The 112,651-nt window shown below is 37.9% G+C and overlaps 3 protein-coding genes and 1 long non-coding RNA gene across 6 annotated transcripts in view; 3 read left to right on the top strand and 1 right to left on the bottom strand.

Moving 5' to 3' along the window:
- The first annotated feature begins 6,786 nt into the window (after positions 1-6,786).
- Positions 6,787-50,803, top strand: BBS7 (Bardet-Biedl syndrome 7). 3 transcript variants are annotated; one of them, XM_060105593.1, is made up of 20 exons: positions 6,787-6,952; positions 8,588-8,653; positions 11,401-11,463; positions 12,849-13,024; positions 20,338-20,524; positions 22,958-23,030; positions 23,463-23,579; positions 25,402-25,532; positions 29,500-29,584; positions 30,327-30,429; positions 32,080-32,272; positions 33,494-33,568; positions 36,340-36,405; positions 41,085-41,224; positions 43,239-43,403; positions 46,606-46,715; positions 46,835-46,938; positions 47,090-47,213; positions 49,018-49,163; positions 49,651-50,803. In XM_060105593.1, exons 1-19 carry the CDS (start codon positions 6,917-6,919, stop codon positions 49,149-49,151), a joined length of 2,148 nt encoding a protein of 715 aa, XP_059961576.1. In that variant the 5' UTR covers positions 6,787-6,916; the 3' UTR covers positions 49,152-49,163; positions 49,651-50,803. The 3 variants fall into 3 exon arrangements, with proteins under 3 accessions (XP_059961576.1, XP_059961566.1, XP_059961586.1); XM_060105583.1 differs by lacking the exon at positions 49,651-50,803 and having other exon boundaries at positions 49,018-49,313; XM_060105603.1 differs by lacking the exons at positions 23,463-23,579; positions 49,651-50,803 and having other exon boundaries at positions 49,018-49,314.
- A 619-nt stretch (positions 50,804-51,422) lies between these two features.
- CCNA2 (cyclin A2) lies at positions 51,423-58,289 on the top strand. Its single transcript, XM_060105630.1, has 8 exons — positions 51,423-51,930; positions 52,721-52,964; positions 54,205-54,317; positions 54,515-54,738; positions 55,567-55,774; positions 56,191-56,304; positions 56,738-56,871; positions 57,225-58,289. Exons 1-8 carry the CDS (start codon positions 51,718-51,720, stop codon positions 57,271-57,273), a joined length of 1,299 nt encoding a protein of 432 aa, XP_059961613.1. The 5' UTR covers positions 51,423-51,717; the 3' UTR covers positions 57,274-58,289.
- Positions 57,570-68,921, bottom strand: EXOSC9 (exosome component 9). The gene is made up of 12 exons (XM_060105616.1): positions 68,768-68,921; positions 68,339-68,433; positions 67,482-67,601; positions 67,263-67,365; positions 66,201-66,338; positions 64,264-64,346; positions 62,878-63,010; positions 61,860-61,948; positions 61,058-61,204; positions 59,924-60,105; positions 58,286-58,364; positions 57,570-58,068 (listed from the first exon to the last, which is right to left on the bottom strand). The coding sequence occupies exons 1-12, from the start codon at positions 68,831-68,833 to the stop codon at positions 57,984-57,986; spliced, it is 1,320 nt and encodes a 439-aa protein (XP_059961599.1). The 5' UTR covers positions 68,834-68,921; the 3' UTR covers positions 57,570-57,983.
- A 43,631-nt stretch (positions 68,922-112,552) lies between these two features.
- The window catches only part of LOC132494448 (uncharacterized), a 5,078-nt gene continuing 4,979 nt past the window's right edge, over positions 112,553-112,651 (top strand). The window contains exon 1 of the long non-coding RNA XR_009533066.1: positions 112,553-112,641. This is a non-coding gene — a long non-coding RNA (uncharacterized LOC132494448). The remainder of the gene's footprint in view (positions 112,642-112,651) is intronic.

The following is a 112,651-nucleotide window of genomic DNA, read 5'->3' as shown; positions in this document are numbered from 1 at the left end:
TTAAGGGTGAGGTGAAGATTAGAGGATTACCGTGAGAATTAATACTTCTTTGAGGTTAATGATAGCCCTGGGCCACCAAGTCCTTGACCCACTTACTATTGTAACAGGCACATTGGGCTTAAAAGTAAAGCTCAAAGAAGTTGGTGGGGCAACTTGGAGAAGGGAACACTTTAACAGGACCAAAAGCAACTTGTCTAGCAAAAGACATTTAGGTGCTTATGATTGATTACAGGACTATCAAAGTCCAATATCTCCTACTTTTTGACCTCTTTGCTATGCTTAGTTTTTTCCTCTGTTACAGATAAGATCAAGGAAAAGAGGCAACACTCAACTGGCTTCTTAGGCTTATTGTTTAAAAAGTTTGGCACTTTGTAAGTGCTTGCTGTATTAAACTTACTGAGGACCCTTGACTTGATGGAATTCACAATATGTTGAGAACCTTGGATTCATAGACTTGAAATAAAAGAAGGGACTATGCGAAATAGTATCCAGTGTCTTCAAAAAGTTCTGTGCACTACTGAAACTTAGAAATGACATAAATATGTTGTGATTATTAAAAGCAAAGTTAGGGAATTCCCTGGTGGTCCAGTGGTTAGGACTCCACGCTTGCTTTCACTGCTGCGGGCTGGGTTCGATCCCTGGTCAGGGAAATAAGATTCCACAAGCCAGACCGCTCCAGCCCAAAAAAAAAAAAAAAAAAAAAAAAAAAAAAAAAAAGCAAAGTTAGTATAATTTAGGATAATTCTCTTTCCCCATCATGTCCAACATATTTCAATTCAAAAGTGTAAACCAAATGAGAGCAGCTTTTTTAAATGGGGTGGTAAACTGTCATATGGCCAATGTCTAAAGGAAACTGAAGCCGCATTAATTGTTAATTGTGTGGCCTGAAACAAATCACTTAACTTCTCTGGTCTCATACATTGTCCAGTCAAACAAGGTTATGCTACCCCAGGGGTTCCTGCTCTCTGGGCATTTTAGAGGTGTTTCAGAAGGTTAATATCATCTTCCAAGGTGGTAATGATCTCTGTTTCCATATCTTGCTTTTATTTAAAGTCAGTCTAAAAAGGCTATTTATTCTTTTTCTTTTTTCTTTTTCAGTTGTCTGGTTTTTTTTCTTTTAAAACAAGAGTTTGAGAGTTTCCAAATTGGTACCACATATTAGTGGAGACCAATATGTATACTCATGACTCATTCACTCAGCCAACCACCTCTAGCTGTGTTGATGGTTTTAACACAATTAATGAATAACGAATTTAATGCTCCTATTCTTAGTAATGAGTTCTTTAATTTATGCTTACAATGATTGCTTTAAGACCACAACATAAGGTTATAAGTTACTGAAGTGCATGGTAATTCAGTAAATTTGTCTCATGGGAATTTTTATCACATCTGAGATGCAATCATCTGGGGTTTTGTTGTGTTGTGTTGTGTTTTGGGGTTTTGTGTTTTTTTGTTTTGTTTTGGCTTTTATTTTGTTTAATGTAGCCCACCAAGATGTTGCTACTACCTTAAGACATGTTTAAAAAGAGAAAATATAGTAGCAATTTTGTCTAACTTTGTATTTCATTTATTGTGAATAAAAACTCCCCACCCTGCTAATTATTTGAGAAGTGCTTAAAATTAGTAGTTTGAAACCTTTGCTCATCATTTTGAAACAGAACACAGTACTTAAAAATAAAAAATACATCCCTTGCCTTTTCTAGATGCAGAATGAAAGAATTCCAAGTAACATATCATACAAGCTCTTTTTATTTATTTTTGATAATATGTCATAGCCTCATTTCTATGTTTTAAAAGTTGATCTTCAGGACTTCCCTGGTGGCGAAGTGGTTAGGAATCTGCCTGCCAGTCCAGGGGACACGGGTTCGAGCCCTGATCTGGGAGGATCCCACATGCCGCGGAGCAACTAAGCCCGTGCACCACAACTACTGAGCCTGTGCTCTGGATCCCGTGAGCCACAACTACTGAGCCTGCGTGCCTAGAGCCCGTGCTCCGCAATAAGAGAAGCCACGACAATGAGAAGCCCGCACACCGCAACGAAGACCCAATGCAACCAAAAATAAATATCAAATAATAAATACATTTTTTTAAAAAAGTTGATCTTCAAATGAAAACCTCTCATCTTTTACACAATTAACTGAAAGTGAAATAAACAGTGGGCATCACTTCTTAAATGGAAAATAAGCATTGCCAGCCTATGTTTTTATTACAAATATTATAAATATTGTATAAAATGAATTCTATAATGCCACCTTAATTAAATAAAAATCTAAATACCTTTTCTTTAAAGTTACATTTCTATGCAAAAATTACACAAAGTTAATTGCAAAATCACACAATGAAAAAAATTAAGTTGTTATTAAAATTCCTAAGGGCTTTGAAGGATTATATACTACTATGAAAATAGTTTGTGAATCCAAAAGGGAAAACATTGAATTAATGTTTTCTAAGATTTCATCCAGTCCTGGAATACTATTAATACTTCCCAAGCATCATTTTTAAAAAGATAATGTCTGCCCACTTCACCAGGTTTTTGACATTTTGATGGTTTGTTTGTTATAATACAAAAATATAGCAATATTGATATTGGTACCATTTTCCTTAAATTGTTAACATGCACTTCCAGGACCTAAAAAGGGAAACAAGAAGATAGACGGTGGGAAGATTCGGTATTCACTGTCTTAGAATACCCTTCATCAGAAACGTGCAATCACTGGGACAGTGGATTACGTACTTTGGAAACTATGCCCAGTTAAACAGCTGACTCTTAAACACCTTGTGGAAAACAAAAAAAAAACAGGAGGAGAAGCTCATATTTCTTCAATTTATAACCGACTAAAGTTTTTTTGGTATATTTCTTAACAGTCTTTTCCTATAATTGAAGTCATAGTATACACACAATTTGATATTCTTTTAAAATTATCCTGAGCACTTTCCACATTGCTATACAGTCTTCATTATTTTCACTTTCAATGGCTGCATAATAGCCAGGAAAGTGGAGGGATGCAATACTCCCCTATTATTGGACAGTTAGGTTCCTACTTTAAATAATGCCTCGATCATGGCTTCTAACCTATTTTGTGTTGTTTTCATAGACTAAATATCCAGAATTGGGGTTATAGGTTAAAAATATTGCCACATAATTTATAGATTTGGATATACATTACTAAGTTGCTTTTGAAAAGGGTTTTATTACTAGTTTAAAGCATCATGGATGATGAGCACACGCTCTCTCTACAGCATATAGTGGTATCATTTAAATTTATTTTCTAATTTGAAAGGCAAAAAAAAGGTATCTTGCTTTAATATTATTGATTACAAGTGAAGGTAACAAATTTCTATGTGTTTGTTCAGCAGCCACCTTCTTTGTGTATTGTCTGTTCATGTTTTTCTTATTGGACTAATTATATTTCTTTTTTTAATATTTGTATGAACTGTTTATTAAGATACTAACTGCACATATTTATCCTAAATTTTTTTTCTAATAAATGTATTTATTTATTTATTTATTTTGGGGCTGCATTGGGTCTTCGTTGCTGTGCGTGAGCTTTCTCTAGTTGCATTGAGCAGGGGGCTACTCTTTGTTGCAGTGTGCTGGCTTCTCATTGCGGTGGCTTCTCTTGTTGTGGAGCACAGGCTCTAGGCGTGCAGGCTTCAGTAGTTGTGGCACGTGGGCTCAATAGTTGTGGCACATGGGCTCAGTAGTTGTGGCACACGGGCTTAGTCGCTCTGTGGCATGTGGGATCTTCCTGGACCAGGGCTTGAACCCATGTCCCCTGCATTGGCAGGCGGATTCTTAACCACTGCACCACCAGGGAAGTCCTAGATTTTTTTGTTTTAAAATTTTTGTGACATATTGAAATGTCTAATCTTTGTTTTTCATATCTGTTTTTTCTTTGTTGTTTCTTCTATTCTTTTTAAGATGAAACAAATTCCTTTCTGTTATGGGCTGAATTGTGCCTCCCCCCACCCCCAGGCTCCCACCAAATTCATATGTTGAAATCCTAACCCCCAGTACCTCAGAATGTGACTGTATTTGGAGAAAGGACTTGTTAGGTCACTAGCGTGGGCCTTTATCCTGCATGACTGATGGCCTTATTAGAGGAGATTAGGACACAGATGAACACAGAGGGAAGACCATATGAGGAAACAGGGAGAAGATGGTCATCTACACGCCCAGGAGAAATGCCTCAGAGGATTGGTTTGGTTCCCTGCTGACAACTTGATTTTGTAATCCTAGCCTGTGAGATCATATAAGAAAATAAATTTCTGTTGTCTAAGCCACTCAGCTTGTACTACTTTATTATGGTGGCTCTATCTAACTAATACAGCTTCCAACCCCCTAAATTCCATAAAATTCTATAACAATTCTATTTTATCTCCTCTATGGCTTTATTTTTTCAATTTACTTCTAAAATTTATCTGTATTTTTGTTGAGTCTAAATTGATATTTTCTCCAAATTTCTACACAGCTAAACCGTCTTCAGGCATTGTTGTCTATTTCAATACTGAGTTATTTTGGCCTCAGCAAAAGAATTGTCTGGGGCTTCCCTGTTGGCGCAGTGGTTAAGAATCCACCTGCCAATGCAGGGGACAAGGGTTCAAGTCCTGGTCCGGGAAGATCCCACATGCTGCGGAACAACTAAGCCTGTGCACCACAACTACTGAGCCTGCGCTCTAGAGCCCGCGAGCCACAACTACTGAGCCCCCGTGCCACAACTACTGAAGCCCGCGTGCCTAGAGCCCATGCTCCACAACAAGAGAAGCCACTGCAATGAGAAGCCTGCTGCACCGCAACGAAGAGTAGTCCCCACTCTCCACAACTAGAGAAAGCCCACGTGCAGCAACAAAGACCCAACACAGCCAAAAATAAAAATAAAACTTAAATAAAAAATTAAAAAAAAAAAGAATTGTCTGGAATATCCTGGGACCTAGGCAAAACCTTCTCAGATCTCTGTGTAGGAAATTATTTCTTTTCTTAAGAACCTCTTCTCAAGGGCTTAATTCTTGTTTCACAAACATTTGTGAACTCTCCCCTCGTAGACCACAGAAATCATTTGTGAACTCTCCCCAGTAGACCACAGAAACCACTTATTCATCTGTAGTATTTCTGTAGGCAGAGTGTGGTATGCACAAAGGAAGGACTGATGAAAGTGAGTCAAGGAAGGTCAGATCTCAATCAGATCATGGGTCACTATAGGCCAGCAATAGTCAGAGGGTCCCTGAGGCCTTTTCAGGGGGTCTGTGATTTTGAAGTTATTTTCATAACAATAAGATGCTACTTTCCTTTTTCACTATGTGGACATTTGTACTAATGGTCTAAAAGCGAGGTTGGTTAATACTTCTGGTACTTAAGTGTAGATCAAGGCCACACATTGACAGGAAACAAAGTTTCATGTAAAAATGTTCTTTATGAAGCAGTGAAAATTGTTAATTTTAAGCCTCTACTCGTAGTACATATCTTTTTTTTAAATTTGGCCACGCCACGTGGCATGTGGGATCTTAGTTCCTCCACCAGGGATCGAACCTGGGCTCCCTGCAGTGGAAGGGTGGAGTCTTAACCACTGGACCACCAAGGAAGTCTGAGTACATATCCTTTTTAATACTCTGTGGGGTGACATGGGAAGTATGCATGAAGCATTTCTACTGAATACGGAAGTACATTAGTTGTTTCAAGGAAAAGCACTTGTATGATTATTTGAATTGTTAGCTGAACTCACTGCTTTTTTCATGGAACTTTTTTTGAAAGCACGACTGACAGACAAATTATGACTATTTAGACTTGGATACTTGGCATACACTTTCTTGTGAATTCAAGAAGGAAAACTATCATTTCAAGGAAAATAATTGACATTTGTTGCCAATGCTTCAAATTCAAGCTTTTAATCACAAATTAGAATTTTTCAAAAATTTGTATCTGCCATCTGAGGTTGACAACTTTCCAACACTTCAAAACTTTTCTGATGGAATCTGTAATGATATTAACAAATGGACTTTTGGGGATATTGTATAATGAAGCCACATTCCACATTGCAACTAACTTTTCAAAAACTACCACTTGTTGAGTTTGGACCACATTTTCTTCATATACTTAACAAAGAAACAAAAACCAACATATACCAATAGATTGTATGCAGAAGTAGATCTGGGACTCCCCTGTTCACTGTTCAGGTGGACAGTGAATAGATTTGCAAACAAAGCCAGTCTTTTTACTTTTCTTTATTTTAGAAAATAGTTATTTTTCATTAAAATGTTTATATAATGAGTTCATTATTTTTTTCAATATATTTTTTAGAAACAGTTCTAATTTCTAATATGGTAAATATCAATAGATAATTCATATAACCTCAATAGTTTATAAGAGTTTTGCAAAGGGGTCCTAGGGCCAAAAGTTTGAGAACTCCTATGCTGCTGTAAGCTAACTCCTATGGCGGTGAAACCTAATTCTTTGAGGGATCCTTTCTAGTGGTGGTGAAACAGGTCAGAATCTACCAGGGCTTCAAGTCAAGGCTCTACACAGAAAAGACTTAAGACTTGGGGCTCAGGGCTGTGGCGGAGGCATAGCCAAGACTGCGTCTCCGGTCTCCCTAGAAACCACCCTTCTTAGGTCTCCTGGAGCTCGCCCTCCGTTCCTCTCCGCCTCTCATTGGAGCGGGTTAAGTCAGTGGGCGGTCTGTCGGGAGGGGGTGGGGTGGGGCTTCATTTCCTTCCGGGGCCCTCTCGCAGGAACGTACGGACGTCACGCAGGACGCCGCTGACGCTGACGCTCCTCCTTTGTATACCCCACTGAGCCCTTAGCAGCTGGCGTTGGCCGTTAGTGGGTAAGCGAGCTTTTTCCCTTCGGGGGCCTGGGGTCCCGCAGACTCTAACCTACCTGGCCTGGCCTGGCGCTGCCCAGCGCGTCCGTGCCTCCGTAATGGATCTGAATTTAAACCGAGCGGATTATTTACAGGTAAACCTGAGGGGTTGGGGCGGTCGCTGCGCGGGGTGAGCTGCGCTCCCTGAGAGGATTCGATCCTTCCACTGGCGTCTGTTGGGGTGTCTCGGCGGCGACGCGGCGGCACAGGAGCGGATCTGGGTGCCACACTCCAGACACCTTGCTCACGGGCAACTCCGTCTTGTTGGTCCACGGGGACTTGGAAAGAGGGAGCACGCGCCCCCGCGGTGCTGGCGTCTGCCAGGTCCTGAAGATGCTCCGAATGTCCTGATGCGCTCCCGGATTCCTCCCCGGGGCCCTTCTCCTCATTCCCGGCTGCAGCTTCTAACTCCCTGATCTCCATCTGTACCCAGTCCCTTCTGCCGAGCGCCAGACACGTTTCTTACTGTGAGCTGGACCCCACGAGCCAGATCATAATAAAAGCAATGACAGCCGTTTTCGAGTGTCTAGTTTATTCTCAGATCTTAACACACGTACATATATTTAATCCTCACAAAAATTCCTGTAGTAGATACATGAGGATCAAGGGGCTCAGAGAAGGTGATTTACATGATAGCGGAAAGGATGGAGTTCCTATTTGTTTCAAATAGGAACTGGTGTTCCGGAGATGGTGTTCTTTCTGTTACACCACCCTGCCTCTCAATATTTCAGCCCTAGACTTTCTCTCCTTCTCCATCTCCTTTTTCAGTAATCCTATTTTGGCTAATGGTACAAATGTTTGTCCTGTCACTTTACTTGAGAGTCATGCTAGGTACTTCCCACCTTAATATCTTCCATATCCATCTGGTCACCACATTTTGCTGCTTTTATCTCCTAAATATCTCATGAATCTGTCCCATTTGCTCCCTCCATCTCTGTTACCCCTAGTTCAGTCCTCATCTTCTCTTGCTTGGATAATTGAAATAGCTCCTAGCCTCCAGCTTACCTCCCTCCAAGACATCCTTCACATCATTGCTAGACTGATGTTTCAAAAATACGAATCTAAACAGATTAAACTTTAATACTACTCCCTAGAATATAGAATTAAAGGATAGACCTATACTATATGTAAATTCTTTCATGGTCTGATGTTTCCACCAGTTTCTGTCTCTTTGGTCCCATTCTCCTCCCTAACCATGCACCACTAGTGACAGTGCCCTGCTGAGCAGACCATGCTGTTTCCATCTCCTGTAACTTTTGTAAAATAATCTTCATCATCAGTTAGATTGGATGTCATTGTCATCAGCATGGTGGTATTTTAGATAAAATCTTTTATGTTGCATTTTCAATAATAACTAATCTATTACCAAAGATTTTAAATTACAAACACACTTTAACAACTGTATGAAGTTGTAAAAGAAGGTTTATAGAAATATTTTTTTTGGTGTGAAGTATCTTGCCAGTAATGCCACGTTATTATTTGTGACTTGACAACTTTATAGCATAAATTTTACTATTTTTGATTGTTTCCTGTATTCTGACTTTTGTAGTATATTTCATTAGAAAATAAGTTCATTGCTGATAATAATTATTTCATATCACTCATTAATTGTAATTAAAAAACTGAGGCTTACTATGATTAGAATCTGCTGGTCCTTTTAATCTCTGATTTATTAACTTCAAATTAGTGTATCAGAAATCACTCACCAGGCAGCTGATGTGTTTCCTTAGGTGGGAGTGACCTCTCAGAAGACTATGAAGCTACTTCCTGCTTCAAGATATAGAGCCACACAAAAGGTAACGTAGAGATACTGATTGCTCCATATCTCTTCAGCTCTGACAGAGGAGAGGTTTACATTTCCTTCATTATTGATAAGTTTTTTTAAAATTCCAAGGCTAAAATGGAAATGAATTTCTTTTCATTTGAACAGAGATTGGAATACCAAGGGACATTTATAGACAGTAAGTTTCTTGGACATTATAATTATTATGTACAATTAGTAAATAGTATAAGCAAACTAGTTGAAAACATATTCCATTTTTCTGGTAATAATTTACCCTGTGTGTACCAGACTGTGTATATGAAAAAAGAAATTAAAAAATGAAAAACACAATAGACTGTAGAGAAAATGCTTTTTAAAAACTTTATCATATTTTTAAGTGTAATTAAATATATTGATGTTAATCTTTACATTTAACTAACAATATTGATTATTTTTATAGAAATATTAATCCTGTGATTTCCATAAGACAATTATAATTTCTTGGTAGACTAGTAGGATATTTTAATAGCTGCAAAATAAATATAGTATTCCTATATATTAACATTTTATCAGGATAAATCAACAGATTTTTGATTGTCATTTATTGTATTCACTCAACTAGAGCAACACTTCTCAAACGTTTTGGTCTCAGGACTCTTTTACACTTTTTTTTTTAAAGATCATTTTATTTATGTTTTATTGAAATATAGTTGGTGTACAATATTATATAAGTTACAGGTGTACAATATAGTGATTCATAATTTTCAAGGTTATATTCCATTTATAGTTATTATAAAATATTGGCTGTATTCCCTGTGTTATACCATATATCCTTGTAGCTTATTTTATACATAGTAGTTTGTATCTCTTAATCCCCTACTCCTGTGTTGCCCCTCCTCCTTCCCTCTCCCCACTGGTAACCACTGGCAGTTTGTTTTCTATATCTGTGAGTCTGCTACTTCTTTTTTTAATATTCACTAGTTTGTTGTATTTTTTAGATTCTGCATACAAATGTTATCATATAGTTTGTCATTCTCTGTCTGACTTATTTCACTTAGCATAATGCCCTCCAAGTCCATCCATGTTGTTGCAAAAGGCAAAATTTCATTCTTTTTTATGGCTGAGTAGTATTCTTTTTTTTTTTTTTTTGTTTTGTTTTGTTTTTTTTTGTTTGCGGTACGCGGGCCTCTCACTGTCGCGGCCTCTCCCATTGTGGAGCACAGGCTCCGGACGCACAGGCTCAGCGGCCATGGCTCCCGGGCCCAGCCGCTCCACGGCATGTGGGATCTTCCTGGACCGGGGCACGAACCCGTGTCCCCTGCATCTGCAGGCGGACTCTCAACCACTGCGCCACCAGGGAAGCCCCATGAGTAGTATTCTTTATCCATCATCTGTTGACGGACGCTTAGGTTCCTTCCATATCTTGGCAACTGTAAATAATGCCGCTGTGAACATTAGGGTGCATGTACCTTTTCGAATTCATGTTTTTGGGGTTTTTTGGATATATACCCAGGAGTGGCATTGCTGGGTCATATGGTAGTTCTATTTTTAGTTGTTTGAGGAACCTCCGTACTGTTCTCCACTGTGGCTGCGCCAATTTACATTCCCACCAACAATGTACGAGGGTTTCCCTTTTCTGCACATCCTCGCCAACATTTGTTATTTGTGTTCTTTTTGATGATAGCCATTCTGACTTGTGTGAGGTGATATCTCATTGTGGTTTTGATTTTCATTTCCCTGATGAGTAGCGGTGTTGAGCATCTTTTCATGTGACTGTTGGCCATCTGCATTTCCTTTTTGGAAAAATGTCTGTTCAGGTCTTCTGCCCATTTTTTAATCAGGTTGTTTGTTTTTTTTAATGTTAAGTTGTATGAGCTGCTTACACATTTTAGATATTAACCCCTTATTGGTCTTATTATTTGCAAATGTTTTCTCCCATTCGATAGGTTGTCTTTTCGTTTTTTTGATGGTTTCCTTTGCTTTGCAAAAGCTTTTAAGTTTAATTAGGTAAATCAACTATACGTCAATAAAAATAAAAGGAAAAAGTTTTAAAAATATCAAATAGGTCTGTCACAACCTCATTTTGATAATTTTTTTTATATATAAATTTATTTATTTATTTTTGGCTACGTTGGGTCTTTGTTGCTGCGTGTGGTCTTTCTCTAGTTGCAGTGAGCAGAGGCTACTCTTCATTGCGGTGCAGCGGGCTTCTCATTGTGGTGGCTTCTCTTGTTGCGGAGCATGGGCTCTAGGCACACAAGCTTCAGTAGTTGTGGCACTCGGGCTCAGTAGTTGTGGCTTGCGGGCTCTAGAGCTCATGCTCAGTAGTTGTGGTGCACGGGCTTAGCTGCTCTGTGGCATGTGGGATCTTCCCGGACCAGGGCTCAAACCCGTGTCCCCTGCATTCGCAGGCTGACTCTTAACCACTGCTCCACCAGGGAAGTGCCTTATAATGTTTTAAAAGTTAATCTTAAAATGTTCTTATGCTCCAGTTAAAGGAAAAAAAATTGCCTCCTTGCCATTTCTGTCTCTATTTTCTTGTTCTGTTTACCTTGTAGGAACAGAACAGAAAGCCAGCTACTTCCATAACAACTCTTCATAGCCTTCTCTTTGGCCCTTTCTTACCATTCTTTGGTGGATATTTTTTGTGGGGATGTCTTTACTAGATTTTCTCATCTCTACTTTAAAAATCATAATTTATATATTGAGAATCTTGTTTTCCCCATATAAGTTAGTAGGGCATAATAACAGTAATTTTAGATTCTCTTCAATCTGTTACAGGTGGTTGTTGGAGATCATGATGGAGTAGTTATGTGCTTTGGCATGAAGAAGGGAGAAGCAGTGGTATGTGTACCTTTTGAATACTCCTACATTAAAATTTTTTCTAAAGCATAATGAAAAATAGGTTGAGGGAAGTAGTCATATGAAGTATGAGATTACAGGCAGCATGAGAATCATTTGCTAGCCATTTGTAAAACATCTTTGACAGCATAGGGTGATATGTTAGTTTTTTATGCTGTGTAACAAGTTACCTCAAATTTAGGGGCTTAAAACGAAACACATTTATTATCTCACGGGGCAGGAGTCCAAGCTCGAGGCCTCACATGGCTGCAACACAGGTACAGCCAGGCTCTATTTCTTTCTGGAGCTCAGAGTCCTGTTCCAAGCCCATGTAGTTGTTGGAAGAATTCGGTTCTTTACTGTTGTTAGACTGAGGTCCCCACTTTATTGCTGTCCGTAAGCCAGGGCCTGCTTTCAGCGTCCTGAGGCCCACCACAATTCCCTGCCATGCGCTCTTCTCCCAGGCCCTTGCACAACATGGTGAACTGCTGCTTCAGGCCAACAGGGAAATCTGTCCAGTCTGCTAAGGTGGAGTCTTATATAACAGTGTAACATGAACGTGACCATCGCATCACCTTTGCCACTTAATATAACCTAACCAAGGAAGTGAGTTTTATGTCATCATATTCCCAGATCATAGTTTACAAGTGATGGGTCTGAGATGTGAACTCTTATATTCATTCTACATTATATGAAATTTGCAAAAAGATGAAGAGGGTAAAAACTATCAGAAACTCAGTGTTTCCATTGTTCATATATCCTTCCAGATATTTTATTCTCTGTGTATAAGTCATTGGCGGTGAAGGGAAGAAACTGATGCCAATAATAAAATATAAAATAACGAGGAATAAACTAAGGATGCAAATGTTTCCAATTAAATAGAGAGATATGAAGTTATATGCTCAGGTTTTTAGTAAATTCTACAGTCCTTTATTTATACTACTAAAATTTATAAAATTTTAAGAGAACCAGGAGAGATTAGTTTTAAAAAGATGATTAAGGTATAAAAACATGTCCACTGGAACCAGCTGAGGAATCTTGGTAAAATGCAGACTCTCCTTCAGTAGATCTGGGGTTGGGCCTGAGAGTCTGCATTTCTAATAAGGTAAGTGATGCTAATGCTGCTGCTTAGCAAACCCTACTTTGAGTTACAAGAGTTTAGATTTTAATGATGTCATTGAAATGCAATGTGTGTGGGAATAAACGTTGCAAAGTTTGAAGATATTTAGCAAAAAACCCAGAAGACCACTGGATACATTTGTATCTAAAGGTGTTCCTATTTAGAACTATAATATTTTGTAAGTTTAAAATCACAACATTTTTTATGGTAAAAGAAAATACTTGGAATAAATTTGTGTACTTAATTGTTTCCTCAATGATTTTTGCAGACAGTCTTCAAGACTTTACCTGGGCAGAAGATTGCCAGATTGGAACTAGGAGGGGTTCTTAACACGCCCCAGGAGAAAATTTTTATTGCTGCAGGATCTGAAATTAGAGGCTTCACAAAGAGAGGAAAACAGTTTCTCTCTTTTGAAACAAACCTCACTGAAAGCATTAAAGCTATGTATGTTTATTCTCTTTTTTATTTTTACATATCCATTTACCATATTTTAGATAGGTGACAAACATCAGATTAAGTATCACGTCTTAGTAGGTTATCTGGGAAATAATTAAAGATACTTTATTAGTCGGAAATTAAATTTGACCTGGAGTCAATACAAAATCAATTGGGTGTTGAAATCTTATCTTTTTAAGACATTTATATTATTTATAGCTTCATTTTTGACTAGTTAGTTCAGTTATGATTCATGATCAAAGTATAAAAGAAGTGAAAGAAAATCTCCAGATATTTAAGTTCCTGTTGCTTTGCTGTCTCTGGTAGTTCTGATTTTGAGGTAGCATCATTTTGTTAAAAGGCTGGCCATCGAAGTTAATGACTACCAAAAAGGTATAATTTCAGGTGAGTCAGGTAAGACTCTAAGTGAAAAATAGCTTCCTTAATGGCTTCCTGCTATGTGAAATTTTGCAATTAAAATTTTAGTTTTTGAATCATGGAGAACTGGAAGAAGCTTTAAAGTTTATCTATCCACGGTTCTTCAAAGCTGCTACTTAGGAGAAGCCCTTGGAAGCTTTAAACAATAGATTCCTTGTCCTACCTCATATCTGCAGAATCAGAATTATTAGCAGCGGGTTAAAAGAACAGTTTTTCATTTGAATCCTATGCAGCCATGTTATATAAGCAGGCAGACCTTGGTTTGGAAACTACTGATCCAGAGTTCTATTAATGTATAGCTGCCCTGTGTAATTCTGTATAATGCACAGCATGTGTCCTGATGTCTGGGCTGTAAAACTTAGGTTTGGTGAGATTAGATAAGAATTAAACAGTGGCAAGTGGAAGTAATTTCAGTGGCTTAATAAGAATATCATTCATTTCTAGAAATGCTTTTCTAGATAGACATGGCCAGTGATAATTGTGAAATACTAAAACCAAAGTAGGTAATTATTAGCATACCTCCACATTCAGAAAGGTGTATGGGTTGAGGTATGAGGAAGCTAAGGAGTTTCCCAGCCAATAGTCTCTTTAGCTAGTTTCTTAAATGTTTTTACTGGAGTGGCAGAGGTAGGATGGAAAGGTTCTTTACTCAGTTTTTGAAAATTTATTATCTGAATCACCACATTGATAAGGTTGCATGGGAAAACAAGATTATAACTTGACAATATTCAGTAAGAAAACTGACCACTTATACAATTGATTACCACTCATTAATCCTTCCCTGCTTATAATGCAGATGGATTTGAAAATGAAATTTCAAATCTTGTAAGAGATTTAGAATTTCATTAAATTGATAAAAATTATATTAAGAGAACTTTTTATTTATTTTAAACAGCATGTTCTTATTAGTTATCTATTTTATACATATTAGTGTATATATGTCAATCCCAATCTCCCAATTCATCCCACCACTACCAGCCCCCTGCCACTTTTCCCCCTTGGTGCCCATACGTTTGTTCTCTACATCTGTGTCTCTATTTCTGCCCTGCAAACCGGTTCATCTGTACCATTTTTTTAGGTTCCACATATATGCATTAATATACGATACTTGTTTTTCTCTTTCTGACTTACTACACTCTAGACAGTCTCTAGATCCATCTACGTCTCTACAAATGACCCAATTTTGTTCCTTTTTATGGCTGAGTAATATTCCATTGTATATATGTACCACACCTTCTTTATCCATTCATCTGCTGATGGGCATTTAGGTTGCTTCCATGACCTGGCTATTGTAAATAGTGCTGCAATGAACATTGGGGTGCATGCGTCTCTTTGAATTATGGTTTTCTCTGGGTATATGCCCAGTAGTGCGATTGCTGGGTCATATGGTAATTCTATTTTTAGTTTTTTAAGGAACCTTCATACTGAGCTTCATAGTGGCTGTATCAATTTACATTCCCACCAACAGTGCAAGAGGGCTCCCTTTTCTCCACACCCTCTCCAGCATTTGTTGTTTGTAGATTTTCTGATGATGCCCATTCTAACTGGTGTGAGGTGATACCTCATTGTAGTTTTGATTTGCATTTCTCTAATAATTAGTGATGTTGAGCATCCTTTCATGTGTTTTTTGGCCATCTGTATGTCTTCTTTAGAGAAATGTCTATTTAAGCCTTCTGCCCATTTTTGGATTGGGTTGTTTGTTTTTTTAATATTGAGCTGCATGAGCTGTTTATATATTTTAGAGATTAATCCTTTGTCTGTTGATTCATTTGCAAATATTTTATCCCATTCTGAGGGTTGTCTTTTTGTCTTGTTTGTAGTTTCCTTTGCTTTGTAAAAGCTTTTAAGTTTCATTAGGTCCCATTTGTTTGTCTTCATTTTTATTTCCATTACTCTAGGAGATGGATCAAAGAAGATCTTGCTGGGATTTATGTCAAAGAGTGTTCTTCTTATGTTTTCCTCTAAGAGTTTTATAGCATCCAGTCTTACATTTAGGTCTCTAATCCATTTTGAGTTTATTTTTGTGTATGGTGTTAGGGAGTGTTCTAATTTCATTCTTTTACATGTAGCTGTCCACTTTCCCCAGCACCACTTATTGAAGAGACTGTCTTTTCTCCATTGTATATCCTTGCCTCCTTTGTCATAGATTAGTTGACCATAGGTGTTTGGGTTTATCTCTGGGCTTTCTATCCTGTTCCATTGATCTATATTTCTGTTTCTGTGCCAGTACCACATTGTCTTGATTACTGTAGCTTTGTAGTATAGTCTGAAGTCAGGGAGTCTGATTCCTCCAGCTCCGTTTTTTTCCCTCAAAACTGCTTTGGCCATTCAGGGTCTTTTGTGTCTCCATACAAATTTTAAGATTTTTTTGTTCTATTTCTGTAAAAAATGCCACTGGTAATTTGTTAGGGATTGCATTGAATCTGTAGGTTACCCTGGGCAGTATAGTCATTTTCACAATATTGATTCTTCCAATCCATGAACATGGTATATCTCTCCATCTGTTTGTAGCATCTTTAACTTCTTTCATCAGTGTCTTATACTTTTCTGCATACAGGTCTTTTACCTCCTTAGGTAGCTTTATTCCTAGGTATTTATTTCTTTTGTTGCAGTGGTGAATGGTATTGTTTTCTTAATTTCTCTTTCTGCTCTTTCGTTGTTAGTGTATAGGAATGCAAGAGATTTGTGTGCATCAATTTTGTATCCTGCAACTTTACCAAATTTATTGATTAGCTCTAGTAATTTTCTGATGGCATCTTTAGGATTCTCTATGTATAGTATCATGTCATCTGCAAACAGTGACAGTTTTACTTCTTTTCCAATTTGTATTCCTTTTATTTCTTTTTCTTCTCTGACTGCCGTGACTAGGACTGCCAAAACTGTGTTAAATAATAGTGGCAAGAGTGGACATCCTTGTCTTGTTCCTGATCTTAGAGGAAATGCTTTCAGTTTTTCACTGTTGAGAATGATGTTTGCTGTGGGTTTGTCATATACGGCCTTTATTATGTTGAAGTAGCTTCCTTCTATGTCCACTTTCTGGAGAGTTTTTATCATAAATCAGTGTTGAATGTTTTCAAAAGCTTTTTATGCATCTATTGAGATGATCATATGGTTTTTCTTCTTCAATTTGTTAATGTGTATCACATTGATTGATTTGCGTATATTGAAGAATCCTTGCATCCCTGGGATAAATTCCACTTGATCATGGTGTATGATCCTTTTAATGTGTTGCTGGATTCTGTTTGCTAGTATTTTGTTGAGGATTTTTGCACTGTATTCATCAGTGACATTGGTCTGTAATTTTCTTTTTTTGTAGTATCTTTGTCTGGTTTTGGTATCAGGGTGATGGTGGCCTCATAGAATGAATTTGGGAGTGTTCCTTCCTCTGCGATTTTTTGAAAGAGTTTGAGAAGGATGAGTGTTAGCTCTTCTCTAAATGTTTGATAGAATTCACCTCTGAAGACATCTGGTCCTGGACTCTTGTTTGTTGGAAGATTTTTAATGACAGTTTCAATTTCATTACTTGTGATTGTTCTGGTTCATATTTTCTATTTCTTTCTGGTTCAGTCTTGGAAGTTTATACGTCTCTAAGGATTTGTCCATTTCTTCCAGGTTGTCCATTTTATTGGCATAGAGTTGCTTGTAGTAGTCTCTTGTGATGCTTTGTATTTCTGTGGTGTCCATTGTAACTTATCCTTTTTCATTTCTAATTTTATTGATTTGAGTCCTCTCCCTCTTTTTCTTCATGAGTCTGGCTAAAGGTTTATCAATTTTGTGTATCTTCTCAAAGAACCGGCTTTTAATTTTATTGATCTTTGCTATTGTTTTCTTTGTTTCTATTTCATTTATTTCTGCTCTGATCTTTATGATTTCTTTCCTTCCACCAACGTTGGGTTTGGTTGTTCTTCTTTCTCTAGTTCCTCTAGGTATAAGGTTAGATAGTTTATTTGAGATTTTTCTTGTTTCTTGAGGTAGGCTTTTATAGCTATAAACTTCCCTCTTAGAACTGCTTTTGTTGCATCCCATAGGTTTTGAATCATCGTGTTTCATTTGTCTCTAGGTATTTTTTGATTTCTTCAGTGATCTCTTGGTTATTAAGTAGTGTATTGTTTAGCCTCCATGTGTTTGTGTTTTTTACATTTTTTCCCTGTAATTGACTTCTAGTCTCATAGTGCTGTGTTTAGAAAAGATGCTTGATATGATTTCAGTTTTCTTAAATTTACCGAGGCTTGATTTGTGACCCAAGATGTGATCTATCCTGGAGAATGTTCTGAGAAGAACGTGTAATCTGCTGTTTTGGGATAGAATGTCCTATAAAAATCAATTAAATCTATCTGGTCTGTTGTGTCAGTTAAAGCTTGTGTTTCCTTATTAATTTTCTGTCTGGATGATCTGTACATTGGTGTAAGTGAGGTGTTAAAGTCCCCCACTATAATTGTGTTACTGTCAATTTTCTCTCTTATAGCTGTTAGCAGTTGCCTTATCTATTGAGGTGCTCCTATGTTGGGTGCATATATATTTATAATTGTTATATCTTCCTGGATTGATCTCTTGATCATTATGTAGTGTCCTTCCTTGTCTCTTGTAACATTCTTTATTTTAAAGTCTATTTTATCTGATATGAAAATTGCTACTCCAGCTTTCTTTTGATTTCCATTTGCATGCAGTATCTTTTTCCATCCACTCACATTGTCTGTATGTGTTCCTAGGTCTGAAGTGGGTCTCTTGTAGACAGCCTATATGGGTCTTGTTTTTGTATCCATTCAGCGAGCCTGTGTCTTTTGGTTGGAGCATTTAGTCCACTCACGTTTAAGGTAATTATCGATATGTATGTTCCTAATACCATTTTCTTAATTGTCATGGGTTTGTTTTTGTAGGTCCTTTTCTTCTCATGTGTTTCCCACTTAGAGAAGTTCTTTTAGCATTTGTTGTAGAGCTGGTTTGGTGGTGCTGAATTCTCTTAGCTTTTGCTTGTCTGTAAAGCTTTTGATTTCTCCGTCAAATCTGAATGAGATCCTTGCCGAGTAGAGTAATCTGGGTTGTAGGTTCTTCACTTTCATCACTTTAAATATATTGTGTCACTCCATTCTGGCCTGTAGAGTTTCTGCTGAGAAATCAGCTGTTAACCTTATGGGAGTTCCCTTGTATGTTATTTGTCATTTTTCCCTTGTTGCTTTCAGTAATTTTTCTTTGTCTTTAGTTTTTGTCAATTTGATTACTATGTGTCTCAGCACGTTTCTCCTTGGGTTTATCCTGCCTGGGACTCTCTGCACTTCCTGGACTTGGGTGGCTATTTCCTTTCCCATGTTAGGGAAGTTTTCGACTATAATCTCTTCAAATATTTTCTCTGCTCCTTCCTCTCTCTCTTCTCCTCTGGAACTCCTATAATGTGAATGTTGTTACGTTTAATGTTGTGCCAGAGGTCTCTTAGGCTGTCTTCATTTCTCTTTATTCTTTCTTCTTTATTCTGTTCCACAGCAGTGAATTCCACCATTCTGTCTTCCAGGTTACTTATCTGTTCTTCTGCCTCAGTTATTCTGCTGTTGATTCCTTCTAGTGTATTTTTCATTTCAGTTATTGTATTGCTCATCTCTCTTTGTTTGTTCTTTAATCCTTCTAGGTTTTTAAAAAACATTTCTTGGATCTTCTTGATTTTTGCCTCCATTCTTTTTCCGAGGTCCTGGATCATCTTCACTATCAGTATTCTGAATTCTTTTTCTGCATTCTTTTTCTGCAAGGTTGCCTATCTCCACACCATTTAGTTGTTTTTCTGGGGTTTTTCTTGTTCCTTCATCTGGTACAAAGTCCTCTGCCTTTTCATTTTGTCTATCTTTCTATGTATGAGGTTTTCCTTCCACAGGGTGTAGAATTGTAGTTCTTCTTGCTTCTGCTGTCTGCCCTCTCTTAAGAGAACTTCTGAAATCGTATGCAGAGCCACAGAGTGAAGCCATTTGAACAATAATTGAAGAAGAGAACATCAATGAGGATCATTATAGTTTTTTTAGTGTCAAAAAATTTTTAATATAGACCTTAGAGGAGAAGTGGAAAAGTAGGTGAAACCGTCAAATAAATACCCTCTTTATGATCACGTGGTGATAGCTATCTAGAAGTGAAGATAATATACTAGTATATAATTTTTGTCAAAAATTTTAGCTCCCCAGTGGAAACTTGATTCATTATAAGAATTATAACATAGTTGTGATTATTTATCTAAATTTTGTTAAATATAATTTGAAATGAAGTTATTATTTCTTTTTTCAAGTTAAAATTCTAGTGAAGTCATTTTTTTCCACTGTTTGTTATTTAGTTTCAAGTAGATCCAGTTCAAATAGCCTTATTATATTCAGTGTGGTAGTAAGAAAGCTAACTGTAGAGTTAAAAACTGAGTTGCAATCCAGTCTACTGTCTACTAGTTCTGTGCCTTTATGCAAGTTACTTAACATTTTATTATTCTCCTTAAAAAGGGATAATAATGGTCCCTAGTTTATAAAGTTATGAGGATTGAGCTAATACATGTAAGTAACTTAGGACAGTGCTTGGCACATAGTACACATTCAAAAAAGTTACTTTTTGATATAGTAATTGTCTTCAGATACAGACAGTGAATATTACCATTATCTTGTCTTTGTTTTCAGTTTTTCTGAGCTCAATTTTTGAGAAGCCTGAAGCCTGTAGAACCTCATTTTCAGCTTTCAAAATCAATGCTTTACCAAAAGGCTAGAAATTAAGTGGGGGAAACGAAAACAAACAAAAAGTGTCCTCTGAGTCTGTGATAAAATGATAGTAAACTGTACATAAATAAAATTTTATTTTCATCTCTGAAAATAATTCAGGAGCTTCCTGAATCTTAAATTGATATCTTAAATTACTTTTAATATTCTCAGGCACATATCTGGCTCAGACCTTTTTCTCAGTGCAAGTTATATCTATAACCATTATTGTGACTGCAAAGACCAACATTATTACCTTTCTGGAGACAAAATCAATGACGTCATCTGCCTTCCAGTGGAAAGAGTACTTCATGATGTACCGGTGTTGGCCTGCCAGGACAGAGTACTCAGAGTTTTACAGGTTGCTGTTATTTGCATTTTTATAGTTTTTCATAATTTAGGTAAAAAAATATTGTTGAACAGTATATACTTGAGATAAATTACTTTAGTGACTACTGCCACTTTAAATATCTTAAAATTATATCTTGAAAAATTTTTAAATATTTTAATTAACAAACTAAGTTTTATTTTTTTTTTACTTGAGGCGAATGTGTAGAAATCTTTGACAAGTTTTTAGAGAGGCATATATGGAAGAAAGGACACTTCCCCCCCCCCACATAATATATGAGTTAGTACAATAAGAATCTAATGCCTTTGCTATAGGGAACCCTTCCTAGCTTTTCCTTTTTTTTTTTTTTTGCGGTACGCGGGCCTCTCACTGTTGTGGCCTCTCCCATCATGGGGCACAGGCTCTGGACGAACAGACTCAGCGGCCATGGCTCATGGGCTTAGCCGCTCCATGGCATGTGAGATCTTCCCGGACCGGGGCATGAACCCGTGTCCCCTGCCTTGGCAGGCGGACTCTCAACCACTGAGCCACCAGGGAAGCCCCCCCTTTTTTTTATTTCCTCCATCACCCTCCCCTCTCCCAAAAAATCAAATTTAAGGAGGAATTTGGGTTGAGGAGAGGGTGTTAATCTTTAACAGGAGAGAGTTGAGATCAGGGTTGTATCATTTGAATTTACTCAGCATTTATTACAGTATGTTGAACAGAATAAGCACTCAGTAAATATTTGAAAAAGCATCTACTATCTTTATATTTCTATTAAAAACCATGATTGGCTAAGACAACTACTTAAGGCCACTGTTATTAGTAGTACTAATTACAACTGTCTTCTTGAAAGTGACTTTTTTTTTTTGGCCGCACCACACAGCTTGCGGGATCTTAATTCCCAGACCAGGAATTGAACCCAGACCCTCGGCGGTGAAAGTGCTGAGTCCTAACCACTGGACCAGCAGGGAATTCCAAAAGTGACTTTCAATAAAATAGACATACCCTCTCTCTCTCTCTCTCTCTCTCTCTCTCTCTCTCTCTCTCTCTCTGTCTGTCTCTCTCTCTGTCTCTCTCTGTCTCTCTCTCTCACACACACACACACACACACACACACGCACACACATACACACACACCCCAAGACCCATAAAACAAAGTTTAGATGTAAATAACATATAACAAGTGGATTAATTGGATCAAAATTTAGGGTGATAGTGCAATTGAACAAAAAGTCTTGCTGTTTATTCTGTACCACCAAAGGATATCTCACTCTTTGGAATTTCATAGTTAGATGGCCTGTCTCGGCACCAGCCCTTTTGTAGAAGAAATCCAGTGATTCTGTGAAGTTCTTTTTTTTTTTTCTCTATGGGGAATTAAAATAATGTTCAAGGTTCACTCTAGGGGCATGAACGATTAATTTCTCCCCTAGCCTGTTCCCAAATATGAGTTGTTTGAATAAGGCTTTTAACGAGTTGGCTCACACCCATTTAGAAATTGATATGGCAGAATTCTAGGATTCTGCTTTGTTTAATAAGAGATCCATATGCTAATTGTAAAAAAAAATTCACTAAGTATTTGTGGAATGTAAAAAGTTGAAGTCTTTCCTCTGCCCTGCACACTTTTCCCCTACTCCCCCTCTGCCTTTGTAGGCAATCCGTTACCCCAAAGGTAGCCTTTTTAAAACAGTTTTGTGTGTATTCTTTTGTGTTTATATAGTTACATGTAGATACCTGTGAATTTTTCATGTTTTTCTAAATAAAATATAAAGCATATGGCTCTTATATATTCTATATATATTTAAAAATTTTAAACTATAATGGTATACCAGATTTACTGTAATTTTGCCAATGTTTTTTCATTGAGTGATTTATCATATTTTTTCTATGTGAATTTAATACTTCTACCTCATTCTTTAACAGCTTCACAAATACTATGCAAATACTACGCATTATAAGTGACAGAATTGAAAAAAAGACAAATAAAAGAATTTAACTGTTTTCTTATGTAAATTGCAGGTCATTCTGCCTCTTACTAGAGTGGCTTTCGGAAATACCCAAAGGCAAGGCCAGAGTTTTCTGAGTCTGTTTGAATGTGCTCTAAGTTAAATCCCTTGAGTTAGAGAGGACAGAAGAAACAACTTGTTCCTGGAAAGTTTTGATAGGGAAATTTACCAGTGTCAAGTTTTCAGGCAAACAAATACCTAAAGTGAAAAGTATTCAAAGTGGAGAATATTTGAAATATTTATTTCCTCACTCTTTATATTTTATATATGTATATTTTTATTATAAAATGAGTTGACATGTGCAGAATTGCTAACAAATAGAAGTTAATATTCACAATCTAGTTTTTTTCAGTAGTTTTATTCCAGGGTTCTTTATATGAATATTGATATTATCTATGAATACCTATATTATTTTAAATTTGTCTTCTGTTTTAGTTTAAAAATTTTTGTTCTCCTTCAGGGATCTGATGTGATGTATGAAATTGAAGTTCCTGGCCCACCTACTGTTTTAGCCCTACACAATGGAAATGGCGGTAATCAGGGCTTTATTTTTGACAATCAAATAAGGGAGTGAGTTACATTATTTAAGTTTAGATATTTCAGGTTTTTTAATCATTTAATTATATATTAAGTGAAAATGGGAAATTATAGGAAGAACATGAACTGGAATACAGACAATTGTCTTCTAACTTGCCAGTTGCTAACAGTAATGTGTTATTGAACTTTAATTTTTTAGTTTCCTCATCTTAAAATTAGTTGATGAGGAAAGGTCTTATATCTTATGGTTATAAATTCTGTGAATGTATAACCATCCTTCTAAATTAAGTAAATTAATTCAAATCCGTCTTTTTATAATATTTTAAATGATATTTTTACATGAAAGACAATACATCTGAAAATATTTCAATTTTAAAGATATAGTGTGAGTTGTGGGATAAATATATGTTGACTTTAAATATAACTAGGTGACTCTGGAGAAGACCTTTTGTTTGGAACGTCAGATGGAAAACTTGGGCTTATTCAGATCACTACATCCAAACCAATACACAAGTGGGAAATTCGAAATGAGAAAAAGAGGGGAGGTATATTTTTTAAATTAATTAATTAATTAATTAATTATTTTATTTTCGGCTGCGTTGGGTCTTCATTGCTGTGCGTGGGCTTTCTCTAGTTGTGGCGAGCGGAGGCTATTCTTTGTTGCAGTTCGTGGGCTTCTCATTGTGGTGGCTTCTCTTGTTGCGGAGCACAGTCTCTAGGTGCGCGGGCTTCAGTAGTTGTGGCACGTGGGCTCAGTAATAGTGGCTCATGGGCTCTAGAGCGCAGGCTCAGTAGTTGTGGCACATTGGCTTAGTTGCTCCGCGGCATGTGGCATCTTCCTGGACCAGGGCTCAAACACGTATCCCCTGCATTGGCAGGCAGATTCTTAACCACTGCACCACCAGGGAAGTCGGGAGGTATGTTTTTGATGTAATTCAGATTCTGAATTTCAGTGATTATTAAATAAAATATACTGGGAATTTCCTGCTGATTCAATGGTTAGGACTCCATGCTTTCACTTCCAAGGGCGTGGGTTCGATAGATAGATAGATAAATAGGTCAACCTACATTATATAGTTCATTCTGTTTTATTTATTCATAATGTATAGCAGACTTAGCAATTTACAGAGCTGCCTCAGGTTTATTTACTGTTTGTTTATTTAGCAGGTCTATCATACTTTTGCCATAATTTTTAAAGTAATATATGCTAATAGTAAATTGGGATGGATAGACTTTTATGGACTAATGTCTATCTATAACATTAATCTATGCTCAAAACCATTTTTTGTTTTTTGCTGTAGGGAATTAATTGGAATTTAGGAGTACTTGGTATGAGGCAAAGAAGTGCAGTCGGGTCAGGGAATATTCCTTTTTTCTAAGGAATTTACACCTTTCTAAGGGGAATTTATATCTGACTTGGTAGGTTTGGATGGCTATTTATAAGTACAGCATGAGATCTGATTGACAAGAAAACGTGTTAACAATGTATAAGATTTAGGGGAAAAGAATGTCCAGGAAGAGGAAAAAATAAAGGCAGAGGACTTGAGGCAGAGGTAGACTCGATTCATTTGAGGAGAAGAAGGAAGACCAGTGTGGCTAAATACATTCGTATGGCATGAGATGGAGTCACAGAGGTACGGTAAGGCCAAATCACGAAGGTCCTCATGAGCCTTGGTAAAGGGGTTTGAATTTTAATCTAACTGTAGTGGGGAGTCATTGGAGAATTGTAAGTGGGGGTATGATGTGATCTAATTTACCAAACTAAAACAAAAACACTCCGTGGAGAGTGGGTTTGTAGGGAAGCAGATCAAAATTAGAGGCATGGAGTTCAATTGGGAAGTTATTGTTATAGTTGTTTTGGGTTTTTTTAATTTTAATTTTTATTTATTTATTTATTTGGTTTTTTTTATATTTGCCTGTGTTGGATCTGTGTTGCTGCATGCAGGCTTTCTCTAGTTGTGGTGAGCGGAGGCTACTCTTTGTTGCGGTGCGCGGGCTTCTCATTGTTGTGGCTTCTCTTGTTGTGGAGCACGGGCTCTAGGTGCGTAGGCTTCAGTAGTTGTAGCACGTGGGCTCAGTAGTTGTGGCTTGCGGGCTTTAGAGTGCAGGCTCAGTAGTTGTGGCGCCTGGGCTTAGTTGCTCCGTGGAACGTGGGATCTTCCTGGCCCAGGGCTCAAACCCATGTCCCCTGCATCAGCAGGTGGATTCTTAACCACCGCGCCACCAGGGAAGCCTTATAGTTGTTTTAACTTACCCTGTTTTTTTTTTCCTACTCTGATTTGATATATATATTTTTTCATTCATACTTGGTATATTTTTACTATAATATCAATTTTATTGATAACTTATCACTTACCTTTTTTAAAGGTATTTTGTGTATTGACAGCTTTGACATTGTGGGTGATGGGGTTAAAGATTTACTTGTTGGAAGAGATGATGGAATGGTGGAAGTGTATAGTTTTGATAATGCAAATGAGCCTGTTCTACGATTTGATCAGGTAAGTTCACTTTTAAAAAGACTATATATGCTTATTATTCATCAAACAATTATAGAGATGACTGACTTTGTGTTTTATTAAATGAAATATATTAAAATCTTGTGTTTGGCTTAAAATATCTCTGCTTTGACATTATCAAAATCTTCTCTAGGCTACTCTTATGTTTGAATAAATGGCTATTGCCCTCAAGCTGAACAATAAATTACTTTTTTATTTGATTTCTAAATACTGTGTATCCAAATTATTAAATGTATTACCTTAGTTTCTATAATGCGTAATAGATTACAGGAGTAACATTTATATGTTTAGGTAGCATAAATGAGATTGTGTTTTAGGAATAAACTTCGTATCGTTAAGACAATATCAAAAATATCCTTAAGCAGAGAGGGAAAAGTAGCAATTTTACTTCTTGCCACCCAAGATCCACAGTATGAGAAGAAATACTAGATAAGAGTAATTTTTAGTTCACAAATTTTAAGTGTAATTAAGCTTGTTTATCCCAAGGTGCAGAGTCACATGGAGAAGCATTCTGGCATAAACTGAATCTTTCATTTTCATAAAGTGGTGTTCTCCTGTCCAGGGTTTCCCCATCCTGCCTCATGCATGATATATTGAGGCTGTTTAACGACAGCAACAAAAAACCACAACTCAGTATGGACTTTTCTTTCTTTGTCTAATTTCTCTAATAGTGGTAAAGTTCTCCCAGTACCTACTTTAATTGCATATCAGTAAATAACAGATGTTTTGGTACATAGATAAAGTATATTATTATATAGATAATATGGGGATAAAAACATTATACAACTTATTTTCTGGATTTATTTTGTACTTGTTCATCTTTCTTTGGTGCAAAAAGTTACCTTGCTAATGATGCAAATAATAGTTTAGGCTTAAAAGTACATAATAATCCTGTGTTGGTGATCTCCCATTTTCTTCTCATCACCCCCTGAGAAACTTTCCTATTTAGACCCCAAGTTTCCTCTTTGACTTCTATTCCAAACCCCAGTAATGACATAGCATGTCTCCCCTCTGCCAGGTGTGGCACTAAGAATTCCTCTCTTCCCAATCTTTCTTCTGTTTGTCTGATGATAGAGGTACTGCTTCCATGTTGTGTTAAGGCTGCGAATATGCTGCCTCATCTTGATTCATGATGTCACTCTCTTTATTGTTTTCCTAATCAGGAGAAGTCCTCTTATCTGACATAGTCTGGACTGATGGTTGGTTAATCAAAAAAGTTAAGGAGCAGATCATAAAAAGACAATATGTACATACCTTAAACATCACATTTTAATTTAAACTTATAAATATATATTTATTCACCAATATTTTGAGCAGTGACCAAGGTATTTTCTTGTGAGTTCCCCTAATTGGCATTCCATGTTGTTACTTATATAAAGCATGTCTATACTATGTTGTCTATGATCTCCTGTGTTATGGTTCTATGACTGTTTTTTTAAGGTGTAAGTTGAATTAATTAAATCTACAACTCCAAGACTTTTATAAAAAGGTACTTGAAGTAATAAGATAAATGAATTTCATTAAAATGTATTGACAAAAAACACGTAGAAATTAACAGTTTTTTAATTTTTGTAACTTTTTCTGAGTACATCAGGTTAAATAAGGTACTTCTAAGTGAGTGAAAGAGTAAGTTATAATTAATAGTCACTCAGTAAACCACTCAGAAAGTGAGAATGTGTGTGACTCTTTTGACTTGGTAAAACATTCTTCTGTAGTCAGCTGGTTTCCAGTGTTTTGCTTTCAATAAATAGAAGGAGGACCTAATCAAGGTGTCAGATGATACATCATTAAACATTTTCAGTGGTAGATCAGATAATTTTAGGTATGTAACTTGGAAGATATTTAAACAATAGAGTGAACTTTCTACAACAAAATTTCTTTTATTGTCATCAATATCTTTATGGGACTAAGCTCGATTAGTGCTTCTATCTATGAAGATGAAAAAAAGGAATGGGACTGATGTTGAACTCAGTCTCATTCTACCAATATATAATTAATACTAATTGTGGTATATGAATAATTTAGAAGGAAAAAATGCCCCATTGTCTCATGAGATACATTTCCTATAGAATTTTGTTTTAGTGGTTAGTTATTATTTAAAAATATAAAACATATATTTGTCAATCAACTGTGAAATGTTAATAATTAGGACAATAGAAATTTCTAATTCTTAGAGCTTTTTAATCACAGAAGATAAAAAAATTCTATTTCTTTTTTCTTGGTTGCAGAGAAGTGTAAAAGAATTTCAAGCATATGAGTACATTACATTAAGATAAATATATGTGGGGGAAATGGAGTGAAAATAGAAGTTTAGGGAACAATGTAAAATTTCCAGCTGTGAAAGAAGGATTTGTTTTTTCATTTTTAATCCAATTGTGTATATAAATTTGTCTTGATATTTAGATTCATTGGGTATGATTGGGATGTGATTATGTGACAGTTTTATTTTAAAATTATAATCTCTAAAACTTCCAGATATTACATTCTGTGTAACTATTTAAAGTGGTGATGAAAATCTGAAAGTCAGTTTAAAAATGTACACAGGGATGGATGCAGTTTTATTTGTTTGTTTTTTCAGAATTAACTTTAGCGAGAACATGAACAAAAAAGTTTGAAGAATTCTAGTGTATATGAAATCCACTGGGACACTTGTTAAAAATGCACCTGTTGGGGAATTCCCTGGTGGTCCAGTGGTTAGGACTCTGCACTTCCCTTGCAGGGGGCACGGGTTCCATCCCTGGTCGGGGAGCTAAGATTCCTGCAAGATGTGCAGTGCGGCCAAAAAAAAAAAAAAAAAAAGAAAAAAAAATACACCTATGAACCTAACTTCATGCAAATGTATAATCAAACCTTTGTTACTTGAATCTCTCAGGTAATTAGCTCAGGAACAGCTAAGATAGCCTGATTTGCAGAATAGCTCAGAGGTTTGCCTCTTACAGGGAGGATGAAGAGAACTAGCATTTTTAATGCTGGTGTCCATTCCCTCTACCTTCTCCTTTAGGACAATGGTTCTGGGCCTTGCCTGATAATAATTACCTGGCAGAGCTACTAGTCAAACTCATTAATGGGTTGCCAACACATTTTTTTTAAATGAAAGAGAATAGATTAGAATATATCAGAGTACAACACAAACCTTTTAAGTTATATCTGTTGTTGTGTATGTTCATGTGTGAATTATACCAGATTGCAATATGAAACTTATTGCTTGCTTTCCAAATAGCTTGAAAGCCAATGACCTAGAGTGCTTGTTAAAAATACAGATTCCTAGTTGACTCACCCAAATGATTATTGTCAGACAAGTTAGGGAAGTATTGCTTAAAAGAGACATAAACCCTGAATCATCTGAAAAACTTGGTTTCTCTCGATAGTAGCAAATTGTCTAAAGGTTCTATGTAAGCTAGCATCTTCTTCATTCTTCTAAAAAACTATTTGGAGAAAACACATGAGAGGTGGTCTGTGGAATTCAGGTAATAAACTAAATTTATTGAGAGTTTTGCTTATGTAATTTTTTTTTTTTTTTTTTTTTTGGGCCACATGGCTTGTAGGATCCTAGTTTCCTGACAAGGGATGGAACCCAGGCCCCCTGCAGTGGAAGCATAGAGTCCTAACCACTGGACTGCCAGGGAATCCCTGCTTATGTCATTTTTTTAAAAAAAACTTATTTCTTTATATAAATAAATGATTTTGCTCATTCGATGACTACTGTAGCTGAGTGGTACACACAAATATATGAATCATTTTCAATCTTCTTTCCCCAAATTAAAAAGCACTGGAATTTTCAGCCATTTGTGCAGGATTTTCACCTTTCCAATCTCAGTGTCTACACATAATAAGTATTCAATAAATATATGTTGAATGTTGGGAGAAAGGAAAATAATTTTTGTGGCTTATTATTTCACATATCTGTGAAATTTTATTAATGACGTGCTTGATCTTAAATTTATTTTAGACGTTGTCTGAGAGTGTCACATCTATCCAGGGTGGTTGTGTAGGGAAAGATGGCTATGATGAAATCGTGGTATCCACATATTCAGGTAAGGTAAATGGTAATAGCTAGTTGAAGAAAGAATCAATAATAAAAAATATAAATTTAATAAATTGCTTTTGATGATTACTTTTTAAAATGTTTATTAGTAAGTCACTCTTACCTACAGCATTAAAAGCTCTAATAGTTAAAAAATAAGAAAAGGAGTAGGTGTATTGATTTATAAAACAGTTAATATTTGAATAATACTTTTTAAAAGTACTTAGTATATCTCTAGCATCTTTGAAAATTAAATGATATCCTTTGGTTTAAAAAGAATATTTACTGAAATTTAGTTTGTTTTGTTACTGTGTACATTTCTTATAAAACTTGCTTGCTTTTGAGTAGGTCATTTTTGTATTCTCACAATAATTATATGAGAGTTTAACTTTCCATGAAAATAATTTTTGAAAGACAACTTTTATTCATCAACTATTTATTGCACTTGCCTAGAATGTGTTGACTTATTCCATACTTGAAAACTAAAACTTTAAATTAAGAAGTGAAAGATTTCCTTAATCATAGTATTACAGTATTTCAGGCAAAACAAAAATGGTATCCAAAGTAATTTCTTTATGGTTTGAATATCTTCTAGCTTGATTTCTTTTGTGTTTTGTTTTGTCTTGTTTTTTGAAAAGGAATAAGTCCAAGACTAAGTGAGGTTGATGTTGGTGGACACAGGGGCATGTATCTTGGGTTTCTTTTAACACTAGCAGCACTTAATGGTGCACGACTGTAATTCATCTCTGCAGGCTGGGTTACAGGTCTGACAACAGAGCCTATTCATAAGGAAAGTGGACCAGGAGAAGAACTAAAAATTAATCAGGAGATGCAGAATAAAATTGCTTCTTTACGGTAATTTTGGATTTTTGTTTGTGTCTTTATTTTTTTTCATTTCATAAAGTGTGTGATTGTTGTTTTTTTCTTATTTATAAATGCAGTATATTTTATTGGAAGGAATTATACATTTAATTAGTTTATCACCTTTTTAAATAAAAGCTTATCAGTTTGAGAAAATTAGCAGTAAGTGCTGATTAATATTTTGGAGTTAGAAATACACTTTTTATATGTTTTATTCTATGTTGATTTTTTTCTTAGCTCAAGAATTGTATTTTTTCATTCGTTTATTATAAACAGTTACAGTGGTGTTTTTGTTTGTTTGTTTTCATAGACATTAGAAAGAAACCAACACAGATGGCTCTATTCCTCATTAATTCTAATGTTTACTGCTCTTGTGGACCCTTCTGAGTCTGTAACTTTGGCTTATAAGTTTTCTTACTGGAACTGAGTAATGTTGACTCTCTTAGACACAGGGATTGCTTTCATGGCCTGTTCAGTTTGACAAGTCCTGTGAAAATGGCCTCAAGGAAAATTGCTGCATACAATGAAGAAGTGGGAGTCGCTGAAACTTTTAATGACTATTCTCCTTACCCTAGCCCTTCAGCCCTCAGCCCTCAGGAGTGAGGGCTGATCCTTTTTTGGTGGTAGTTGATGGCTACAGAAGTTTTTGAGGCAAGCAAATGCCACAAGTACTAGTTCACTAAAGCCACACCACCAGTTCACCACAAACCAGTTCACCAAAGTCACCAAGAGAGAAAGCTCTAATGTTCATGCAGCAAGGACACCAAGGAGAGTTAATGAACTACTATCTCATGTCCTCAGTACAATACCTCATATTTATAACCAAGTCAGCCCCCTCCTGATTCCACTGGAATGTATGTTCACGAGAAGCTTATGTCTATTTTGTTCATTCAGCACCCGGACCCTAAGTACATAGAGTCACTCAGTAAATATTTCTTGAGCCAATGAATCTTTTCCTTTGTTTAGTGCACAAATCCCTTCCAAGCGCCTTCCCAGAATTTTCCCCCTAAATTGGGGCTAGTAGCTAAACCTCATGTTGTTCTACCCTAGTTACTATTTACTTCATTTCCTTTCCCTTTAACTCGAGCAGCTCTAAGCAATGCCTGCACAGTTCAATCTCCAACACTTGGTAGAACTTCAGCTGTACCTCTGGCTCATGATTATCCTTGTGGTCTCCAAAATATTCATACTCAGCAGCCTTCTTATTTTGTCTGTTGCCCATAATATCTTACTGAAAGGTACATGTTTACTGATTTCACACGTTCTGTTTCTTCTTATTAAATCTAATATGTTCCTCTACCCCAGAACAATCAGTTTCTTTTCTGATTAGTGCTATATGTGACTGTAACCAGATTCATATATTAGGATTGATTATTTGCAGCCTGCCTTGATTCTTACAATGCCTTATTAATATTGCTGGTGTGGGGCTGAGTAGATGTTTTACTTTTTAGATCAGAGATAAATAATGTAGAACCATTAGGTCAGTCATAGAAGTAAAAATTTTGTTCCTATTAGTGTTATAGTTCTAACTCAACCAATAAAAATGCATTTTGCAGCAGTAAATGTCTCAGACTTTTGTAAATATTCTAAGGATCTCAAATGTTTATACTTATAGGTGACAAATTTGTATATATTTTCCTCTAGGAGTGAGTTGGAACATCTGCAATATAAGGTACTACAGGAAAGAGAGAAATATCAATTGTCTTCTCAGTCAAGCAAAGCAAAATCAGCAGTACCTTCATTTAGTGTAAATGACAAGTTTACATTAAATAAAGATGATGCCAGCTACAGCCTTATCTTAGAGGTTCAGATGGCAATAGATAATGTCTTAATACAGGTAAGCAAAATGTCTAATTTCTTTGTTTTATGGCTGGATCTATTTTGCAAACTAGTCATATGCACTAATTATTATTGAACACTTTTAAACAGTGATTTTAAATATTTATCTTAATCTTCCATTAGCTAATCAGTTGGCTCATAGATTATTTAAATTATGTCTTTATTTTTTATTTATCCCGTACATATTAAACAAAAGACCAATGGACTTAAGTTTCAGGAAGACCTAGAAAGGACATTAAAGATTTGTTCTCTGGTTAGCCTTTAGGAGAATCTTAACAGAGATGTGACTTAGAGAACTCCAGTATTTTATATCCTTATTAGAACCTTTTTTAAGCTCCAACTACTAAAATAATACAGCCTGCTCGTTAAACATCAGTTTCTAGGTAGATAATCTCAAAAGGTGAAACTTAGGGATAATAGTGTATAACTCCATTTATCAATGTATTTAATTCTTTTTTCTTTTTTGTTATTAGTTTTTTTTAATTTTTATTTTACATTGGAGTATGGTTGCTTAACAATTATTTTTTCTTTAAATTGGAAGATATTCAGGGAGTGGAAAAGGATGATAGTAGGATGAATGGAAAATAAGCAAGATGGAAAACCCATCAGAAAATGAGAAAAGAATAAAGAGGAAGAAGATGACAAAGTTTAAAAAGATGTGGGGGAGAGATCAGATTATTAATTAAAACTTAGAGGCAGAAATGTCTCTCAGGTAATGCTAGCTCAAGGGCTACTGCATTGAACAACTCCAGAAGCACCATTCACACAGAACACAGTACAACAGCATTGTCCTAGAAGCTACCTCTCTGGAGGAGACCAAAAATTATCCCCTTTCTGTGTTACAGGTGAAGTAAAAAATGATAAAAATGAACTGATATAGTAAGAATGGTCATATGATTATTTGCAGCCCATGGTAACATTTTTAGCACTGACAAAAAAAGGTAGGAAGAGTATACTTTAAAGAGAGCAATGAGAGATGAAATTCTGTGATCTGATTAATCCAGATTAGAAAAAAATATGTCATTGTAATATAACTCTTATTCTTTATTATATTTATTTTCTAGAAGTGCATATTATCAAATACAAGTTAAGAGAGTTCATACTGTCAAATTTAGAGACAAACGTAAACTAGAACTAAGGAGAACCCTTAGAGAAAATATGTGTTGTGAGAATTTTTAGTTTTTCATCTCAACCTTTTTTTTTTTAATATTGACTGTAGAGTGATGTTCCAATAGATTTACTAGATGTGGATAAAAATTCTGCTGTTGTCAGCTTTAGCAGCTGTGATTCTGAGGTGAGTAAAAATATAAAAAATTCTTCAAATGCTTTCATTTCCATTATGCCATTTTGTATAAAGCCTGTAAATGCTACTAGTGTTTGATGTTTCCTCTGTATTTCCTTTCATAACCCTTCCCTCAAAATCTGCTTCTACTCTCTTTCCCTATCCTCAGAAAATCCAGAAACTGGAATGTTGTCCTAAATTCCTTCCTCTCTCTGACCTGTTAAATCGAGTTACAATAGTCCCTCCTTTATCTGCTGGAGATACATTCCAAGACCCCCAGTGGATGCCTGAAATCACGAATAGTAGGGAACCCCTGTATGATATGATGTTTCTTTCAGCATCACTGTTTTTGCACTTTGGAGCTGTTATTAAGTAAAACATGGGTTATTTGAACACAAGCACTGCAATACCATGAAGGTTGGTCTATGTGATAACTGAGATGGTTCCTAAGTGACTAACGGGCGGGTAGCATATACAGCATGAATATGCTGGACAAAGGGGTGATTCATGTCCCAGACAGGATGGAGTGGGATGTCACAAGTTCTCATCACACTACTCAGAATGGTGTGCAATTTAAAACTTATGAATTGCTTATTTCTGGAATTTTCTATGTAATATTTTCAGACCACAGTTGACTGTGGGTAACTGAAACGCTGAAAAGCGAAACCACAGATAAGGGGGTTGCTGCTGTAGTCACTAATTTCTGTCATTTCTACCTCCTTGCTCTTCTACGTCTACTCTGCTTCATTTGCACTTGTTAACCTTCCAGGCCCTCATAATGCTTTTGCTTGAACTCCTCGTCTGCCAGTTTCTGTGCCTCCAGTATTGCCTGTCACCTCCAGGCTATGCTGTGCACTGCCACCAGAGAGGCCTTCCTAAAAGACAAACATCCCCGTGTCATTCCTTTTCTCAAAACCTTTTAAAGATTCCTTATTTCCTGAGCTGCATGTAAGTCAAGATTCCTCACTGTAGCATAAAAAACTTTCTGTAATTCAGCTCTTGATTACATCTCCAACTTAATCTCTCACCAGCTGCTACCTTCCCTCCCATGCACATGATTTCTGCCAAACTGAAGTTCTTAAAATTTCTTGAAAATGCTATACAGCTTCACACATTCCTACATTTAAACATGATCTGTTCCATCTGCCTGTCTTTCCTCACTTTTTCTTGTTGACTCTTGCTTAACCTTCATTCAACGGACATTTATTGAACACTTACTGTGTGCAAAGTACCTGGGATGAGACCATATCAGAGCTTTTGGACACGCTTACTGTATCACTTCTTTCTGCATGGTACTGCTTGACTAGCAGTCTCAGAGCTTAGGTATGGCTCCTGAAGAGAAGTTAGGGTTCAGAGAAGGTCTGGAGCAGCTGCGTTGGAGAAGGCAAGCCAGAGCAGGAAATGGTGACTGGAGTTGGCATTAAAAAGGGAAGGATAACAAGAGTAGATAAAGAACAAAGTTGATAGTTATATTAGGGAATAATTTTCAAACTAATTTCAGAGTAAAGCTTTTTTTTTGATAAGAGATTTTATAGCAGTTGTATTATTTATCATATGTGCTTTGTCATCCCTGTTTGAGAATAAAACATAAAAGATTAAGACCTACATTTTTATGATCATTTAAAAAATCAAGTTAGTATGAACTTCAAATCTTTAATTCCTAAGTTACAGTGAAAGATTAACCTGTTTATATCACTGCAGGATTCTTTGAAATGAGTATTTCATACCAATTTAAAACCTATTTTCTAGAATGATGGCTTAAAAAACAAATCTTATGGAGATTTCAAGTATATACAGGAGAAAGAATACTATAATAACCTCCATGTACTCATCACTAACTTTAACATATGGCCAGTCTTGTTTTATGCTCTTTACCCTCTCCCTCCCCATCCCAAACCAAATTCCAGACATTCTGTCCCCTTTAATTAATATATATAATTTTATCCATAAATACTTAAATATATAACATTTGTTTTGAATTACACAAAAGTATATTTATTTTTAAGTTGACTGATCCTCTGTGTTTGCTGAGTTTAAATGATTTGAGAATAAAACATTTGAATTTTCTTTTTAACATTAGCATTCTTTTTATTTCTTCAGTATTTATTAAAAATAGGGAAATAGCAGTGACTGAAAATTGCATATCAAATAGTTCATGTTGCTTTGTCTGATTTTGCAATTCATGCACACAGATATACTCTTCTGTTTTTAGTAGTTTATTATTCAATTTTAAGAAGTTATCATACTTGAACTAACCTCTCCAATTTTGTTCAACAAACGTGTTGAATGCCTACAGTCTACTTGACATTATGCTATTTGCTGGGAATGCATAGATGAGATATTTCTCAGTTGTCTATAAGTATGTGTGAAAATCAAATGCATTCAACACTGAACATCGATGTTTTTGCCTTTATAATACAAACATTAGGAGTTTGCACTGCCAGTTAAATTTTTGGGAGAACAATTAATATTTTAAAGTGTTATTGGAGAGATTTAATATGGAAAGAGCATTGAGCTTTAGAGTCTTAAAGATAAGAGTTTGAATACCAGTGTTATTACTTACTGGCATTTAGGAAATTTACCTAACCCTTCAGGCCTCAATTTCTTCATCTGTTAAAACTTACCACATAGGGTTGTTTGTAGGAATAAGCATAAAGCTCATAGCATAGTGCCACCCAAATGATAGGTGCTCAGTAAAAATAAATATTATTATTACTGTTGGTGCAGTTGTTATTGTTGAAAACATAGATTCATCCTTTCCCTCAACTTTGAATTCTTCCTAGTCAAATGACAACTTTCTTCTCGCCACTTATCGGTGCCAGGCAAATACCACAAGGCTGGAACTCAAGGTAAAACTGTTTGAGATTACCTATACTTGAAAGTTTGAACTTTTTTTTTTCCTTGGTAAATCTTGCAACATATGTATCATTTCTTTGCACTAAATTTCTCCCTGAAATGAGCATTTTGGAATAATGTCTATTGAATGACCTATTAGGTTTTAAATCAGACCAAACCACTCTCTTTTCTGTTAGCACTCAACCAGTCACGTTCTCTAAAATTATCAATCCTAAATTTCCTCTAACTGGAAATATTTTTTCTAATTTTCTATTATGGATAGTTTCAAGCATACATAAAAGTAATGATTCCAGTTTCAGCGATGATCAACTCATGACAATCCTGTTTATGCTGTCCCTCTCCATTCCAAATTATTTTGAAGCCAATACAAGATACTTTATAATTTTATTAGTAAATATTTCAGTACATATGTTTAAAAGATAAGAACTCTTTTTTCTAAGTAATTATGTAAAATTTGTATTTTTTTAAAAATTTTTATTGGGGTACAGTTGATTTACAATGTGTTAGTTTCAGGTGTACAGCAAAGTGAATCTGTTATGCATATACATATCTCCACTTAAACGATAAGAACTCTTTTTAAAAACATAACCACAGGGCTTCCCTGGTGGCACAGTGGTTGAGAGTCCGCCTGCCGATGCAGGGGACACGGGTTCGTGCCCCGATGCGGGAGGATCCCACATGCCGTGGAGCCGCTGGGCCCGTGAGCCATGGCCGCTGAGCCTGCGCATCCGGAGCCTGTGCTCCGCAATGGGAGAGGCCACAGCAGTGAGAGGCCCGCGTACTGCAAAAAAATAAAAATAAAAAATAACCACAATACTGTTATCACACCTAAGAAAAATAATAGTAATTCCTTAGTATTATCAAATGTTTAGTGTAGTGTTTTTTGTTTTTAGTTTGTTTGATCCAATCATGGTCCAAATAAGGTAATTTGGTTATTGAAGTATCTGAGCGTTTGCCCTATATTCTCCTATTATCTGGATTTTTCTGATTGCATTCCAGTGATGTCATTACCAACTATTCCAGGGAAAATCTTTGAAGTTTCCTTTTGCAATTTACTAACATAATCACTTTTATAATTAAATAATGATTGTAGCACACAAGTTTATTTTAGTTATTTAATTTTTAGTGTGAAATTAAAAAAAATTATTTTTGATATGTTTATGATCCAAAAATTAAGCACTATAACTTTTTCCTGATGTTCTGAAACTCAAAGTGTGCTTTTTTCAAGAGAGATGCTATTGCACAATAACTTTTTCATATCTGGTTAAGGAAGTTCCAGTTAAAATGTAATTTTTTTCTAAACAATTTATTTTCATCTGTGTAAGTCCCCTTTCATGTATTTTGAAAGAAAAATTGAAAACTGGTATAAGTTCTAAAGGAATATACTTCAGCATATTTATGTAACCTAATTAAACTTTTAGATTACATTCACTGAGCTAGATTGTGCCAATAAATTAGGAAGTAGGCCTAAAATGTTAAAAACCTATGTTCTTTTTTAAGATTGGATACAATAACTTTAAAGTTCAGAGGAAAGAGTAAATGCCTGAAAAGAGCCAACAAAACTATGAAAAAGGAGAAAAGGTGGAACTTGCCCTATGGTAAAATGTACTATAAAACTACTATAATAAAAATAATGTGGGGTATTTACAAGGCCTAAATAAATAGGTCACACAACAAAATAAAGTATAGAAATATAGCCCAGCACATATTTATGGGAATTTAATGCACAGCATTTTTAGGTAGGGAAAATTCTATTAAATTACTATTTTTATTTAAAAATTGCTATTGGTGGGACTTCCCTGGTGGCACAGTGGTTAGACCCACAGCAACTAAGACCCAACGCAGTCAAAGATAAATTAATTAATTAAAAAAATAAAAATAAAAATAAAAATTGCTATTGGCACAGCTGGCATACATCTGGAAGAATATTAAGTGGATTCTTATGTCATATATTGTAAAAGATAAATTCAGATGAATTAAGTACCTAGTTATTTTCAAAAAGAAGCTGCCTTCCAGATAATGGGTGAATATCAGAATATGAAGACTGCCTATAAGTTGTTTAAAAAGACTACCCAAGGTGGTCCAGTAGTTAAGAATCCACCTTCCAATGCAGGGGACGTGGGTTCAATCCCTGTTTGGGGAACTAAGATCCCACATGCCACGGGGCAACTAGGGCCATGCGCTGCAACTACTGAGCCTGTGTGCCACAGCTAGAGAGCCTGCGTGCTGCAACTACTGAGCCCATGCACTCTGGAGCCCACATGCCACAACTAGAGAGCCCACGCACCACAACTTCTGAGCCCACACGCTGCAATGAAACATCCCGTATGCTGCAACTAAGACCCAACGCAGCCAAAGAAAGAAAGAATCTTGTTCCTTAAAAGAAAAGACTACCCAATTAGGAAAATAGGCCAATATGGGTAGGCAGTTCACAGAAGAGGGAATCAAAATAGCTAACAAATATTAAAAGAACATATTCTACCTCGTTATCAGTTAGGGAAACTCAAAATAACAAAAATCAGTTTCTGCTTGTCTAACAGATTGGCAAAAATTTTGAAAAAGCAGAATTACCAGGTGGCAGGATGAGGAAAAGGACACTCTCAATCATAGCTGAAGGAAATAAAAATTGTTATTGCTACTTTGGTAAAATAGGCTATAATCCCATTTGTTGGAATCTGTTTCATAGCAATAAAATCACAGTATTGTACACACAGATATGTATATAATTAACTGCAGCATTGTTTGTAGAGGCAGAAATGTTGAACCAAAGTGAACACTTAGTAATTTAATGTTTGAATAAATAGCTGTTTATCCATTTCACAGAATATTGCAGAGCTGCAATAAAGAATGAGTTGGTCAGTTCCTGTTAACATGGAGCAAATTCCATGAAAAACACAAAATGCAGATAAAAGTCCTACATATGTATATATATATTATCTATAATATGAAGAAATGTATAAAAAGAAACATACCTGTCTGATATGATAGGTCATACAATAGGGGGAAGGTATGAGTGGGATGGGAATGGGAGGGAGGTGATGGTATTAGGAGAGGCAGAGATAAGGGAAAAATGTGGTTATTAGAAATAAAAACAAAGATGTCTATGATATAAATATAATTTAGTCATGTGAAGTTATGCATTTATTTTTGTACATCTGCATAGAGAGATGTATGAAAGGTTGACTATCACAATAACAATAATGATCATCTCTGGGTGGTAGGATTTCAGATTACTTATATGTTAATCCTAATTTTTCTTCATTGTGTGGATTTTTTAAATAATGAATATGAAGTATATAATCAGAGAAAGCATTATGACTTTTCTTAATATTATGAACAATTATATTCTTTTTTTAAAGTTGATATTGCATTTACAGTTATTATAAAATATTGGCTATATTCCCCGTGTTGTACTAATTGTAAACTTATTGTGGAAAAACTTATGTGCCAGTGTAAGCTTACCCTTTAAAAAGAAACCCTAAAATATAGCTTTATCAGATCGATCTTTTATTTTCCTTCTGTATTTTTATTCTTTTCCTTATCTTTTCTCTCTTCCCATTCAGAACAATATTTTCAGTATAAAATTTGCAAAAAATCTTGCTTTAAACTTTTATTTATGTTTCCCATTTAGGTAAAACATTGATTTTTTTTTCCCCCTCACATGCCAGGAAAAGTATGAACTGATGTATCAGTTAGATTAGAGAAGCTGCCTTTGTAATACAAGAGGTACTACAATCCACTTAATGAATTGGAACAGAGAAGAGCTGAAAAGGACAGGAGGGAGAAACTTGACCGCTTTCTAACTCCTAAAATTAGGTCTTCACAATTTCATGAATTAGGGTTTTCTGTAAGTGTCTTAAATTCTCAGGATATCCAACTAGCCATATTCAAAATAGCTTAAAAAGAATTTCCTAATCCAGGTATGTCATAATTAGATTGTGAGTATGCTTCTCTATTTTCATAGAAAGTCAAGAATTAAGTTCTTGGAAACATTTTTTTTTCTGTCAGTAGGTTTTTATAAAAATAGCCATATACTATAATACCCCTATTTCTGAGAAAATGAAGTATTAGTTATTGACCCACTTATCCCTTCAACAAAAATGTCTAAATTTTAACCATTTTTATGTGAATCTTATACAATATATTATACACCTACACTTTTAGATGTGATAGGGTGGTGTGTGAGAATGTGTGTCTTTTGGAATGACAGACCTAAAAATATGTGGTGGGGATGACTTTCATAGATGGATTAATTTTGCTTTTGATTTCCAAAATCTTTTAAAATTTTCTTTTACTGTAGAGGTAAAAAGTTCTTGTTTGGGCTTCCCTGGTGGCGCAGTGGTTGAGAGTCCGCCTGCCGATGCAGGGGACACGGGTTCGTGCCCCAGTCCGGGAGGATCCCACATGCCGCAGAGCGGCTGGGCCCGTGAGCCATGGCCGCTGAGCCTGCGCGTCCGGAGCCTGTGCTCCTCAACGGGAGAGGCCACAACAGTGAGAGGCCCGCGTACTGGAAAAAAAAAAAAAAGTTCTTATTTAATAGAATGTCCTTATTTCCTTCAGCATATTACAGAAGAGATTAAGGTCTGAGTACCTGCTTGCTTGTGTTGAACATTTTAAAGATAGCCTTTATGTTGCTAGATTATTCTTATTTTCTTTCTCCTTTTGTGTTTAGATTCGCTCAATTGAAGGCCAGTATGGCACACTTCAAGCATATGTGACTCCAAGAATTCAACCCAAAACATGTCAGGTCCGCCAGTACCTTATCAAACCCCTTTCACTCCATCAAAGAACTCACTTTATTGATCATGACAGGTAGGACAAAGGAGGGAGAAGTTTATTTTTAAGATATTACATGATGCAGATAAAGTTGCTTTTTATTTTAGTAGTGTAAATTCTGGTAGCTAGTTGTACTTTTAAAAAATTAAATAAATATTTAAATGCTGTGTACAAGTTTCCCCCGCTATCTGAAAGTAGAGTGTTCCTATGAAACCTTTCATAAGCCAAAATAGCATAAAGCGAAGAAGCAGTTACTGTAGGACACATCTTGATAAGGGATGCTCAAAATAAATTGGGATAAAGCACAGATGCTCACAGACAGTTCAAAGCTATGTGACCGGATACTAAGAAGCTGAGTGTAGTTCCTGGAGAAGGAACTCGGCGGGGCCGCTCTCAGTGCTGCTGGGGTAGTTGCTGCTTCGGTAACAGCCACTGCAGAATGAACGCTGAGGCTGTTTTTGCTTTTCACCTTTTTTGGTAAAAGCAAAAATCCTCTTTGGATTTCTCTTGGTTACCAAAAATGGGCACTCGTGTAGGCCTTTTGTAAAAACAAAGTGGCATAAAGTGAACTTTCAAAAAGCAGGGGATACCTGTGTTAATATTTCTGATAGATGTAAGAGTCTTTGTCTTCTTTTAGAGGCTGATTTGAGCTGGACTTTCCTATCTTTCTCATATATTTACCATTCTGAAATCAGTAGAGTAATAGTTCTCTGTCTCAAACATCTATCGTGAGAAAATACTGTTTAGCATTTGAGTTCTCTGTAAACAGGACCTTATTGTATTAGCCTCAAACACTATATTTCCTTTCTACTTCACCTCAGGGAATACTGGTAGAGCCATTAGTTGTAATAGTCCCTATTATTTCTAACTTCCATTCCAACTTAATCATCCTCCTGGTTATAGTTTTTCACTTTCTTTTCTGAAAATGAGAGACCATGGCCTTAAATGAAGAAGGGAAAGAGACGAACAATTAGTGAATACTTGCCCTGTGCCATGCTCAGTGCTTAGGTGTTACCATTTAAGTCTTACGGCAAAACAAGTAGTAATGTTTGGAAAAGTAAGTAACTTGTTGATATGAGAAACTGAGTGAAGATTTGAGGCCAAAGCCTATGTTGTTTCTATTGCATCTTATAATTTTAAAGATACGTAATTTAAATAAGATGTAAGGAGAAAAGTTCCTAAGGAAGGTTTTGGGAAAACATTAAAGAGAATGGATTCTCTGAGGGTGTCTTCCTGCTTAAAAGTCAGAGTTGTTAAAGGAGGTATAGCGTGGTGTTCTGGAATGAACAGCAAACTGGGACTCAGGAGACTCAGATTATAGCCTTATATCTGTTCCTACATGACTTTGGGAAAATAATTTAATCTCTGGGCTTTAGTTCTCTCATCTGCAAATAGAGTTGGTGTGGTGATCTCAAAAGTCCTTTCTATTCTGTATTCTCTTAAAATTCTTTCTGTACCTTTAATTCCACAAACTTGCATTTTCTTAATTCTTTATCCATTTGATTTATTTTAAATTTATTTGATTTATTTTACAACCTTTTGTGGGTATGTGTAATTTGCAGATAGATCCTTATCCCTGCAAAATAGAAGGTATCATTCCCTAACTTTCCCAGTGGCATGCAGCTAGTGTTTCAAACCCATGTACATCTTACTTAAAAGCCCAATTCTTTGCCTTCACATTATGCTGATTTTTTCCTTTAGGAGATTCTTATGTTTTGTAGTTCCTATAATATAAACACTAGATGAACTTTTAAAAAATGGAATTTACCTGAGTAAACTGAACTGTATTTGTGAAGGCATGTTATAATGAAAACAAGCTATTTATGTCACTTAACTGAATATTAAAAGTACAGGTATAGGTAAGCATTCTTTTTTTTTCCTTGAAATCAAAATGTTTATCTGATGGGTAAGATTAATCTGAGAAAAATTAAATGGCTGCTTTTCTATTTGTAACTACTGTTGCAAAATTCTGTTTTTTAATGTGTTGAGTACATATAATACCTCTGTGTATTCCCAGACAAATATGTGTACCTCTGCTATTTAATTGCAGACCCATGAATACACTGACTTTGACAGGCCAGTTCAGTTTTGCTGAACTTCACTCCTGGGTGGTTTTTTGCCTTCCTGAAGTTCCTGAAAAACCTCCAGCAGGAGAATGTGTGACATTTTACTTTCAGAACACCTTCCTGGATACACAACTTGAAAGTACCTACAGGTAAATAAAACTTATTCCTGGTTCACAAGTGTTTTTTACATAAATGGAACTTCTAAATTTTCATAAGTTTTAAGGCAGTAATAATTTGCAAATAATATGATTGAAAAACTATACTGTTTAAGAGAATCTGTTGAAAAACAAATGGAATTAATGAGTTTAAAAAATGATTGACTAAAGATGAATATGAAAGAGCAATACCTTTCCAATTCTCAGCCATAACCGGTTAGAAAATAAATTGTTTAAAAAGATTCTTCAGAACAGCAATAACAATAACAAAATGTTCATATAAAATCTGTAAAAATATTCTTTATTAGAAATACATAGAACTTCATGAAGAAAACTTTAAAATTTTATTGACATTAAAGACTTGATTTAATGGAGTAATATATTTTATAGTTATCAATATGAAGACAGTGTAAACATGCAAGTCCTTCCCAAATTGATTTGAACATTTATCCTAATTCCAGTAAGAATTACAAGAAGAATTACCATTGAATTTCTTTGTGCAAAAATAGGAAATGGTTCAAGAACTTGAGAGCTTAGAACATGCGGGCTTTTGAAGCTCCCACATTGAGGTGAAGGTCATTATTCCTTGACACTCTTCTCAAGCTCCCAGTTGCCCTCCTGCCCCCTTCACTGTCACTCCCTACTCACCTCCCATAGGCTCCCCTAATTTCTGTTTCCGAATATAGTAGAGGCTAAAATTTCCTTCTCCTTTGTTCTTTTTCTGAATGTGTTGGGTAAGGCTGATTTCTCTACATCTGCTTTGAGCTTGTACCCTCATACTTCTTTAAGGTTTTTGCATTCTCATTCTCTCACATCTGTAGGTTGTTTTTGTTTGTTTGATCTTTTGTTTTTGTTTTTTAATTTTGTTTGTTTGGAGGGGAGGAGGTTTCTTATCTTCTCTCTGTCTCTGTCTCTTAAAGCTTCTCTCACTAAGCAGTTTACTGAGGTATTCTACTTTCTGCTTCCTAGCTGTGACTTTACCATGCTAGGTTCTGGTAACAACAGTGAACACATAATTTTACCTCTGAATATAGCCTTTGGGACCAAGAACTCTCCAGAAATCTAATTGGTTTTAGCATCAGTTCTATGGGGGTGTTTCACTGTATCCTCCAGGGGATCTTACCTGTGTAAACCTGGAATCATGACTTCAGTTTTGAAGTACCACAGCGAACCTCACGTTTTAATCATAGCAGACAATTTGACAGGCCCCTGGCATACTACATATTTTTATAATAGCATACCTTTGCTTTTTACCATTCTGTGTCTTTAAATATTCTTTCCTTAATAGTCAAAACTCCACTTATTCTTCAAGGCCCAACTCAATAGCTACATTTTTTAAGTCTTCCTTGATTCTCTTCTCTGTTCCCATAACATTTTATTCTTACCTGCCTTAGGTTTTTATTGTTATTTTTTTTAAGTATATAATAATTTTTATGTAAGCTTGTCTCTAAATCAGATTGTAAGCTCTGGGCAGAGTTTATTTCTTAATTAACTTTGTATGTATCCTCCAAGTATCTAACACAGGGCTTTGAACATAGCAGTACTCAATAAATGTTTTTTGTTCCATAAAATACATATATATGGAAGAAGTATAGAAGCATGTACTTTGGAGACAGACACACTTAGGTTTGAATCTGGCTCCGTGACTCACCAGCTATTTGCTCTTAGCTAGATTACTTAACTTTCTGGGTTTCAGTTTCCTTTCTGACGAATGGAAATAGTAGCACTTACTTCACTGAATTGTGATGCTTAAAGGAAGATAAACCATGTGAGTCATTCCACAGTGCCAGGTACTGTATAAGTATTTAATGTTAAATATCATTAATTAAAATTGAAGACTAGTGAAAAAAATCTCATTTCTAACACATAATTGGGATCAAAATAAGTGTGTATTATTCATCTTTCTAGAAAAAAAGAATTAGCATTTGCCTACAGCAGTCAATATAAAAGCAAATAAAAAGGCAACACTGAATATGTAAAAGATGGTATATATTAATTAGGAAAATTTTGGTCATCATAAAAAGGAACCATGGGCTTCCCTGGTGGCGCAGTGGTTGAGAGTCCACCTGCCGATGCAGGGGACACGGGTTCGTGCCCCGGTCTGTGAGGATCCCACATGCCGCGGAGCGGCTGGGCCTGTGAGCCTTGGCCGCTGAGCCTGCACGTCTGGAGCCTGTGCTCCGCCACGGGAGAGGCCACAACAGTGAGAGGCCCGCGCACCACCCCCCCCCAAAAAAGGAACCAAACGTAAGCAGGCTTAACCAAATAAAAGGAACTTATTAGCTCATATAACTTAAAAGACTAGCAGTAGTCTGCCTCAAGCATAACTGGATCAGTGGCTTAACTGATATTGTCAAGACTTTATCCCTTTCCATTGCTCAGCTCTGTTTTTGTCTTCTCTTGGCTTTCCTATGTAGTGCCATGGTGGCCACCAACAGTTCCATCCAGCTTTATATCTTTTCAGCTACCATAGCCTCTCTTTCCCACTAGTTCCAATAAAAGTCCCAGGATTGAGTATCATGGTTGAGTCGTGAACCACTGTGCGCAGGTGTATGGAATACGCTGCTGAAAACTTCCTCCTGAAGTCTCAGAAATGGGGTTGGGGCCAGTGCCAATGAAACTATATGGATTGAAAAGGGTGAGAGAGAAAGAGAGAGAGAGAAGGAGGGGTTCCATAAAGAAAAAGAAGGGTCCTGTGAACATAAGAAGTGGCAATGGATGCTGGGCATGGAAGAACAGAAGATGTTACTCTTAGGTTTGATATTAGCTTTCTTTTAAGGATGAAGCATATAGTCATCCTGTAATTTATGTGATTACATAAAAAAACTTATGTGAAAGCAAGCAATTCTAAATGCATTTTATATACATAAGGGGTTAGCTATTGGAAATTTTATTAGTGAAAATGAAAAAAAGGTGTTTTAAATGAAGAACTTATATAAATTGTATCTTTCAGAGGCATGTGTCTAACATCTTTTATTCAGTTTTACAAGTATGTTTAGAACTTGAATTGCTACAACAGTAAAGGGTTACATGTTTAAATATGTTTTACATTAATAATGAGATGTGTATATAAAGAAATCTAAAATTAAATGAAGTCTAAACACAAGGTCCTAGTCGCAAAATATGTATTTACTGGACATATTTATTGGATGTATTTCCTTCTAAAGCTGTTCTTTTAAAAATATTAATTTTATAGAAAAGGTGAAGGAGTTTTTAAATCTGACAACATTTCTACTATATCCATCCTAAAAGATGTGCTCTCTAAAGAAGCTACAAGAAGGAAAATTAACCTCAACATATCATACGGTAAAAAAAAAAAAAAAAAAAAGAATCATTCTTTCTGTTTTTGGGGGGGTTGTTGTTACAATAAGAATGTTCCTGATCAAAGTGACTTATCTAATTGTGCCTGACTCAACTTCTTCTAGAGATAAATGAAGTATCAGTCAAACACACATTAAAGCTAATCCACCCAAAGCTGGAGTACCAGTTGCTTTTGGCTAAGAAAGTGCAATTAATTGATGCTTTAAAAGTAAGTATTTGTGTCACGGGACTCATAATCATTATTTTATTGTGATGGGATTTCTAAAATTGTAAAGACCTTAAAGTTTTCCACTTTAAATACACTTTACACTGGATTAAATTTTGTACATTAAGTGCTTCTGTTTTTAATTTTAAATAAGGAATTGCAGGTTCATGAGGGAAACACAAACTTTCTGATACCAGAATATCGCTGTATCCTAGAAGAGGCAGATCACCTACAGGAAGAATACAAAAAGCAACCTGCACATCTTGAAAGACTCTATGGTTAGTGAACTATTCTAGAATACCTTGTCCTATTTATTTTCTACTGGCTGTTTGCAAAGGATCACATGAGAGAAGCTGGGCAGAAGGAGATAGGCAAAGATTACAGCAGTCATGAACCAGTAACAACCCATGTACTGCCCAATATATTTATTTTGTCAAGTTGGTTTTAATGTTTAATATTTTTACTAGATAAAATACAAATAAATATTAGGAAGTGAAATAAGTGTAATGCAATGAATTAATCTATATATATGAAGAAACCCAGTGTGAAATGAATGTAACCTGTGAAGCATTACAATTTAGGCTATATTTCACACAAATAATTTTCAGTTTTTATTGCTATTCTGAAATATCAAAATGCAGCATTTAATATTTTTATGCAAAATTTAATAGGGGGTATATATGTGCTGTGTCAATTTACGTTTAAAACTCATTCTGCTTTGGTGGTGAGAAGTTGAATGTTTCACAGTTGTATTGAAAAAGCAAGAGCAAGAGGGAGGAAGGAAGGAACAGCTTAAGGAAACATTTTTTGTGATCTTTATATAAGACCTATTGTGCATAGCATGCCTATTTATTTATAACATCTTTATAATCATGGGGGATATTTAATCCTTACAACAGCTCTGCAAGGTAGATAGTGTTATCTCTGGTTTTCACATCTGTAAACTGAAATCTGAGCTTAAGAATGTGTTGTCACATAGGTAGGTGGTGGCAAAGCCTTCATTAGAACCTCCTCGCCCCCAAATGCAAGTTTTTTGCAGTGTGCCGAGTCTTCTGTATAGTCAGTTGGTATCATCAGTCCATATTGATCCTTAAGATCTACCTAATGAATTTAGTTTATGCCCAGAGACTTGCTCATAAATGGTAACAATAATATCTAATATCTTAATATTTACTCTATGGCAAACACATGATCTTTTATCCCCATTACAACTTAGAAGATGGGTGGTGCAGAACCACCATATCTTATCACCAATTCCACAGTCCAGAGAGCTTTGAAATCAAAAACTTTGTTCATAAATCATTTGGCAATAAATCTGACTTGATCTGAATTAATGATAAAACCTCACTTAAACTGATACGAGGTTATTTATAGTTTTTTTATTCCACTTAGTATGAATATTCATATATTTTCTTGCAGAAATATTATGTTTTGTTATCAGATGCTGCCACTCACTTTCCACGGGTATTATGCCATATATATGGCATATTATGGTATATTCCTTTTATTATCTTCCTAAAATATGAAAAATTATGAAACACATCTTGCATCAAGAGTTTTGGATAAAAGATTGATAGCTTGAATTATTCCCACTATATATATGCAAAAACTCAAAGGTGAAATAATTTGCCCAGATCTTTGAAACTAGAAATATTTGCCTTCAAGTCAAATCCTAAGAATCGTCAACATATAGATGGGATATTTTAATTCAGATAAAGCTGTTATGAACAGAATATGTCTACACTATGTCAAAATGGTCAGCCTGGTGCAAAAAAAAAACCCCACTTATTGTAATTTTATATATACCAATAGCAGTTCAAAAGTGGCCAGCAGTTGACTGTCTGAATTAATAGCTTATAACCAATTGTTAAGAGGGTTATTAGCCAAATGATTTATATTTTGAAACTTGCCTTAAAATCCCCCCAAATATTTTTTAATGCATCAATCCTTTCAGATTTCTGTATGTTAAATAATGGAATTACAGGTGCTTAGAAATAGATTATCAAGCAGTCGCTTACTTTCATTAAATAATGTGTCATTAATAGAATTAATGACAGAAAATTAACATTTTTTTCTTTATAGGCATGATCACCGATCTTTTCATAGATAAGTTCAAATTCAAAGGCACCAATGTAAAAACCAAAGTGCCTCTTTTACTGGAGATTCTGGACAGTTATGACCAAAATGCATTGATTGCTTTCTTTGATGCTGCATGAAATATAAATAAGGTAAAGTTCCAAAGAAGCTGTATGTTTAAAAGAAAAATGTTAAAATAGAATTGCAAGCTAACTGTATATACTTTTATTTCAAGTGCGTTTTTTAATATTACCTAAAAATATATGTTACGACTTTTTTTTAGTAATGTTTCTATTTTTTTTGACAAATGCAACTTTTTAAAAATAAAGAGAATTTTTATTTTTAAAACAAGTGGAATGATTATAAGGGATTTTAATGAATTTTTTTCAAGTGGATGTTTTATAATAATCATCATATAAAATAATTATTTTATAATAATTATAATGTTTATAATAATCGAGAACTATTTGGAAAATAAAAATATATTCAAATATTTAATAAGGTAACACACATATGTATAAACTGCTTTACAGTTTTCAAAATGTATTTACGTATGTTACCTCATTTGATCTTTTTTCTTTTAATTAATTTATTTTTGGCTGCGTTGGGTCTTCGTTGCTGTGTGCGGGCTGTCTCTAGTTGCGGTGAGTGGGGGCTGCTCTTTGTTGCGGTGTGCGGGCTTCTCGTTGGGGTGGCTTCTCTTGTTGTGGAGCACGGGCTCTAGGCGCGCAGGCTTCAGTAGTTGTGGCTCGTGGGCTCTAGAGCACAGGCTCAGTAGTTGTGGTGCACGGGCTTAGTTGCTCCGCGGCATGTGGGATCTTCCTGGACCAGGGATTGAACCCGTGTTCCCTGCATTGGCAGGCGGATTCTTAACCACTGTGCCACCAAGGAAGTCCCTCCTCATTTGATCTTGACAACATATATTGATTATTTTGTCAAATCATGTAAGAAAACATTCTCAGTGAGGTTAAATGTTTAAGAGGACATGCTATTATTTTGTAAAGGTGGAACACAAGTTCTGGTGCCTGGATTGCGTTCTGGTTACTATGTATGTTGTCAACCAGGGGAAATAACAAATTTTTTTTTAGGAATTGAGATTGATTTACAATTGATTTTGCCATTGCTTGGTAATGTTTTGTGACCCATGCTCAGTTTGTAAAATACTTGAGTTGGCCAGGGAAATCAGCAGAATTTGCACAGACTGGGGGGATCTTAACTTGATGTGCTGTAACAAGTAGGGCTATATACAAGTATACTACATGTGAATAGTGTCGAAATAGTGATAGCTTCTTAGATTTTCCTGCACTAATATCCACTGATTTCTTTTTTATCATAAATGGAGGGAAATATGACTTTAAGGCTATGGAAGTCATTAATCTTAATTCATATTTTATTCATATTCAGGTGAATATTGTACTTAAAGGTTGTTTAAAATACCATAAGGATTACAATAGAAAATAAACTATTCTGTGTGTTTTTAAGAAGGGCACACTTATGAATTTGTTGGAAAACAACAGTGCTTCTTAATTTTATACCATTATATTTATTAGTTATGTGCAAGCCTTGTATATTAAATGTGAAAATTTGTTAAAGGCACATATTGCTAAGAGAGTTTTACTTTTATAAGGTCATATTGTTTTTACTATGTTTAAACAACCTTCATTTCTAAATAGAACACATAATTATATCTAGGTCACTAGAATTTTACTCCGTGCTTTTTGTCGGCTGCCACACCTTGGGGAAAAAAAGAAATAAAAATTAATGACTGTCTAGTTGAATTTCTTGTAGTATATTACTGTTTGTTACATATATCAACAGTTCAAGGTGGCACTTTAAATTAATTGCATCTTCATTAGGAAAAATAAAAAGCATAAGTCTGTGAAGAAACACCTAAATGGTAAGATGACATTATAGTCTTCCAATATTATATGTTACATAAGCAGCGTGTTAAATGATTTATGCACGTTATTTAATACTAACGACAACTGTATAACGCGTAGATATTATTCCCAATTAACAGATAGGAAAATTGAGAATTGGAGACACTGAATAACTTGAACAAGACCACCAGGCCAGTATGTGGCCGGATCAGATTTTAGACCTTGAGAAACTAGTCAGTCAAGCTAACTGGAGGTCCTAGGGCAGAAGGCCGGGGCGGCCCGCTACTAATTGCTAAAGTTTAATTCAGCTTATCCTAGTGACAGCCCTTGCCCCGAGACAGGGACCGCCTAGCGGCCCTATTTAAAGTCACAGTAGACTTAGGCCCCGCCTCCCCGCCGGGCGCGCGTACTTCCTCCTGCCGCCGTTCGACATCTCTTCGCCCCGCTCCGCCCCTGCTCGGTTGCCTTCGCAGCCGCCTTCACTCGCCTGCGACCGCGTCGCTCAGAGTGACGTCACGGGCCTCGGCTCTTTTCATTGGTCCATTTCAATAGTCGCGGGATACTTGAACTGCATGAACAGCCGCCGCTCCGGCGGGCTGCTTGCTTCATTTCGGGGGCGTCCTTGGCCCTCCACGCCCGGCAGTGCCTGCCTCCGCCTTTCACAACCTCCTCGGTCCTACACGATCTCGAGCGGGCCAGCGGGTGGGTAGGCTGGCCCGAGCTGCGGCGGGCGGGTACGGCTGGAGTGCACCTAGGCTGGTCGGCGGGACGCAGTGCACGCTGCTTGGCGCCGCAGGCTGATCCCGCCGCGCCCCCGGGAGCAGTGATGTTGGGCAGCTCCGCGCCCGGGCCTGCGGCCCGCGAGGCAGGCTCGGCGCTGTTAACATTGCAGCAGACGGCGCTCCAGGAGGACCAGGAGAACATCAACCCCGAGAAGGCGGCGCCCACCCAGCAGTCCCGGACCCGCGCTGGGCTGGCGGTACTGAAGGCCGGGAACTCGCGGGTACCAGCGCCGCAGCAGAGGCCTAAGACCCGACGGGTAAAGCAGTGAGCCGTATCTGCAGGAGGGTGGGCCGAGCGGGAGTTTTTGCATGGGTTTAGCCGGCAGAGGAGAGTGGCGAGAAAGCATCCCCTGGCCTTTTCGCGGGAAGCCAGGATCTGGAGTCCCTTGATCCCTGGTTTTCTGGAGTGTAGGATGCCACATTACTCCCATTAGTTTCTCCCATTACTCTCCCTGCCAGCACTCTGCGTTTGTGCTGCCTGTCCGCTCTCCTCCATTGGGAGTATTTTTCTATAGATAACGAAGTCGAACCAAGCCCTACAACCTGCGTATGGTCTTTGCCCGCCTCCACGCCTTTCTCTCTGCTTTTAAGCCCCAGGCACTGCTCGGACTTCCTTCATCCTCCCCATATGGTTAAGAGATTACCTCTGCTTTAGGAAAGGGTATAAAAAATACTTCGCTTTTGGTCAATTCCGCCATCTTACCGAATTTGCTCTGTTGCTCCACCCTGGGGCGAAAGAGGTAAACCACTTTTTTGCCATCTCTCCTAAATTTGGCATTTTTCGGCCTGCCACTCCACCCATCTCGTGGCCTTGATTAGTTTTGCCCAATTCCACTTAGTGTGACTCTAAAACCCTTGCAGGAATGCCTGTGACAAATTGGAACATCCCTTCTTTCTCCGACTGACTACTCAAGTTTCCTTGTCTGGATCTTCCCCCCTAAAGTTTAATTTTCCTGTTAGAGTAATTGGGAGTAAATGCAGTATAAGGGGATGAAAGCAGAACAAAATTCCACTTAATAGGCTCAAAGCCAGTTATTTATTTTTTAGGTTGCACCTCTTAAGGATCTTCCTATAAATGATGAGCATGTCACCGTTCCTCCCTGGAAAGCAAACAGTCAACAGCCTGCATTTACCATTCATGTGGATGAAGCAGAAGCAGAGACTCAAAAGAGGCCAGTTGAATCTAAAAAACCAGAAAGTGAAGATGTCTTGGCTTTTAATTCAGCTGTTACTTTACCAGGACCAAGAAAACCACTGGTACCTCTTGATTACCCAATGGATGGTAGTTTTGGTAAGTTTTAAAGAAAATTTATATCAGATCAATGTAATCATAATTACTGAATAGACTGGATTAATGAAATTTTGCTTTTCAAAACATTATCTTACCTGATCCTTAACTACATTATGAGTTAGGTTTAATGTAACAAGCTTAGAAAGGGTGTGACTTATCTCAGGCCTCACAGCTAATCCAAGACCTAGTGACCTACAAAAGGATCCTAATCCCGTGCTCCTTCTGGTACACTGCTAATTACATCAATTTCATTAGATCTCAGACTTATTTTAATCTGACCCTGGAAATGTTTGCTTGACTGGGAGAATATATTTCAGTTGTATTAAGACTCACTTTGTACATACCATTCTCAAATAGAGTGCTATTTGAGAATGCAGCTTTAAATACTGAGATAGCCAACACCTCTTCCACCTTTAAAACTTTGTTTCTGTAAAATCAGTCTGAGTGATTGTCTGATACCAGAGAGGGACATTGTCCTCCTGTGGGTCAGAGTAGCTGCTATAGACAACTCTTTGTGCTGCTTCTTTACCATCAGGCTATCTAGTCACTGGACAGCTCACTAAATTCAATCTCAGCTTTAGTTCTATGGATGAGAGGGGTAGCAGTGAAGTCCTATGGAAATAAAATAATTGGTGTATTTTTATTTAAAATCTGCAACAAATTTTAAACTCAAACCTTGAAGTAAAAAGAATGGATGATATTTTTTGCCTTCAAAGATAATTTAAATTTACCAAAAAAGAATCACCTGTTGATTTTAGTGTTAATGTGTTTGAACTGCCCATAAGAAATCTGAGTTTCTCTTTAGCACACTTGTTAGCCCTACTTCTAGTTATTGCCTGGATTGTGCTTTGAATGTTAGACTTAGGGGTCTGCAAACTCTCTTATGACAAATCCTAGATATCTCCAAACGTGGATCTTAACTTTGTCCTAGCAAAACCAGTGTACTCCTGTCATGGGAGATGAAGATACTTCAACATAATACCTGCTCCTCTAACTCATTTTCCTGTTAATGGTTTGTCAGTACTTTTTCTTGTTAATTAAAATCATTCCAAAACTAAGTGGACATAGGTACTAAAATCAGAGTTAAATCTTCTATGTACTTTTTCATAACAAGCTCTTTTTAGTTGGATGAAATCAACACATTGGTAGTTTGGGACTCCTTAAAACAGCAATCACTTTTAGCTCTTAAATTAAGTCAAAAATGAAAAGTGAACTTCACTGTACTTTTGAATTCTCCCAGAGTCACCACATACTATGGATATGTCAATTGTATTGGAAGATGAAAAGCCAGTGAGTGTTAATGAAGTACCAGACTACCATGAGGACATTCACACATACCTTAGGGAAATGGAGGTAAAGGCTCTCTGAATCTACTTTGTACACTATTTGTTCACTGTGGTGAAAGGAAATTGAGGATGTTTTTAAGTTTTTTAACTGCCAGTGAATTACTCTAATGCTCTACTTAAGTTTCTAGCATATAGGCAGCATCTGTTAATGGTAGAATAATCTAACTGCAGTTTTAACACTATACTAAGTAACCTTCTCAACAGGTTAAGTGTAAGCCTAAAGTGGGTTACATGAAGAAACAGCCAGACATTACTAACAGTATGAGGGCTATCCTCGTGGACTGGTTAGTTGAAGTAGGAGAAGAATATAAACTACAGAATGAGACCCTGCATTTGGCTGTGAACTACATTGATAGGTTTCTTTCATCGATGTCTGTGTTGAGAGGAAAACTTCAGCTTGTGGGCACTGCTGCTATGCTGTTAGCCTCGTGAGTACAACTTGGTTTGTTGGGTTAAAAGTGATTAGTAGTATCTTTCTGTGTAGGGAAGAAATTGTGATTTTTTAAAGTGTGACATTTTTTTTGTGGTACGCGGGCCTCTCACTGCTGTGGCCTCTCCCGTTGCTGAGCGCAGGCTCAGCAGCCATGGCTCACGGGCCCAGCCGCTGCGCGGCATGTGGGATCTTCCCGGACCGGGGCACAAACCCGTGTCCCCTACATCGGCAGGCGGACTCTCAACCACTGCGCCACCAGGGACACCCCTAAAGTGTGACATTTTAACATACTATACAAGGCAGGGAGTCAGCGACTACTTTAGGGATGGTGGAGTGGATGAAACTTTAAATTTAGGACATTAATTTTCCTAGATCTGGATTTCAGGGCACCTTGAATGAACCTACAGACTGGCGACATTTTAATACACCAGGACTAGGTTACAAGGTGGTTCCTTCCACTTTAAAGTACTTTCTGGTATATAGGCAAAATCTTATGTTTTCTCCATTAAGACATGACAACTAAAATGTAAATTATTTTTCTAAGGAAATTTCCTACATTTTCAGTTACTTGGTGAACTCTGGCATTATTCCCATCTTGGGAAGTCAGTCTCTCACTTATTTCCTTTAACTGAAGTGGGAGAAATATTTGGGGCTTTTAATTAGCATTTACCTAGTCTTGGCTAGAAATGGTCAAGTATCTGTGGAAACAGGCAGCTGGTTTTGGATTCGTCCCATTTATTCTGCTTAAAGGATTTCAAGTTGGGATAAACAAGCTTGCTTTTCTTATAAAAGGACTGATTACTTAAAACTTCTTTCATTGTAGAAAGTTTGAAGAAATATACCCCCCAGAAGTAGCAGAGTTTGTATACATTACAGATGACACTTATACCAAGAAACAAGTTCTGAGAATGGAGCACCTAGTTTTGAAAGTCCTTGCTTTTGACTTAGCTGCACCAACAATAAATCAGTTTCTTACCCAGTACTTTCTGCACCAGCAGTCTGCAAACTGCAAAGTTGAAAGTTTAGCAATGGTAAGTTCTTTTCATTTTGTTGAATGAAGATTCTACAGTCACAATTGGGGGAAGCTCTAGTTTCATTATACAGCCTTGGTCAAGGGATTTAGTATTCTGGGGACAGGTTAGTGCTGCAGTATGAAAGAAAGCCTATCATTGGCAAAAGAAAACATAAATGGAGAAAGCACTAGGAATAGTGGTATGAGGATGAAGTCTTGGTAAATGGTAGCCAGAAGAGTTGTTTTTAAAGCTATTAAAGGAGGAAAAATACAGGATGAGAATGAAGCAAAATGATAGTGAATATATTTAAAGATGTGGCGATGGTTGCTACAGAGCCAGTCTTAAAGATAACAAAATATTCGGTCAGAAGGTAAGGATTTGAGTTTTGAATTCCAGAACTCTTATCATAAAGTATATTTATTTTTTCATTCCAGTTTTTGGGAGAGTTAAGTTTGATAGATGCTGACCCATATCTAAAGTATTTGCCATCAGTTATCGCCGCAGCAGCCTTTCATTTAGCACTCTACACTGTCACGGGACAAAGCTGGGTATGTATGATGATGTCCTCACACATCCACCTTGTGCTGTAAATGCTTGTGCCAGATAGGTTAAGTAACTGTCCTATACAACTGACAGTTGTCTAGATGTACTGAACTGGAAGAGCTATTCAACCACCTACACTGTTGAAAGCATTTTGTCTTACCTGTTTAATAGCATCTGTTAGGTAGAAAGTTTGGTTACTATTAATGCTTGGACTTGAAAGGTGTGCTTGAAGAATTCAGGCCATAAGACTTGCTATTGGCAAGGAAAATAGTAAAAATTGATCGAAGTTAGCGAAAGAGCTTGAGAAAACTGGAAGATGTTAGTTGGAGGTGTTAGGACTGAAGTTTAACAAAACTCAAGCTTAATGCCAACTACTAACTTGTATTCAGTGTCTGTTACTAAAAACAAAACCCAGTGGTTCTGTCCTCCCTCCTGCAGCCTGAATCATTAGTACAAAAGACTGGATATACGCTGGAAACTCTAAAGCCTTGTCTCATGGACCTTCACCAGACCTACCTCAGAGCTCCGCGGCATGCACAACAGTCAATAAGAGAAAAGTACAAAAACTCAAAGTAAGAATTAACAGCAGTAGATACCAAAGAAGCTTGCTTTTCCAGGCTATCGTATGGTTCAGAGATCCTTGACATTTTAACTTTATTTAAGGGATTCACAAATCAGGCACAGCCTCCTTAAGCAACTGTTCTCTTAGCAGCTGTGTTTTGAGCTTCTGTCCTGTATTTGAGGGAGAAGAGGGGAGAGGAATGGGGGGCATGCATGCAAGTGCTGGGGAGCAGACTATGGTTTTATAACCATTAATTCAAGTAGACAGAAACAGCATTTGTGAGTTCCTAGTATAAGTTTCATTCTATAATGTTTCACCCAATAAATGTTTACTAAAAATGGATTTTTTTTTCCCTGCTTACAGGTATCATGGTGTTTCTCACCTCAACCCACCAGAGACACTAAATGTGTAACAGTGAAAGACTGCCTTTGTTTTCTAGGATGTAAATCACTCAAAGTATATGGTGTACAGATTTTATCTTAGGTTTTAATTTTACAATCATTTCTGAATACAGAAGTTATGGTCAAGTACAAATTATGGTATCTATTACTTTTTAAAGGTTTTAATTTGTATATCTTTTGTACATGTAACTACCTTAGATATTTGGCTATTTTTAAGTGGTTTTTGTTAAAGTATTAATGATGCCAGCTGTCAGGATAATAAGAAATAAATTGATTTGGAAAATTTGGTTTGTAAGTCAAATTTAATTTGAGGTAAAAATTTGACTTCAGAATGTCACTCAGAAAAATTAATTTTGTTTATTAAAGCATGGGGACTGGGAAGGCTTCTCCTTCCAACACACAGGTGATGACATTCACCTCCCTAAGGAACGGGGCCAACTGTCTGACTTGGTCATAATGTAAGAAGACTCTTTCAGGTCTTTGTACACACTATGAAAATGCTTTTTCATTCATCAACTTTTACTACACTTGACCTAACCAAAGTGACAGTTATTTAAAACCTGTTTTAAAGAGTTCTCCAGACGTTTATTTTAAAGCATAATGTAAAAATAATGTAAAGAACTAGATTCTATAATGGGTTTGTGAATAATACCCAAGGTTGTTAGCACTGAATAAATACCTTTTTAATAGTTATATACACAAATATACAACTATGTGAACTTTAATTAGCAGCTCTCTTCTTTTTTCTCTTTTTCACTGGCTTTTTACTTGGTGCTTTTACTTGTGTTGCACTGATGGTCTGTGTTCTGTGAACAAAGTAAATTAACAAGTTTTAACAGTATTTATTAGTACTAGGAGCTTACTTTTGCCACCTATGACAGAAGAATACTGTAACCTTGAAAGGCATCCAAGCAGTTTTACAGACCTAATTCTATAAATCTCAGGTTGAAGAAACCCAGAGAGCAAGCTTCTAAAAAGTCTTGAGTATATGTATACATTTGAAATAAACCAGAAATTTGTTACCTTATTTTCTTCGGATTCTTATCTGGCTCTAAAATGATCATTTCTTCTTCTTCACTGTCTGAGAGCACTATAGGGGCATCTTTTAAGAAAATGTTAAGAAAGGAATATAAGTTTCAGATAGAGAGCCCAAGCAGCATTTTGGGTGGAGGCTTACAGATCTACTATTGGTTCTTCCCTGAGGTTATTCCTTGGAACTCTAAAAAACCTTATGTTTGCTTCTTTAATAGAATTAAAGTGAGGGGGATAATTCTACATACATGTGTGTGTGTGTGTGTGTGTATATATGTACACACACACACACACTATACACACACACAGAGCGTCTTATAGAACCAATTTGGAAACAAGTCAATATGCCAACTGAATTCCTTGTGCTACTCTTTGAATTTGTTAATTTTGAAGATCTAGATTTTAAATTTATCCCTATTACAAACAACACTAAAGGGAAAAATACCTAGAAGCAGAATTACTGGGTCAAAAGGCATATACCTTCCGAAAGACATTTTTGCCAGATCCCTCCAGAAACGTTTCAATTTACACTCTAAGAATAGTATATTAACCCATTTTCCTATACACCCTTGCCAATGTGTTTCTGGCCATTTTTATTTAAGAATGCAAATCCAAATAGAAACAGAAACAAAAAATGGGCAAAAGAACAGAAACGTCTTTCTGTTCTTTTGCCCATTTTCCCCATGAAACTTACTACATTAATTCTTTATATTTAAACAGTTTTCAATTACTTTCTCCTTATTAGAAAAATTTCACAAATATATAAAGGCATATGGAGTTTAAAAAAAAAAGTAACATTTATCAATAAATAGTCCCTGTGTTTAAGCAGCTTATGTTGGTGTAAATATATAGTAAATACATGGAACGAGGTCTGGAAGAATAATACTAAATAGAAGTGACCACTGGGGAAGCTGAATAAGGGTCCCAATTAATGGGGATTTTTTTTTTTTTTTTTTGCCTTACAAAAAACCCCAGCAGGTTCTCAGTAATATTTACAGGCAATAATCTTCCTTTAAGGCAGGCAGGTATGTGCATTACACACCGAAACATTATCACCTTCACTATTTTCTCAGCCAGATTTAATAGCTGCATCCTTTAGTTCTCTACCAACCTACTTCCTAGATCCTTCCTTGTTTGATTTATTAAAATTTAGAATTCTTCACACAAGCCACATTTCACTGCTCAGTAGCTACATGTGGCTAGTGGCTACTATGCTGGACAGTGTAGAGACAGAACGTTTCTAACACTGCAGAAAGTTCTGTGGATGGCACTACTGTAATATATGTTATGATACTGCCTTTTTATGTTTGAGTCTAGAAACTATACAAAAAAAAAATAGCACACAGGAATGAGATTTTAAGAAACTCATCCCCTTAAAACTGGTCCGGATAAGATACAAAAACAGACAAAAAAAAACCCTTTAAAATAAAAAATGCCACTCCCTTCACATACCAAAGAATACCACTATTCCTCAAAGATAAGCATATTCTTGCAGTTAGCCTCAACAGTTTAGTTGAAATTTAAATTACAAAATATTTAGCCCCTCTAAAAAACTAATATAAAAATAAGATTCCTAAAATAGGGAGATATATATATACATATTACATATAGCCATAAAGTATCACATACCTTGGCTTCCAGTATTAGAGACTTCTCCCGTGTCCATTTTTATACTATCAAGAATAATAGCTTCATCACTGCCACCTTCATCTTCCTCTTCCTTCTCAGAGTCTTCAAGATCACCCCAGGAGTTTTCTATTCCCTCTCCAATTTGGGCGGTTCCAGGAGTCCACAGCACAGGTTTCGAAACACTTAGCAAGTTAAGAAAACTGAATAACAAAAATACTGCTATTTGATGCAGTGCTGAAAATGATTAGAATGAAAGTTTTCTTCCTTTAAGATTGATTGAAGTGTGCCTCAAATTATTAGGAAAAAATTTACTAATAGCTATACTATGGATGGCTGAACAGTGAAGAATAGTGTATAACTCAGGTTAAGATTTTATGGACACAATGGGTGAGAAATATCAAGAGACACACTTGCTCTGAACATTTTAGTTGCAGTAATAAATCTGGTGAATGAATGAACTTCAAGAACAACGTGGGGACTTCCCTGGTGGCGCAGTGGTTAAGAATCCACCTGCCAATGCAGGGGGACATGGGTTCGAGCCCTGGTCCGGGAAGATCCCACATGCCGTGGAGCAACTAAGCCCGTGCGCCACAACTGCTGAGCCTGCGCTCTAGAGCCCGCGAGCCACAGCTACTGAAGCCCGAGCGCCTAGAGCCCGTGCTCTGCATCAAGAGAAGCCACCGCGACGAGAAGCCCGTGCACCACAACGGAGAGTAGCCCCTGCTCGCCACAACCAGAGAAAGCCCACATGCAGCAACGAAGACCCAACGCAGCCAAAAATAAATACATGAGTAAATAAATTTATTAAAAAAAATAAGAACAAGGTGTAATAATGTATAGTGTCTGACCATGCCAGTGAGATTAGAGAACAATTTTCCAAAGGAAAATGAAATGCTGTAAATTGGTTCTTAAGAGAATTTTCTGGTTTTGGTAGGATAGCTGAAGAGAAGGTAGATGTTACACCATCAACTTAATATGACTCATCACTATCTTGTCTTATATCTTAAATGTTTTTTTCTAACAAAGTACGGTGTTTCAGAAAACCAATTTCCATATGCACACGCTTCACAGAGCCCTAATAATGCCCAAAGTGTTATGAATCTTGTTTTTACCAAAAACACCCAGTAAAGATACACTTCTGAAGGAGGTTCAGCTTCAGAAATGATTTCTTCTGCTTTCTCCTCTACATCGGAGGTATCAATAGGGGCCTTTTCCATTCTAAATGCTGTGATCCTTTGATTTGCTATAGATTCTGCAAAGCCAAACTTTCCACCTTCTTTCCTGTGTGGGTTTTTTTGGGGAATTGGGAGGGAAGGGGGAATGAGAGATGGGAGAGAAGACAGGAAAGGAAAAAAAGTTAACTATTTTATCCTTTTGATAGATCAGAAATTGGATGAGAAACTATTTGACTAACTTAACCCCACCAATTTACTATGCCTATCAAGTGAGATAATAAAAAGTGACTATAATTAACCATTTATTAAACCATGTGCCAAGCATGTGTTATGTACTTAAAGCATATTATTCTCCAATCCTCAAACCAGCCCCACCAGGTAGGCATTAACTTCCCATATTACAGAAGACACTAAAGTGCTGAGATATAGCTGTTGCTTAATGTCACACAGTAAGAAGAGATGGGAATCAACCCCAGTTTGTATTCTTTCTGTTAACATGAGCTACTGGATTCTTTTTTTCCTAAGAAAATGTTAACTTTTTAAACAAAAAATATCATGTGGCTTTTTAATACAGATTATGTGTAAACTGGAATACAATAAATAGTTCAATCAACTTTCAAAAAACATTTAGTATATTCAACTGAGATGAACAGATAGGGAAAGACTGAGTGTAAAAACTGTATAGTCATGCTTGTGCGAGAAAAATCCTCAACAGAAAAATCTATAACAAGACCATTCAGTTCTAAAAAAATCAAACTTACCTAACTTTCTGGTCGTTCTCCAAAGCTTTCTGTATTAGCTCTGTAATTTCTGCTACCTTCACACCAGCTATTTTACTACATCTCAAAACCTATTTATAAAAGTGAACTCTGTTATTTAAAGACAACAAATCAAGTAGCTTTCTCTAACAAAACTAAAAACATGAGATTAGTTTTTCTACCTTTGCAATTTAAGCTTTTTTAAATATGAAAATAATACAGTGTAAACACAAATTAAGGCAAGATGTGAGAGCTATTTTTAAATGTTAAGGGAACTGACCCCAAAACTTTTCTATGACAATGTAGAAGATACCACTCAAGAGGTCACAGATACACTAACTTCCTTTCTGTCAGTGATCCATAGCTCTGTTCAAGACAGGGCTGCACAGTGTCCCCCGGAAAGCTGTATCAGGATTTTAGTTTAAAAACAAGAAAAAGTTTCTAAAAAGAACAGAGCTATTTGTAATGAGGTGGATGGACCTAGAGTCTGTCATACAGAGTGAAGTAAGTCAGAAAGAGAAAGACAAATACTGTATGCTGACACATATATATGGAATTTAAGAAAAAAAAATGTCATGAAGAACATAGGGGTAAGACAGGAATAAAGACACAGACCTACTAGAGCATGGACTTGAGGATATGGGGAGGGGGAAGGGTAAGCTGTGACAAAGTGAAAGAGCGACATGGACATATATACACTACCAAACGTAAGGTAGATAGCTAGTGGGAAGCAGCCGCATAGCACAGGGAGATCAGCTCGGTTCTTTGTGACCGCCTGGAGGGGTGGGATAGGGAGGGTGGGAGGGAGATGCAAAAGGGAGGGGATATGGGAACATATGTATATGTATAACTGATTAAATTTGTAAAATAAAAAAAAAAAAAAAAAAAAGGAATAACCAAACAGGTTCAAGTTACCTCTAGCATCCTGATAAGAATAAATAATCCAAAAATGAAAAAAAAAAAAAAAAAAAAAAGAACAGACCTATTTTTAATGGAACATTAATCAAATCAAAGCACTGACTTGATCTTTTAGCAGCATTATCCCACCACTGGATTGGATGGTACAAATCTCTCGATGCTTATTCATGGCAATCACCAGCAAGCCATCCATTACACGTTCTTCTCGTTCATTGGGATCCACCAATAAGTATGTTCTGAAATGAATGTTAAACGGACATGAACATATCTGAAGCTGAGTGCTTGTCAATTTTAAGCTAATGGATATTTTTAAAAGATAGCATTATAATAAGGTCAACACAGTGTAGGTCTGAGCCTATGAATTTGAGTCACTTTAATCTGAAAAGAGACAACAGAATTATTATAACATTAATTTGGTTAATTTTAAAGTTTCCCTAATATCCTGTACTCTGAAATTCTTCCAGGTTCTGCTAATGGCTCGTTACAAAAAATTACTGCCTATTTCCACACTGTCCAATGTTAGCCTCTAATCACATGTGGTTACTGAGCCCTTGAAATGTGGCTAGTCCAAACTAAGATGTACTATTAGTATAAAATACTCGATTTCAAAGACTTAGTAGAAATAAAAGAATGTGAAATATCTCAGGAATAATTTTTAAGATATTGATTATATATTAAAATATTTTAGATATATCAAATAAGATAAAATATCAAAATTAATTTTACCTGTTTCTTTTTACCCTTTTAATGTGGCTACTAAAATTACATATATGGCTCATGTCATAATTCTACAGGACAGTGCTGGTCTATTTCCCTCTAATAAACTTCTATACTACAGTGACTGAAAGATGAAAGCTTTTCGCTAGTTCTTAGTCATAAAATTGCTAAAATATTTATACATCTCTTTGTTTCTAAAGAGATTTAAGGCTCAAGCTTTCATTTAAAGGCGCCTTACATGGACCTAAGATTCCAGGTTTTCTGTAGTAGGAGGAATTAGCAGTGGGTTGTGAAGAAACTGCTGGAGAGCTGAAGGAAAACGATTTTTTTTTCTCATCTGTGAACGTTTCCGCCTTGTAACCTGCGCCTATCCTACAACTATTCCATATAATATGCTCCTCAAATATATTCCAAAGTCCTCTTCCATTAATCCACAGTCATTCTCAGCCTACTTTCCAAAATTAGAGCCTAACATCTGTACACCTCTAGGAAAGATACACTACCATGCTGTGGTAAACTCATAAACGTATAAGTATGCCATGAAAAGAAAAATGTGAAGTCTCTTCATTAAAGGAGAATTTGTCACTTCTACTGAGAAAGCTCTTAGTTCTGAGCATTTGTCAAGTAATGCTCTTAAGAAAGAAAGAAAATAACTATAAGGTGCTCTAATATTAAACAAGGGGTTTGTTCGTTTGCCTACGGCACATTTGAATGGAACAAGAAAGTTCCTAGCTGCATTTATAATTTCAGCCATGACAAGGACGAGACTTACCCTTGCTGGAAGAAGGCAAAACTGACACAAATGGGCATGTGGTGGATGCTCAATGGTACAGGATCACGTTCTTCAAGTGTATACTGTTTGAAAATAAAAGTTTCAATAATTACAATCACTAACTTATAAACGTACAAAAAATAATCTTGTACATCAAATATTAAAATAAAAAATGAAATCCCTTTAATCTTCAGTGAGTACCTAAATAACTTCTTTTGCAACTACCTGTTTGACTTTGCCATTCATCTTCCTTAAAACTTTATGTATTTGTCAAAAAGCTTTATTGAGGTATAATTTACATAACATAAAATCCACTGTTAGTAAATAATTCACTTTTTAGTAAATATATAGTGAAGTAACTATCACCACAATTCAGTTTTTAAAACATTCTCATTGGGCTTCACTGGTGGCGCAGTGGTTGAGAGTCGGCCTGCCGATGCAGGGGACTCGGGTTTGTGCCCCGGTCCGGGAAGATCCCACGGCCCGTGAGCCGTGGCCACTGAGCCTGCGCGTCTGGAGCCTGTGCTCTGCAACGGGAGAGGCCACAACAGTGAGAGGCCTGCGTACCGCAAACAAACAAACAAAACTCTCATTACTCCGCCAAATTCCCTTAAGTGTGTTTGCAGTTGATTATCACTCCCAGTCCCAGCCCAAAGCAACCACTGATCTATCAATACTTTATCTCTATAAATCTGCCTTTTCTGGACATTCCATGTAAGTGGAATCAAACAATTTTCAGTCTTTTGCATCTGCCTCCTTTCAACTCAGCATGTTTCATCCACCTTGAAGTACACATCACACCGGTAGCTTGGTCCTTTTTACTGCTGAATAGTATTCCACTGCGTGGATACACCACACTTTGTTTTTCCATTCACTAGTTGACGAACATTTGGCTAATTTTCAGTTTTTGGCTGTAATGAATGCTGCTGCTATGAACATTCACATAGAAGTATTTGAGTGAATGTATACTTTCATTCTCCTTGAGTACATTCTTAGATATAGAATTGCTAGGCTGTATAAGTTTACACTTAACTTTTTAAGAAACTGCCAAACTCTTCCAACATGGCTGTAACACTTTACCACCAGCAATATCTCTACAGTATTTTTTAATCAATGTCTTTTTTGTCTACTCATCACTCTATATTTTCTTTTTTACTTCCATATACCACCTCCCCTCTCTAAACATGTCTCTATTGTTAATAAAACTTTGTCTACACCTCTAAGTCTTTCAAGAGTCTGCTCCAGTCTAATTCCTAAAAACATCATCATGAATGACATCTTAGAGAATTTGGGCATCTGATGCTTCCTTTTATAACTTCAGGAATCAAATTATCACCACAGTGCACTTTCATTATTCTAGCATGTAATTTATATAAATTGAAATTGACATACTCTGCACAAAAGAAAGGACAATGTAAATAGTATAGGTCCATAGTTTTCAAAAGGTGGTCCTTATACCAGCACTACCAGTATCACCTGGGAACTCTGTCAGAAGTACAAACTCATACATCCTATCCCCATTCTACTCTGAGGATGGAGACTAGCAATATGTTTTAAGTCTTCCCAGGTGTTTCTGATGGGTTTTTGCCACACAGTAAGAACAAGCATCTCACTGTGAAAATACTGAGAATTATGATTTTTCACACATGCCCCCTAAGCATAAACCAACCACTTAATCTAATGCTCAATCCAAAGAAGTAATCTAGTTCTATTCTAAAAAAACCAGGATAGGGTAAGCATTCACTGACAAAACTTTAATACAGGAGATTTAAGAGATTTCAAAGGTAACTGTGACCATATTTTTTGCCTTGTGAACAAATTTTAGAACATACTTAATTGCCATGTACAATAAGACTTCATTAGAAACAAGCTGTCTGCACAGCAAGGATATTCAATCATTCATAAGAAGGAGCCTGGCTCACATCATGGAAGCTTACCAGTGTTACTTCATCTCCTTGGACAGAGACATCAGGCCTTCGGAAGTGACATAAGGCTACAATTGCAGCAATGCTGGCAGCATCAATAATGTTTCCATCATGATTTAACAAATGTAGGTCCACGCGTATTTGCCAAACCTGAATGTGAATTCAAAACAAAAATAAATCCTAAATAGTCACAACCAGAGGTTATTTATAAGGAAAGGTAACACTATGTGCAAATTTTTCTCTTGCTGTTAAAACATGCAGTTACTCCTTCTATTGTATCAATAAAAATACATTTAGAAAAATGTCAAGCCAGACCAACACCTGAAATACCAATAGTTTACCTTTTTATGAGTCATTTGACAACAGTAAAATATATACTGTAAATAAACAGAACCACTCTACATTTAGTACTAAGATTCCCCTAACTCCAAGCCTAATGATATTTTTATTGTGTCTCCTAACTTAAAAACCTCAAACTCTTAGGTTTTACTTGACAATATTTATGATAACCTTACAAGTAATGCAAATAGTATTATATTCAAGTATAGAATGTGGAAAGGCCAAGTGACTTCTCTGGAGTCAAAAAGATGGTTAAAATACTCTAATCAAGAATAAAGTTCTAATATCATCAAATAGCACAATATATTGAGAGTAATATTTCCAATGTCGGACTACCAATGACTCACTATGCAGCCCTGTGTAAGTCAATAAACCTCTCCAAATGAAGGATTTAATCAGTTCTTTAGCTCTTCATCCATAAAAAAGGAAAACATTACCTGCTTCTATCAACTCACTTAAATAACATAAGAAAATAAATGAAAGTATGTGAAAAACCACAAGTTCTTTGAATAAGAAATTTGTATACAAATCCAAGTTGCTATTTTCACCAATTTTTTTGTCCCTCCAAAGAGATATGACACAAAGTTCTATGGGTAGCACTCAGGAATATGTGAAGTGAAGTGAACTAGAATAAAACTGAATTAATTGAAGCTCTGAGAATGAAAGTATAGATACAGGGATCCACGAATCAACAATACTCATCCCAAGATTAAGAATTTTGGGCATATTCCCCACCTTTTCACCAGCAACAACACAGAGAGATTCAGTGTCTATACACTTCGAATTTCTTAGACATCTTTCCAAGAGGCGATTCAACTTCACCAAGAGATCTGACTGCCTATGAAAACAGGAATGGGCTAATGTCATGAAATATAACACCAGGCAGTAAAACAATAGCTCACCCCTGTTAGGCTCTTCTCTGGCTAAAGCAGCTTAAGAAAAAGATTTAAATACCTGCCAGGTTCAAAAGCTGGGGCAGCCATCTGAGAGAGTTCAAGGTTAAAAAAAAGAATACCTTCTGTTGCCCTATTGAGTTTTGGAGAAACAAGTTCACAGGAAACCTGTCCAAGAACTCTGCAAAGATAAAGTACAAATCTGTTAATTAAATGTATTTCCTTTCCAATTAAAAAAAAAGGAAATCTAAAAATTTTCAGTCTTACACTACGTTGAGTAATAACATGTTCAGTATGATATATCATTAAAGGTTGAAGTTACCTACAAAGTATAGTAGTAGAATACATACAGAAATAAAACACATATTGGCATAACCAAAAAGATGACAGGGAAAAAAATATCATTACAATATTTACTATTCCACAGATTTTTAAGAGTCAATGACCATTTCTTCTCTTTTCTAAAACAAATATTTAGTGATACAAGATGGCATGCAAACTTGAGACGTCCTAAGAGTTTTCTTATGGCATGGTTCACCAACATTATCTGACCAATATCCTCAGAACTTCCAAATGAATATTAAAAATCTAATTCTCATGTCACTCAGGAAAAGGAGGAAAGTAGGCCCTACTTAATGACAACAAATGCAAGGAACAAATTCAGTGCAATCACTGCTGGCTGTATATATGATTCACAGGGATCAGAAAGAACTATGTGATACTCATGTGACGGAAAATATATTCATGATTAAAAATGTAAAGTGTGACTATAAAACCAAAGTCTTGCATTAAAGAAATACTTATTTTGGGCAGCTAAACAAAGTATTGCCCAGACTTATCTGCTTTGTAAACTGAGTCAATCAAGTTCTTTTAAATTTCTCCCTATTGAGCTTATACCTAATTTGAATACTTTGTTACCTTGTTTTTCCAAGTTCCACAATGCAGCACCCATAATCTGTTCCAAATGAGATCTTGATGTTCCTATAATCATAGGTTTGTCTGCCATCCAGCCGCTGTAAGCACAACATTCCTTTATTCCTAATACAAATATTTATTACTCTGTGCTAGGCAGTCCTTGGGCTAAGCACTTGGAGCTAAGTGTGATCCTAACCACTCCACGTAGGAGAGTGGAAACTAGGTGCCCGAGCACTGACAGTCGCTGGGGTGACCTGAGCCTTGGAAAGAACCCACCGGAGCCAAATAAATATTGGGGCCTTGGGGGAACCCACCGGCCGCTCACCCCGGGGCTCCCGGGGCCTGCGAGAGCTAGGTCTGTGTGCCCAGGCCGGAAGGCTGCGGGCCGCCGCGCTACCCGAGCGCTCACGCAGCGCCAAATTCCCGGTTTACCTTTTTCTCTTCGATGGCGCGGAGTAGAAAGCGGCGCTCGCAGTTTGAGAGTGGCGTCTCCTTCATACTGTCGGGTCAGGGGACGCACAGGTACTGGAATGCGTCGGGAGAAGACACCCTGCACCTCTTCACGCGCACCCTGCTCGTACCTCGGCGCAGGAGATTGACGTCATCAAAGCTCGGCAGCTGAAGTTGGAAAAGCTAAGGCTGAGAGACCACCGCTAGTGCGCAGGCTCAAAACAAAGTTGGACCAGCCGGAGCTGGCTGGAGAAGCAAAAGGAGGAGAAATTCTGAACGGAAAGTTCTGTTTGTTTTATTATAAAGTGTAGCGGAGAAAAGGACCCCGAAACAACCACCAGTGATAGAAATTAATGTCAGTTGAGCGCTCTCACACTTCACTCTATCCTCAGTTCTAGCGGAGTAGGCTAGACAGGTATTATTGCTATTTTACAGATGAAGAAGTTGAGATTTAGCCAGTAAAAACCTGTAAAAGCAGAGTTTCAGCAGATTCATTGGAAAAACACTGGAATGAGCCGGCGTAAGTGGAGCGGAGAGGAGAGAAGAAAGTTGAGATGGTGAGCTGGGGTATTTTTACGGGCTGACGGTGAAACCTCGGAGGACTTGAAAAATTGACAAGAATTGATAGTATTAGCAATTTGTAATGGTGTTATACCTACCGCTGGCTGAAACAAAATTTGTTGTTTATTTCTTACAGTCTCTCCAGTTATTTTAAGGCGATAAGCTTATTTTTATAGGCGTAGAGGAACTTTAGTGTGTTCGTGCTACCAGTCACTCGGCTCTTTGGGAGAGGCAGAATCAGGTAGTAAAGATCTTCCTCCACTTACCGTAGGGTTATGTCCAGTTAAAGCCATGCAAGTGGAAAATACATTACTACACCTAACCTGGGAACATCATGGCTTAGCCCAACCTACCTTAAACTTGCTCAGAACACTTACATTAGCCAACAGTTGGGCAAAGTCATCTAATTGGGCAAAGTCATCTAACACAAAGCCTATTTTTATTATAAAGTGTTGACCGTCTTGTGTAATTTACTGGATATTGTACTGAAAGTGAAGAGCAGAATAGTTGTATGGGTACAGAATGGTTGTAAGTGTACCGGTTGTTTACCAGGTGGCTAACTGGGAGCTGTGGTTGCTACCACTGTACAGCATGAAGAGAGAGTATCGTACTGCATATAAATAGCCCCGGGAAAAGATCAAAATTCAGAATTCGAAGTATGTTTTCTACTGAATGCATATCGCTTTCAAGCCACTGAAAAATTGAAAAGGGAACTGTTATACGTGCAGGACCCTCTGTAGTTAAAAGCAGGAACTAACTTCAAACTACCCAGGCTCAAATTCTGACTCTGCCCTTTACTTGTTCTGTGACCTTGGCCAATGAAACCTATATGCTTCACTTTACTCATCTGCAAAATAGCAATGATAAATCTATTATGAGAGATAAAAATGAGTTAGTACATGTAAAATGCTTAGAACAATGCCTGGCTTGGAGTCAGGCACTAGTTCGGTGTTCACATATTATTTTGTTGCATTTGCTTCAGTGATAGGCAATGTAATTCCCACGCAGGCTGCATCTCGCTTCAATTTCACCTGCTAAATACTATCAATATTCGAGAATGTGGAGACTATTTTAATCGGGCTAGTTGCAGGAAGAGGTCACTTTGTAGAGTTGCCATTAGAGTTAAGTAAATCCTTCACGATGAGAAGGATCAGCCAGAATATCATCTGCAGGAGAGGAAAAGTCTTTCATGCAGAAGGAGCCACATGAGCCAAGACTGAGGTTGGATGAGTCTGACATGGTCCAGAGACAGGAATCGTGAAGAAGGAGGGAAGTGGACAGACCCTATATCCACATGCTCAGACTGCCGATTGATTTTCAAAAGGGACAAGGGGATTACAAGGTATAGGCCGTTTAAGTTCTTAAACAACACAATTCATGTTTATAGTATAGTTTCGCAACAGAACTCCTGGCTGTTAATTTTATCATTTAAATCTTTGGGTTATTTTAGTGGACTTTTGATAATTTCTCTTTCCCATCAGAAAGGAAACAGGACTTTGTTGAAATAGTCTGTCCTTTCCTGAGAGACAGGAAAAAAATGGTGGTGGAAAAAAAATGGACTTTAGCTTCAGATAAACTTCAGATCAAATGGACTGTAGGTGAATTAAATAATCCTGAGCTTCGGCTTCTGTGTATTTAGGTTGGAAATAATTACTTTGTGTTAAACGGTCTGAAGGAAAGCATCCAACACCATGTTTTGGACATAATAGCTATTCAAATTGTTGGTTTTCTTCTGCTTCTGATTTGGCAAGGCTTCCCATGAAACTGTCCAAATACGCCATGTCTGATTGCTGTTCTGAGATTGCTGCTTGATTACCTTGTCCCGCTCACCTTCCACTTGTATACAATTTCCACCATTCCTTCCTACTTTTACTATTATATTATTGTAATTTTAGCACTACAGCATTTGCCTTTTATTGGAGTTAATCCAAAGGTGTATAATCCATTTCCACTCACATCTACATACCATCATAAAATATATTTACTTCATAGCCTTGTTTTTAGTAAGAAAATTTTGAAACTTGGGTGCAAGGGACATTTGTTTCATGCTTACAGGGGATTTTTTTTTTGAAATTTGAGAAGAGGTTCAGAAAATGTGCATTCTGCTCTTTAAAAAGAATAAGTTTGAGTAGTATATTGACCTAGATGATCTGTCTAAATATAACCTGGTTTTCAACAAGATATTTGAGTATAGATCTTCTCTCCTCTTTATTGGACATCTGTTGCTTTGTCTGACCAGCACCCTTCTATTTCTTGGAGACATGCTCTTTCCTGACCCTATGTGATTCTGTTGTTAGTGTTAATACCAGGCATGGCTGTGATCAGGCCCTGCTAATTGTGGAATCCCATCCCTGTCTTCTCATTGACTGTTGACCCAGGTAGGACCAAAAAAGTTCCTCCATCAGTCTTGACATGTGAACTCTGGGAGAGAGTAGGTCTTTCCTTCTCTAGGATTATAAACATTAAGGACCATGAAAGTCTAGAACTATGTGGGGCCATCTTGCCACCACATGGAGAGAACCTGTTTGAAGATGAAGTCAGACAGAACTGAGAAATAAGAGAGAAGTAGATCCTTTACATAAAAACAGCTTGCACCAAATTCTTGGACTTCCCAGTTGATGAGCCAATACATTTGAGTTGGTCTTTTGGTAAGTGTGTCCAAAAGAATACTGACTAAATAAACTTCTATTAGAAGTTTATGAAGAGGGACTTCCCTGACGGTCCAGTGGTTAAGACTCCACGCTTCTACTACAGGGGACATGGGTTTGATCCCTGGTCAGGGAACTAAGATCCCACATTCCTTGCGGTACAGCCAAAAAAAAAAAAAAAAAGTCTGTGAAGAGCCATGTTGTAGAGTACCTTGTGAATAAGTGGATGAATGACCTATTTCACAGCACATCTGTTGAAAGAAATTAATGGGCAGATCACTAAATAAACAAATGGAAGCTTACATTTTATTTACTATATAATATGTCTGCCATGCAATTTGTCTATATAGAAATTGGTTTTCCAGAAATTATCCTGGAAAGAAATAATGCAAAATGTTAAGATGATTATTTCTGGATAGTGGGATTCTGGGAAAATTTTTTTCTTTTTGTAGTTTTTTTCTTTATAAATTTCCCAAATCTTCTGTAAGGCATATGAATAGCTTTTATGATCAGAAAGAGTTAAGAAAAAAAACTTACATTTTCATTTTCATGTTCTGACACATTTAACTATTTATTTAGAGGAATTTTGGCATTCAAACATTTTATCAGAGACATTTGTTGTTGTTTTTCAAGACTGAATCTGGAAACCACATAGTCAATATCTGAAAAGATTTTATGCATTGACAAATGCTGTGGTCTGAATGTTTGTGTCTCCCCAGATTCATATGTTGAAATCTTAACCCCCAAAGTTGATGGTGGTTGAAGGTTGGAGCCTTTGGGAGCTGAGAGTGGAGCCCTCCTGAATGGGATTAGTGCCCCTATAAAAAAGATCCCACAGAGCTCCCTGGCCCCTTCTACCACATGAGGATACTAAAAGAAGTCTGTGACTTGAAGGAGAGCCATCACCCAACCACGCTGGCACCCTGATCTCAGGCTTCCAGCCTCCAGAACTCTGAAAAATGAATTTCTGTTGTTTATGAGCCACCCAGTCTGCAGTATTTTGATTATAGCAGCCTGAATGGACTAAGACAACAACAACTAAGTACTAATAACTCAGATGTAGTGTATATTTTGCTTCCATATTTTTTCATTCGTGTAATAAATGAAAACCCTTAGCTTATCGAGTTCGGCTCTAGTTTCCACTGAATAGTTGAAAGAGCTTCCCCTTTCATTCTTATCAGTCACTATGCTCAGGAATCTATATATGATCTCTCCTATTAAGCTTTTCTATATGTTGAGAGGAATAAAAAATTATCAGTCTTCAACTTATCATAAATATAACAAAATAAGGGGGAAGAGAAGCAGGGGACATGTTGATTTCTGCTGCATACTGATTGTTGTAGTATGTGGGTAATCCTGGACACAAAGAAAATTATGCATATGGCTCTGTCTCAGGCATGTGACTGAATTCCTTTGATCTATTTTCACTACAAAAAGAAGATTCATACTCATTGATAAGAATCTGTAGGAAATTATGTGGTTTGGTGTCTAAACAATAAATACAAACCAGAAGTTCTGTGCCAATTAGGTTTCTACAATCAAAATCATATCTGAAATAGAATTAGAAATAATAAAATAAAATAATAAAGGTAGAATATATTATTGTGGGCTAAACTCGTAACTCAAATAACTATTATGGGAATAGTGCCCCCCCTACACCCCTGCCCCAAAGAAGCCCTTGTCCTAATTCCAGGAACCTGTAAATATGTTACCTTGTAAGGCAAAAGTTATTTTGCAGTTGTGATAAATTGGGCATTTCAAGATGAGGAGATTATCTAGGTGGGCCCAGTGTAATCACAAGGGTGCTTATAAGAGGGATGTGGGCAAGGGAGAGACAACAGAAGCAGGGGTCAATGAGGAGAGAAGTTGCTATACTTCTGGCTTTGAAGATTGAGGAGGGCCTGCAAACCAAGGAATATGGGCAGCCACTAGAACCTGGAACATGCAAGAAAATGGATTCTCCCCTAGAGCCTCCAAAACGAACGTAGCCTTAGGGACACATTTTAGACTTCTGACCTCTAGAACTGTAAGATAAGTAAGATAATAAATTTATGTTGCTTTGAGCCACTAAGTTTGTAATAATTTGTTACAGCAGCAATAGGAAACTAATACAGATTGCTAGATAAAATACAGAATGCTAAGTTACAATTGAATTTCAGATAAACAATTAATAGCTTTTTTTTAATAGTATAAGCATGTCCAATTCATCCCAAATATTGCATAGGACGTACTTATTCTAAAAAGTTTGTTTGTTTATCTGAAATCCAAATGTAACTGGGCATCCTATATTTTTAAACTAAATCTGGTAACCCTAAATTATTATAATTTGCCTTATTTATTCATGTATGTATTAATTTCTATCTCTAGTTTTATATACCAAGTTTTCTTTTAAAGGAAGGTGCTTGTGTTCATCACAAACTATGTTGTTGTGGGGAGTTATGGTATTCGTGAAGCTATTTTGACCTGAAAATTTCTCATTGCAGTGTGAAGATATGTAGTTGAAAATATTGGGTGGCAAAGGCTCTTTTTTGTATGTTACAAGGAACTTCCTCTCTGGCACAATAGGAAAGTCTATAGATAACATCGCATAATTTTAAAGCTATAAGGGGCCTGAAAGGTCAGGGCTAGTACAGGGCTTGCAGGTGAAACAACTTCAGGGTCCAGGTAGATTATAAATGAGTGAAGCTGATTAGTTTAGGACTATAGGAAGTGATGGGGACTGTGGTGACCTACACAGCACATGCCCTGTTTAAAGGGATCGAAGTATTGTTAAAACTCTCTGTGAGCAAAACAAAACATGGACTGCTAATTTGCTTAGGCCCTCTCTCATAGTCTCCATCACCCCAACCCATCCAAATAAGCTCTTATTCTAAGTAAACACAGTGTGCTTGCCAAGCAGATGCAGCCTTCTGAGAAGTTCCTTAGTCCCTTTCAGCCACATTGCTGGTCCCAAGCTCCTCCTTTATAAGTTCCAGAATGTCTACTGAGAAGATTTCATCTTTAAAAACCATCAAAATTCTTGCAACTTTTAAATGTGATCCACTGACCAGTAGCATCAGCATCACCAGGGTGCCAGTTGAAAATCCAAATTCTCAGGTCTCATTCCAGACTTACTGAATCAGAAACTTTGCAGAAGAGGCCCTGCAGTCTGTTTTAACAACCTCTCCAGGTGATTCCTATATGCATTAAAGTTAGAGAAGCCCGGATTTAATTTCTTGGAGAAAGAGGTATACCTGGTCTTGTGCATAGGCCTGGGATCCCCAGTCTGTTTTTTTTTTTTTTTTTTTCTTCGCGGTGCGCGGACCTCTCACCGCTGTGGCCTCTCCCGTTGCGGAGCACAGGCTCCGGACGCTCAGGCTCCGGACACTCAGGCTCCGGACGCTCAGGCTCAGTGGCCATGGCTCACGGGCCCAGCCGCTCCGCGGCATGTGGGATCCTCCCGGACCAGGGCACGAACCTGTGTCCCCTGCATTGGCAGGCGGACTCTCAACCACTGCGCCACCAGGGAAGCCCTCCCAGTCTGTTTTGTGCAAAATATACCTGCAGGTGTCATCCACTCCCCTTTCCCCAGGGGATGCTTCTAACTGAGGGATTTACAGATTTCAGGAGTGAGGTAGAGGCAGAAAAGGAATTATGGATCTCCTACTATGTGCTAGGCAGTGTGATTGGTGCCAGCAAAGTTGTGCCTTCCACACAGTGATTTCCAACTTGCTCTTTACTCATTTTGCAGAAGAACTTTCAGTTACAATCTAAACCTGAGCTACAATTTAACAGCATGGATTTAAAAAACTTAATAGACATTTTTCAGAGCACAGCAAAATTGAGTGGAAAATACAGAGTTCCTAAATACCTCTCCTCCCACGCCCAAAATACATACACCTTCCCCCACCATCAACATCCCCCATCAGTGTGCTATATTTGTTACAATTGACGAATCTACACTGACACATGATTATTACCCAAAGCCCATAGTTTACATTATGGTTCATTCTTGATGTTGTATATTTTGTGGATTTTGAAGAATGTATAATGACATATATCCACTATTACTGAATCATACAAAATAGTTTCACTGCCCTAAAAATTACCTGTGCTCCACTTAGCCATCCCTCCCTCTCCCCTAACCCCTGGCAACAATTGATCTTTTTACTGATTCTTTTTTGCCTTTTCCAGAATGTCATATGATTGGAATCATACAGTATTTAGCCTTTTCAAGTTGGCTTCTTTCACTTAGCAATATGCATTTAAGGTTCTTCCATGTCTTTTTGTGGGTTGATAGCTCATTTCTTTTTGCTGCTGAATAATCCATTGTAAGGATGTACCACAATTTGTCTATTCATTCACTTATTGAAGGACACCTTGATTGCTTCCAAGTTTTGGCAATTACAAATAAAGCTGCTGTAAACATTCATATGCAGGTTTTTGTGTGGACATAAGTTTTCAATCATTTGGGTAAATACCAAGGAGCACAATTGCTACATCGTACGGTAAGGGAGTGTTTGGCTTTGTAAGAAACCTGCCAGACTATCTTCCCAAGTGGCTGTACCATTTTGCATTCCCACCAACAATGAATGAGAGTTCTTGTTGCTCCATACTGGAACCACCATTTGGCATCAGTGTTTTGGATTTTGACCATTGTAAAATGTGTGTAGTTGTATCTCATTTTTATTTTAATTTGTAAGTCCTTAATGACATATGAGCAAACATATGCTTATCTGCCATCTATAAAACTTTGATGAGGGGTCTATTTGGATCTTTTATCCATTTTTATAGTTGAGTTTTACATTTTCTTATTGTTGAGTTTTAAGGGTTCTTTGCATATTTTGGATAATAGCACTTTATATGATATGTCCTTTGCAGTTTTTTCTCCCAATCTGTGGCTTGTTTTCTCATTCTATTGACAGTGTCTTTCACAGAACAGAAGTTTTTAATTCTAATGAAGTTCAACTTATCAAAATTTCATTTGTGGGTTGTGTCTGTGGTGTTGTATCTAAAAAGTCACCTCCAGTCCCAAGATCCTCTAGACTGTCTCCTATATTCTTGTGTGTTGTCTACTTTTTCTGCTCAAGCCCTAGCATATTTATTATAGTTCTTTTAAATTCCAGGTTTGATCATTCCAATATCCTTGCCATAACTGAGACTGGTTCTAATGTTTGCTCTGTCTCTTCAAACTGTACTTTTTTTTTTTAAGAAGATGTTGGCGGTAGGAGTTTATTAATTAATTTATTTATTTTTGCTGTGTTGGGTCTTCGTTTCTGTGCGAGGGCTTTCTCTAGTTGCGGCAAGCGGGAGCCACTCTTCATCGCAGTGCACGGGCCTCTCACTATCATGGCCTCTCTTGTTGCAGAGCACAGGCTCCAGATGCGCAGGCTCAGTAGTTGTGGCTCACAGGCCTAGTTGCTCCGTGGCATGTGGCATCCTCCCAGACCAGGGCTCGAACCCGTGTCCCTTGCATTAGCAGGCAGATTCTCAACGACTGCGCCACCAGGGAAGCCCCCAAACTGTACTTTTTGTCTTTCAGTATGCCTTGTAATTTTTTGTTGAAAACCAGACATCATGTATAGGATAAAAGGAACTGAGGTATCTAGGTGCTTTGTGATGTGTTGGTAAGGTGTGGGGGAGGGGAGCATTCTACAGTCCTGTGATTTGGTCTCAGATTTTTAGTGAGCCAGGGCCCCTGGGCTGTGACCTTTACAATGGTCCTTAGGTGAGACCATAAGCCTAGGGGCGCATAGAGTTCGGTCTTTCTCTTTTTCTAGGTTAGTGAGGCTCTGGTAATATCCCAGTCTGTTGGGCTCTGCTGAAATAGTTTCTGCTGGGGGCAGGTCTTGTTAAGAAGAACAGGAGGGCTTCCCTGGTGGCGCAGTGGTTGAGAGTCCGCCTGCCGATGCAGGGTACACAGGTTCGTGCCCTGGTCCGGGAAGATCCCACATGCCGCAGAGCGGCTGGGCCCGTGAGCCATGGCCGCTGAGCCTGCGCATCCGGAGCCTGTGCTCCGCGACGGGAGAGGCCACAACAGTGAGAGGCCCGCGTACTGCAAAAAAAAAAAAAAAAAAAAAAAAAAAAGAATAAAAAGATTTTGAAAAACACAAAAAGAAGAACAGGGTGTTCTGGTCCTGTATCATAATGATTCCTTCCCTTGCCAGAAGCATGAGGAGATGTTTTCCCCCCAGTCTTCACTGTGAGAGCCAGGTATGGTTTCTAGAGGTAAACTCACAAAAGCATTGGAGCCACTCTGTGAGTGCCTCTCTGCTGGAATTTTATTTCTTTCTTTATTTACTTTTTATTATTATTTTTAATATATATATATTTTAAATTTAATTTTATTTTTTTATACAGCAAGTTCTCATTAATTATCCATTTTATACATATTAGTGTACGTACGTCAATCCCAATCTCCCAATTCATCACACCACCCCCACCCCCCACCACATTACCCACCTTGGTGTCCATACGTTTGTTCTCTACATCTGTGTCCCAATTTCTGCCCTGCAAACCAGTTCATCTGTACCATTTTTCTAGGTTCCACATATATGTGTTAATATATGATATTTGTTTTTCTCTTTCTGACTTACTTCACTCTGTATGACAGTCTCTAGGTCCATCCACGTCTCTACAAATGACCCAATTTCATTCCTTTTTTATGGCTGAGTAATATTCCATTGTATACATGTACCACATCTTCTTTATCCATTCGTCTGTTGATGGGCATTTAGGTTGCTTCCATGTCCTGGCTGTTGTAAATAGTGCTGCAATGAACATTGGGGTGCATGTGTCTTTTTGAATTATAGTTTTCTCTGGGTATATGTCCAGTAGTGGGATTGCTGGATCATATGGTAATTCTATTTTTAGTTTTTTAAGGAACCTCCCTACTGTTCTCCATAGTGGCTGTATCAATTTACATTCCCACCAACAGTGCAAGAGGGTTCCCTTTTCTCCACACCCTCTCCAGCATTTCTTGTTTGTAGATTTTCTGATGATGCACATTCTAACTAGTGTGAGGTGATACCTCATTGTAGTTTTGATTTGCATTTCTCTAATAATTAATGATGTTGAGCAGCATTTCATGTGCTTCTTGGCCATCTGTATATCTTTGGAGGAATGTCTATTTAGGTCTTCTGCCCATTTTTGGATTCGGTTTGTTTTTTTAATATTGAGCTGCATGAGTTGTTTATATATTTTGGAGATTAATCCTTTGTCTGTGATTCATTTGAAAATATTTTCTCCCATTCTAAGGGTTGTCTTTTCATCTTGTTTGTAGTTTCCTTTGCTTTGCAAAAGCTTTTAAGTTTTATTAGGTCCCATTTGTTTATTTTTGTTTTTATTTCCATTAATCTAGGAGGTGGATCAAAAAAGATCTTGCTGTGATTTATGTCAAAGAGTGTTCTTCCTATGTTTTCCTCTAAGAGTTTTATAGTGTCCGGTCTTACATTTAGGTCTTGAATCCATTTTGAGTTTATTTTTGTGTATGGTGTTAGGGAGTGTTCTAATTTCATTCCTTTACATGTAGCTGTCCAGTTTTCCCAGCACCACTTATTGAAGAGTCTGTCTTTTCTCCATTGTATATCCTTGCCTCCTTTGTCATAGATTAGTTGACCATAGGTGCGTGGGTTTATCTCTGGGCTTTCTATCCTGTTCCATTGATCTATATTTCTGTTTTTGTGCCAGTACCATATTGTCTTGATTGCTGTAGCTTTGTAGTATAGTCTGAAGTCAGGGAGTCTGATTCCTCCAGCTCCGTTTTCTCCCCTCAAGACTGCTTTGGCTATTTGGGGTCTTTTGTGTTTCCATACAAATTGTGAAATTTTTTGTTCAGTTCCATAAAAAATGCACTGGTAATTTGATAGGGATTGCATTGAAACTCCCTGCTGGAGTTTTAGCTCTCAGACTTGTCTACACTGAGCCTCCAACAGTTAGTCCCTTACAGCTTAGGTTTCCTACCACATGCTGCTTCCTGTAGAGGTTTCTATATGCGAGTTTCTGCTTTGGTAAATTGTGGTCTTCTGTATCTCTCTGTCTGCCTCTCCAAATTCTGTGGCAGTGGTTTGTCCCGTGACCTCATTTCTGTGATGAATCTAAGAAAAGTCATTGACCTTTAGTTTGTTCAGCTTTTTTCGTGTGTGTGGACAACAGGACATTTCCAAGCTGACTTTGTGTTGGACCAGATACTGGAAGGCATATGAAGTAAAAATTTTAAATAGATTCTTTTATTTAAGAAACATGAATATAACACTTACTATATGCCAGGCCCTGATTTAAGCACTTATAAATAGTAATCCTAATAATTACCCTATGAGGTAGGTAAAATTATTATCTGTTTTACAGATGGGAGAACCCAAGGCACAGAGAGATTGAGTGATTTTCCCAGGGTCACACAGCTAGAAAATCATACAACCAGGATTCATACCCAAGCCGTCTGTCTCAAGAGACTGTGTTCATAACTATTACACTGTCCTGCTTCTTGTAAATGGGAATCCATTTCTATGCCAAGTGTGTGAACTTCACCTTAACAGTGAATCTGCTTATTTTTTCTCTCTGTATCTTAACTTTCCTCTCGATTACTTTGCCATTGACATCTATATAGAAAAGAAAGCTGCTATTATTAGATTATCCAAACTCAATTTCTTATGCTTAGACTTGACACACAATTAGAAGTACAACCATGAAGTGGGGTTCATTAATGTAAAGAGACATGAGATCCAACTGTAATCCCACAGCTTACATACAAGCAAGAGTGAGATTAATATTGAGCTTTTATTAACAAGCAGTAGAAGGTGTACATGCAGATGTGGTATTCGTTCTTAATTGAGAGGCTCCTACAGACTATGTCATTTGTACAACATTCACCACTCTCTAGCCCAAAGCCCAGGGATGCTGCACCTATATCATGACCAACTCTTTATTCAAATGGATGATTTCAAGGGAAAAGTTTCTACTTTTTCTTATTTTCCCCCTGTTTTCCTCTTCTTAAAGTTGCCTAGGAAGAAGGGCTTAGGTTGTTTCAGAAGCAGCAGCTTCAGCAGAAATGGGAAAACACCAGATGATGCCGACTCTCCATGAGTTAACAGTGGACAGCCAAGTCCAAAAGGCGGTATCATGTGGCCTCATCTCTTTAAGAAGAAATATGGTATTATCCTGAGATAGTACTTCAGTAGTAGGCAGCTTCTAAGATGGCCCTCAATGATCCCCACCTGCTTGCCTTCAGGGCCTGTGTAATCCTCTTCTTTGACTGGTTTGCCCCTGGCCAGTAGAATTCTCAAAATTGAGGGGATGACGCTTCTATGATTAGATGGGTTGCAACTTCCATCCCGCCGGCAGATTCTCTCCCTTGTTGGCTTTGATGATGCAAGTTTCTACGTTGGTGGGCCCATGTGGCAAGGAGCTAAGGATGTCCTCCAGCCAACAGCCTTGTAGATATTGAGACCCACAGTCCACAGCACAAGTGGAATTGATTACTGCCAAGAATCACATAAGTGAGCGTGGAAACATGCATCCCAAATTAAGCTTTCAGATGAGACCCCAGCTCTGGCCAACATCTTGATTGCAGCCTTTAGAGAGAACTGTAAGCAGACCCAGCTGAGCTGTGCCTGTATTCCTGACTCACAGAAACTGTGATAATAAACGTGTGTTATTTAAGCTGCTAAGAAACAACAGACAACTAATGCCATTCCTACCACAAACTCTTCTCAGGTAAGCATTACCTTCAGACTTCATGTTTCATTGGCCTAGTCTCATCTTGTTAATGGTGCAAAGAAAATCTCCATTTGACATTTTTTGCAACCTTTGAATCCATCAAAATACTGCTAAAATATTTTATAAAGAAGTTTGTAACACATAAAGTGCTAGATCTGTATCACTGACGTGTACTTTTTTTAGTGATCAGGAACATTTTTTTTAAAAGATTTAATTTCTTTTATTTTTGGTTGCGTTGGGTCTTTGTTGCTGAGCGCAGGCTTTCTCTCATTGCAGCGAGCCCAGGCTGCTCTTCATTTCAGTGCATGGACTTCTCATTGCAGTGGCTTCTCTTGTTGCAGAGCACCGGCTCTAGGTGTGTGGGCTTCAGTAGTTGTGGCACGTAGGCTCAGCAGTTGTGGTGCACAGGCTTAGTTGCTCCACAGCATGCAGGATCTTCCCGGACCAGGGATTGAACCCATGTACCCTACATTGGCAGGTGGATTCTTATCCACTGCGCCACTGGGAAAGTCCAGAAAAATTTTTAATGATGTCTAGGAGGTGGCCTGAAAGGAAAGCATGGTTTGTATCTCAGTAATCTTGTTTTAGTTAAGTACTATTGGGTTAGAACTATAATTTCTACCTCTGCCAATATAAGACGCAGAGAAAAATGACTTCTAATGTGCAAATGGAAAATCCTTGACCAACTTTGCTTTTACTTAAAAAAAAAACAAAAAAATATCAAAGCTGAGCCTGAAAGGGTAATTTATTGAAAGTCACTGACAAAAATCCATTCAGAATTGGATTTTTTATTTGATCTGATAATGTTATCTGAAAAGGTAGAATACATCTTGGAAGCTCTGTTATGAGTACATATCTGTAAGAAGAAATAGTATCTGCTTATAAACAGGGACTGGAAGGGAAAACTGAAATTAATAGAGATTATATATTACATCTGATCATGGCATTTTTATTTAATTTTTGTTTCTGATATTACTGAAAGTTAGATTGTATAACAAAAATATGTAAGAATTCAGTCACTTATAGAAATATGTTTTGTGAACATACTGTGTGCCAGGCTTTATTCTAAGTACTGGGGTAATGTAGTAAACAAAATAGACAAAGTCCCTTGGAGCTTTTGTTATAGAGACAGGTGGACACTAAGGTAATCAACAAACAAGCAAATGAAAAATGCCTGGCAGTGGTAAGTGATAGAAAAGTAAAGCCAAGCCAGGCATGTGTAAGGGAGAGTGACCGGGAGGATACTGTGCAAACAGCATCATCAGGAAGATAGCCTCCCTGATGAGGAGGCATTTGAGGAGACATGGAAATGGGGGCAGTGAATGATTACGTCAGTGGACTTGAGCATTCAAAATGACTAAATAGACTCTGAGGAAGCTTGCTGGAAACAAATAGGATGACTTCTTTGAGGTTCTTTGGCAAGTACTCAGTATAGCTGGGTGTGATTTCTCTTTTTTAAATTAATTTATTTATTTTGGCTGCGTTGGGTCGTCGTTGCTGTGCGTGGGCTTTCTCTAGTTGCAGCGCGTGGAGGTTATTCTTCGTTGCAGCGCGTGGGCTTCTCACCGTGGTGGCTTCTCTTGTTGCGGAGCACGGGTTCTAGGCGCCTGGGCTCCAGGAGTTGTGGCTCGCGGGCTCTAGAGCGCAGGCTCAGTAGTTGTGGTGCACGGGCTTAGTTGCTCAGCAGCATGTGGGATCTTCCAGGACCAGGGCTCGAACCCGTGTTCCCTGCATTGGCAGGCGAATTCTTAACCACTGTGCCACCAGGGAAGCCCTGGATGTGGTTTCTTGAGAGGGAGTTTAATGGATAAAGAGCCCAGACTCCAACTGCCTGGTTTAAATGCCAGCTCTTCAACTTGCTAGCTGGGTGACCCTGGGCAAGTTGTAAACCTCTCTGAAAATAAAATGGGGCTGATAATACCCTCATAAAGTGGTCATGAGAATTAAATAGTATGTGAAAAGCATTTATAACAGGTGTCAGCCCATATTTAACAATAATAAACATTAGCTACAGTTCTTACTAAGTTTCCTCTATTACAATATTTATTCTTTTCCTTTTTTAAAAAACTTTTTTGGCTGTGCCACACAGTATGCAGGATCTTAGTTCCCTGACCAGGGATCGACCCTGTGCCCACTGCAGTGGAAGCGCAGCACCTAAAGCACTGGACCACCAGGGATAAATTTATTCTTTTTTAAAACAATTTTTATTGAAGTATAGTTGATTTACAATGTTGTGCTAATTTCTGCTGTACAGCAAAGTAAATCAATCATACATATATATATATATATATATATTATTATTTTTCATATCTTTTACATTATGGTTTATCACAGGATATTGAATATATTTCCTTGTGCTATACAGTAGGACCTTGTTGTTTATCCATCCTGTATGTGATAGTTTGCATCTACTAATCCCAAACTTCCAATCCTTCGCTCTCCACTCCAACCCCTTTGGCAACCACAAGTCTGTTCTCTATGTCTGTGAGTCTGTTTCTGTTTCATAGATAGGTTCATTTGTGTTGTATTTTAATTCCACAGGTAAGTGATATCATACGGTATTTCTCTTTCTGTTTCTGACTTACTTCTCTTAGTATGATAATCTCTAGGTCCATCCATGTTGCTGCAAATGGCACTATTTCATTCTTTTTTTATGGCTGAGTAATATTCCATACAGTATTTATTCTTTACTAAATGAGGTCAACACATGTCACTCTCCAGAGGTATAACCATATGCCTTTTAAAATATGAGGGCTATAGCCTTCAAATTTGCAAACCCAATTTCCTAAGTAGCTTTTCTGGCTTCTAGGGAAGTTTCAGAACACGAGTCCAGAAGTAGCTTCCCAAACAACTTAGGTATAAGGTACATTGTTAAAACAAAGGTATAAAGAAGTGAGTAGATGTCAAGGATTCTTTGAAATCATCTAAGAATGTCACACATTTTTAAAATGTAAATTTTATAGTGGTTTAGGACATGGGCTTTGGCTTCAGTGTAGGGTTTAGATCCTGGCTTGGGAAACTGTAGTGTCTTGGACACATCTTACTTCTCAAAATGGAGTTGTTACAGCTGATACTCATAGCATTTATTATGTGCCAGATACTTTCCTTAGATGTTTACATACATTAGTTCATTTAATCTTCACAGCCCCTTTCGAAGGGAGTTACTATTATTATCATCATCCCCATTTTACTGATGATCAACATGAGGCAGAGATCGAGTGACTTTTCAAGGTCACACAGCCGTTTAAGTGACAGAGTCAGGTTTTTTTGTTTTTTTTAAACTATTTTTGGCTGTGTTGGGTCTTCATTGCTACACACAGGCTCTCTCTAGTTGTGGCGAGCAGGGGCTACTCTTCATTGCAGGACGCAGGCTTCTCATTGTGGTGGCTTCTCTTGTTGCGGAGCACGGGTTGTAGGCGTGTGGGCTTCAGTAGTTGCAGCACATGGACTCAGTAGTTGTGGCACGCGGGCTCTAGGGCGCGTGGGCTTCAGTAGCTGTGGCTTGCAGTCTCAGTAGTCGTGGCACACGGGCTTAGTTGCTCAGTGGCATGTGGGATCTTCCCAGCCCAGGGATCAAACCCGTGTCCCCTGCATTGGCAGGTGGATTCTCAAACACTGCACCACCAGGGAAGTCCCCAGAGTCAGGATTTGAAAGGATGCTGTCTGGCTCCAAGTCTGTGCACTTAAGCTGTACCCTCCACTGCCTCTTGATAGTAATAGTTTCTACCTCGTAGGTAGAACTGTATTAAAAGAAGTGGTGTATAATCAATTAGCATAGTACAAGACACAAAGTAAGTGCTCAATAAATATTTGTCAGAAGTCATAATAAATTATATCATAGTAAATAGAATACTTGCATACTCTATAATGGCTGAACAGTTCAATTATTTTTACTTTTTAAGGTTCTCTTGTGTATATTACATCAGCTTTGCAAGCCCATTAGCCTAATAACCCTATTTTGATAGGACATTGGGTTACCTGGCAACATTTGTTTGTACTGAGCCCATGCTGGCTCCTGACGGTCACCTCTTACATCTCTAAATGCTCACAGACCATCTGTTTGAGAACCTATTTTAGAATTCTGCTTGCAATCAGTGTCAAGCTCATAATTTACATATTTGCATTTTTGCATTTTTTTTGGAACTTGGGGAACTTCTAGCTCTCTTCAGGATGAAAATCTGGTTTACATGACTGGTATACTTCATTGGTGATGAAGACTTTTAAAAATTTTCTATATAATTTCAATTTTTTATTAAAGTAATGAGATAGCTATATTGTACTCAAAGAGGATTTGAATCATACAACTAGCAACTCACTCCTATTTCAAACCCATAGCTATATCACACTGTGGGGCTGATCCAGCATAAAATAAGATTACTCATCTGTTAGAGGAAATTTTCCAGCAGGAACAGAAAAATTTAGGTAGGATATGAGTCATATAATCTGACATTTTTCTGCTATCTAAATAAATCCTATTTCTTTTAACTAAACCATATGCTTTAAAGGAGTAAAAAAAAGAAAATATAAAATTTTTATACATTGAAACCCTTGACCAATTAGAACTTTTATACATTTGAATTTTTGAGTTAAAATTGGACTTCGAAAATAGGTCAGTCATTTTCTTTGCAGTAAACCTTTTCAACTGCATGTTTTCCTTAATAATTTCTGATCATCTAAATATAGCAAAGAAATTCAGCTCTGCATACTTTTGTTTGCTGTCTATAGATGGTATTGTATAGAGCAAAAGCTAGTAGTAAAAGTTCTGAAATGTCAAAATGTATAGTCCGTAGTCTCCCTTCTTAAATTTTCCGAAGGTCAGTTGAGTTGTTAGGAGATGAGAATGAAAATTCATAACTTAAGTTGGCCAAGTCAGCATTTCATTTCTACAGTTTACATTTAAAATGATAATACGTGGCTTCCTTTTCCATACAACAGCTAGAATCCAGGTACCATTGAAATGGATTAAATCTTGGTCACCAAACATTAAGTTGCCCACCACTCCCCTTTCCTTTTTTACCTTTTGGTCTAATGAGGGCTTCAGGTAAGTTGCAGTGCAACTACAAATGATGGGAGTGGGAAGAGAAGGAAAACAAGATAGAGCAGACTTAGTGGATCTTAGAAGAACATAACCTATTATTTGAGGATTTAAAGTGTGTGTAAGTATGTGTATATGCATGTAAGTCTGTGTGTGTGTGTGTTTATGTGACATTTAGATTGATTTACACCTCCTTGCTGTTAAAACCAATGAAAACTGAAATCTCTTACTTGGCTTTTTGGTAGCATTTGATGTCATTTGTCTTCTTGAGATAGTTGTTTCCCATGACTTTGGTGACTTTCTTGAAATACTTTTTTATCTTTCGTGACTTCTAATTCACCTGATTTTTCTACCTGTTTGGCCATTCCTTTTCAATCCCTTTCGGGTATTCCTCTTCCTCAGTTCATCTCTTAAGTGTCAATGTTTCATGGGATTCTGTCCCAGAAAATGTCTCTTTTTATATTCTCTCTCCAGTTTTCCACTTCCATGGTTTCAATGACCAGCTATCTGCTGATTACTCCCAAATGTATTGTACCAGCCCTGACCTCTTCTGGACTCTGAATGCCTCTAGATGTTCTATGGGCATTTGAAATTCATTATGTCCACAGCTGAACTCATTATCTTTCTTCCCAAGCTTGTTCTTCCTTATATTCCCTCTAGAGAATGGCAACACCCTAGTAGCCAGTAAGCCAGGGTGGCATTCTTGTCTCCTTTCTAACCACACCCACCTCTTCTTATAAATCACCAAGTCCAGTTGAGGCCACCTGTATAAACACCTAACCCATTTGTTTTCTCTGATCCTATCATCATCACTGAAATTCAGGTCGCTATCTTTTGCCTAAATTATTGTATCAGCCACCAGCTTACCTCTCAGTCTCCAGTATTTTTTCTTTGAGTTCACTTTCCACATTATGTATGATGCTTCCCAAACACAAATCTAACTTCGCTGTTTTCCATAACAACCCTTCCATGATTTCCCATTGCTTTTAAGGTAAATTCCAAGCTCTACACTGTGGTTTACAATGCCTTTTATAATTTAGTCCTTGTCTATTTCCCCAGTCCCATCTGTGAACACTTCTGTCTTTATCTAATCTTCAACTTTATTAATTATTTTCAGTTACTCAAAGGCACCAAATTCTCTCTCACCTCTAGCCATTTGCTTGGGGGTTCTCTCTGCCTGAGTAGTTTGCCCCACGTTTTCTTTCTGACCAACTTCTAACCATTCTTCACTTTTCAGCTCAGAAAAGGAAGAAGTCTTTCCTGAAAACCCAGACAAGCTGAGTCCCCTCTCTGTGCTCCTAAAGCATTCAAGGCATACATTTTTTTTAACCATCTTTATTGGAGTATGATTGCTTTACAATGGTGTGTTAATTTCTACTGTATAATAAAGTGAATCAGCTATACATATACATATATCCCCATATCTCCTCCCTCTTGCGTCTCCCTTCCACCCTCCCTATCCCACCCCTCTAGGTGGTCACAGAGCACCAAGCTGATCTCCCTGTGCTATGTGGCTGCTTCCCACTAGCTAGCTATTTTACATTTGGTATTGTATATATGTCCATGCCACTCGCTCACTTCGTCCAGCTTACCCCTCCTCCTCCCTATGTCCTCAAGTCCATTCTCTACATCTGTGTCTTTATTCCTGTCCTGCCCCTAGGTTCTTCGTAACCATTTTTTTTTAAGATTCCATATATTATGGAATGTTATATGTTAGCATACGGTATTTGTTTTTCTCTTTCTGACTTACTTCACTCTGTATGACAGAATCTAGGTCCATCCACCTCACTACACATAACTCAATTTTGTTTCTATTTATGGCTGAGTAACATCCCATTCTATATATGTGCCACATCTTCTTTATCCATTCATCAGTCGATGGACACTTAGGTTACTTCCATGTCCTGGCTATTGTAAATAGAGCTGCAATGAACACTGTGGTACATGATTCTTTTTGAATTACGGTCTTCTCAGGGTATATGCCCAGTAGTGGAATTGCTGGGTCATATGGTAGTTCTATTTTTATTTTTTTAAGGAACCTCCATACTGTTCTCCATAGTGGCTGTATCAATTTACATTCTCACCAACAGTGCAAAAGGGTTCCCTTTTCTCCACACCCTCTCCAGCATTGATTGATTGTAGGTTTTCTGATGATGGTCATTCTGACTGGTGTGAGGTGATACCTCATTGTAGTTTTGATTTGCATTTCTCTAATGATTAGTGATGTTGAGCATTCTTTCATGTGTTTCTTGGCTATCTGTATATCTTCTTTGGAGAAAGGTCTATTTAGGTCTTCTGCCCATTTTGGGATTGGGTTGTTCGTTTTTTTGATATTGAGCTGCATGAGCTGCTTGTAAATTTTGGAGATTAATCCTTTGTCAGTTGCTTCATTTGCAAATATTTTCTCCCATTCTGAGGGTTGTCTTTTCATCTTTTTTATGGTTTCCTTTGCTGTGCAAAAGCTTTTAAGTTTCACTAGGTCCCATTTGTTTATTTTTGTTTTTATTTCCATTTCTCTAGGAGGTGGGTCAAACAGGATCTTGCTGTGATTTATGTCATAGAGTGTTCTGCCTATGTTTTCCTCTAAGAGTTTTATAGTTTCTGGCCTTACATTTAGGTCTTTAATCCATTTTGAGTTTATTTTTGTGTATAGTGTTAGGGAGTGTTCAAATTTCATTCTTTTACATGTAGCTGTCCAGTTTTCCCAGCACCACTCATTGAAGAGGCTGGCTTTTCTCCATCGTATATTCTTGCCTCCTTTATCAAAAATAAGGTGACCATATGTGCATGGGTTTATCTCTGAGCTTTCTATCCTGTTCCATTGATCTATATTTCTGTTTTTATGCTAGTACCATACTGTCGTGATTACTGTAGCTTTGTAGTTTAGTCTGAAGTCAGGGAGCCTGATACCTCCAGCTCTGTTTTTCTTTCTCAAGATTGCTTTGGCTATTCAGGGTCTTTTGTGTTTCCATACAAATTGTGAAATTTTTTGTTCTAGTTCTGTGAAAAATGCCATTGGTAGTTTGATAGGGATTGCACTGACTCTGTAGATTGCTTTGGGTAGTAGAGGCATTTTCACAATGTTGATTCTTCCAATCCAAGAACATGATATATCTCTCCATCTGTTTGTATCACCTTTAATTTCTTTCATCAGTGTCTTATAGTTTTCTGCATACAGGTCTTTTGTCTCCTTAGGTAGGTTTATTCCTAGGTATTTTATTCTTTTTGTTGCAGTGGTAAATGGGGGTGTTTCCTTAATTTCTCCTTCAGATTTTTCATCATTAGTGTATAGGAATGCAAGAGATTTCTGTGCATTAATTTTGTATCCTGCTACTTTACCAAATTCATTGATTAGCTCTAGTAGTTTTCTGGTAGCATTTTTAGGATTCTCTATATATAGAATCATGTCATCTGCAAACAGTGACAGCTTTACTTCTTCTCTTCCAATTTGGATTCCTTTTCTTTCTTTGACTTCTCTGATTGCTGTGGCTAAAAGTTCCAAAACTATGTTGAATAATAGTGGTAAGAGTGGGCAACCTGGTCTTGTTCCTAATCTTAGTGGAAATGGTTTCAGTTTTTCACCATTGAGAACAATGTTGGCTGTGCGTTTGTCATATATGGCCTTTATTATGTTGAGGTAAGTTCCCTCTATGCCTGCTTTCTGGAGGGTTTTTATCATAAATGGGTGTTGAATTCTGTCGAAAGCTTTTTCTGCATCTATTGAGATGATCATATGGTTTTTATTCTTCAATTTGTTAATATGGTTTATCACATTGATTGGTTTGCATATATTGAAGAATCCTTGCTTTCCTGGGATAAACCCCACTTGATGATGGTGTATGATATTTCTAATGTGCTGTTGGATTCTGTTTGCTAGTATTTTGTTGAGGATTTTAGCACCTATGTTCATCAGGGATATTGGCCTGTAGTTTTCTTTCTTTGTGACATCTTTGTCTGGTTTTGGAATCTGGGTGATGGTGGCCTTGTAGAATGAATTTGGGAGTGTTCCTTCCTCTGCTATATTTTGGAAGAGTTTGAGATGGATGGGTGTTAGCACTTCTCTAAATGTTTGATAGAATTCTCCTGTGAAGCCATCTGATCCTGGGCTTTTGTTTGTTGGAGGATTTTTAATGACAGTTTCAGTTTCAGTGCTTGTGATTGGTCTGTTTATATTTTCTATTTATTCCTGGTTCAGTCTCAGAAGGTTGTGCATTTCTAAGAATGTGTCCATTTCTTCCAGGTTGTCCATTTTATTGGCATATTGTTGCTTGTAGTAATCTCTCATGATCCTTTGTATTTCTGCAGTGTCAGTTGTTACTTCTCCCTTTTCATTTCTAATTCTATTGATTTGAGTCTTCTCCCTTTTTTCTTGATGAGTCCAGCTAATGATTTATCAATTTTGTTTATCTTCTCAAAGAACCAGCTTTTCATTTTATTGATCTTTGCTATTGTTTCCTTCATTTCTTTTTTGTTTATTTCTGATCTGATCTTTATGATTTCTTTCCTTCTGCTAACTTTGGGGTTTTTTGTTCTTGTTTCTCTAATTGCTTTAGGTGTAAGGTTAGGTTGTTTATTTGAGATGTTTCTTGTTTCTTGAGGTAGGATTGTATTGCTATCAACTTCCCTCTTAGAACTGATTTTGCTGCATCCCATAGGTTTTGGGTCATGGTGTTTGCATTGTCATTTGTTTCTAGGTATTTTTTTGATTTCTTCTTTGATTTATTCAGTGATCTCTTGGTTATTAAGTAGTGTATTGTCTACCCTCCATATATTTGTAATTTTTACAGATTTTTCCCTGTAGTTGACATCTAGTCTCATAGTGTTGTGGTCAGAAAAGATACTTGATACGATGTCAATTTTCTTAAATTTACCAAGGCTTGATTTGTGACCCAAGATATGATCTACCCTGGAGAATGTTCCATGACCACATGAGAAGAAAGTGTATTCTGTTGTTTTCGGATGGAATGTCTTATAAATACCAATTAAGTACATCTTGTTTAGTGTGTCATTTAAACCTTGTGTTTCCTTATTTATTTTCATTTTGGATGATCTGTCCATTGGTGAAAGTGGGATGTTAAAGTCCCCTACTATGGTTGTGTTACTGTCGATTTCCCCATTTATGGCTGTTAACATTTGCCTTATGTATTGAGGTGCTCCTATGTTGGGTACATAAATATTTACAATTGTTATATCTTCTTCTTGGATTGATCCCTTGATCATTATGTAGTGTCCTTCTTTCTGTCTTGTAACAGTCTGTCTTTTAAAGTCTATATTGTCTGATATGAGAATTGCTACTCCAGCTTTCTTTTGATTTCCATTTACATGGACTATTTTTTCCATCCCCTTGTCCCTAGGTCTGAAGTCAGTCTCTTATAGACAGCATATATATGGGTCTTGTTTTTGTATCCATTCAGCCAGTTTATGTCTTTTGGTGGGAGCATTTAACCCATTTACATTTAAGGTAATTATTGACATGTATGTTCCTATTACCATTTTCTTAATTGTTTTGGGGTTTGTTGTTGTAGGTCTTTTTCTTCTCTTGTGTTTCCTGCCTAGAGAAGTTCCTTTAGCATTTGTTATAAAGCTGGCTTGGTGGTGCTGAATTCTCTTAGCTTTTGATTGTCTGTAAAGATTATAATTTCTCCGTCAAATCTGAATGAGATCCTTGCTGGTAGAGTAATCTTGGTTGTAGGTTTTTTGCTTTCATCACTTTAAATATGTCCTGTCGGTCCCTTCTGGCTTGCAGAGTTTCTGCTGAAAGATCAGCTGTTAACCTTATGGGGATTCCCTTGTATGTTATTTATTGTTTCTCCCTTGTTGCTTTTAATATTTTTTCTTTGTATTTAATTTTTTAATTAAATAATTATTAATTAAATTTTTTGGCTGCAGTGGGTGTTTGTTGCTGCTCACGGGCTTTCTCTAGTTGCGGCAAGTGGGGGGCAGGGGATACTCTTCATTGCGGTGTGCGGGCTTCTCATTGCAGTGGCTTCTCTTGTTGTGGAGCACAGCCTCTAGGCCCACGGGCTTCAGTAGTTGTGGCACCAGGCTCAGTAATTGTGGCTCATGGGCTGTAGAGCACAGGCTCAGTAGTTGTGGCACATGGGCTTATTTGCTCCATGGCATGTGGGATCTTCCCGTACCAGGGCTCGAACCCATGTCTCCTGCATTGGCAGGTGGATTCTTAACCACTGCGCCACCAGGGAAGTCCCTTTGTATTTAATTTTTGATAGTTTGATTAATATCTTGTGTCTTGGCATGTTTCTCCTTGGATTTATCCTTATGGGTATCTGTGTTTCCAGGACTTGATTAACTATTTCCTTTCCCATATTAGGGAAGTTTTCAACTATAATCTCTTCAAATTTTCTCAGTCCCTTTCTTTTTCTCTTCTTCTTCTGGGACCCGTATAATTTGAATGTTGGTGCATTTAATGCTGTCCCAGAGGTCTCTGAGACTGTCCTCAATTCTTTTCATCCTTTTTTCTTTATTCTGCTCTACGGTAGTTATTTCCACTATTTTATCTTACAGGTCACTTATCTGTTCTTCTGCCTCAGTTATTCTGCTATTGATTCCTTCTAGAGAATTTTTAATCTCATTTATTGTGTTCTTCATCATTGTTTGTTTGCTCTTTAGTTCTTCTAGGTCCTTGTTAAACGTTTCTTGTATTTTCTCCAATCTATTTCCAAGATTTTGGATCACCTTTACTATCATTATTCTGAATTCTTTTTCAGGTAGACTGCCTATTTCCTCTTCATTTGTTTGGTCTGGAGGGTTTTTACCTTGCTCCTTCATCTGCTGTGTGTTTCTCTGTCTTCTCATTTTGCTTAACTTACTGTGTTTGGGGTCTCCTTTTCGTAGCCTGCAGGTTCGTAATTCCCATTGTTTTTGGTGCCTGCACCCAGTGCCTAAGGTTGTTTCAGTGGGTTGTGTAGGCTTCCTGGTGGAGGGGACTGGTGACTATGTTCTGGAGGATGAGGCTGCATCCTGTCTTTCTGGTGGGCAGGACCACGTCCAGTGGTGTGTTTTGGGGTGTCTGTGACCTTATTATGATTTTAGGCAGCCTGTCTGCTATTGGGTGCAGTTGTGTTCCTGTCTTGCTAGTTGTTTGGCATAGGGTTTCCAGCACTGTAGCTTGCTGGTCGTTGAGTGGAGCTGGGTCTTAGCGTTGAGATGGAGATCTCTGGGAGAGCTTTCGCCGTTTAATATTATGTGGAGCCGGGAGATCACTGGTGGTCCAATGTCCTGAACTCGGCTCTCCCACCTCAGTGGCACAGCCCTGATGCCTGGCTGCAGCACCAAGAGTCTGTCCTCCACACGGCTCAGAATAAAAGGGAGAAAAAAAAAAAAGCAAGAATAATAAAATAAAGTTATTAAAATAAAAAATAATTATTAAAAATAAAAAATTGGGGCTTCCCTGGTGGCGCAGTGGTTGAGGGTCCGCCTGCCGATGCAGGGGACACGGGTTCGTGCCCCGGTCCGGGAAGATCCCACATGCCGCGGAGCGGCTGGGCCTGCAAGCCATGGCTGCTGAGCCTGTGCGTCCGGAGCCTGTGCTCCGCAATGGGAGAGGCCACAACAGTGAGAGGCCCGTGTACCGCAAAAAAAAAAATAAATAAATAAAAAAATAAAAAAATAAAAAATTGAAAATAAAAACAAGAAAAAGAAAGAAAGAAGAGAGCAACCAAACCAAAAAACAATGATAACAAGCACTAAAAACTATACTAAAAAAAACAAAAACAAAAAAACCCAGAATGCTAGGACAAATGGTAAAAGCAAAGCTATACAGACAAAATCACACAAAGAAGCATGCACATACACACTCAGAAAAAGAGAAAAAGGAAAATATATATATATATATCGTTGCTCCCAAAGTTCACTGCCTCAATTTTGGGATGATTCGTTGTTTGTTCAGGTATTCCACAGATGCAGGGTACAGCTAGTTGATTGTGGAGCTTTAATCCGCTGCTCCTGAGGCTGCTGGGAGAGATTTCCCTTTCTCTTCTTTGTTCGCACAGCTCCTGGGGTTCAGCTTTGGATTTGGACCCGCCTCTGCGTGTATGTCACCTGAGATCCCCTGTTCCCACTCAGACAGGACGGGGTTAAAGGAGCAGCTGATTCGGGGGCTCTGTCTCACTCAGGCCAGGGGGAGGGAGGGGTATGGAGTGCGGGGCAAGCCTGCGGTGGCAGAGGCCAGCGTGACGTTGCACCAGCCTGAGGCGTGCCATGCACTCTCCCGGGGAAGCTGTCCCTGGATCACGGGACTCTGGCAGTGGTGGTCTTCACAGGCTCCCGGGAGGGGAGGTGTGGAGAGTGACCTGTGCTCGCTCGCAGGCTTGGTGGCGGCAGCAGTAGACTTAGCGTCTCATGCCCGTCTCTGGGGTCTGTGCTGATAGCCGCGGCTCGCGCCCGTCTCTGGAGCTTGTTTAGGCGGTGCTCTGAATCCCCTCTCCTCGTGCACCCTGAAACGATGGTCTCTTGCCTCTTCGGCAGGTCCAGACTTCTCCCCGGACTCCCTCCCGGCTAGCCGTGGCGCACTAGCCCCTGCAGGCTGTGTTCACGCCGCCAACCCCAGTCCTCTCCCTGCGCTCCGACCGAAGCCTGAGCCTCAGCTCCCAGCCCCGCCCGCCCTGGCGGGTGAGCAGACAAGCCTCTTGGGCTGCTGAGTGCTGGTTGGCACCGATCCTCTGTGCGGGAATCTCTCCACTTTGCCCTCCGCACCCCTGTTGCTGTGCTCTTCTCCGCGGCTCCGAAGCTCCCCCCTCCGCCACCCGCAGTTTCCTCCCGTGAAGGGGCTTCTAGTGTGTGGAAACCTTTCCTCCCTCATGGCTCCCTCCCACTGGTGCAGGTCCCGTCCCTATTCTTTTGTCTCTGTTTTTTCTTTTTTCTTTTTCTCTACCCAGGTACGTGGGGAGTTTCTTGCCTTTGGGGAGGTCTGAGGTCTTCTGCCAGCGTTCGGTAGATCTTCTGTAGGAGTTGTTCCACATGTACATGTATTTCTGATGTATTTGTGGGGAGGAAGGTGACCTCCACGTCTCACTCCTCAGCCATCTTGAAGGTCTCCTCCAAGGCACACATTTAAAGTGGTCTGTTTACCTGGCTGTGTCTCTTACTCAGCTCCATCTGAAGAGTCTGTTTCATTCACTTTTCTATCCTTAGCACCTAAGCCTGAGACATGGCAGGTACTTAGTAAATGCTATATCAGTGAGAGAAGAGCAAGAATGGATGGAGGTGGAAGCATATTTACTGGCAGCCATTGTGCTGCCTGGGAAAAGTAATCTTCAGTTACCTTTGCATTCCCACTGTGCTCCAGGCACTGTTCAGAGCAACTCCATGCCTTGAATTTCCCAACTATGTTAAGTAGATGAGGATTTTGATGCTTAGATAAATAAGGTAACTTGCCAAAAGTCAGACATCTATTAATCTGAGGCTTTCTCTTCTTTGGTAGTGTGAGTGTTCACTATGTCTAACAAGATAGATTATTAACCATATTTTGCGTAAAAGTACCACCAACATGATTATGATAGACTTAAACAAATATATTCTTTAAATTAGAAAATGTCATTTTATTTTAAATAGCCGTATGTCCTTGTTATGAGGAAACTGTTAAGATGATTTTCCAGAACCTTTGCCAATATTGTATAAATTAAGTAAAATTTCAGTGAAACTACCCTCCTTCAAAATAGTTTCAAAACCTTCTCAAGAAGGACAGATGGTGTTTTCATCATAAACAGTAATATGGAAGATACCAAAGCCAGCTGAGGTGAGGCAAAGCAGCACCAAGCACCATTCAGCCAGGCTATTGCTTTAAGATGCATAAAGAAATTTGTTCAGAATTGGGAAATTTTACAGAATTCAAAAAACCCCACAACATATTTAGCCATCCAAAATGTATTTCACCAGCTTCTCAGTGCATTCTATTTTTCTACAAGAGATTAGTCAATATTTTGGTAATCAGGTTTTGAGAAGGCTGTTTGAAACTCTGCTTTTCACAGAGAATGGGATCGGTGTATATTTTCATGAAGTGGTTTTAAATGGCAATACTTTCAACTTTACCCTGAAGGAACTACAAGCTAGTTGATTAACTTTGTGTGAAAATAAATCCATAGCAATAAGCACTGGAAAGAATTATATAAAGACTTAAGCCTGTGAATGTGTTAGAGAGTGGTGGGATATTTTCCACCTAGTTTGACAGATGCTGTGTGTGCCATAGATAAAAGTCAGGGACAAGTACAAGGTCTGAGTAGCAACTTATGCCTGGGCAGGCTCCAGTATCTAGCTCACATCCACCTGAACTCTTTTTTTTTTTCCAAAATTTCTTTATATTTTTTTATTATTTTTTTAACATCTTTATTGGAGTATAATTGCTTTACAATGGTGTGTTAGTTTCTGCTTTATAACAAAGTGAATCAGTTATACATACACATATGTTCCCATATCTCTTCCCTCTTGCATCTCCCTCCCTCCCACCCTCCCTATCCCACCCCTCTAGGTGGTCACAAACCACCTAGCTGATCTCCCTGTGCTATGCGGCTGCTTCCCACTAGCTATCTATTTTACGTTTGGTAGTGTATATATGTCCATGCCACTCTCTGACTTTGTCACAGCTTACCCTTCCCCCTCCCCATGTCCTCAAGTGCATTCTCTAGTAGGTCTGTGTCTTTATTTCTGTCTTGCCCCTAGGCTCTTCATGACCATTTTTTGTTTTTTTTTAGATTCCAAATATATGTGTTAGCATACGGTATTTGTTTTTCTCTTCTGACTTACTTCACTCTGTATGACAGAGTCATGTACCAAAATGTTCATTGCAGCTCTATTTACAATAGCCAGGACATGGAAGCACCTGAACTCTTAAAAAGCAGTCCTGTGGACCAGAAGTAGGTGGCTCCACACTGTGACGCTCCCCTCAGACTATGATGTCTATTTTGACTCAAGACCTGTGACACCAATTAACAAGATTCATTCTGTCCCAAAGTACAAAGCAAACTGTGCTCATCTGATTAGCCCAAACTCTGTAAAAGCCCTATGCTCAGTAACTCATAGTTGTGTCGGGTACTTAAGAGCTTTCAGCAGAGCCCAGGAATAGAAGCAGGGCTGCTGCGGGCTGAGTTCTCCCCCACTCCTTCCTGTGGGCGTCACACTGCTGAGGAAAAAATAGGGGAACAGCTGGAGGGAGGCAGGGCCCTTGGCAGCAGAGCATGGTGTCAGAACCCGATCTGGTGAAGCAGAGTGCCGTCGGTAGTTGCATCAAGAGTGCCAGGTCCTTTCGAGCTGCCAGAAGAGGACGACTGTGGGTGGGTGGTTAGAACAAAGAGGCAAAGGGAAGAATACAAGCCAATTTCAAGGAGGAGTGGGAAGTAAGCAATGGAGAAGATGCCCTCAGAGATGTGGCATGTTAGTGGCTGTTTTATGTGTGTCTGTGGGGAGGTGAGGGGTCACAATCTGTGTTAAGTGAGTTACATATATAAGGTAAGGTTGTTGTGTGTGAGGACCTGATACTCAGTGATGAATTTCCAATGAAGCCAAGATGGGTTTTGTTCATGGGCTTACTCTGACTCCACACAAGAGGTTTAGAGACATGTACAGGGCTCCTTGCATGTCTGTGACAGGGCAGTCTTGGCACAAGAAGTAACCCATTAGAACTGCAAGGCTCTTTTGTGACTTCTGGCCCAGAAGAGGGCTTCTTGCGTTACAAGGAGACACAATGTTAGAACCCCAGGAATCCACCAGGCTTGCCAAAGCAGGCTAAGGAGTCCAATTTACCAGATATAATCCCTTGAAAATAACATGTCTAAATATGAGTGAGTGACCTCCTGGTAGGAGGAATGAAATATTAGTATTTGGTCTATTGATTTCTTATCTGTGGTGCACTTAATACACATCTTGACCTTCCACGTAGAACGGCCTCCTGTCTCTGCAGGCATCTTCCCCATGGCTCATTTCCCACCACTCCTTGGTGCATGTTTGATACTTCTGCCTTTTTGTTCATCCCACCCACCTGCAGACCTTCCTTCTTGGCAGCCTAAAAACAAGCAATGGGTCCAAAAGAAATCAACTAGAAAACCTTGAAATAAATGTTGATCACCATTTTATTTTACTAATCCCACCTCAGTCTGCTTGTTTATATCACTTTGATACATACAATATTAAATTATAAAGCTCTTTTCCATATTCTGCCCTGTGATTGTTTTCTACTTTTTTTAATCTCTGAATTTAGTCTCTTCTTATGCAGAAAATAAAAACTCCTTGAAGGTGGTGGTGAATGTTTTATGATTTGGTATTCTATCTAATACATAAGGGTTGAAGTGTGGATGATGCAGATATATAGTGTTAATACAAGTGTTTTTATTTCTTTACTTAGTACCTGAGACAGTACATGTGCAATTAGACCTTTAAAATCCTTTTGTTGATTTATTAGATGCCTCTTAGGTTTTTGTTTTTTTGCGGTACGCGGGCCTCTCACTGTTGTGGCATCTTCCGTTGCAGAGCACAGGCTCCAGATGTGCAGGCTCCACGGCCATGGCTCACGGGCCCAGCCGCTCCGTGGCATATGGGATCTTCCTGGAACAGGACACGAACCCGTATCCCCTGCATCGGCAGGCAGACTCTCAACCAGTGCGCCACCAGGGAAGCCCCTCTTAGGTGTTTTTGATTGTGAATCTCTCTTGGACAAGCTGTTTGACCTCTCTCAACATAGTTTTATTAACTTGCTTTCCAGACCTAGATTTTTTTTTTAACATCTTTATTGGAGTATAATTGCTTTACGGTGGTGTGTTAGTTTCTGCTGTATAACAAAGTGAATCAGCTATACATATACATACATCCCCATATCTCCCTCCCACCCTCCCTATCCCACCATTTTAGGTGGACACAAAGCACCGAGCTGATCTCCCTGTGCTATGCGGCTGCTTCCCACTAGCTATCTATTTTACATTTGGTAGTGTATATATGTCCATGCCACTCTCTCACTTCGTCCCAGCTTACCAGACCTAGATTTTTATGATATAATAGTAAAACCAACCCACTCTAAATCACTACTTTATTATGTTTTTTTCCTAAAATATTCTGGAATATAACAACAAAATATATTTGAGTGAAGAGTATTGACATTATTAAATTTGAAAATCATTCCAAATGACTCTCTGGACTTAAAAGTGTGTTTATCTTTGAAAACAATTCAGGAAACTCTACTTGTCTCTTCACATTGTTGGAATTAAATTTGTGCACTTTGCAGAAAGTACTTTGTTCTAAATTGTAGAATGTAGTTGGGATCAAATTAGATAATGTATGCAGAAGTGCCCTGTTAATTGGTTTATCGGTATATATCATTAGTATGGTTAATGATGATGGTAGTCATGGAACAGCCAAGAATACATTTAGGTACATTTAGAACTGGAACCTCACTAGGTGTGGCTGTCACCCATGAGTTAACTAGACGACTGGGGGCTGCCAATCTAGTGCTTCTCAAACTTTAATGTGCATAGGAATCACCTGGTGATATTGTTAAACTGCTGCTTCTGATTCAAAAGCCTGGAGTCAGGCCTGGGTGTCATAATTTCTAAAAAGCTTCCAGGTGATGCCAACACTGCTGATCCACAGAAAACACTTCAAGCAGCAAGGTTCTAAGCCTTCATAAAAGTTGCTGACTAGAAAAGAAAAGAATATTTGGCAGGATAAAGCCAAGGACTATGTTCTCTGGAGTGCAGACCACCTGTAATCCACTATCACAGCAAATTTATGAAAGCAGAGACAGAGAAAGAATCTTATCTTTGTATCCTATTTTGCCTTTGTTTTATTTTATTTTTTTTTATTTTTTATTTTTTTCAAATACTTTGTTAGGTGAATTAAATATTAGATGAATTGTGTTTGATTATACAACTTTTTTTTTTTTAAGAAGATGGTGGGGGTAGGAGTTTTTATTAATTAATTAATTAATTTTTGCTGTATTAGGTATTCGTTTCTGTGCGAGGGCTTTCTCTAGTTGTGGCAAGCAGGAGCCACTCTTCATCGTAGTGCGCGGGCCTCTCACTATCGCGGCCTCTCTTGTTGCGGAGCACAGGCTCCAGACGCACAGGCTCAGCAGTTGTGGCTCACGGGCCTAGTTGCTCCGCAGCATGTGGGATCTTCCCAGACCAGGGCTCGAACCCATGTCCCCTGCATTGGCAGGCAGATTCTCAACCACTGCGCCACCAGGGAAGCCCTTGCCTTTGTTTTAAATTCTTAATATCTTATTTTCAATTCTGTTGATCTCAAGAAACATTTACTGAGCAACTCTTAGGATAGTTGGGCTCAAATTACAGAACCTTTGTACCTGGCACCCCTAAACACACATGCACACACGCACACCCCTCAGAGCACCTGAATAATCCCAACTGAGTGTGAGGATGGAGGAGGACAGGGTCGGGATGTAAGAAAATAAGCACAGTCTAGGATTCTTTTTAGGATTTTTTTTTTTTTTTTTTTGAGGTACGCAGGCCTCTCACTGTTGTGGCCTCTCCCGTTGCGGAGCACAGGCTCCGGACACGCAGGCTCAGCGGCCATGGCTCACGGGCCCAGCTGCTCCGCGGCATGTGGGATCTTCCCAGACCAGGGCACAAACCCGTGTCCCCTGCATCGGCAGGCGGGCTCTCAACCACTGTGCCACCAGGGAAGTCCTAAGATATTTTTGATTACAGTCCCCCTAAAAGCTTATTGAAAAACTCTATTCCCCTAAAACATTTTAAATTGATATTAAAATTTTTCATTATAAATTTAAGTAGTAGTGAAGGATGTTGTTTATGGCATGCTGCAAATATCTATATTTTAAAATAAAGCTATCACTCTTCAGTGGAAATAAAAGTACCACAGTGACTTGAACCCATTGCCATCCATTTAAAACACTAATAAACAAGCTCCTCTCTGTCAGAAATTTCATATTGTCCCTTTTTCTCCAACTTCCATTTCTGTTCCATTTCTCCCATAGATTTTTATCCTAATGTAATAGGCTTTTATGTCGAACATCTTTTATTGGCATTCTTGTCATGCTTCTTCACCTCAAATATATATCCTATGAACATACGTGTAAAATAATTTCTTTTGGGTTGACTTATTATATATACCAGTAATATGCATTTGATTAGAACATCATAAATTATGAATTCTGATAAACAATTATTATATGACTACTGGTTGGCACTAATACCCCCAAACAATACACAGAGAGGGCATAAGTCAAGGCTTAATGGGAAGTCTTACATCTAAGAGTCAGCAGAAGAGCACACAGGATTTCCCAAGTTCTCATCCCGCCCTGAGAGGTGGTTAGGCCTAGGAGCTCACTTATGTAAACCTAGGGCATTGAGAAGAGACAGGAAGCATTTGTTTAACTGTGTAGCAACAGTGGCTTCCTAGAGGTGGGATGACTTTCTTAGAAAAGAGTAGTAGTTGGAGCTTAGTGAGGCTGATATCAGCAAGAAGCTGCCTCACCATATTTTTGAGCTGGCCCGTTGCTAGGCTGCGTGATGTGGCAGGGAGACAGAGCCACTGAAGCCTTTCCGCAGACAAGGGTATGTTTCTTGTCACCTAAAGAGTAAAATTTACTGGAAATGTATCTCTTAATGAGATGGATGGGGGAGGATATGTTATGGTGCCTTGATTAAAGGAATTGTTTAAAGGATTATCCATTTGGCAAAGTACAGTATTAAGATTAAGACTAGGTAAGAGATATGATTTTCTTGCTAAAATGGGAGGAAATTTGGAAAGAAGAGTATGAGAAGAGACCCTTGACATATTGATAAGTGAAAAAAGCCCATCTGAAAAGGCTACATGCTGTATGATTCCAACTATATGACATTCTGGAGAAGGCAAAACTGCGGAGACAGTAAAAAGGTCAGTGGTTGCCAGGGAATAAGTGGGAGAGAGAGGAATAGACAGGCAGAGCACAGAGGATTTTTAGGGCAGTGAAACTATTCTTTATGATATTGTATGGTGGATACATGTCATTATACTTTGGTCAAAATCCATAGAATGTATACCACCAAGAGTGAACTCTGATGTAAACTATGGACTTTGGGTGATAATGTGTCACTGCAGATTCATCAGTTGTAACAAAGGCAGCACCCTTGGACTTCCCTGGTGGCGCAGTGGATAAGACTCTGCACTCCCAATGCAGGGGGCCTGGGTTCGATCCCTGGTCAGGGAACTAGATCCCACATGTCACAACTAAGAGTTCACATGCCACAACTAAGGAGCCTGCCTGCCGCAGCTTAGACCCGGCACAACCAAATAAATAAATAAATATAAATCCAAACAAACAAAAAACAAAGGTAGCACTCTTGTGGAGGATGTTGATAGTGGGGCAGGCTGCATGTGTGTAGAGGCAGAGGGTGTATGGAACAGTACTTTCTACTCAATTTTTCTGTGTATCTGAAACTGCTCTAAAAAATAGAGGGAGAGAAAGAGAGAGACCCTTGGTGACTGGCATCTTCATAGGCAAATGATTTTAGGAAAAAGTACATGCAAGTTGAAGATCTGTACATAAGCATAAAACTAACCATGCTCATGTGCCCTTTAGAAAGTCTTCATGTACCCTCAGGCATAACTGAAACCTAGTTTGAAGGTTTGGTCTAAGGTTGTAGGAGAGTGAATAGATACAGAAATGTAGTAGGAATAATGGGTTATTCATTGAACAAATGGTTTGGGGAAAACAGGATAGTCATATGGAAAAAAATAAGGGTAGAATCACACCTCACCAAAAATTAAATTCTAGATGTATCAAAAATTTAAACATTAGAAAAAAACTATACCTAGAAAAATGGTACAGATGAACCGGTTTGCAGGGCAGAAATAGAGACACAGATGTAGAGAACAAACGTATGGACACCAAGGGGGGAAAGTGGCGGGGGGCTGGTGGTGGTGGGATGAATTGGGAGATTGGGATTGACATATATACACTAATATGTATAAAATGGATAACTAATAAGTACCTGCTAAATAAAAAAATAAATTAAATCCAAAAAAAGTAAAAAAATAAAAAGCACTGTACATAGGAAAAAAAAGAAAAAAACTATAAATGTAATAGCAGAAACATGATCTGGAGAGTGGTAGGTGTGATTAGTGAGGTAGGCAATGAATTCTACAGCTGGTTTATGTTATCACAGATTGGCACTGTCATTGCGGTGTTAACATCCTGACTTGTGAAATAATAATGAGAATGAGAGTTAACTTTTATTGGGCACTTACCATGTTTGGGCAATGTTCTAAGCTCTTTATATGTATTAATACATTTAATTTTCACCACAACCCAACGTTGAGGATATCGTTTTATACCTCCATTTTACAGATGAATCAATTAAGTCACAGAGTTGAGGTCACATGCTGGCCAGGGAAGTGAAGACTTCTTAATTCAAGCAGCCTGGCTCTAGAACCCAGGGACTTAATCACCATACTCTACAATGATGCAATGCTCAATTCTACGTGCTTTTAAAACATGCTAGATATACAGATTAGTATTAAATTTTGACAAAGTTGTATCTACAGCAATAAGTTTAAACAGCTTGTGCGTTTACTTTCCTTTAGAAACGCTTTGGAAAAAGAGTGTTTTTCATTCAATAGTTCACCTACAAAACACAGGATTATTTTATCCCTTATATATTCCAGTAACTGGAGAGTGAAATTTTGACATCTTTGCAAGACTTATTTCACAATTTAATTTCATAGTGTTTTAAAAAAAAATCACAGTAATCACAGTGTGTAGACTAGTTTTAGAAACATACTGCCATTATGCATGAAATGTTTTACAAACATGATCATCAATAGTTTGATGGGCAAACAATTGTCCTTTAAATTAATACGCTGCTTGTGCTGACGTTGAGAGCAAATGTTGTCCCATTATTTCCGTGGCAGAGTAAACCTCACTAGAAAAGCAGGAATACCAAATAGCACACCAAATACACTAGCTTTATAATACTGTCATAAAATGATTATGGTGATGTTAAAGACAATATAAAATAATGGACTGTCAACTGCTTGATAACAAAAACACTCAATACTCTTTAGTACTAAATAATCTTTAAGATGAGCTCAGTTTTTGTTCAAAATTAGATAAAAACTAATAAAGCCTTTTTCTTAGGGTGCTGGAGATTTAGAAAGCTTCATTTTTAAGCCTGTACAATGGAGTTTTACTCACTCTAATCTAAAAGAGAATAAAAAACAGTGCCTGCAATTGCACTGGCATGAAGTCCTGTCCTCAGCAGCCTATCTGGGAGGTCTTCTTAACACAGTAGTCTTTCCTTCACATTCTTTCTTATTTGGAAATGATTTGGGCTTGATCAGAGAGGTTGAAGAGTTATGTGTACCATTTTTCTAGATTCCATATATATATGCGTTAATATACGATATTTTTTTTCTTTTTCTGACTTACTTCACTCTGTATAACAGACTCTAGGTTCACCCACATCACTACAAATGACCCAATTTCGTTCCTTTTTATGGCTGAGAAAAATGGTACTGATGAATCTATTTGTAGGGCAGGAAAAGAGACACAGGTGTAGAGATCGGTCTTGTGGACACGGGGCAGAAGAAGGGGAAGATGGGATGAATTGAGAGAGTAGCACTGACATATATACATTACCATGTGTAAAATAGATAACTAGTGGGAAGCTGCTGTATAGCACAGGGAGCTCAGCTTGGTGCTCTGTGATGACCTAGAGGGGTGGGATGGGGGCGCGTGGGAGGGAGACTCAAGAGGGAGGGGGTGGGGATATATGTATACATACAGCTGATTCACTTTGTTCTACAACAGAAACTAACACAACATTGTAAAGCAATTATAACTCCAATAAAAAAAAATTAGAGAAGATCCAGGAATGGACAATTGCTAACAATCAAATTGCTAGTGATAAAAATTAAACAAATATGATGAATCTTAATTTTGGGCTTTTTTGCATTTTCAATTGAAAATGTAAAAAAAAATCTTAATAATATTCTGATGTAAAGAAAGTGTGAACAAATACGTAATAAATCTAAATAACCTAAAAAAAAGAGTTATGTGTAATACTCAGGGGGAAATATCTTCTTGGCAACTGATAGGAGAATGCCTGTGGGCAGAAATTTCATTTAAAAGAGAATCTGATGAACCTACAGGTAGAAGCTAGCTCAGGTTGGTGCTCAGGGTTCCTGCCTAATAAAGAAAGCAAAGGAGGGAAAATAATGACTTTGGGGAAGAAAGGGTTAAAAGGAATGCACAGCTGAAGTTGCCCAAACAGCCAACCAGGCCTTTGGGAGCAACAGAAATGTCCAGTGCATATTTATTAGCTCTGTGGTCTAAATTCTTCCTTCAGTAAGTTCTGTGTTGTTCAGTGATGCTCTGTAGCGTGATTTTCCCTTTTGAAGGAATCCATGTTGTACTGAGTCCTGCTTCATGATTTGCACATAGTGAAAAAGTGGTTGCTTTCGGGAACCACTGATATGTTGGTTACATGTGAAAAACCCTGCTTCCTTAAAGTTAAAAGGAAAAATATCATGGTGGGGGGTGAGCAGTGGTTCACTAACCCCTTCTGTTAATGTGTCAGAGGCCCCTTCCCAGAGGAAACTGCTTTCCTGAAAGAAGGCACTCTGGGTTCCAAGCCTACCCCATCATCGTGGCAGCTGGGAGCAATTCACCCAGATAATCTCACTCTTCTACCACTCCCTGGTTTTGGCAGTAAAAATGATAAGTCATTTGAATTTTGCAGCCAGAAGGGACATGGAGATAATTATGTTCAATCCCCTAATTTAGGAAGCAGAAGCATAGAGAAGTGAAAGACATGCCCAATGTTACATGGCTATGCTAGCATGGGATGGTTAGAACCCAGGCCTTTTGTTTCCCACCAGTGTTCTTTCCACAACAACAAAAAAGCTGAAGAAATGTGGAAAAGGAGGAGGAAAAATCATACTGGCAAGTATGACTAAGGCATCAGCAAAACAATGAAACTGATAAATGGCTGTTTTCTTCTTGCAACAGAATTTATTTTTCACCCAATGAAATACACAAGATAGAAGAAAATACGAAGAACCAAAAAATATGTTGGTAGCAGGTGCTGAGTTTTGTGTAATGAGTTGTGTATTTGTCTCTTCTCATAGGTGAGAAACAGCTCAACCACCAGCTGGGGTGGGTGGAGAAGCAAAATTCTTGGTGGTGTCTAGTGACAATCAGAGCCCAACAGCTCAGCCATACACCACATGAAGAGATCATGATTAGGAAGGGCACACAGAAGAGCCAGGTGTGCAGCAGCTGACAGGAATATGCGTTTTCTTAAGATGTCACAAATCTTCGTTTTCATTATTGGGTAACTGCGGTAATCGCATCACTTAGCTCAACCAACAGTATCTGCAACAGAGCAAAAGAAAACCTCGTAACGGTATTAATATTCTAGTACCACCAGATTCACACACACCCTGAACATTCTCTTTTTACAGTGTTTCACAGGTCATAGGGAATGATAGGACGATCTCTATATTGCTGAAGTTATAATCCGTAACTTCTGAATTCTTGAAAAGGTGCTTTAAATGTTGCTGTCTCCAGGATGCCAATCATCTTGGTGTTTAGGTACTCAGATCCCTTAAGTTAAAAGAAAGCATGTATGAGTGAAGCGATACAGAGGCATTGCCTGTCCCAAGCACGATTTCCATGGGGAGGGTTAGAAGATTCCTTGGATTGATTCACAGCTGATGCAAAAGCCAGAGGGAGGCTTGGTTAAGCAGTCATTTGTTGGCTGGTTTATAGTGATGGTTACAAAAGGAATATCCAGGTATATTTCCTAGTGGGGGCATTAGTCTCTCACCAAGAGTTTCTGTTGTAGATTCCAACCCGTATTTATGACAATGGGCCTGCTAATATGACATATCACAGAGGCAGTAATACCAGGCCTATACCTTAACCACTGTGGAATTGACCTCTCTAAATATAGAAAGCCCGGAGGAGAAATGTTTTTCACATATACTAAATGGCAGTGCGACTTGCTGCATTAAAAATATTTAAACTCCTCAGGAAATATTGGGTTGGCTAAAAAGTTCTTCAGGAGGCATATGTATATGCCTTCCTATAACCTATAGTCAAAGTAGATTATTTAAATGTTTTAGATCATATGGTATAGCTCTTTTTTTACTCAAAATAAAACATATTTATAAGAGTGGTATATACATACAATGGCATATGTATTAGTCAAGGATCTCCAGAGAAACAGAACAAATAGGACTTTGAGCTAGATATAGAGATAGATAGATACGATTTCTTTTGATAGATGTGATTTGTTATAATGAATTGGCTCATGTAATTATGGTGGCTGAGAGGTTCCAATGTCCGCAGTCAGTGAGCTGGAAACCCAGAAGAGCTGAAGGTGTAGTTCCAGTTTGAAAAGCAGCAGCTCAAGGACAAAGAAGACCCAGTTTCAGTTCAAGTCTGAAGGCAGGGAAAAAAACTGATGTCCCAGCTTGAAGGCATTCCGGCCTCTTGCTTGTGGGAGGGTCAGCCTTTTTTCAGTCTTCCAGCTGATTGGATTGGTCCCACCCACACGAGGGAGGGCAACCTGCTTTTCTCAGTGTACTGATTCAAATGTGAATCTCATCGGAAACATCTTCACAGATACACCCAGAATAATGTTTGACCAAACGTCTGGACACCCTGTGGCCTGGTAAAGTTAATACATGAAATTAACCATTACAGAATACTATTCAGGTTTACAAAGAAAGGAAATTCTGACACATGTTATAGTAGGGATGAACCTTGAAGAAATTATGTAAGTGAAATAAGCCAGTCACAAAAGGACAAATACTGTATGATTCTACTTATATAAGTTACCTAGAGTAGTCAATTTCAGAGAGTCAGAAAGTAGAATGGTGGTTGCCAGGAGCTGTGGGGAAAGGGAAATGGGGAGTCACTTTTTAATGGATACAGAGTTTTAATTTTGCAAGATGAAAAAGTTCTAGAGATTGATGGTGGAGATGGTTGCACAACATTATGAATGTATTTAATATCACTGACTGTACACTTAAATGGTTAAGATGGAAAGATACCACTCTTATCTTTTGCCACAATTAAAAATAAAAAGAGAAGGATTCTGGGAAGGTGGTGGATTAGGAAGCAGTAAGAATCTGTCTCCCCACCTAGACAACAGTTGTACTAGCAGAATCTGTCTGATACAATATTTTGGAATTCTGGAGTCTCTTAAAGGCTTGCAATTTCCAGGAGAAGTCTTGGATGTAAATTATGGCAACAGTGATCATGTGCTCTATGTAATTCTACTTTCCCTTTTGCTCCTCTAGCCCATGGGGCTATAATCTTGTGTTACTTTACCTTCTCCTTTTCCTCCTCCTACCCATTCAATAGCCTTGTAACCAATTCCCGGTATTAAATTTCCCTATTTTAAATACTTACAGTGGTTCTGTTTTCTTTTTTGGACACTGACTAATAATCCACTTCTTCAATTAGATTATGTCAATTTAGGTCATATGCCCCCTCCTATACAAAAAAATATTGTCATATTCTCTAAATGACTTTTAGATCAACAGGGACCCACTTTCCCATGTAACCCATTCTTAAGTTGAATGGGTTACATGGGAAAGAGGCAGATACCTGACTAGAGTCAGGATTCTATTGACAAGGAAGAAAGAGGGATGAGGTGTTTGGTAGGCAACCAATGGTGTCCAAGGCCCCCCAGCTAGCAAGAAACGAAGCCAAGATATGCGTCCAAGTCCATTGGACTGCAAATACAGCACTGTACAGTATAGTATAGGGTCAAGTATACTGAACTGGGACCCAAGTCTGTTCATTGCCAGTCTGAACTACGGTGTCTGCGTGTGCGTGGAGGACAGCTTGGATCCCTACATCTGGGAGTGCAGGCCCTAGTTGTGTCATTAGAGCTCACAAGTTGTCATTTCACTAAGGGAGCATGCATGACAGAAAATTCTACTTTTTTCTAATTCCTTTTTCTCTTGGGGCAGTCCAGTTTCAGCCTCGTGTGTGTGTCCGTGCTTCTGCAAGCCCACAGCTCTGATCATTATCAGCTGACACAGAAGCTTTGCAGACCTTCCATTAGTGGTGACAGTTTCACCACTGTCATTATTAAAGTTGTGCTGAACAAAGGATGTATTGATCTCTATGATGCTCAGACTTTTTATTTTGCTACATAGCATAATATTGATCAAGTCTAGGGTCAGCCACAGCCACATCGACTTCTCCAATGTTCCTACTAACTTACTGGAAAGAGTCTAAATTAAAGAAATAGTGTTTGGCCATTACCACATCTGTCACTTAACATTTTTCTTTTTTAATATTGGACAGACTTGGGTATCTTCTGTTGTGTTTTAAGACATTTGAAGCTAAGGAAAGCGTCTAGAATTATGATGGTGGTTGTGTTGTCTCCATAGAATTGTTTTTAGTGGCGAATTCTGGATTTCAAAGGCTACCCACATAGGATGATCTCCCACATACCCCTCAAATAGATTTCTTCCTTAGATTTCCTTCCTTCCCTTCCATCCTTCCTTCCTTCCCTCCTTCTGACTCACTGGTATTTCTAAATGTTTCATCAGATTTAAGCAGCTTATCACATGCATTTTACTTATTTCCTGAAGCATATCTCATTTTGTTAAGCATTGCATAACTGCCCAAGTTACGGGGCTTTTGGGGATGGAATGGGGAAAGAGGTGAGGGTGTGGAGAGCAAACCCCATTGTCGGAATGTTACAATAACTGTTGGTTAACTTTAGATGACTCCCTGAGGTAGAACAACTCACTTTTCTCTCCTACAGTAGTGATCATTCTCATAGATTTTCTAATTCTGATCTTGAGGGTTATAGGGGTGATAAAATATATAAATCACAGGCAATTCCAAGGAAGCCCAGTTTGTATCTCCTAGAAATGAACATGGTGTTATATCTGTACTTGAAGCAGGAGCAAGGGAGAAGAGGTGTCAAGGGAACATGAATATTTTGGAGCCATTAAGGGTTGCCAGGATCACTAGGACTGATTCAAGCCCTGACTAGCTACAACATAGCTTCTTAGGGCCTGGAAACTTCCAGAGTATGGACCTCATCCCCAGCACATGCATGGGTACTTTAAGAGACATCCCATCTAAGCAGAAACCTGTAACCCAATTTGTATGGTCCACAGTATCTGGAAAGGTATACAGTTACTTAAGGACCCAGTGTTACTAATCATGGTCAATAACACATTTTGAGGCCAGAGCATGGTACAAAATCTTTTTCTCATTTCTTTTGGATTCATTTCAGGCCAAATTGAAACAGCCTCAGGAAGGTACCTTGAAATCTCTTTTTTCTCTAGTCTCCTACTCTTACCCCTGCCCTTGTGTTGGGGAAGCTGCTTCCAACTAGCAGGTACCCCCAACAGGTAGGTTCCATCCTGGTATCTTGGCAGATTTTTACAGTCCTTCCTGAGTGTCTTCTTGGGGCTCTGGGCTCTTTAGAGAAGCACACTCACAGGACAACCTCTTCTACTGCTACTATTAATCACTTCCCATAGATACCTTTGATGCTTGTTATGATAAAAGACCCCCCTCCCTTTTAGAGGTGAGGGTGGGAGGAAAAAGCAGGCAAAGGGAAGGAGAGCCCTATCCTGCTACACACCATGCATGTCCACAGGCCGGGGCAAGGAGCAGGTGTTCTGAGACTCGTGAGAAGGGGACTGAGGAGTGGGAAGTCCGCCTCTGAGTGGTGGAGGAGGCTTTCTGTGTTAAGTGAAAGCACAAGTGGGGTCCACTCTGTGGGCAGTGGTATAGGACTGCAGTGGCACCGCCTCCCTCCACCTTACCAGTGTGTGCGCCACGGCTTTCTTTTTAGATAATGGAACTGTAACACTCTTATCTACAGCGAGTGTCCTTTCTGGCTTTTAAAATTCTTGGATTTTCTTCACATGGATTTCCATGTAGTATGCATATTTAGGCTGAGAAAGGTGGTGTCTTATTCCTATGGAGTCATTTGTGATAATATAAACTGAAATTCAGACCATCTTATGAGATATATAAAAATGACCAGAGGCAAAAAGCATCGGGAGCATCTAATAAACGTAATAAGTTATTTTTGTGGCAGCAATATTATTTTAAATACAAATTCTATTTAGAGTGAATATGAAGATTTATTAGTTAATATTTATAAATCCATTTAAGCTGCTCAGATAAATGGATAATCTAAATAGTTATGGTTAGGCAGGCTGAAATGGGTTTGAGTTTGGTGACATAAAATCCTCATTTCTTGGCCTCTTTCCCCAGCATTCTGCAGGGATACACTGGCTCATTTGAAGCTTTGACCTTCAAGGTTTCAAAGGAAGGAGCCGAGATGCACATAAGTAGAAGGTATGTGTCTCTTGAAATTTGTTTCTTTCAAGTTTGATGCTCAAAAGAAAAAAAAAAGTCATTAATTTGACAGTCATGCATAAGAAAAGAGCACTTTCCTCTGTGAAGTAATATATCAGAAGGGTTGAGAATGCAGGCTGCCACTTGCTAGCTGTGTGGTCTTGGGCAGGTCACTTAACCTCTCTGTGCTTCAGTGTCCATCCTTGAATGGCTTGGATATCTGGATGGCAATGTGCCAAGTGGCATATGCCTTTTCTACCAAACACCTTGTTGATTACGAGTGCTTAACATATGCAAAGTAAGTCATGCTTTCTCTATCAGGCAGTATTCTCATCTGCAAGCTGCTGTTAACCACCATGCTTTGCTGCAATAAGGAGATTTACTGGAAAGCCAGGGGAAGTTCACAGAATAGAAAAGAGGCAGTTTGGAAAAAGGGCAGGAGTCAAGGATGCCACAGAAGCAGCAGCAAGAGCGCCACCCCATCACTCCGGGGACTGATCTGGCCTGGGAGCTCCTCTGCCACCCAGATGCATCTGACCTCCAAACATTTTCTCCTGTTCCATCTGCTCCCAAGCTTCAGAGTCCTGGAATCAAGGATATGCGGGTGAGTTTCT

The sequence above is a fragment of the Mesoplodon densirostris genome, chromosome 1 (assembly GCF_025265405.1).
Source record: "Mesoplodon densirostris isolate mMesDen1 chromosome 1, mMesDen1 primary haplotype, whole genome shotgun sequence".
Taxonomy (NCBI): Eukaryota; Metazoa; Chordata; class Mammalia; order Artiodactyla; family Ziphiidae; genus Mesoplodon; species Mesoplodon densirostris.
The sequence above is the reverse complement of the archived record's forward strand: the minus strand, read 5'-3'. Positions and strand labels throughout refer to the sequence as shown.

Bases quoted from the DNA above. Each gene is read 5' to 3' on its own strand.
- EXOSC9 (XM_060105616.1), bottom strand. From the start codon at position 68,833: ATGAAGGAGACGCCACTCTCAAACTGCGAGCGCCGCTTTCTACTCCGC. The intron at 61,205-61,859 runs GTAAGTTTGATT...AAACCCACACAG, and splicing joins GAGAACGACCAGAAAGTTAG to GAAAGAAGGTGGAAAGTTTG. The intron at 60,106-61,057 runs GTATCTTTACTG...TAACTTGCTAAG, and splicing joins GCTGAACCTCCTTCAGAAGT to TGTTTCGAAACCTGTGCTGT.
- BBS7 (XM_060105593.1), top strand. From the start codon at position 6,917: ATGGATCTGAATTTAAACCGAGCGGATTATTTACAG. The intron at 36,406-41,084 runs GTAAAACTGTTT...TTTTGTGTTTAG, and splicing joins CCACAAGGCTGGAACTCAAG to ATTCGCTCAATTGAAGGCCA. The intron at 47,214-49,017 runs GTTAGTGAACTA...TTTTCTTTATAG, and splicing joins ACATCTTGAAAGACTCTATG to GCATGATCACCGATCTTTTC.
- CCNA2 (XM_060105630.1), top strand. From the start codon at position 51,718: ATGTTGGGCAGCTCCGCGCCCGGGCCTGCGGCCCGCGAGGCAGGCTCG. The intron at 55,775-56,190 runs GTAAGTTCTTTT...TTTTCATTCCAG, and splicing joins AAGTTGAAAGTTTAGCAATG to TTTTTGGGAGAGTTAAGTTT. The intron at 56,305-56,737 runs GTATGTATGATG...TCCCTCCTGCAG, and splicing joins CTGTCACGGGACAAAGCTGG to CCTGAATCATTAGTACAAAA.